The sequence below is a fragment of the Periophthalmus magnuspinnatus genome, chromosome 20 (assembly GCF_009829125.3).
Source record: "Periophthalmus magnuspinnatus isolate fPerMag1 chromosome 20, fPerMag1.2.pri, whole genome shotgun sequence".
Lineage (NCBI taxonomy): Eukaryota > Metazoa > Chordata > Actinopteri > Gobiiformes > Gobiidae > Periophthalmus > Periophthalmus magnuspinnatus.
In genome coordinates this window covers 11,449,315-11,593,493 of record NC_047145.1, presented here as the reverse complement: position 1 = coordinate 11,593,493, position 144,179 = coordinate 11,449,315, and the positions used below count along the sequence as shown (strand labels likewise).

At 38.8% G+C, this 144,179-nt stretch overlaps 1 protein-coding gene across 1 annotated transcript; it reads right to left on the bottom strand.

Annotated features, from left to right (window-relative positions):
- Nucleotides 1-39,472: 39,472 nt before the first annotated feature.
- Nucleotides 39,473-93,625, bottom strand: LOC117388693 (cadherin-7-like). The gene is made up of 13 exons (XM_055230098.1): nt 93,468-93,625; nt 78,306-78,485; nt 73,727-73,924; nt 71,456-71,750; nt 67,707-67,826; nt 64,705-64,872; nt 58,108-58,298; nt 56,971-57,224; nt 49,227-49,363; nt 46,974-47,095; nt 45,679-45,796; nt 42,774-43,025; nt 39,473-40,171 (listed from the first exon to the last, which is right to left on the bottom strand). Exons 2-13 carry the CDS (start codon nt 78,348-78,350, stop codon nt 39,639-39,641), a joined length of 2,433 nt encoding a protein of 810 aa, XP_055086073.1. The 5' UTR covers nt 78,351-78,485; nt 93,468-93,625; the 3' UTR covers nt 39,473-39,638.
- Between the last annotated feature and the right edge of the window lie 50,554 nt (nt 93,626-144,179).

The following is a 144,179-nucleotide window of genomic DNA, read 5'->3' as shown; positions in this document are numbered from 1 at the left end:
GTCTGATCCACTGACCCACAGGATGGCGGTGCGATTCCAGCTCGACAGATGAAAGCTGACATATCCTCAGTTAAGACCTCAACCCACCTCGGCCTCAGTATCTGCATACACTGGTGTATGAATGTGTGAATAGGTGAGTAGTTCTTTGATGTAAAGTGCTTTGAGTGCTTTGGAAGTAGAAAAGTGCTATATAAAATTGTGACCATTGACCAAGGAGCCTGCAATCTAGGAATACATGGAATATTAGATGGATGCAGATATATACATTTTATTGTTCTGAAAAATCCATGCCGTACATTATTGTCAAAAAGGTTGTTAGCCTATTCCACCTTACTTCCAGCATTTTACCAAAGCTGCTTCCCTTTCTCCAACATGAAGAAATGAAGGATCCAGCCTTCTTCATGGACCAAAAATGCATAGAGCCGATATGAGAACATTCTTTATTCCTATATTCTTTTGATGGGGCCTTTGTAGTTGAAAGGCCTGATGATGTTTTTGATGGTTACCGGGGCACAGCGTGGACCACGATAGAGGTAGAACAACGCCTGTTTTCTACAAACGCGGCGGCAGTCAAAGGAACGCTGTTACGAGATAGTTCAAACGACAACACATGTAGCAGTGCAAGGCATATGTAAATAACCTGACCCAACACACGCCGACTGATACGTATGCAGAGGTTCAAAGTGCGCGGTGTACAGGCTGTGGGAACGTAATTATCTCCATGTGGATCGCAGCAGGGTGCAAAGGGAAAAAGACTGTAAACAGCATTTTGAAGCATTTGGGTGAAATGAGGGAAATTATTAAGAGTATAGGGACGGAAGAAAATTTAGTGCTTCAAGATCTCTCAAGATAAAATTGCATCAGGATTGTGGACACGTGTGGATAATGATCTTTTTTCCTTGTGTTTACCTTTCATACAAAAATAATAATGATGCATTGGATGTATAGAGCACTTTTCAAGGCACCCAAGTGTTTTACAATGCATTCAATCAATCTGCAATCAATTTACTCCAAACTCGCAGTGGTAAGCTAACGTAGCCATATTACCCATGTAGCCAACCTCCACAAACAAATGGTATGGTTTGGGGGAAAAAAGGGGAAAACGCTGGAGAGTTACACCTCTGCAGAAGTCCAAAAAGACTGCAAAAAAGTCAATAAAAATAAATAAAATATTCTCTTTTTTTTTGTTATTCAATTTCGTGTCTTGTGTTTTGGGAATTATGTCTCTTTCTACGGCTAACAGTTTGTGTTATAAAATTGCAGTGATTTATTTTTTCTTGCAGTTATTATGATTATGTCAATCTTGGACAAAAGTATTTTAATTAAAATCGAAAAAGGAAAATCAACAAATTACGGTCAAAATTGTGAAATAGTATTCCAACTTCAATGCAAAATCTGCCCCTGTCTCAATTCAAATTATAGATGTCAAATGTCTAGCTATGTTTAATCAGCTTAGTAATAAATCCTATTGCATCCATTCTGTTTATGGCCTTTTTAACCACCAAATATAGAAGCAAATTAAAAAGGCGCGCTAAAGTTTTGTAGCACTCTGGTGTAAGGAATGTTTTCTGGTGGTTTATTTTCTGGATGCAAGGGCTACCGTAGGCCATAACCCACACCAAAACAAGAGCAAAACAACAGCAGCCTCAAGTCACTAGAGCCAGTCTCCAAAACAGACCAGTAACTGATGAAAAGAACCTTCTCATCATCTTGTCGAAATAGCAACCAAATGCCACATACAAAAGCAGTCACATTAACAACAACACATCAGTTACAAGAACAACAAAAGGTGCCAACTCTGAGGTAAATAAATGGTAAATAAATATCAGATCATTACAATATACATAGGTAATACAAACTACAATGCAACATGGAAAATAGGTGTTGGAAAAACTGGTAAAGAAAATCCATCTCTTGCTTGAACATATTTTGTCAATTTCAAATAGCCAAAATGTATTTTTTTTTTTTCAAACCTGGACACAATTGCAGACATGCCTCCCATATAACTGAAACAGGCATTAAGTTGTTGACCTGCAGCGCTCAAGGTTACATTACTAATTCATGATCTGATATATTTTGAGCAAAAGAACTTCAGCCAAAACCTGGATTAGTTTTGTCGACTACGTGTATCCTAATCGCTGACCCACATGTTTTTGATTAGCGCTTCAAGCAATCCAACTAGCTTCTCCTGCCGATGCAAACCTTCACGAATACAATTGATGGTATAATTGATGGTATAAGTTATGATGATGCAAGTGACTGCAATTTGTTTGTTGAATAGATTTTTCTTTACTTGCTCAGTAAATAGGCCGTCTTCTTACAGGTATTGACTCGGCACAGCTTTGAACCAGTAAAAAAAAAAAGAAAAAACTCAATTTTTATAGGGGTAAATCAGGTCGCCATCTGAGTTCATTACGATGCAACAACATGAAAACTGACAAAGTCTTCAACTGATCAATGGGGCTGGACAAACAGAAGTTTCATTGGATTTGCAGATGTCAGGCAATAATTGTAATCAGCTTGAACAAGGGAGAAAATACAAAATGGAACAATGCGATAATGCCAGGTTCTATGATATGTCTGAAAATGGATTAAACAGCAGGACAATGATGTATTTCAGAAAGTGTGAAGAAGCATGTGGACTCCTGTTCGTTTCATTAAAAAGTCATTAAAACATTATTCACCTTATTCAGGAAGTTGCCACGAGTACTTATGAGTGAAAGTTTGGCACCATTGCCAATACGTCACATTTGGTCCTCAAAAATTTAGTTAATAATTGATGATAGCGATGGTTAAGTTTGTTAAGACTAGGATTACAATTACATTACAATTTGAGGATAATTGAATATTAATCCAAACAAGGCCTATCATTTGTGTAATTTTGCCAGTTTTCAATCTACCCAGAAAAAGGATCCGTTTTATTGGCGGTGCACATGAACACTGAATGTTTTGCACAAATCAGTCTACATAATAAAACATTTTAGCAGTGAGACTTTTCTCTGGTTCTTCCAAGTGAATTGAATTCGCTCTTAGCCATGCAATCGCAGCTAAAGTGCAGGTTAGTAACAGTCACAACCAAAATGGCTACGTCAGAATAAGGTGGATATAGTCACATTTATTAAGTGTTTTCAGTCTTGAACCCTTAAAAGTTAGTTTGCACTCTGATATGCAGTTCATACAGTACAACAGACACTGGGGCAAAGGTGGTTGATGTTTCTTGCTCAAGGACACAAAACTATGGCACTTGTAGCAATTGGGGTAATCTATGAAACTGTTCAAATGTTATTTCTGTAGTCTAGGTATTTTCTCTTCGGCTCTTAGCATTTTAAACCCCCGGTATCTAACTTTATTGCTCCTCAAAAATAAAAAATAAATAAATAAAAGCATGTTCTGTCATTATAGATGTGTTTATGGCACTAACGACATAGAAAACCATGTGTTCTTGCTTTGGGCGAGCTTGCATCTCCACAAACCTGACTCTTATTTTGCTTGGAGGAGGGTCTCTTCCTGATTGTTTCCATCGAAGTGTTGTTCCTTTGGCTGAAATCTTCTGCAGTATGACAACTTTCTATTTGTATGGACGCTTACAGTTGATTTTCCACCCCCCAGAAGTTACATTTTATCACTTTAAAGACAAAGATAAGTTCAAGAACTCTCAAATTATTGTATTTTTCTCTTATAAATTTTTTGTGAGTTGTATATTTGGGGGCTGTATTGTTGGGCTCTCTACCAACTATTGCCATTTCACATCACTACCTCAACTGTGGATTGTAGCTGAGAAATGTCTACTACAAAGTTGTCAAACTAACTTTTTATTTACCACTAGCGCCACTTAAATTAATATGTTGACAAAACCGAGTCTGAATTGATGAAGTTTACAAGGATTTAGTGAGATATAAAATTGTATGTTTCAATTAATTTTACTTTTTATGTTTATGTTATTTGATTTTTCCATGATGACAAATTCAAGGTTTTGGAGAAAGTTCAAAATTTAAATTAGGAGAAAAGGACCTCTATGTAATTAACATGAAAGGTACATTTGAGATGTGGCAATTTGTTATTTAATATAATTTTTAGTATTTTTTGTTTTGTTTTTATGGGACAATACAGGAAAGGAGATGTTAGTGAGTCGGTGAATATTGAATTTTTCATTTTTATTTTTTGGTATTTATATGTAAAAACGCAGATTAAACTCATGATTCACAAATGTAATCTGTCTTTATTTAAATACATGGTTTCCTGGTACTTTTTTGGCATAAAATGTTGTATTGATTTTGTTTGTGAGTGCAGTTTGGGTCAGATCCAGATGAATAATATTGTTGAGAGTTTTTGCCACGCCCCCTTTTAGTTGACTAATTGATCGGCAGGACATGTCTTTAATCGAACAAGAATTTCTTTAGTCGACTACAGCTCTAGATAACTGGTGGTCCATCCAAAAGCTGCTCTGATGCTGTGCACGTGCCCAAAGTTACTCAATCCCAGTGATGCTTACAACTCTTTTGTCTGTGTTTGCAGTCAATAAAATACTCAATAATTAGATGCAGACAGTGTACAGTAATCACATTTTGCCGCAAGGTTTTGTTTTTTTGGGGAGAAGCCCAAAATGTACACATTTACAATAATAAAGTCGAGAACTCCACCTTTTTAGAGTCTACTAAATACACCTATGTTTTTAGCCATTCCATAATGCCACAGTGTAATTATTTGTTAAAGATACACTGTGCAATATTTCTGGTTGAGGGTCTGCCACTTGCTTGTCTCCATGCTGATGCTATTTGTTTGACTGGAATGTTCCACAGTATGGCATTAAATGTATAGTATCTATGGCTGAGGTCACAGTAAGAATGTATTTTATTTATTTATTAATTTTGTCCTTTAAAAGCATCTGTAACTGAATAGACACATGGTAGAAAAGTTACATAGTGAAGCTTTAAGTACAATTATTAAATAGAGGTTATAATAAACAAATAATATCAATTAGGTTATTTTTACAGCTGAAATGTCCTTGCTTGTAAAAGTTGAACAATCTCCATGTAAGATCATATTGTCCAACACAGACATCAGATGAAGACAGCAGTAGCCATGATGACTGATTGAGCTTCTGTCCATCACAATCAGACCTTGAGTGTCTAAAACGCCTGGCGCCTGGGGGCCTCTTATGAGCAATCACGGAGCCCTTCTATCAGCGCGTTGATCTGGCCTCCTCCCAATCACGCCTCACTCCGCTCCAATCTTATCATAACCACGCATCATCAACAAATTGGCCGGACAAAGAGGTGGACATTTGGAGAGGTTTTTGGACACAGGAGGGTAGGTCGGGGGGACTTGTCTGAGGAGATGGTCAGATGGAACAAGGCTAATAGAGTTTGACCTCTCTGTAGAAATCCCTCTCCACCACAGCACACGGGCTTCTGATTTGGACTTTGGCCTATCTAAGTAATGACTCATGTTTAAAAAGGTAGAGTAGAGAGTTTAAAGCTGGATTTTTAGACAGACATAAATCACATATGTAGATCATTATTGTACATGTGGACTAAATTTCCATTTCACTGAAATTATAAAGAATTCACTATTATTCATATTATTCTTCACCAGCCTGACAAGGTGCTGCACAGCCGCCCTGTAACGTGCAAAAGCTGTAACTTGTACTAACATTACTAATCCACAAAGGAAATTACTTGGGCTCAAAAATAAAACCAAAAAGAAGAACAGAGCTTTGTAATGCAAGGGAAAAAAAAAAGTCAAAACCATACTTTAGAACATTCTCTATGGAGACAGATATGTTTAAAGCCATACTGTGCAAAATTCCACCCAAAGAAACATTTCCATGGAAATAAGTAGGATGAGGCCATCCTCCAGGCTGCTCTGCCTAAAGCTTTTAAGTGGAATAAACACATCAAAAACATGCTTTTATTTCAGTCTGTGACTTTAAACCTATAATATAAATCTTAAATGTTAAAAAAATAACATACAGACGCTTGAACAAGACAAGACCCCCCTCCCCCCAATTGTGCTGGCACAATTACAGCACCACTAATGCCTCTCAGGCATTTGATATAGGGCATTGAGGTTTAATCTATCATTCTGAGGTCGAACTGCTCAGCGCTGCTATTTGCCAAAGTTGTGCAAATATCACAAGTTTCCCCCTCTCCTCCTCCTCCTCTCCACTGATCCCTCCCTGTTTGTCTGACATAATTAATGAAAATATTCATCGATCACGCCCTTTGCTCTGCTCTCATTTCCATATTTTTACATGAAGCCGGCAGCCCGCGCTTGACTCCCTGCTTAATAATTCACCCCATGTTTTCTCTTCTACCTTTTTGGCATTGTCGTTCCAAGGAGCTAGCATACAGGCTCTTTTTTTTCTATTAATACACAATAGCGCGATGAGGAGACGGAATTATCCCGGTTGTATTTAATTGAATTTGACCAGGTTCGCGCTCTGTCTTTCTAATCTTCTCTCCACGCTGTAGACTTCGTCCCCACAGAGAAAATGTGGTCCGATAAACTTTGAAGCTAGCGCGAAGGAACCTGCTTTGCTATACGCACTTTGAATTATTCATAAGTTAGGGACTAGGGCATCTTCAAATAGCCTGTCATTTTCTTTTACCCTCCGTCACGATACCCATATGGTAGAGCTGTACACGGGAGACAGGAGGGGGAGTAAGGTAATCTGCGTCCAAGGCGAGCCAAACAAGAGTAAAACATACACACAGAAGCTACAAAAAGGATGCAAGGTCTAGAAAATTGTGAGTATAGAATTACAAAATATTCTCTGTTTGTGAAATTGTGATGTTGGATAAAGGGCACGTGAGGTGAAGAGTGCAACTTTTAAGAGAGGATTTAAAATACATGTTAAAATGAGCAAAAATAACTGTGGATTTATACTGTTTCACCCTGTACTGCTTTTACCATAGTCTCTAGTACCAAGATCAAAATCTAAAGGTGGACTATTTAACTTTTCTAGTGGGATACATAAGATGAGCAGTGCAAATTTAAAGAAAGGACACAAATATATATTATGCTGACATGTGAAATATTGGCAATGGATTTCTACTATTTTCATTACTCCTTATTGTATATTTACTGTATTCTCTGGTGCCAAACTCTAAGATCAAAACCTAAAGATGCAATATGTAACTTTTCTGGTAGGGTTTCATCCAGCTACTTGTCCCCCAGGGTTGTTTTAGCTTTGACTGGAATCTTCTACTGTATCACTTTTAACTTCTTGCATTCACTCAGCTGCAAGTGATTTATAGCAAAATGCAAAATGTGAAAAAAAAAAAAAAAAAGCAAATAAAACTGCAAGTGGCGTCATCACCTCTCCACAGACCTGACCTTGGCCTGATGGCATGGCCTGCTTGTCTTTATGGAGATAGATGAGTTTAATCACTGTGGAACATTTCAGGCAAAGCAATGACATCTCCAAGGTGACAAACCCTTCACCAGAAAAGTTACATAGTGTAACTTAACTTTCTACAATGACAAGAAAGCACTTCTCAATCAACAAACATCCTAAAAGTAACAATGATAGAAAATACCAGACATCATACATTTTTTACATACATTTTTTAAATGCCTTTTTAAAAAATACATTTTAACACAAATATAACACACAGTTCAGCCAGTAATCTTTAAAATGAACCACTCCTTTGATGTGGTGGGGTTTTAGACTCCATCACAGCGCTGAGACTGCTCTTATCAAGGTGACAAATGACATCCCCCTGAACACTGATGCAGGCAAAGTCTCAGTCTTGATCCTGTTAGATCTGAGTGCTGCCTTTGAGATTGTCAATCATGGGATTCTCTTACAGAGACTAGGGGACTGGATGGGCATCTCTGGTACTGCACTAAACTGTCCTAAAAAAAAGCCTATCTAGAAGACAAAAACTGCTTTGTTGAGATTGGAAACAGTGTCTCAGATCATGTAGTGGGGTGCAACAAGGGTCAATCCTGGGACCCCTTTAGTTCACTCTCTACATGCTGCCATTAGGCCAGTTAATATACAATAATGTGTTCTACCACAACTACGGAAGACACTCAGATCTATGTCTCACTGGGAGCAAGTGAATATGGGCCAGTGGATTTACTCTGACACTGCATCCAGCAGATCAGTGTGTGGATGCAAAACTTTCCCCAGCTAAACTCAGACAAGACTGAGGTCATCATCTTTGGCCCACAGAAACAAAGAGAAAGTGTTAGCAGTCACCTCCAGTCTCTCTCTCTAAAACCTTCAAATCAGGCTAGAAATCTAGTGGTAATAATGGACTCAGACTTGAACTTTAACAGCCACATCAAATCAGTAACATTTGCAGCTTTTTATCATCTAAAAAAACAGTGTAAAATCAAAGGTATACTGTCTATGCCAGACTTTGAGAGACTTATCCATGCATTTGTCTCCAGTGGATTAATTCTTAGTAGGTTAACAGCCTCCTCACTGGCCTCTCCAAACGAACGGTAAGACGGCTGCATACAGCATACACCTAGAACGCTGGTGCTTGGATCCTCACTAGAACCAAGAAGTACGTGCACATAAGTCCTGTGCTCAGGTCTCTGCACTGGCTCCTGTGCCTCATAGAATAGACTTTAAAGCAGCTCTCTCCATGGCCCAGCGTCAAAGTACATCCCTGACATATTAGAGCCATACGAACCATCTCACACTGTAAAGCATTTTTAATAACTCGTGCTATACAAATAAACTTACCTTTCCTAATCTTACATCGGAGATCTTTATGGGACAAAACTATGGATCACAATATTAGTATTGACACTTAATCAATATCCAAATGTATTGTGTTTCTCTTCTTTAGTAAAATTTTATTGGAATTGAGTTTAGCCACAAAACATTTTTTCTATTATGTCCTCAAAACCTCAAAGATCCATCTAAAGGACCGTAAAACAGGCTCAAATGATTACAGCTGCACTACTAAAGTTTGAAGGATCAGCAAAGTTTAATCATACTACTATTATTCAGTTTGAATTTTGGATTTGGAACAATTTAAAAACATTTGTAATAGTTACCTTCCACAGTTTGTTCCCACTCAAAGAGACAGTTCAGGTTCTTCAGTCTTCCTTTTTTCCAAGGCGACTCATTGTTCAAACTTTTTTTTTTTTCATGCAAAAACCTCTGGTGATAATTTCTTTGGGATTTTAAGCAACATAATTTTTAAAAGTTGATGCTCTCAAATATCTGTTGATGGATACATAGGGCTACACGTTCCCCATATTCTATAGACGGGGAACCTACCTCATATTTTAATGCCCTGTTTAAGATAACACAGCTCAGGTTTAGTACCTACTTTAAGTGGTTTACACCAGCTGTGATGCAGAGGTGAGTATTTGGCTAAAGGTTCACGTGGGTTCATTTGATAACAGAGTTGTCTCGTTTAATTACCTGAAAACCTCTCTACACTACTGTGGTGTTCGGGTCAAATCTTTTCTGCAGACCCACACCTCACCTGAACCTGCACTCCAGGTCAGTGTAACATCAACATCTGGTGTAAAAGATAATGTTCCCAAATCCTGCTGCTCTCAATCTATTTGGAATGGAAAACACCTGCACCAGTCCCCAGGTGCCCCATACAGGTATTTAAGGTAAGATACTGTATTGATCCCTTGTGAGGGAAATTCATTTTCTACATTTGACCCATTCTTCAACCAGTGCCACTAGGGCAACCTGTCAGCAGCAGTGAGATACTGATGAACAGCACTCAGGGACTCATCTGCATGATCTTGAGCTAGGCTTGGTTGATCAGGACCATCTTAGCTGAAGAATTTTACCTAATGTGCATGTTTCCACCCTATTGTTAAACCAGACATTGATCCTAACCGTAACCCAAAGCCATAACCTTAAACATTCTACCTGTTCCTAATCTTAACCCAAATCTTAACCTATTTGAGAAATAAACTACTGTAAAATAAATCAAATCTGCTGATTTCTATTGTGAACTGCAGCTTTCTGTAGAAGCTGTCACCGTGGTCTGGCAAAGTGACTCTTTGTTGTCACGACATTTAGACTGATGTAATTCACTGTTTCTGTTATTAATCATTTTATTTTAATCATCAATATTACTTTTTAAATCGAACATGTTAAACAATGATCCAGGTGACTCACAGATTACAACCAAACACCAGAAAAAAGTATGGCTTGATCTTTAGAAAACAGTTGCAACAGCGTGTTACCTAATAGAATTACGTAAAAATTCACAGACTGAACTTTTTGCCACACCAGGCATATTTATGACTTCCAACCAGTATTATAACATGGTTTGAAAGCTCATTTAAATTGCTTTAGTACAATATGACGCCTTTAGGCTAATTATCGTCATAGCCTGCCACACACACATACAAGTGAGTAGGAGTAATTATTGTTCAAGTTTTGGTACTCGTCAGCTCTCTTCCACCCGTGACACTTTTGGCAGTACTTCTCCGTGTTTACCGTGCTTTGTTTGCGTGACAAACCGCACCGGGCACGTCCCCTCCGAGGTAATTGGGATTGGCCTCCCCGATGCAAGCCATGTCAGCATTAGCATATCATTAGCTCTTTCCGCGAGCGCTCAGTCAGAAAATGAGGGGTCTCCGTGGACCGCGGGCTATGTCGATATGGCAGGAACACTTGACACCTTTGCCTTGGTGGCGCTCCACAGAGACGGGCGTGGGAGGATCGGCTCTATGCATTTGGGCTTTGACGCTCCAGGTAAGATGTCATCATTTTATTTTGTTAAACGTTGTGTTTTCAGCTACAACTGGTGCGGTATAATTGAGTGTTTAGAAAAGTTGTGTTAAGTTGCCTCTGAAAACATAAGTTAGAAAAATGCAAAGAATGTTTTAAATAATCATATCATAGCTTTGCAAAAGTGTCTTTTATGAGCTTATAGCCATGCTGCAACAGTGTTCCCTCATCCTTAAAGCCATCGTATGTAACTTTTTGCCAAAAAATAGACTAAAATGAAAGCTTGTTTTTATGTTTTTATTGCACTGAAAAACCAGCAACCTTACTGTGAGCGATCTTGCCTCCCCACAAGTCTGACTCTTATTTGTCCAGAGGAGGGCCTCCTTCTGGTGTTTCTATGGAAATGTTGTTCCTTTGGCTATAATCTTCTACAATATGGCATAAAACTGATGTTCTGAAGTTTTGTGTCCATGGAATCATGCAGTTGACGATCCCTAACCTTCCAAAAAGTTACACGCAATCACTTTAACTTACTCAAAGTTGTATTTTTAATTGATTTATGTATGTTTGAATTATCCTACATTGATCTGCATTCAAGCCTAGACAAAAAAATATGTTTTTACCTATCCCCTATCTCCACCCACAGCTCTGTATTAAAAGTCAGACTACAGGTCAGACATGGGGGTTAAAAATGCCACATAACCATTTTCAAACAAAACAAAGCAACACACAATCAGAAATCCTCTACAAGAAATGGCATTCAATGGAATTGACATTATTCTATTTTATTCTGTGATTAATGCATGATAAGCAACCACAAAAAATAAGTACTGGAACCTAAAAAACGTATCATTCAAGCACTGGCCTGAGAAAAGAAAGTCACCTATCTCTACATCACACAAACTCTGAAACATTTTTTTTCATGATGCAGAAGTATCCATTAATATACATTAATTTAATTAAATCTCTTTACTGTCCAATATTTCTGCAATTTTCTGGCAAAATGAAAGTTACCTACAGAGCAATGTCAATATGATATTTCACAAGGGTAATGTTTTTCCAATGACAATGGCTTCAGGGTTATTGACGAGTCTTTGCAGCACTCAGCCATAAGATGAATATAGAAAGCAGTATTTCTGATTTCTGTTTATTTATTTATTTTATAATACAATATAAGACAAGCACAATATGCAACTGAACTCAATTTTACTCAAAAAATATCAGTCAAGTCAATTGGATATATAGTGTATACCTTCTGTGAGCTAATGATCCAGGAACCCTGATATAACACGGCTAAAGTTCATGTGAGTATAGTATTGATTATATGAAGTCAGGAGTACAATTGTGTGTCAAAAATACATTTAATTTTAAAATGTCAATTTTTGCACAATATTTATTGAATATGATTTCAAACTTTTACATCAAAACTTTTACATCATATATATATATATATATATATATATATATATATATATATATATATATATATATATATATATATATATATATATATATATATATATATATATATATATATATATATTAAAGTTCATGTTTGTGAAAAGAAACCCAACCTTTGTGAAAGCTGCAGGGCCCTGGCCACTGAACATTAGTATGAATGGCAGTATGTATTCACAGAAAATGTATTATGCTGTGTAGAATGCTTTTTTTAGGATTAACTGCAGTACCTGGAGTAGCCACTAACCGAACTTGCTTCAAGATCAAGGAGGACTTGCATTATCCTGTTCAAAGTATATAAAATCTATCTAAATATATAAAGGCTGTATATAAGAGGTGGGGTAAGGAGTAGGGCTGCAACGACTAAGTGATTAATTGTGATTAGTCGGCTATGAAAAATAATCATAGTCATATTTTAATCATTGTTACCTGGACTATACAGACATTTCACCCCTAAGACAGTGGCATTATGAATACTTTATTAATATATATTATATATTTAGAAGCCTTCAGTCACCATATTTCATACTTTATTTGGTTGATAGTGTATTTAAAAAAGTTTTTTTTTTTAAAGTAATTGTACATCCAATGGCTAACTAGTTGATAACTGAAATAATTGTTAGTTGCAGCCATTGTAAGGAGATACAGAGCAGAGATGAAGTAGTGGCTTTGGCATGACATACAGTTTTCTGAGACATAAGGCTGTTGTACAATTGTATGGATGATGGTATGAATGTAAAAGAAATACTTACACTACTCTCATGCGCAGTTCTATATCAAACCAGGCATAGCTAATTACTGCTAAACTATGTGCAGCTACAGTATTGCTAATTATGTCGATTACACTTTGTTAAATCTGATACAGCAGTGACATATTTTTGCCCGTCTGTTGAACACTGTGCTGTAATATTTTCTAATTACCTTAGTTCATCAGTGTTCCAAGCAGACATGAGCCACGTGTCAAAGTAATGTGAGCAAGTTAAATGAACATGAACTTTTTATATATAAAGTGTTTCTTCATCTATTTCTTGCTGTGAAAATGTTTTCTTATTATTCAGAGCAGGGAAGGTAATATGAACATTGATGAAAAGAATTTAAATGGTGTCAGTGTTTAATAGAGCTAAAAAAAAAAAAAAAAAAAAAAGTACTATTTCATGTGAAAGGTTTCATTTAGACAAAATTGAATCACTTTTTTCTTGTTTTTTTTTGTTTTACTATGAGTGACCAAAAGAAACATAGTAAAGACACTGTACCTGATGTTAAGCAGAACTAGTTAATTTTAAACGGTTTGCAGTGGTCCAAAATGATTCCTCACTTACATTATGCATTCTGAGCATCGTGAGAGTGGAGTTTTGCTGTCACAGTACATACACATACAACTAGCATGCTAACCACACTTCCTGATTATCATACAGTAACATTAATTAGACGCAAACGATATTCAGTTGACTTGTTTTGACATCAGGAGCTGCTTATACAGTGTATCTGGGCAAGACACAGTTTGCTCAGATACAGTTGTCCCTCACTATATCACGGTTCACCTTTCACGGTTTCCCTGACTTTTGTGTTCTGCGTCCTGATTGGCTAAGGGACTGTAGACCATTGTCCATCAGTCTCCTCTGTGCCGTGTTTCCTGTACAGTACAGAATGTGTTCAGCCAAATTTACATAAATGTTGGATTGCAGTGTGACTCTAAAGTGCTGTATGTTTGCAAGTTTTCTCCCAGACAAACCCCACAATGTCAATGAAACGTTCTGCACCGACAAAGACGCCTACGAAGGTTTGAACAAGTGTTTAAACAAGAAAGAAATGTGAGAAAATGTTAATGCCTGTCTGAGAAAAGTGTATAAAGTGTGTGGTGAGGGGGTTTCATATATAATAATTGTAAAAATAAAGCTGATTATTTTGCAGATTTCGCCTGTTGCGGGTTATTTTTAGAACGTAACCCCCGCGATAAACGAGGGACCACTGTACACGGAAATAATTGAGTACATGTCTTTAAATGCCAGGGTTATGCATGTCGCGTTTTATAATTAATTATTGTTTGCTAAATCACGTACCAAAAACAAAGCCAATACTGCAGAATTTATTCCTAGAAAGTCAAGATCATTTTGTTTTCTTGCCATATACCAAATGGAGAATAAACACATTGAAGAACATTGACGACTCACCTACTCATTCTCAAACTATCAGGTTCCAACCGCCCATCAACTTGTAATTGAAGGGTATGAGTGAAATGAAGATAAAAGCATACTTTTCTGTTTCGTGCGTAGCAGTCTTAAGGGAGACATTAGACCAGACAATATGTACCAAGACCTTATAAAACACATAATCCAAAATACCAAAGAAAGGAGACAAACTAGGGCTAAATCGAGCATGCTATAATTGTTTCCCATTGTCATTTACACTTGGAAGTTCATTAACTGTGACTCATACATGTTTCCGTAATCTTTATGCTTTCGAGACGCTAATGCTGTGAAAATTCTTGTTTTCCCCCGACCCCCCAAACACGCCCACTGCTCTGTACTTACAGTTTACCCCTTTTGTTCTTAAATGATAATATATGTAGGATTCAGCAGCGTTGTCTAGTCATTTTTGCATAAAACAAATCCATTGCACGGTACAGCGAACTGGAGCTTTTCATAGACAGGCCAGTTAGCACGGTCTAGCAAGCACGGCACTTTGTTGTGGAGTTTGTGGTGATGCGCCGTAAAGACTGTCACCAAGCTGACACAATGCATATATTTAAGAAAGAAAAAAATTACTAAATTAATTTAAACAACACTTTTATGGTTCTTGCGATCACGTTGAGCGTTAGTGAACATAAATGATCAGCAAAAAGTGTAAGAGTTCATCTGTTGTACTTCCAACTCTTTATGGTCAGACTGTGTTAAAACAAAGCTCATATGAAAGTCTAACTCAAGCAACAGAGCCTCAGACAGAGCAGTGCCCCGAGCTAGCTTCACCCGTCCGAGTTAAGCCGATGACATTCCTTGAAAAGCATCAGTAGACCTTGCCATCTTAGAAGTGACCACGACTCCTATTCAAAAGCTATGAAAAGAATTCTACCCTACCTTTAACATGTAATTTCAATGATAAAATAAAATATAAGCCTGAGTACATGACCGCCACAGTATTTGGAACTTTGAACTCTCCATAATGACTACAAAGCGTCTTACACAGAGATGAGTGTGAGTGAAATCTTCCCTCTCCTCTCTATTATCTCACGCTGACCTTTGAGAGATCACTGTCTGAATGCTAAGCAGAGCGCCGTTTCGTCTGACCAACCCGAGCTGTAAAGAAAAGAGGACGCGACGCAGACAGACATTTTGAAACTTCTATTTCGTTTTTTGAAAAAGGATTGGAAGGATTGTGCAGATGCTGTTCAGCTCCAATTTTAGGGAGCATCAAAAAAAGTGTAGCCTAAACTAAATATTATGCTGCTGGAGCCTAAAGGACAGGGTTCAGATGATACCACAGGATTCTATAGACAATCAAATTTGATAGATGTTGTTAGAATGTGGATGTTTGTTGTAGTACAGTGTGTTATTGGGTCTAATCAGAAATAAACACGATCAGGTCTGACATTGGAGAATTTACCTTTTGGATATTCATGGCAAAGTACAATAGTTTAAATAGGAAAAACTGGCTCTTGTCTCTCATCTGGGAGTTTGACATCCCAGGATCTGAAAACCGCCAACACATTTCAATATCTCAATAGATCAGCCGGCCTCCACTCACCTTCATTAGACACCATCTTAACTTTTCATCACTAAATGTCCTTTGGCTAACTGACTTCAAATGTTCATTTTCATTTTTGGCCTCATTAAAACTTCTTATGAACAAAAATGACACAAGATTAACACAATTTACACACGTAGATGTTCTTTAAGTTGAAGTCCAAAGCTCCAGTGGTTTAAAAAGCACATAATGATATATACAAACCTGTATATCATTAAAGTAATAGTATGAAACTTTTTGGTGGTGGAAAGGCAACTGCATGACACCATGGAAATACAACGTTACAACCATACTTTGTAACATTCTCCATGACGAAAGATACTGGACTTTGTAGAGCAGGGGTGTCAAACTCAAATTCACAGAGGGTCAAAATTGAAAACTGTGAGTAAGTCAAACTAAATATTTATTGAAAAATTTCAACCACATCTGCATGTTTTTCAGAAGGGGTGGATTGAATTTGTGTGAGGCGACAGGTAGCAGATGTTATTGAGTGTCAACAGAAGTGGCGGGGGCCAGTGCCAACACATTTGATTCTTAGGATTAGAGGTGCATGTGCTATATTGGCACGGCAGCCGGCGGGCCAGCTCTAATACATATTTGATATGATCTGGCAGGCCAAATATAATTATATTGAGGACAAAATTTGGCCCGCGGGCCTGAGTCTGACGTGTCTTCTGTAGAGTATTATAGTCAAGCAAGCAATATTTCCATGGAAACAAGCGTATCCAAAAAAAAAAAAAAAAGTTTTGTGGCGATGCAAGCCCGCTCAGTGTAAGGAGGCATGTTTTTCTATGTTTTTAGTGCATTAAAGAACCAAAAAACAGCTTTTATTTTAGTCTATTTTTCTGCCAAAAAGTTACATACTGTGGCGTTAAGTTTTACCTTTGCTCTAGTTCAGGGGTGTTCATTACGTCGATCGCGATCTACCAGTCGATTGTAAAGGCATTTTGGGTAGATCACGTCCCGTCATCCATCCAGTCACATGACTAATCTACAGGACAACAGTCAGATTACACCTGACCCTAGGTCACATCATGGGCGCTGCTCACGCATAAACAAGCGCGAGTTAGCTTATCCCTATAGCGTCGGATCCTATCGTCACCGTTAGACTCGCGGTTGCGGACTTTCCAGCAGCGTAACTCCGCGCCCAGTCGTGCGCTCATGTAAATTCAAACGGCGTCTCAAAGCGGAGACATGGGGCTATCTAAATATTTTACCATCATTACGGTAATCTGCCTCTGTTGTCCCTCGAAGGTGACGAATGAGAGCACGGGGCTGCGGGGATTTTCCCAGTCATTTATTCGATGCGTAAAAGAAAAAATATGGATGGATGTGTAAAATAGAAGTAGTTGTGTGAAAAAATGCAGTAAATTCTGATACTTTGTTTAACATGATTTTTATGGCTATAAAAAAAAGACAAAACCGTAATCAACATGATTAGCTCTGTTATCGCTTTTAAATTAAAAATGCAATTTTACTCCTGGCTGTCAGAAGCTACTGCCCGAACTATGCATCCCCCACTGATTCCATTCAGTGCAAGTCATCAGAGCAGTAATCATCATTCAAGTAATTATGAACATGTAAGAAGTTCAGTTGTGTTGTGCAGTATTATCTCATGACGTTGTGCAAGGTCCATCAAAATGCACTGTACATGTAAGAATTCATAATACATTTACAAATAAATATATGTTTAACATTTTTGTATTAGGTGGTAGATCTTTCAGACACGATCATTTTAAAAGTAGCTCACATACTGAAAAAGTCTGAGCACCCCTGCTGTAGTTTATGAACTCAGTAGTGACGGAGAGCGAGATTGCACATTTTAGAGTGGTCATTATGTCCTGTATCTTCTTACTTTCCCTAATTTTTTAACAAATGTATTTTCTATCTATTTTAACCCAATCTCACTGTTTGTCCTACTTTTCCACCCAGTTCCCCAGGCAGTTAAAGAGCACGATGTTTCAGTCACATCGCCCTCAAGAGAATTATTTATACTGGCCAGGTTGGAGCCCATCTAATTTGGGTGAAGCGGAGAGTACACAAACCTGGAGCTGACATTTTTAACGCTGAAAGCAGAGGAGCAGGCTGAGACAGAATAAAACATGGCATCACATCACTCTTTGATCCAGTGTACTTTTCCCTTTTGACATTCAAAGACCAGGAGGAGGAGTGGGACAACCTGCCACCAAGTCTACTAAGGTACTAAGGAAAGTCATGCCAAAAGTGTTTATATTCACCCAAAAAAGAGAATCAGGATATTTTTAAAATTGGCAACAAAAATGAGTATTAAAATAAAAAATAAAATTGCAAGAGCTGTGTGACAAGGTTATATTGTGACTCAGTGATTAGTACGTTCCTCCGCAAACTCAAATGTTGCTGGTTCAATCCCATTTTGTCTCGCTGTTGTGTTCTTAGGCAAGGTACTTTAACCTCTTCGAATATACTTGTCCAAAACATTTGCCAAACTTTTTTTTTGTTTGTTTTTTATGGGGGGGCTGGTGGGTTCATGGTTTGATCCCAGCTCTGACCAGTGCATACCACAGTTGTGTCCTTGGGCAAAACACTTAACACTTAACGGACTTGGATTATACTGTTTTGTTTTTCAGCATATTGCATTTTTTATCAATACATTTTATCATACATTTTATATTATATTTCTTTTAATATTTTAATTTTTTTATTATAATTTTCTTTGTGTATGTATTCATTTTATTTCAGTTTACTCTCAATAAAAAATAAAATAAATAAACAAATAAATACATAAATAAATAATTCCATTAATAAGAGCAGTTTCAGGTTTATATTTGATGAAAAAAACATATCTTAAAAAAACTAAACTTTTAAAGCACATTTTAAACACATTGCTATTTACAGTTAAAACCCTGTAACTAAAAACACCTATACCACTCTCACCTGACCTTCACCGTCAAAAATCCCGTTGCCAGATTGTGATAAAATTACACGGATTGCTCCCGTGGGCCGTTGTGTATTTTCACCATGAAACAACATCAGGCTCCAAATGATTCGATAAAAGCCATGGTAACAGGCCTGTCCTTGTTGAGCACCATATACGAACGCTGCTGCCTTGATACCTAATGACAAAACATCTGCTCCATTGTCCCCATACGTCATACAATTGCTCTGTTAGTCTCCGTAAACACCTCATTTTGACACCTTGAACAGCGTTGAGTAGACTTATTTTTTACGCGGTTGTTACGCTAACTAGATCGGGAGTCACTGCCAAGTGAAGTGCTTCTCCGAGGGGTAATTAAATGTCAAAATTGGTAACAAATACAGTTTAGCATGGGAAAAACGTCTCACTATGGGTTTAGTGGTTTTAGATGCTAATTCAGAGCGTAAAATGCATTGACTTGAATGTCTAACGGGATCATTTAGTCTCCCATAGCTATACATTATTCCTGTGACTAAACTGCAAATAAAGGCAGCATTATTGGTTGTCTTACAGAATATAGCCTTGTACTTGTTCCCATTACGGTCATCTGTACATGAATAGGGTAAAGTACTATTCCTAAGGTTCCCTGTGTTTACAAGGACGTATAGTTTAGTACACTTTTTGTATTATGTCTTTATTTATCCAGATGGACATACAGTTCTTTTGTAAACGTAAGGACCTTGGTACTGTGAGGTCAGAGCGAACTGAGAGAGAACCACTTTTCTTTTTTTATTATTATTTATTCCTCAATAAAATCTGTACTATTGCCACTTACGGGTTAAAAAACAGCAATATAATCATAGCTGAAGCTGGGATGCCATATGCTGTCATATACTGAGGAGATGTCAATTCATGGGGTTTATTACAAAATGCTTTTAGTTATATAGGATCTGGCAACCCAAAGTGAGGAGATAATCATGCTTTCTTATTGCATAATTGGCTTGAGAATCAAAGTATGGAGTGTTATAACCTATTTTGACTTTAAAATGCTGATCACACGTCCGCAGAGATACAATTTTATGGGTATTGTAAAATTCCGGTGTAGTTTATTTTCTGAACACAACCGCACCAAAACAAGAGCAAAACAACACCAGCCTCAACTTGTCTCTCAAAACAGGCCAGAAACTAATGAACAGAACTATCACGTGTCGGCATAGCAACCAAGTGTCACATACTAAAGCAGTTACATCAACAACAACACATAAACAGTTAGCAGGGGTGTCAAACTCAGTTTCACCGAGGGCCACATCAGTAAAATGCCCTCAAATTTGCATAGATGGAAAAAATATCACTGTGTAGCTGCGTATCTCCTGATAAACTGACATTTAAGACAGTAATACATTATAATTTACATTTTCACGGGCCACATAAAATGATGTGGTGGGCAACATTTGGCCCGGGGCCTTGAGTTTGACACATGTGAGTTACAGGAAAAACAAAAGGGGTCAACTCTGTACTAAATACAAAATATCAGATCATTACAGTATTTAAAAATATCAAGTTTTAAAGGTTGTAAAAACATGATATTCGATGAGAAAACAACATATCATGGCTTAAAAGTTAGCATATTATTTCACCTTTACCACCTGCAAAATCTATTCTTTAACTTTCTACCATGTCATAACGTTGTTCCTTCACCAAGACCATGCCTGAAGAGGTTTTAGATGTCATCCATGATCTCTCCTGGGCCCTGTTCAGAGATTCTGTGCAAAGCTCCGCCCACAAGCCTGCGTCATCCATCTTCCAACATGATTTCTTTATTATTATTATTTTTTAAATATACGCAAACATGATACAAAACTGTACACAGTAACTTCACAAAACTCTTTAAAGGTGCTGTATCTGTTTTTTTTTTGTTTTTTTTATGTGGAAAAACAGAACAAGTTAATTTTAAGTTTTTTACAATTTGCAGTGGTCCAAAGTTATTCCTCACTTACCTTATGCATTCTGAGCATCCTAATTATTCACCAAGATGAGTTTGTAAGTGCTTTTCATAGCTCTCAGTGACCAGAATGGAGTTTTGCAGTGATGGTAAAGCTAACAACAACTAGCAAACTGATTATTGGACAAGAAAATGCTTTTTAATGAGATGCAGATAGTACACAGCTGACTTATTTAGACCTCAAGAGTTGCTTATACAATATATCTGTACTGGCACTAGACTAATTTTCCTCAAATACATAAGAAAAAAATCAGATACAGGGCCTCAAAATAAGAACTGCAGAAGGCGATAAGCAATCACTAAGATGCCATTGTTCAGTTACATCAGTCTGATCTCTGCGGGTTTGTGTTTCAGATGTATCAGACAGAGATGATACTCGTTCCTTTCCTCCTGCAGGACTCACATCTGCATTTCCTCTGCTGTGATGAAACAGGAGCTGCGCTGTCTGCCTTCATTACCATCCCCTCTGATTGTACGCCGAACTCTGACACCTGCACCTGTGTGTACTTGTTTGTGTGTCCCCGCTGTGTGCAGTACTGTAAACATGCATGCGTTCTTCCATCTCCGAAATGCACTGTGATATGAAAACACTAGGCTGGGTTTGTTTAAGCTTCAATAATGCATTAGGCTTATATAGCACTTTTTTTTTTTTTTCCCCAGACGCTCAAAGTCACTTTAAAATTTTGTGTATTATTCGTTCATTCCTTACTTACAAAAAATATGAGAGCGATTAACTGAAAAACTGTTGGCTATTGCTACCTAGCTTGTGACTGTAATTTGACATGTGAGAGAATTGTTTAACAGCACAAATCAGCTTACCTGTTGTAGTTCTAACTGATTCAGTTCCTTCTGGTCAGATGGTGTTAAAACAAAGATCAGATTAAAGTCAGACAGAGCAGAGCCTACACTTAGCATCACACCCCCTGGAAATGTTTACGACGATCAGTTGCAAAGTATCAATTGTAGCCACAGCTGCCCTGGGGTAGACTGGCAGAAGTGAGGCTGCCAATCTGCACAAACCACATTTATACTAGGCAATGTGGGTCAAGTGTCTTGCTTAAGGACACACCAGTTTTTGCCACTGGCTCCCTACTGTGAGTTTTTGGAGATTTGGCCACAAGGTGAGACACGTTGGTCAACTTTTCTTTTGTCAGGTAAAAGCAAAATATGAATGTTAATTGTTGCAAGGTGTCTTACAAGCAGGGCCGGCCCAGCCTATGAGCAGACTAAGCAGCTGCATAAGGCCCTGCGGCCACCGGAGGGCCTGCAAGAGCCCATACATTTATATTGAAAATAATGATTGAAAAGTTTTTTTCTGAAAACTAAATGGTGCTTGGGTGTTTATACTAGTCTAAATATCCTTCTTAAATGATTAGATGTGTTTTATTTCCTGTAGGAAAATTTGTGCTGCCTACATTTGTTTTTGAGTCGGGCAGTGGTGTGGCCAGCTATATGTTTACACCAGGACCCCTCCCCTCCAGGTGTGCTCTGAGTGTGCTCAAGCAGCAGAGGGACATTTGAATGGGTGTTTTACAGACTGAAATACTTTAGTTAGAGAAGTTCAGTTTATATAAAGTACGGGACAATGTATGAAGAGCCCAGAGGAAGATTGTTTTGGAGAAAGAGGTACTTTTCAGAGAGGACTCAAAATATGCCACCATTTTACACCATTGGATCTGCAGGATAAAAGAGTGAAGCTGGACGTGTATAATTGTGCAGACAGGACACACCTCAGAGCAGCAAAGGACAGACAGGACACACCTCAGAGGGACAGAGGACACACCTCAAAGGGACAAAGGACACACCTCAAAGGGACAGAGGACAGCAGGTGAGTCTGTTTATTACTCTGGCTGTTTTTGGTTGTGGCTGATCCTTTTGTCTCTAAACCATCAGATTATGTTAGCATAGCTAAAGCAGGTCACTGCTCCTGTGAACCACTCCTGACTGCTTTGTGAATGCTCATATAGGGATGCCCTACCACTAACGCGCTAACTGCTAACGCGCTAACTGTTGACGCGATAACTGCTAACGCGCTAACTGCTAATGCGCTAACTGCTATCAAGCCACTGTTAGCATAACAGTGAGTGTTGTGTTACTTTTATCAGGGCCACACTTTGACCAATATAGACATGTTGTACCTCTTTTAAAAGCTCTGAACCCGCTCAATTCAGTCGCTAAATGTGTTTGTCAATAAGTTACAATGCAGCACAAGCAAATGATCACCAGTGCCACTTATCAACATTAGCATGCTACTATTGTAAACACAAGCACTGAGCTGACAGCCTCTAGAATTTTCTATCTTTTAACAACTGGTTGTGATGATAATGTTGTCAAATATGAATATGTGGCACTGAAGTGGAGCAGGCTCCCTAAAGGCTAGGGCCGGCCCTTCTTACAAAGTGTCTTACAACCTGAGCTAAGAGTTGCAGATGGCATGTTAGCTGATGCACTAGCACACAGTCTGTACAATGAAGGTCAAAAAGACATTAAAATCTTAAGAACAGCTTCAGTATTTATAAACAATAAAATTCATACTTACCATAATCATTTCATCTGAACAGCAGACGTCAGGTGTCAGACAAGCACACAGTTTGTTGTCTAGAACCAACATTTCCATCTTTAAACATGTTTCTGAACCAATAGTGACTGGTTACAGCATAAATCACCTTTTCAGTGTGTGTAGTTTTAACATCAAACGGTTTAAATCTCATTTCTTTGCAAATGAAATTATCCACACAAGCTTGATTGATAGACATTTCATCACTGTCTAAACAAAGTCAGTGAATTGACAGCTTTGTAATAATAATGTCACTGAGTTTGGCTTTAAGACTGTCCTGAAATATATGCTCCATCGGTAAAGCGTACTATTATTAAATTGTGAGTCATTCTCTGCTGTGATGCAACAGGTATCGTATAGAGCAGCTCTTCTTGTGGATGTCCAAGTACAAATATTCTATTATTGCTACTGCCAACGCCATCAGGTTACACAGTGTGAATTCATTCCTTCTTTATTCATTTCAGACATATTAAAGGCCATGTTTCCAATTTTTTTTCTGAATGAACTGTTAGCTCCGCCCACTTAATCAGTTCTGGTGCTCTCATGTTGAACCATGACAGAGATACAACTGTTGAGATAGTCACAGGCAGTTTTAGCTGGCTCTGGCAGTTGCTTCCTCAAGGTCCTCATCCAACAAAATACTGAGCAAATCATTCACTGGATACACTTTAACGCATTTTGTAATGTAATTAATGAGTTTAATGAGATACTCTTGAACATTCCAGGCAAATCAGTAACAGCAGGTAGATGGCAGACTGGGACAATTTCTCACCGATCTACAACTCTATCCTCAGACCCAAAACAAACAGGAACAAAGAGAACAATTGGTGGCATTTACAGTTTGAATAGGGTCATTAAGGCTGAAACTGGAGGCAATAGCTGTTTACAGTTTCTGTGTAGTTAGCCCCTTCCTTCAGATAGATAGAAGGTGGTGTCCACCAGCAATCTGGCCAGAACTGATGAGCAGCGAAACATCTTCACTCCTACAACGATTTGTCCAGTTGACAGATTTAAATTTCGTCTTTTGCTATTACTGTAACAACAAAACTCTGGCCTCAGAAGTTGTGAAAAAATGGTTATAAAGTCATTGTGATGAAAAATTAAGAGGCTACGAAGGCTTTGGGAAAGTGAGGAATAACTTTGTTCTGCTGCAAATCGTTTCAAATGAACTAGTCCCGTTTTTTTTGTGTTTCTAAGGGGGGGGGGGGAAATCAGGTACAGTGCCCTTAACAAAATACATTTAGTTCTAAATTGGCTGGTGAGTGCCGACATCATCTTAACGTGGCTTAAACGCTGTGCCCTTTGTGATAGAACAGCCCTCCTCTGTGCAGACGCCCTCTCACACATGTTGAGTGCTCAGTTTGCCATGCAGTACAATGTCTCCTGGCCTACTTAGTATTCACCAGCTGAGTTTCCTAAAGGTTACCAAACCTAATTAGACATTTATGCAGGATCTTCAAAGGTCCCTGCGTTATTAATGATGTGCTTCTTCTGTGGACTGCATCGATGGCTGTTTTTTCTTTTTTCTTTTTTTCTTTTTTTATCGGACAACGAGAACATGCCCATCACAAGTGTCCACTGGCAATGCAAAGATAACTTCATTGCAGATAGAGACCAATCAGTGGCTAATTGTAAGTGTATTCTGAATATCAATCTGGTTTTGAATAGGTTTGACTGGTTTAGAAATTGAACGAGCACTATGTGCTTTTCTGGTGGGAGATCCACTGCCTTCTGGTCTCCATGGAGATGTTATTGCTTTGCTTGGAATATTCCACACTACGCCATGAAACTTTTCTTGCATTTTTTCAATTACAGGTACATTTATTGCCAAAAATTACCCTGAAAACGATGCCTACTTATAATGATTAGGGTCACCTCTGCACAGTTATGACCTGTAACTTGGCCTAGTGGCATTATCTGCCACTAGGAAGCCCATGGAAGTTGAAATCCATAGTGTGGAACATTTTAACCAAAGCAGTAACATTTGAAAAGTTACATAGTGCACATTTAGTCATTTCAGAACAATGCAGTCAAACTGAGTAAACATTATTATGCTACTAGATACATAGATAAATTTTCATAATCCATTGGAGGATTATTTGATGGACACTATTTCAATTTTCTGTTTTGAATAACATGAATCTCTTCATACAGATTTTTGCTGCGGACAAAGCTTTGCCGACTCTTCACTTTGTTGAGCCCCAGCCTTAAAATGTAATGTACTTCATTTGCATGTGATAAAGTTATCCTTAAAAGTAATTTTAGGACAGGACAGGTCCCAAGACAGAGCCTTGATCAGAGCAGCCTTAGACTCTGTACTCTGTGTCTTTGAGACCCCGCTGGAAGCCTCTCAACATTTCAGAGGAGAGCAAATCTGCCACATTGATCTTTTTCAGTGGCACACCACAGTTAAACTGGAACATCGTGGAATTATCTGAACACAACTTTTTCAGTTGGAGTAGTCTGAAATATCTCCGGCAAAAAAGGCAGAAATTTTGCCTTGATTTTCATTTCATCTTCATTCATTTTCTACAGTGGAATCCATTAATTAGCTAAGATTGCATATTGACACAAATTGTAGAATTTGTGGTGAAAGAAGTAAGCAGTTGTCAAGGTTTGTTCAAATGCTTTTTTGAGGTGCACCATGCAACTTTATTAGAAAAGTTCCCCATTTGCTTGTTTTGATGTACATGTTAGTAATTTCAGAAAGTTCAACAGATAATAATTAATAATCATAATCAACAAGAAACATAAATGAAAAAAATGTGTCCAGACTTTTGACTAGTAGTGTTTGTTTTTGAACACAGTTTGAAAGAGATTTTTTTTATAGCACACAGTTCATATTTGGCTATTTTCTATTCCGTTTCATTTCTGCATCTCACTGAACCTTCTGGGCTACCGTAGCATGATCATTTACAAAACATATCTGCATTATAAGGACAAGGCCTCACTTACCCCCTCTGTTTTTTACCCTCCGTGACTTTTCTTCCTTTTTTTCCTCCATTTCTCTCGCAGCGCCAAAGGGTTTGTTGTTCACTTTTTGTTGTTGAGGCCATCATTCAAAAACGCAGGGCTTTCTTCTGACAGGCGCCCAAGCACGGAAATGAGAAATGACTTACACAGTTTAGCTCCTCTTCATTTTGCACACGCCTTTATTATTACCATCAAGCACGCACATGCTACGTGGCCACTCACAAAGCCGTCAAAAATCGCCTAGCTGGCTCGAGGGGGGAGGCTAACGTGTACATGACGGATAAACTTTCACACCTTTACCGTCAAACACACGCATGCTACGTGACCATTTACAAAAATGTCAAAAATGGGCTAGCTAGCTCAAGGGGAAACACTAACATGTACATGTCATGTACAGTTTTTACACATTTACCGTCAAACACAAGCATGCTACATCACAAAAATGTCAAAAATGGGCTAGCTATCTGGAAGAAGGGTTAACGTCCACATGCCATATATAGTTTTCACACATTTACCATCAAAAAAGTGAATGCTACGTAGCTACGCACAAAAACATCAACAACTTCACTAGCTAGCTGAAGGGAGGTTAGCGCACAAATGATGTATATCGTTTCACACAAGATTAGTGAAGTCTTGCCTGCCAGAAGATACCCAAATCTGTAATAGGAAAGGGTTTTGTCAATGTCCATGGTTTGACATACTGTACGGCTAGCGGACGTTGACAGAGCGGAGAGCAATGGCCTCTGCCCGCCACTAATTAGCTGTCGTTCATAATTGATCAAAGACTAAAGCTAAATAATGAATGAGTATTGAGTTTTATTTGGGATGTCTTGTCAAGAGCATGTACCTTGGACACTGTTGAGGCTGGATGTAAACATGCATGGGTGATCGTGGAATAATGGAAGCTTGCATATTTAAAGTGGCAAAATTGCAGAACAATGAGAAGTGAACTTCGTAAAGTTTTATTACATCATTATTGATGCACTTGGTTTGCAAACATTTGAATTCTTAAAAAAAAATATTAACTTATTCAGAGCAGTTACTGTCAGATGTTGTTATAGCATATAGGCAATGCACGTTACAATAAGGCCTTTTAAACAATGCTTACAACAGGAAGTTCATCCCATAAATTAGACAACGATCGATATGGTTTTCACGACCGGTGGTGATGCCGATTGTCCAGAATCCAGAGCAAAGGATGGCGATAAGCTCCGACAATATCTTTGGACCGATATTTAGGTCCGACCTTGATCATCCTCCCCAAATTATGCAATCCACATTCACGACAAACTCCCACGTGAGCAAACATTTACAGTTTATACATTTAAAGTTGTTTTACTCTCACGTTTAAGTATTCTTGCATGCTGAGGCCAAAACATTCTTAAGAGCTAAAAACGCAATTGCAACTTTTTAAAGCCCATACCATCACTAGACTTATTTTGCAAATTTTAGAGCTCAATTTGCCTTCCTCCTTCCTAATATAGCCCCCGTGAATGCTATGCTAATAGAGCCATGCGTTTGCTGTGAACACAATTTGACCACAAAGCGATTCTGGTGATGGCTTATGGACTTAAAAAAAAGTCTGGAATTTTACCAGTGCTGCAACAATCAAGGCAAAATGTAAATGGAGGATTTTTGAGTGTTCAGATTAGATGTCTATAGATTAATGAAATGCAAGTGCAAAATACAACTCCAGCTATGTATTTGATGAGGGGACAACAGTATAGCTCAGTGTCAATTTTGCATACTATGTGTCCTTTATGGTGAACCCAACCCCAGTACCCATGTTATGAAAATACCCGCATACATGCCCTGTACGTGAACCGTAATGGAGAGGAACAGCTCATATACAGTTGGCAGCGGCGCGTTTTTGGAAGGACCTTTGAAGGGGCTGATTTAATGTGAGAGCATCAATCCTTTAGCAGCGCACGGCCCTGACAGCAACCCAACCTAATCTCTGCTTTATTAATGGGACTTTTCACTTTGCACCCGGGGCCGTTGGTATTCCGTAATAGTAGCTCCATGGTACAGACACGGGCAAAGAACAATATGAAATCAGATGGAGAGGCAGCGTTGTGAATGAGAATAGGGGGGAAGTGTTTTGGTCGAAGTTCAACGGTGCCCTTCAATGCCACAAGTCAAAATAGAATGCAGATGCAATCCAGGTTCCATCTAGGAGCGTTATATGTGGAGTTGTACGTTTTATTTGGCGCAAAAGTCTGGAAGCGACCCAAGCTATGAAATACAGAGTGAGCCAAGTCTTATCGAGGGAAATATCTGATATAATAAAGTATTGCACAGCGATTTTATTGAGATTTTGTTGAAATATTACAGTTCTTGTCTTGAGAGTGAAAAAATACTAGTGTGAGGTATTTCTATGAAGTACTAAAAATGTATTTATAGCTATATTTATTCATAAATATATTATAATTGATTCATAAATATATATACATGGTGCTGATATCGCTTTGCTTGGAATGTTCCACAGTTTAGCATTAAACATATCTATCCTTAATTAAGTATTTTTAAGCCAAATAACTTGAAAAACATTCATACATGCATTCTTACTGTGAGTGGGGTCACCTCTCTATGGAAATACATTAGGTTTATGCAGTACTGAGGAACAGCAAAAATATCTCCATGGAGACAAGCTTTATGTAATCTGAAAAGTTACATATTGAATCTTTAAATAAGTAAGGTCCATTCTCCTAGAAATATTCCACTATGATTCATAACCAAAAGCATAGTTGTTTTTAACATGATTTTGGTATTAGTGGAACACAGACTTGTAGATGACAACCTAGACAAGCACAGGAAGATGCTGCTATTTGAGAGTATGAACCTATCTGCCATCAATTGAACAGCTGAAGTTATATTTTACCCAAAAGTTAGGTGAGCAGTGCTTTGAATAGTTTAAAAGTCCAGTTCACATTATAGAAGAGAAACCTTGTAAAAAGCAACTTAGCTGATTCCATGTGATATGTTAAGTGGTTAAAAAAAGTTCAAGAACATCTTTTCATACAGTCCAAAATGACCTTAGAGATGTCTGGTTATATCTATGGGATTTAGCCAAATAGTAGGTTACATTGAGACTTCTGCTTTAGCTTTAAAGCCCTTGAAAATTTGGCTCAGAGTGCAGAGAACAGTTGTGCAAGTCCATCAATGACATAACTCTGAATGTTAGACAAAGATTACAAATGTCCTTTTTATGGACCTGCTCCAACGCTGGACAGAGAGAGATGGATGGACATTGGCAGGTCATTGAAATATTATTAATCTTGTGAATGTTGTTTTGAAGATATGCAAAACTGGTACACCTTTATAAAGCATTAACAAAGTCTTAATTCATAATGAACAAATTGTTTATTAAGAATGATTCAGGGTTAGTAATTACTTAAAGTTGCTGTACCTGTTTTAAAACATGAAAAACAGAACTGGTTCATTTTTAACAGTTTAAAGTCCAAAATGCAAGCATCCCTATTTATTGAGTTTAATAAGCACCTTTTCAAAACGTTACCGCCATGATAGTGCTAACACCTACTAGCATTCAGTCAGTGTACTTCCTGATTATCAGACAATAAAACACTTTATAATTACATGAGATAGTACAAAACAGATCTCAAATATATCTGTACTCGGCAAGATAAATTTTGCTCAAACACATGGGAAATAAACAGGTACGGGCTTTTTAAATCTATCTTCATGCTATATTAAGACTGTTGTGTTGCTTTAAGATTGTAAAATTTTAGTATGAATTAAATCATATCATTTGTCAGAAAGAACTGACAAAAGTAAGTAAAATGGAAAAAAAGCATACATTTCCAAATAAGGGTATATATAATATGGTCTTTTTGCATTTTTGTGTGTAAATTTACAATCATTTACATTTGTGTGTCCTCAACTTATACATTTTAAAGACATATTTTTAACACATTTCTACACAATTGACATCATATCGTCATTGTCAAGATACTCAAGATAGAAAAAATATCTATATTTTAATTCTTTTCAATATCATTAGTTAAAACTGCAGCCAAGGATCCCGCTACCTCCCTCGCTCATTAAGTGCATAATAGATGAATTGCTTCTCACTAGTCATTTGCATGGAAATAACAAACCAATTATAAGATGCCGTTTTAATAAGGACACATGAGGACTGGGCTGTGGGTTGCCAAAGCAGAGTTGGCACATCTCCCCCTGTACCACCATAACTGTAGTCAGATGTATAGACTTGTTAGCAGTGGCAGAAGAAGTACTCAAGTAAAAGTATCACATGAAAAAAACATTGAAGTACCTGTTTAAAGAGGTACTTAAAGAGTAGAAAGTAAAGGTAATTTGGACAGTATGAGATCTATTAAAACGCTAATTGTGGTGACTTTAATAATGAATTGTAATGAGGAAAAACAATTGAATCTATTTCATAATTCTTCTATTCTGTTTCTATTTGTATATTTCTGTTAGCTACAGTGAATACTATGAACATGCTAAAAATAAATCCCATAGAGCCATTTTAGCAACTTGAAGTAAAGTACAGATACCTGCTTGCACATGCAGTGAAGTAAGTACAGTACTTTTTTGTCAAATCTTGATGTTCTTTACAGTTACATGGTGGTGTGAGGATTATGTGAGTGTTGTAGACAATTCGGTAGTGTAGTGTAGTGCAAGTATTGCAAGTATTGTATTACAAGTTCTCCTTAAGTACACTGTGTTTCCAGTCACAAAAGTGTTAGGTTAACTATACTCCACAGTTTAAGGTGCTTGAAGGTTTTGCTTGTCTCCACTCAGATGTTATTGCAGAAAGAAAAAAATTCAAATCTGTCAACTGGACATGAAGTTGTTGGAGTGAAGACGTTTCGCTGCTCATACAAGCCGCTTCTTCAGTTCTGGTCAGATTGCTCGTGGACACTGCCTTATATCTAACTACACTGAAACTAACGCACTTATTGTGTACAGTTTCTGTTTGTAGTCCAGCTCAAATGAGATTGATAATGAGATTCATCAGACCTTGCCTACAAATATAAACTATATACAATAAGTGTGCTAGTTTCAGTGTAGTTAGCTCTTCCCTTCAGGTAGATATAGCAGTGTCCACCAGCAATCTGACCAGAACTTGGAGTGAAGACATTTCACTGCTCATTCAACAACTTTTTGTCCAGTTGACAGATTTAAATTTTTTCTTTTATGATGGATCATACCTGGACGAATGAGGTATTGCTCATACTATTATCACATTAAACATCTTATCTTTCCACAGCTCAAAAAATACCTTTTAAACATGTTAACTGCTGCCTCTCACAGATCTGACCTATAACAGACATTGTCTCCATGGATACTAAAATTGAAACATCAAAGTGACAAGAAAAGACCATGACTATTGCTGTTTCACATGCCTCATGTTTTAGTTTTATTTGATAACTTATGTCATCTGATTTTGTTGGTGTCCTGGTTTAGTGGTCTCTTAGTTCTGGTTTAGTCCATGTTTAGTTTTGCATCTACTCCCAATTTCAATCAAATGTGTGTGAAAGTGTGAATCTTTTCTCTCAAAATATCAAATCAATAGAATTTTATTTGTCCCCAAAGGGCAATTTAAGGATATTGAGCGGTAAAATACAATAATAACAGAAAGCTCAAACAAAACTCTCAGTGCAGCTCAACAGGCAGGGTCATCAGAAGTGTCCCTCCTCTGTGTCCTGAAGCCCGGGCATCCCAGCAGCCTTCAGGGGAGCCAGGTGAACTCTGGAGATACAACAGGAAAACCTCTGCTAAGCCTCACTCTGCTTTGTTGTTTCAGTCGGTGATGAAACACACCATTCCCTCGTGTTTCCTCTGGAGCATTTTCGGGTTGGTGTAGAAAGCCTGTTGCATTGTTGAAACAAGTCTGTAGCATTTCAGAGCTTGCTGGCCAGCATAGAAATCTCCAAGCAGGGTCGTTATGGATACAGGAAAAACTAATTGCTCAAATCACACAATCCAATAGTTCTTAACTTCTGTCAAGCTGCATTTCTTAGTTGGTCAAAATCCTCAAATATTAAGTTAAAACATAATATAACAAGAGCAGCCAACCATGACAAACACGAAAAACCTTTATGTTCCTCGATGATCAAATACATGCTGTACAATACATTTGAAAAACAAATTACTTTTTATACTTATAGCCTCTAAAAGTTAAAGCAATTTGTAAATTTGTCATTTTTCAAAATTCACTCTCAACAGTAGCACATTTCTTCTGTATTCTCAGTAGAATTGTGAAAGGAGCTCAAGTCTTATTAGGAGCCGCCAACGTCCCCTGGGCTCCATGTAGTTCACACAGGGACTTAATGGTTGCAAAATCTGTCACGCCAGGTTACCTTTGCCTTACCGAGCCAGCCACTATATTTTCATGTGGGCAGACTGGCTTTGTTCTAAGTCTGTGTGCTGATTGGTGAAACCGTGGAAGGAGCACTGGGCCAATTGTGAGTGATCTTCTCTAGAGAAATAAGTTTCCAAAGTCTCTAATTAATCCGAACCCAGGTCAGAGATGGCCAACGCCAATGTGTTTGATGAACCTTAGCATCCATTAGCATCAATACAAACTTTGTACAGAAGCAAACTAGCAGGGACAGTGCGTTTTATGTAGAGTTCAGTTGGAGTGCAAGGGTATGCTGGTGAAAAGGTGCACACCATGAGCACACAGCAACATGCCCAATTTGACAGAAAGAGAAAATGGGCAGTTTGAATGGAAATTTTCCCTTGGAGTGCTTTCCAGAACTTGCCTGGCAAATCCAAACTGATACCTTTGTGTGTTTTATACACAGAGATATCAGTCTGGTCCCCACGCACCTCCATCAGGTGTCGATGCAAGTGATACAAGTGACATGAAGCTCATTGGATACCATTGTAACATTTACAACACTTACAAATCTCATTAACATATTGCTCCTCTTATTGATTCAACAGAAATTTGCAAAGTTTTTCAGTTCCTTGTGATTTTTTTTTCCTTTTTCATAAGCAGCCATATTAATTTTGATACAGATGGACCACACGTGTCTCTTACTGGCTACTCCACTTGTCAATCATGCCCATCTGGACTCTGGGAGATTCAGCAGTGACCAAACGCACATCTACGTAAAGTATTGAAGTGTGTATTTTGGATCACAGGCAGAACAGCACTATGGAGTATGGAGCTGTTGAAAGGTATACAATTTGTTTACATTAAAAAATTCTAGTCCCTTTAGTCCCTAAACAGATGTGAAAAATAAGTAAAATAACAGTTGCAAAATGTTATAAGTCAAAATTGATGGATTTTGAAAATAATTTTGTCACACGTTTACATTTTTGCAAGGTACTCATTGTATTTTCAGATCCACCAATACAACAGTTATGAAATATTAACTAACAAATCACAATCTAACTTGTCAAATTTATTCTAAACTGTCATTACTCATAGAACATACATTACAGTTTATTCACAGAGTAGAAAAAACAAATCTGGCACTTTTTACCCTCTGCTAAGCACAGCATGTCTTCCAAAGTTGAAGAATCATTACTTATTCATTTGATTTGAAAGTGTGACAATTCCCAAGTCCCTTCGCTTTGAGAAGTAGCTTATTAACAGAGCATAATTAGCAATGTCTGATATGACCTAATCAGGAGGAAATTCAGTCTGTTGATACATACATACATGTTACAGTTAAGATAATGCAGTATACTAAAGGTGAACTATGAAAACTTTTTAGATGTGACACCACCTATTTATCTCCATGGAGACAAGTAGGTAGAGGCACGGTCAAAAATGTATGTTTTTCAATACATTTTTAAAGCAATGAAACACCTGTAATTGAATAAATGCAAGATAGACAGATATGTTTAATGTCAAACTGTGGAATATTCAAGGCAAAGCGATAAGATCTCCATGTAGACAAGCAAGTGGTTTATCCGTTGATATTTTCATTATGCAGTAGTAGGAGGAGTAGTAGTAGTAGTATTCTTCACCTCATTTACACTTTACAATGTACTAATTTTAAGTGCCAGTAACATTAAACCTTGAGGTACACCTGATGAAAAAAAAAATATATAAATGTGTTCTGCTTTTGGTTACACATGACACTATTCCACATTTTACAGCTTTAGAAGACATATTTAGATGTATATATTTCTATCTGTATTATTTATTAATGCAAAATATTTATTGAAAGTTATGTGATTTTTCTGTAATATGAAGTGAAGTGTAAAAATGCATCTAGGATGTGCTTAACTTGACTGAATTCCCACCACCCTCCAAACCACACGCTCCAGTGAAAGTTTCATTTGTTTTTATAGATAATGCATTCCCCTCTCCAGCTTTGTTTTAATGATCTGTTACATGCTTGCACAGTTCTCCCCTCATGTGGCAGTGTGCCACAAACTGTAAATACTTATGTACAAGTGACCAAATGTTCCATAAGGGAGCTTTATGGTGGGTACATGTCCTGCTATGGGATTTGGGCCCCATACAGCAGATGTGTGTCCATGTTGTAGTGTGTTTAAGGTTGCACTGTCAGCAAACTGGAGATATAGCATCTTACATGAAAGTGAAACAGTCCAGTGAGCCAAAGTCTACTTAACCCAGGTATCATAAACCACCCCAAAGTTATAATTCTGGATGTTTTGAAAGATGCTATAGAAAGTAAATTATATCCAATTTGGTAGAATGTATTACTTGGAAAATGTAGTAATTTTTCCTTAGTTGTCTGTAATAATTCATTCGTGTAGATATGATCCATAGTGAAAGAAAAATTCAAATCTGTCAGCTGGACAAAAATAAATCAATTTTTTCCTTATATTGCAGAAAGCAGCCATAAAGTGGCAGTACGGGTAACGCCATTCTAACCTGTGCAATAGCCAAGTACATATTTCAATATTAGGACTGAGTAATGAAAATGAATTATTACATGTTCAACAGCAGCATGATGGTAACATCTGACTAGCCAGATGTTACAGTGAACCATTGTACCATTGCAAACAGGTTACATTGGGTCATAAAGAAACCTCAAAGGACATGTACTTTCATGGAATTGCTTTTTTCAACATGCTTTCGTGTAATTTACAGTGGGAAGGAACCATGCTAACCAGTTATTGCTGTTGTAGTGAATGCAGTTTGAGTGAAGACATGCTATAGAATGAGTTCAGTGATGGATGGACTTTAAAATCATCTTTCTACCATGTTATAACACTGTTCCCTCGCCAAAAAAACATGCCTGAAGAGGTGTACTCTATGTATATTTCAGTAATTTAGCTGTCTCCCAGGCTGTATTCGAACCCTCTTTAAGGTTAGCTGCAAGAGTCTGTCCAATGCTCAGCCCACAAGTCATTTCGGCAAATATAGCATTTTCAAAATAATAAAAGGTAACGTCATGATCTAAAGATGTTATGTGTTATCAGTTAATACCCCATAGAAGTAAAAAAAAACCCTCTTTAAGCAGGATATATATATATATATTTTTTTATTTCCCTTGGCCTGGGAAGGGTTCTAATATAATGACTGCATGCAAGAAAAAGTTGTTGAATTATTAAGCCATATAATTGCATTTTTAAGCCTTGTTTTTTAAGCGCTTGTGCCAAATTTTGAACTGTGAGTGATGAACATGTTCCAAAATGAAGTTATCCCCACCCACTAAGTCTGTCACTCTGTTGGATGAGAACCATGTTCAAACTGCCTTTGACTGTCCTACACAATTGTCTCTCTGTCATAGCTCAACATCAAAGTCTCTGATTGGATTAAATTGTCTGCCGCTTCCATATGCCTTTTAAAATGTATAAGTAGTATCATATTTCCTGACCAAGAAGAAAAAAGTTGGATACAGATCCTTTAACAGGTTGCATTCAAGTGACATCACAACATTGTAGACTGCAAATATTGCGATTTAATAACATTTGAAGGTCATAAATTTGTAGGAGATTGACAGTTTTTGAAAGAAATATCCAAAGTTATATAGGTTCCTGCCTTCTATCTGAAATTATGCCTCAAATTCTAGAACAAAAACACAATCTTTACTTTTCTTTACCACTTAAACAACAAACTTGTTGTAATTATTGTAGAAGTAGTAGTACAGTACATCCATGTGTACCACAACATTACTTCAAAATTCCAGTCTACCTATTTTAAGTAACTTGATGTGTGGATGCTCTTCTTTGGCAGCTGATGTTAGATTCTGATTTGGCTGGAAAGCTCATTTTGAACATAAGACCGGACCAAAAAACATTGAAACAACTACTACTGAATATGTAACAGTCTGCATTCACACCTTAGTTGTACTCTATCCATGCAACCACACAACAATATGTTATGGAGACATTTGGACGGCAGCTATTGACTATTGTCAGGCTCGCGGACATCTAAATCTTCGCAGTCTAATTACGCCTGGATTGCCAACTGGAAATGAAAAGATTTGTATCTGTCTTCAGCCAAACCTAGAGGTGCTTGCTAATGATTTGATTTATGCAAAAAACAAAAAAAACAAAATGGTTGGCAAAATCCTTTCAGGCATCTTTTCAATCAAGGCACTGTCTGCCAAATGAGCGCTCCACTCAAAAGAGCCTCGAGTGCGTATTGTGGGGATCTGTGATGAGGTTGGCACCGGGTCTGAAAAGAAGAACCAATGTATAACCTCTGCAAGACGGAATCCTTCATATCGCCGTAATGGGTGTAATTTTGCACAGAAAGGACCAGTTAGGTTAAATTAGCCGTGACGTTCGCTAGCATGGGCAAAGAAAGAAAGTGTGAAGGTTAAAGGATACCGCAAGCTGACTTTTTGACATTTAAGGTCTATTGAAAAAAATTCTAACTGAGCTTTTGTCCAAATGCAATTGTAGACTTTTTCCGATTTGAAAGGAGTTCTCATGCACACCTGCGGAACAATGATTTTGCCGAAGAAAAAAATGCAACCGGATAGCTACTCGCCAACAGTGGAATCTATTTGAAGTGTACAATGAGTCACTGTGATGTCTGAAAATTCCCTGCTGTGTCCACCACCTTCTCATTCACGACACCCAGGGAGAAGGAGAAAAAGAAATGAGATTTGAGCCATTAGCTATTTCCCCCCCCCGTACTTCTCTCTGATGTTGGACCATGGCAGAGAAACAACTGACTGGGATGGTCACATGCAGTTGTTTCCAAATGGTTCTCATCCAACAAAGTCTGTCCCTAGAAGTTGCTTCCTTATTGATTCTCTTTCCACCAAATTACTTCATTATTATTATGATATTTCATATACATTTTAATGCATTGGACTTATATAGCGCCCCAGGACACTAAAAGCTCTTTACAGTCTATTATTCATTCTTTCTAAACTCAGTGGTGGTAAAATACTACTGTAGCAAACTGACAAAGGCGTAGAAGTAGCGTCAGTTGGACCAGGCTGGGTGTTGGAATGGTCTTCGGCTGCCAATCTGTGCCATTGGCCCCTCCGTCCACCACCCACACTCACACGGACACAAAATACTACGCAATGTGGGTGAATTGTCTTCCCTAAGGACACAACCACTCAACTTTGTCTGAGTGGCAATCAGTCCTCTCACCTTCGGGTTGGGGGACCACTGCTCGAACCACTGAGCCACTACCAACCCAATCATGTTAATTTCCTGAAGGATAAGAAATAAAAGTCAGGTACACAAATTACCAGGCCTATCAACATGAAACAAAAACTGCCACAAAATTCAACATCTTCCCTGTCAACCTAAATAAACAAAAGTGAAACCGGATAGTTAGTCTCCAACAGCGGAATCTATTTGAAGTGTACAGTGAGTCACCGTGATGTCTGAAAATGTCCTGCTGCTTCTACCACCGTCTCATTCAAGACACCCAGCGGGAAGTAAAAAAAGAAACCAGCTAGCTTTGAGCAATTAGCCATTTTTTTCCCTCCATCCCAGTCTATCTACCGATGCTTGGACGCTTCCCCAAATTCATATATGCAATTTTAAGTTTATTTTCGAACTAAAGGTCTGAAATCTCTTGACCTCCACAGACCGCAAACAGCCCAATTAACGGATAAGAAGGTGAGGGAGGGCAGACCTTATAACCATGCAATTACCTAGAGTTGCAACGAAAGCAGACACCCACGCGACTAACTGTAAGGAGGTAGTGTTCTGCCAATAATGGTGACCAAGGGACACAAAATCCTTTTTTTTTTTTTTTTTTCAAATTTGGTTGTAGTAGCCTTGTTTATACATTTCAAATAACTTTCTTTGGCTGCCGTTCTGCAATGTTCTCTCCTCTTTGCTCACAATTGGTTGGGACCCCTGGGGTGAGGGATGGGGTGGTTTTCTGGTGACTGGAGCAAAGCATGGAATCATACAGCATAATATATGTACGGAAGGCATTGATTTTTAATAGATACACAGCAGTACATGAGAGCTTGTTTGATAAGATATCTTGGGTTTATACCAGCCAGCAAGTACAACAAATATAATTATGGTCATTAGGATGGATAAACAAACCATGCTATTTCAGTTCAAATAATTGATGGGATGAATCAGTCATTACCACCTTGTTTATTGTTCCCCAAAGATTGCAATTCTTGTTTACAAATGGATAATGGCGATTACTTTTTATGTTTGCTTGTAAAAGGTGGCTATATAATTATGTGTTTCATTTCACACCTTGGAAAACAATAAGGTAAGTAATACAAAAATAGTAACTGTTTTGCAGAATATTAAAAAGGGTGCTTATACCAATAGAATATTTATTTGAGTTGGTAGCTTATATTAAAGGCGCACCATGTAACTTTTCTGGTATATACAAATAACTAAAGGAAAGCTGAATGGTGTATTGATTTTGCTGATAATAATTACAAAAACATTGGACATGTTCGCCAAGTTGTTTATGTTTGGTGATTTGGTTCTCAAGACTAGTAACCCGTCAGAAAAAAGAAAGCGCCTCATGAGTCTCTGATTTGCGTTGCCAGTTTCAATGCAGTTGGTTTAAACCTAAAAGGACTCAGATCTGAATCGTCACCAGTGCTAATTCAGCCTCTGCAGCTCAGTGATTGAATTCTGGAGGTTCTGAGCTTTCCCATGGCCTGTCCATATACTGAGAATGAGAATAAAAATGCGTATGGCACTGGCAACCCAGGTTCAGTTGTGATTAAAACAAAGCTACATGCTGTTCTTGGTTAGTAACATGTGTCACTTACTCATGAGAGATGGGGACTGACCAACAAAAGAATTGGGTGGGGACAAGTAGACAGCATATATCAGTCTTTGAGCATAAAATTCCATTTAACAGAAAAGCACAAAATCACAACTATTTCCATTGTAGCACATCACAATTTCATATTTATATCACCGATCTCCTAAATACAGCTTCTACAGCCTATAAAAACATTATTCAGAAGACGGTGTCCTCCTCCGCTCCTCCATACCATGGCGTCAGTCGAACCAGGCTTGGTCTTGGGATGGTCTTCGGCTGCTCTGGCTCCATCGGCTCCTCTGGCTCCTCTAGCATCATCTCAAAGGAATCTAGTGAACTCAGAGACCCTGTTGGTGATCCCTCTCCCTCAAATGCATATATCCTGACGCGATCATAAGGAGGTACGTGGGGGTCCTGGTCGGCCTCTTCCAAGCGATCCAAAATGAACTGCCTGAACACTTCGTCTTCTGGTCCGATAAGGTGCGAATGCCTTAATGACATTCGAATACTAGCACGTACCTCCTCTCTTCTCAACCTCCTCTCTCTCCTTTTTGGGTGTTGGCGTAGCGGGACTATCGGCTGACAGAAGTCCACTCGGGTCCCCCTGGTGGTGTCCCCGTAGTACAGCACTTTCTGGGACACGGTTTCAGGCAGGTCCAGTTCTTTCATCTCGGTGGCATCTTGCTGCTTTTGACGGTGCCGTTTCAGGATCAACAGCAGCACTGACAGCACTGGGGGAACAGAACAGCGGGCGATCATTAGCATTAGCGTAAAACACAACCATGAGCCCATGAGCCCAGCGCCAGAGACCACGCGGGGGGCGGATGGAGCCGAGGTAACAGCAATGTTAGAAAATGAAAAGAATACTAACGCGAGAGTTAGATTAATTATCTTCTAACCTTTTCATGCATTACTCATCAGGAATCACCTGATATGATAGCACATGTGGATGGCTAATTGATTTCTTTGAGATTCTGCAATGTCAGTGATGCCAGCTCTATTTCTGTAATTTTATTTAGATGTCAAAAAGTACACATTTTAAATGCACATATATATATATATATATATATATATATATATATATTAGAAATAGTTAATTGTTTTGTTAAGCGTATGCAAAAATCTATATATTGACAAAACAATTTCATGTAGCTGTACCATGTACCACCACCGACTGGACTGAATGAATAATGCACACGTTTGTAAAGCAATTTGAGCAGCAGGAAAAGCGCTATATAAGACTAATGCAGCATTATTATTATTATTATTATTATTATTATTATAGTCTGTCCCCATCTTAAATAGTGCAGATAATCATTGATGTAATTAGAATAAAATGGTTTTAATTGCTGTAAGTTATAATTTCAGTTTATTATTGGTCCTGACGTGTAATAAATGTCACAAATAAGTCTTATTTTGAAAAGACATTAGTTTCACTTTCCTTTTATGGACTTGATTTTTGTTACTTGCTGTGGCATTAGTCACATTTTTTCTTCAGACTCTCAGACCCATGAATAGTATGCTGTGAAATGTATTCTTAGACATTTATAAAAAGGATATATACAATTAATAAACCTAAATTGGCCTTCTAGTACATTATGAAGCTGCAGTATACAAAAATGTGTATAGTTGAACCGTTTTCCCTACTTAGAACTGCATGAAAAGGTTAACCAAAACTTAAAGTGGAACTAAACACTAAATGAGCATTTTGATACTAAACTCTGTACATTGTATTTTAATAATATTTTGCAATGTAGTCCTTTTTGACAATTTCAGTGCAAACTAGGTCAAAAACTGAGCCTGTGCTGCCTCCAGTGGCCACTGCAATTTCACTGCAAGTACTATGTGACATCAGTCAGGGCTGCCTGATTGAAGTCAGGTGTTTCTGATTACAAACACCTGGCTGTAGGGGCGAAGTTTGAAGTGTGGACACCTGTTAGACCAATTACACTGTTTCTTAAACTGTATGTCCAGCCCCCGTCCCTCCTCCTCCCTCACTCTATTCTTTAGTTTACAGTTTACATCATGTGGTTGTGGGCGGAGTTCATGTGTTTACTCCCACTTTAAGAATTATTTTCATTGTCTCTACATTACCTCGAATGCTAAAACAAGATGCTACTACTAAGTGTTTACTTGGTCCTGGCAGAACGTTAGCGAAGCAGGTAGTGTCATTAATCTTTCATGTGATGGGCACACGGGCGACACTACACAGCTAAGGTCATAATTCAGCTCCTCACTATGCAAGCCCAGCCACATCCCCGGACGCCATAGCTACTGATGTATTGCAACCAATAGACTCATTAGCTGCCATCATTACACTGCGAGCGCTCAGCATTTTAAGCTGGTGTTAAAGCCACACTGTGAGTTTAAAACGGGGGGATTGGAATGGAAGATGGAGATGAGTGAAAGTAAAGTCCTTCTTGGTGAATATTTGTACTTGCCCGATACGCTGTGATGTAACTGCTCTAGCCCCACACTGGAAGAGAATAGGCTTTTAACACAGAAATCACAGACACTTTTTATGTGTTGGCTAATTACAGAAATGCTCTGAAGGACTAGCAGAATTTTGGTGTTGGGGCTATGACACTAGCCTTAATTCAAGTTGGAAATCAGAGCTGGAATGGCTCACATTGATATGGGTAACTTTTAGGACTACAGTCTATTTTTTTTACAATTATCTCAAACTATTCTGGCCAACTTTGATGAATGAGTTTGAAATAATACAATCATTCTTCCCGTGAATTTTATTAACAAAAGTGAAATAATTTCTGGTATTCTAATGTGTTCTCAAAGTTAAAGTGAATTTAATATTCCACATTTAAATTTAAAGGTACAATATCCAACACTCTGATAGGGGTGTGGTGTCAGTTACATTTATTGCTCAAACATAAAACTCCACAATCTGACCCTCATGTCGACCTGGTGAGGTCAACCCCCTGTTGCCATGGAGATAGATCATTTACATTCCATACTTTGAAACACTTCAGAAATAACTTCTCTTCACTTAATGTCTTGTCTCCAGATTTTTGCCTGGCATGGAATGTTCCACAGTATGGCATTTCACTTGATCTATCTCCATTAAGACAATCAGGTTACTCCACCAGGCCAAGTTACAGATCAGATCTGTGGAGTAATGACCCTGCTCACAGTAAGAATGCATGTGTTTAAAGATATTTTGCTGACTAGAAATTAGTTTAGTTTAATGGCATACTGCGGAGCATTCCAAGCAAACCAGTACATCTCCATGGAGACAAGAAGGTGGCAGAATTGTTATATAATGCACCTATTTATCTATTTATATTTGTAGTTATGTAGTGTATTGTGGTTCCATACCTGTTAGAGTGACCAGACTAACCAGGAGTCCCAGTAGTGTCTGCAGGCTGACCCCCATGGACAATGCCAGTGCCTCCACCCCACTGCTGGGACAGTGACCCGCGGGTTGGCAGCTGCACACGCTGATGGTCAGGGTGCTGGTGCTGGAGAGCGCGGGGCTGCCGCTGTCCGACACCACCACCGGGAGGAGGTAGTGACTCCGGTCTTTGCGGGTAAACGTGCTGCGCCGGGCCACAATACCTGCTGTGTTATCTGTGTGGAGAAAGTTAAAACAGGTTGGGGGTGCAAACTCTGCTCTGACTATTGCTTTATGGTCTGGTGTCCTTGGGCAAAACACTTCAGCCATGTTGCTTATGTATGATTGTGGATTGATTGGTGATGATTCTAGGTTGGCAGCTTACCACCGTCCAGTATGGAGTACATTTAATTATGTTGGCTGTACTCTGTGAGGCTTGTAAAGTGCAATACTAATTATTAGACATTTGTTAAATATTGAACAAATTTTGTTCAAAGTTGCAAGCACATTATTGTAGCCATAACTGCCATAACTAGGCCCACACATTTTTAGGAATAATAATAGGCTCTGTGCACATAAACACACTAGCTAGCTCACTGTGTCTCAAAGCTAAAATCCCAAAACATAAAATTACCCTCTTAAAATTCATATTAATTAAAATAAAGAAGATCCAATTATTTTTTATATTTTGGTAGTTCAGTTTGTGGCATTGTTTTAATATTTATCACGCCTCAAATTCAGCGTTAGCGTTAGCACTGGGACACAAACATCTCTGTTAACATATTGTCAGTGACATCGACCAGCAGCTCTCTGTCCACTGCCTGATCTTTAAGTATTTATACATTTTAACATGACTCGGAAAAAGCTCATAGAGATACAAATGGACAAAAAGTAGTCTGCACAGAGCCAATTGCAATAGTTCCCACAAAAATTGCAATTTGACTTTTTTCTGAAATAATGCAGCCCTAGTGGTCTACTCATTGAGAGAAGACTGAAATAAGATTTTTTCTTTTTTTTTTTTTTTTCTTTTCTGTGCAGAGGAAATTTTATTAACTAAATAATTGCAGCCTTTGTAATGTGATAATTGCGCCGACTCAAATTGCGATTTATTATGCAGGCCTACCAACCACTACTAATGAACCATCATACTTGTTATTCTTACATAGTGTAATTATGTGACATTTTGTGTTTAGTTCAGAATTTACATCTTTTTTTGTTCTGGCTGTTTATGGGTTGTTAATGTAACTGACAAATAGGACCTTCATCAACTTGTCGGCATAGCAACCAAGTCTCACAAACAAAAGCAGTTAGTTGGAGACTGGCTCTAGTGAGTTGACTGCTGTTGTTTTGCTCTTGTTTTGGCGTGGGCTATGGCCTACAGTAGCCATTGTGTTCAGAAAATTAAACAACCAGAAAAGATTTGGTATATTTCCTTACACCAGAATGCTACAATAGGGAATGTGGGTAAACTCTTACTCAAGCATGGGTTGAAGTTGGAATCAATCCCAGGGACTGCAGATGGAAAGTAGCAATAGGTAAATCTGGTACAAATCATCTTTTTCTGTTGTAAGATTAATTAATTTCTAAATGGGCCCTGACAAATAAAGAATAACGAAAGAAAGAACCCCCAGCCTTCCAATTATAAGACTTAAATTACAAAAAACTTCTTTTACTACAAGAAAAAGGCCAAATAACATCAGTTTACCATTACCACATTTTGAAAACCAGACTGACTGCTAATGATGACAACTTCTTATTCATGAATGCTAGCTAAGCCCTATAAACTGTATGTCTATATAGGACCAGATGGTTTGGGGGAAACAATTGGGTAGAATTATAAACACAATGAATGCACGGCGTAAAAGTTTGCAGCAGTTTTGCGAGACTCATCAATGCACTAAACAATAACTGTACAATATGCCTGGTGGCGTAGGGATCCAATTATTCAGTGTGTGTTTCTTCGTTCATTATGTAGCCGTGCGCTCTGTCCCCGTGCGCATACATTTCATTATCAGCCGCATCGCTCTGCAAATTTAACAACGCATTTGAATCAATATTAACAGGCCGTTCGGGTTGTATATATTGTTTCTTTTATTTAACTAAAAGTAAACTGCAGGGGCGTTATATAGCAGGCAAAGTGAACCTTCGCTACAGGTTGCAAAGCTTGTGGAAAGCATGATAAAATAATAAATGGAATTCATTAATTTGCGATATTTGTCTTGCTTCTGTACAGACATATTGTATAAGCTTTTCATGCGGTCAGAATATGTCCGCTGCGTGCTGTCTGGATCTAATTAGAAAGCATTTTGTTGTCCTAAAAACAGGAAGTGCTGGTCTTTTGCCATTGAAAAAGAAACGTTTCACTCCTTCGATGTTTTGTCTAGTTATCAGATTTTATATTTTTCTTTTGCTATGGATCAGACCTGGACAACTGATGGATTACACAGACATTTCCCACCACAGCAAAACTGCACACGTCCCTGAGAGTTGTGAAAATGGCTTATAAACTCATCACAGTGAATAATTAGCATGTTCAGAATGCAAAAGGTCAGTGAAGAATAACTTTGGACCACTGCAAATATGTTCAAGTTTTAAGACGGCACTTAAAACTGAGAACAGATTTATTAGTTTTAGTTTTGGATGGAGCTCATTCTCCTCTGTTATACTTCATATTTATCCCTTATTACATCTACAGATATCTAGTTATTTCTTCATATAGATACCCACTACATCTCTGAACATCCAAAACTCCTAACATGAACTGTCTTTCAACTTTCATTTCACTTTAATTCAATTTCATTTTTCATTTTTTTCTAATATTCATACAGGGACAGTTCTTTGATTGTATACCTGCCTTGTAATGCTGTATTGCGTTGTATTGTGCATTACCTTGGTTGTCTCGGATGGTGAAGTTGGGGTTGATGTGCTTGTCAGGGACCATAGAGAAGTAGAAATGGTGTCCTTCGGCTGGTTCATCTGGATCCACAGCATTGAGCAGCTGAATGAGCTACAACAAAGGGACAAAACATGGAACAAAGTTGCACTCGGGCGCTGGGTACAAGTAATTAAATGCTATTATTACTATTAATTATTGAAGATCAGGCTTATAAAAATGGCTCTACAATGTTTTCTTTCTTTTATCCATTTCTGATGGTTTTGTTTCTCCTACCTATTTTACACATTATCCAACATGTAAACATTAACTTTACTTGCCATGTCTGTCATGTATAGAGACAGAAACCGACAGACAGAAGCGGAGAGATTGAGAGAGAGACAGAGAGAATGAGAAACAGTGACAATGAGAGAGACAGAGAATGAGAGACAGAGAATGAGAGAGAGAGCAAACGAGAGACAGAGAACGAAACAGAATGAGAGAGAGAGAACAAGAGAGAGACAGAATGAGATACAGAATAAGAGACACAGAGAAAGAGACAGAGAAAACGAGAGACAGAAATTGAGAGACAGAAATTGAGAGACGGAGAGAATGGGAGACGGAGAGAATGGGAGATGGAGAGAATGGGAGATGGAGAGAATGGGAGACGGAGAGAATGGGAGACGGAGAGAATGAGAGACGGAGAGAATGAGAGACGGAGAGAATGAGAGACGGAGAGAATGAGAGACGGAGAGAATGAGAGACGGAGAGAATGAGAGACGGAGAGAATGAGAGACGGCGAGAATGAGAGACGGCGAGAATGAGAGACGGCGAGAATGAGAGACGGAGAGAATGAGAGACGGAGAGAATGAGAGACGGAGAGAATGAGAGAGACATACAGAACAAGAGAGACAGAGAAAAAGATACAGAATGAGAGAGAGAAAGACAGAGAATGAGAGCGAAACAGAGAGAGACGACCTGTAATTTGGCCTGGCGGCATTACCTGCTTAAATAAACTAAATAAACTACCCTAAACCAGAAGTTTTCCACAGTAAAGTATAGTTTGTTTTGGGACACTATTATTGAGCTACAACTGAATTAAAATTATAAGGTTGCAATTTTGGGAGGACAATAATTTCCTCCACAAACAAAAAAAAAAATCCTATTTTACTTTGCATGAAAACTGCTAACACTGTAGTTTAGCATGTTGTGAACTGTGAGCAGAATCCCATTGTTAAAATCTAATCGTAAAGCTTGTATTGCCTCCTCTCTTCTGCCGTCCGGTGAGCGATGGGGGGGAAGGGGGGCTTACTTCTCCGGCCTGGGTGCCCTCGCAGATGAAGGGCTGGTAGTCGTGGGCCAGTTGGGGCACGTTGTCGTTTACATCCAGCACTCTGATGAAGACCACGGAGGAGGAGGACAGATGAAGCTGCACTGAGAAAGTCAACACACACTTTAGCCCAGCGCAGTGCTAGCATGCATCACTAACGCTACGGCTAAAGAATACTCAGCACTGACAAATGTCGCCTTTACTCAATCCATTCTGGAGAGCTGAAGGCCTGAGCTGGCTAAGTGGTTATAGAGTTGTTACAGGCGGTTAGCAAGAGCGAAGAGGCAATTTAAGGTGAGTTAAATGCGTGCGGTAAAATAAACATCACAGAATAAGTATAAAAATCTATATAGAAGGATTACTTGAAAGAGAATCCGTAGAAATAATCTTGATGTGATCTGAATTTAACTCAAACTGTAGACAAAATTGCACGATAAATATGAAATTTACTGGTGAGGTGTGTATTGTTCAGTGTAGGCCAACGTTTCCAGCTATAACTTCATATTGTTACACTGATGATGTTATCTGAGGAAGGTCAGAGGAACCGCAACCTTGTACTAATAAATGTGAACAAGAATGCAGAAATCTTCTTAAGAACTACACTGATGATCAAACCTGATACAGCTGTTCATATAAGATTCACCAAAAATACAAAAAACAACAAAAAAACAAAACAGGAGTGAGTTAGTACAGTTGCAGCTCCGGGTATACGGACACTTCAGGGTAATGCAAAAAACACTTTGCAGGGGTTAAGACCAAGTATTCGTATATTAATATTCACTCATGGTACCTTCAATGTCTGAGTTGATACTATATTTGGAGTTTTGATAAATGCTATGAGTATAGTTTTGTGCAATACAGTGGTCCCTCGCTATATTGCAGTTCACCTTTCACGGTCTTGCTGTTTCGCAGATTTTTTTTGGTACAATTTTGCATGATTTTATTTTAATTTTTTTCACGTATGTCCTTCATCCTGATTGACTAAGGGACTGCACCGACAAATTTCAGAAAGGCTTTGGACTTAAGTGTTTCTCTGCACGGAGAGGCACCTCTGCAGATATTGCTGGAGCAGAGGCACGTGAACAACACATTTAAAGTGATCATCGAGGAATAGGGATATAATATATGAAGGTTTGAACTTTGAGTGTTTAAACAAGAGAGAAATGTGAGAAATGTTAATACCTGCATGAGAAAAGTGTATAAAGTCTGTGGTGAGGGGGTTTACAGCCTTAAATCATATATAATAATTGTTAAAATAAAGCTGACTACTTCGCAGATTTTACCTATTGCGGGTTATTTTTAGAACGTAACCCCCGCGATAAACGAGGGACCACTGTATACAAGTTTTTAGATAGCTGGATAGAAAGATAGATATCAACAAGCTCTAAAACAGTTTGAAATAAAAGTAAATAACACAAAACAATAATACCAACTCCAGCTGACATAATAATGTTTTAAATGTTTTCCCACCAGGACTTACAATGTAATTTTCATATAGAAATAATAGTACTTTCATTACCTTGGCATGAGGAAATAATTCTGATAGAGCTCAAAATTGCTCTAAAACTCACCGTTACGCCATGGTGTTCCATTGAACGCCTTCATGCTGTCACTCCTTTTGTTCTTGGACCACTACTTTGTACTTCTACTTGAGTGATATTATCTTGAAGTAATGTTACTATTACTTAGGCGCAATCTTAGGCTACTCTACCTAGCTCTGATAATGAACCCTAAATTTTGATAAAAATAGCAAATAAACTTAGAGGGTCCACTACCTGGGTGATATGACATTACATATCGTGGGGACATGCCATTTCTCTTTTATCATTTCTAACCTGATTTTATCAATTATTACAGCAAATATATCATTAAATAGCGTTTCATTTGATACATTTATATTGCTGCACTAAAATATGTGTTTCTCATTTGTGACCTTTCAGTTAAATGGCCCTTAGAAATAAAGTTGGAGAAAAGTAAGCAATGGATTTTTTGTCAAACTTTTCAGACAATGGCTGAAAACATACTTTATTGTGGTATATCATGATATATATCGTTATCATGACATAAAATAATCCATATCGTGATCTATGATCTTTCCATATCGCCCAGCACTACTACCTGCGTGTCCAGTGAAGATGTTATTGCTTTGATTGTAATGTTTAGTATCTGATTTTCGATACTTTTGGCAACCCGAGTTCATGAAATACCGTTTAAATAATCTTTGTTTTGCCTTACATGTTTCTGTAGCTGTGATTGTGACGTTGTGCCAGTCCACAGTCTCTCGATCTAAGGCTCTCACCAGAGTCACCGTTCCATTGTGGGGGTCTATTTTGAACGCCTTCGCACTGTCACTCCTTTTGTCGATGGCGTATCTGGAAGAGAAGGTACCGAGATATTATTACGCAGGCCAGGTTTTTTCTCGGCAAACAAAACATTGCGATACCACAGGGAGATTAATTAGGCAAACTGGTTCTATTTTTCTTGTCCTTTTTTTTTCTCCGACGGATATCCAACAAAGAAGTAACAGCACAGGCGGCAACGACATGGCAACGTGGTCAAAACAACGACATGGCAACGTGGTCAAAACAAAGAGAGGTAAATACACATGCTGTGTTCAGATGCAGTCTGTCAAAATAAATTTTACTTGATGTCAGGCCATGGGAAAGCAGGAGGATAAGAAACAAAAGAGAATGTGTGTTGTTTCTCTGAATACTAAGAAAAGTTAACATTTTGGTTTTAAATTAACGTGGTGGTGTGAAATCAGTTATAATGAACTGAAGTGGGTATTTAACATCAGATTTACTAGAGTAACTTTTTTAGCAGCATACTTTTATCCCTACCTGAGTAATATTTGTATTGAAGTAACTCTTCAGTAAAAGTTTTGTTTACTCTTCCCACTGTGAGTAAGTCCACACATGATGATATTAAATTGAGTATTTGTGTTCGTTGCACCGCTCTTTCAGGTATAATGTAGTTTTCCTTATTTTTGTGGTACTGTACATCCTTTGAAAATAATAGATTTTGTCTACTTATTCATATGTAATATTGGTAACACTTTAAAATACGGTCCGGGACTTACGGTGGTAGTTAGTAGATACTTGACTGGTAGTTACGGTGGTACTTACAGTGGTAGTTTGTGGTACTTACAGTGGTACTTATAGTGGTACTTACAGTGGTACTTATAGTGGTACTTACAGTGGTACTTATAGTGGTACTTACAGTGGTAGTTTGTGGTACTTACAGCGGTACTTATAGTGGTACTTATAGTGGTACCAGAAGTGATACTTAGACTAATAACTACTGGTACTAGTACTGGTACTTACTGCAAAATCATATGAAGTGAATGGTATTAAAGAATATGGTGTTATTAGGCATATGAATCTTTGATTTCATTATACGTTCATAGAAAATACACAAGACAAAACACTGTGAAAACACAAACACTTTATTATGACAAATTTCACATTAATACGACAATCAGATTTAAAAGAAATTTCCAATAATGACAATAACAAATAAATGACACGTTTTAAATGAACATGACAGTGATACATACTGTAAAATATCAATACTTTAACTGCTATTTTAAAACGAGACATTATGGTACTTGCACTATTAATTACTGGTACTTACTGTAGTTTATACTGGTAATTACTAGTACTTTCCGTGGTACTTACTGCTGTATGTACTGGTAATTACCATAATAGTTACTATGGTAATTACCAGTACATACAGCAGTAAGTACCACGGAAAGTACTAGTAATACTATTTATACTGGTAATTACTAGTACTTTCCGTGGTACTTACTGCTGTATGTACTGGTAATTACCATAGTAACTATTATGGTAATTACCAGTACATACAGCAGTAAGTACCACGGAAAGTACTAGTAATTACCAGTATAAACTACAGTAAGTACCAGTAATTAATAGTGCAAGTACCATAATGTCTCGCTTTAAAATAGCAGTTAAAGTATTGATATTTTACAGTATGTATCACTGTCATGTTCATTTAAAACGTGTCATTTATTTGTTATTGTCATTATTGGAAATTTCTTTTAAATCTGATTGTCGTATTAATGTGAAATTTGTCATAATAAAGTGTTTGTGTTTTCACAGTGTTTTGTCTTGTGTATTTTCTATGAACGTATAATGAAATCAAAGATTCATATGCCTAATAACACCATATTCTTTAATACCATTCACTTCATATGATTTAGCAGTAAGTACCAGTACTAGTACCAGTAGTTATTAGTCTAAGTATCACTTCTGGTACCACTATAAGTACCACTGTAAGTACCACTGTAAGTACCACTGTAAGTACCACTATAAGTACCGCTGTAAGTACCACAAACTACCACTGTAAGTACCACTGTAAGTACCACTGTAAGTACCACTGTAAGTACCACTATAGGTACCACTGTAAGTACCACAAACTACCACTGTAAGTACCACCGTAACTACCAGTCAAGTATCTACTAACTACCACCGTAAGTACTGGTAAGTCCCGGACCGTATTTTAAAGTGTTACCGTAATATTTTGTCCTTCCAAATCAAATGTGATGTCCTGGCAGTTACTCTTCAACTTTCTCTTTCTTGAGTCATTTCTTGGACCACTACTTTGTATGTCTACTTGCGTAATATAAATTTGAAGTAACATTACTCTTACTTAGGTACAATCTTTGGCGACTCTACCCACCTGTGACAATGAACCATAAATTTGTGATAAGAATAGTGAATGAACTTAACATAACGTTTCTGGTAGAAGGTCCACTACCTGCTTTCTCCTTGAAGATGTTATTGCTTTGACTGTAATGTTCCACAGTATGTGATTAACCTGATCTATCTTGCATTTATCCAACTACAGGTGTTCTTATTGCTAAAACATACCTTGAAAAACATGCATTCTTATCGTGAGCGACCTTGCCTCTTCACAGATCTGACATATAACTTGGTGGTGAGGCGTACCCTGCACCTAAAACATCTTCACCTTAGTTCTGCATTTTCAAGTTTTTCTTTAACCCTTCTCTCTCTGTTGACTAAATCCTTTGCTTGTTTTTGTGTAAACTCCAGCGAGGTGCTCTCAGCTCATGTCTAAAATTGCACTTGATTCCAGATCCTGACAGATTGTCCAACTTTCATGGGAGAAATAAGTCAAATGCAGAGGACACAGTGTGTTTCTATTGACAATATCGCCACATTTGATTGGTATAGAGTTCCTTGGGAGGGTTTGGTCACGGTTACGGCTACTAGCGGCCTGCGTTTCCATGGCTCTAGCTCCATTAATGGTCCGCTACCCAAACATTGGAGGGGAACGCTTCAGACCCCTCAAACGGGCTGGTTTAGTTAAGACAGTGGAAACACTTTTGGACTGTACCAATCCACTCCAAAGCAAACCAAATGAAAACACTTTGTTGGTCTTTGAATTTGTGACTAAATTCCAGCCAGAGATATTCACAGCAAATGAGATCTTTGTACTGCTGTTTCATATGGCCATTCTTTCCTACAGGTGGCCTTATGTAACTATAAGTTTTCCCATGTTACATAATGGAAAACTGCAAATAGAATCTTAACTATTATATTGACAGTTCCATAAGACGATGGCCTGACTCCATTTACGTTCGTCAGTGCTTTAAAACCACTTAGCTTTATTGTTTTCCCTGGCTGCCACGCAAACTCTTTCAATTACATCACAACTTTTCCATAACTGAATTGTTATTTGAAGAGACATCTGTCTTTGCTGACGCCTTCCAACCTGACAATACAGATGTACGAGTTGAGTAATGACTCTTATCTGGCACCGCGTCGTAACAACAGTGGAAATAAGCCAATTTGACCCAAGGAAACTTAATCATATTCTGTGCGATTGTGGAAAGCCTTCCAATTGTGCCCAGTCGGACGCATTACTCAGCTGTCACCAAAGGGAGTGTAATAGGCTGCCGATGATATGCAGCACCTGCCACTCTTCAGGTGCATATGCCAGGCTTTTGTGTTTTTCTAATTAGGACTTGGTTTGGTGAGATAGTATCTGTGGTAAATAATTATCATAGTCTCACATTAGTTAAGTGGAAGTTTGTGGAAAAAGTTGAGAAGGAAACTACAAAAATACAGGAGGTAGTGAATTATAGAACAGAATCCTTTTACCTGTTATCAACTGAAAGGAAGGTATTTTTCCAGCAGATTAAACATTTACTAAACTAAATAAACGTGTTGTCATGTATGTTTAGTAGTCATAACTTTTGTGAAGAAGCGAACTACGTGAGTGTGGCGTCACCAACAGCATTCAACTTCAGTCAAATGAAGCTCAAGGTTAGCAGTTATAGCAGACAAATTTGGAGTCGAGTTCCACATTTGAAATTCCGACCACAGGTATCATAGCAACCAAAGAGCCAATCCGGAGCGAGGTTGTTGAAGGTAACGCCCGTCATATCTGCTGCCCATTTCTAATAGAGATGCAACAATATCCAACTCTCAATATGATATTTTCATGATGAGCATCTCACGGTATGATATTTATTGTGATATTTTGTGGACACTAGTAAAATTGTGAATATGGTACTTTTCTTCTTTTGATTTAAAAGTGCTTAATATTAATTATTTCAGCATGTAGATTGGACTGAAACAGAGCAAAGAATCATGGTACATGTAGTTCTCTGTTTTTTAAAACTTTTGCTGCACCATAACAATGAATTTAAGCAAAGGGACTTGTAATTTGATATGATTGACACGATTCTGAGGCTTTTGATGATACGATATCACGATATTTCGGTTATTGTTACATCCCTAATGTCCAACCAGGAAGTATATAAGTGATAAATTAAAAACTTCTAATCTTAAATGTAAATAGTACATGGTAAATAGTCACATTTTTATATCGCGCTTTACATCAAGGAACCGCTCACTCATTTACATGCACATTCATACACCAGAGTACGCAGGCACTGAACTCGAGGAGGGTTAAGTGTCTTGCCCAAGGACACAACGACAGCATTCATCTGTGGGAGCTGGAATCTGAAACCACCAACCAATATGTAATGATGTCAGCTGTGTTTTAGTGAGATGAGTTGTCTCACCTGACATATGCACTTGAATCATATTCCCTACGTTTGCCGAAAGCCTTCCAAAAGTGCCCGGTCGGACGCATTACTCACCTGTCACCGGAGGGAGTGTAATAGGCTGCCGATGATATGCAGCACCTGCCACTCTAAAACTGAGTCGAGGTGCGTGGATACGGGCTCCGATGGGTCTGCTGTCTCAATGCAACGTGCCGCACTTGCAAATGACCGCAAATCTCTATCCCATATGCCGCCCTTGTATAGTGCTTTTATTACATACCCCCACGTCCCAGCTACGTCGCTTTGTGATAATGCCGCGGCGACAGATAGAAAAGCCTGTGAGGTATAAAAAAAGTCATGATTTATTCAGCCGGGTTCATTTCCTTCTAAAGTAATATGAGATAAATATGGCCGTGTTGCGGGGTATCCAGAGATCAAGGGTAAAAATGGATGCAGCGAGCCGGTAACACTATTGGAAATGGAATGATTTTTCACCGAGAGGAGGAAGGCGCTCGGGGCCGGCTGTCGTGGGATGCCTCTTCCTCTCCCCTCTCTCTCGCTTTTCTCTCTCCCCCATAGCTCTCCTCTCTCTCTCCGTCTCTCGCTCTCCCCCGTCTTTCCCCTTCTCTTCTTTCTCTCTACGCTTTTTCCTGCATCTCTCTCCCGTACCCACCTCTCTCCTCCCTTTCTCTCCCATCACTCTCCCATCTTCCCTCTCTCTCTCTCCCCTCTCCCCGCGGTGCCATTTGTGTCTCACCTCCCCCTCTCTTTCCTCCGTCTCTCGTTCCTCCACTTCTCGCTCTATCCTCTCTTTCACCTTTTTCTACCCTCTCTCCCTCTTTGCTTTTCTATCTACTCTCCCTCTCTCCCTTTTTTCAATACAATTCACCTCTCTCTCCTTCCTTTCTCTCCCATCACTCTCCCGTCTTCCCCCTCTCTCTCCTTTCTCTCTACCCTCTCTCTTGCCTCTCTCTCCCCAACCCCCTTTTACTCCCCTCTCTACTATCTTTCTCTCCTCTCTCACTCTGTGTTCCCTCTCTCTCACCTGCATCTCTCTCCCCTTTCTCTCCCATCTCTCCTACCTGTCTCCCCCACCCCTCTCTCCCATCTCTCTCCTTTCTCTCCTCCGTCTCTCTCCCCTCTTTCGCCCCTTTCCCCCCTCACCCTCCTCTCTCTCTCCCCCCTCTCTTCCCCCACTCTCTCCCCTCTCTCATCTCTCTCCCCTCTCTCTTCCCTCTCCCTTCCCTCTCCCTTCCCCCCTCTCTCCTTTCTCTGATCTCTCTCCACTCTCTCTTCCCCCCTCTGTCTCTCTTCTCTCTCCCCCTCTCTTCTCTCTAATCTCTCTCTCCCCTCTTTCGCCACTTTCCCCCCTCACCCTCCTCTCCCCCCCTCTTCCCCCACTCTCTCCCACCTGTCTCTCCCCTCTCTCATCTCTCTCTGCTCTCTCCCCTCTCTCTTCCCTCTCCCTTCCCCCCTCTCTCCTTTCTCTGATCTCTCTCCACTCCCTTCCCCCCTCTGTCTCTCTTCTCTCTCCCCCTCTCTTCTCTCTCTGATCTCTCTCCCCCCTCTTTCGCTTCTCTCTCTCTCCCCCCTCTTTCCCCCCTTTCTTCCCCCTCTCTCTGCTCTCGCCCCCCCCTTCCCCCTCACTCCTCTCTCTCCCTTCTCTCTCCTCTGTCTCTCTTCTCTCTGTCTCCGCTCCTCCCACCCCTCTTCCCATGCACCCTGGTGGGTATGCTCATCATTCTCATGCTGGCAGACAGGTGGCACATGCCAGTCTTCCTGCCGTCTGTTGGGGAGGAGCGTCACCTGATGGGCCCGTCGACGGTGTCAGAGTCAGTGGAGCTATTTCTGTCAAACACAGCCCCCTCCCAGAATGTGAATTAGCAACGACATCATGAGTTCAGGCCTCTATGTATCTGACCCAAACTGCACTCAAAAGACTACACCTGCACGGGAGTTCATGCTAAAAGAACTGTTTATGCAGAAAAAAGTAGGAAACATTGTGTTTATGTAAAAACTTGTGGATCATGAGTTTATTCTGCCTTCTTGTGAAGACAGAGACAAACTTTATGCTAGAAATGATTGAAACGTACATCACTGAATCAAAAACTAATTCTTCTATGATGGAACTTACAAAATGCTTAAAGGTCCTATATTACACAAAACTGACTCATGAGAGCTTAAAGTCATACTATAATGGTGATACCTCCTCAAAAACATACCTGTAATTGTGTTTTGTTCACACGTTTCAGCAATCCTTTATTATTAGGCTGTTTTAAGGCTGATTTTAACATAGATCAGAAAATATCAGTGTGCCTCAAGTGGAGCAGTTCAAGTATCTCAGGGTCTTCTTCACGAGTGAGGGAAGGATGGACTGTTGTGGTAAAGAAGGAGCTGAGTCGAAAGGCAAAGCTCTCGATTTACCGGTCATTTATGGTCATGTGCTCTAGGTAATGACCAAAAGGACAAGATCATGGATACAAGCGGACGAAATGGGTTTAGTTACAAAACTAAAATATTCAGTATATAGGAAACTGTACAACATTTGCCCCCATCTGGCAATAGCATAGAACCCTCTTGTTGGAGAATAACAGAACTTATTTCGTCATGTTATTGGATCAAACTATGCACAGGTCAAATTGTGTGGTCAAGCTAGAACACAACATATCAATATATCTCGATGTCTCATGCATAGCCTTCAACCAATATGTCCTTCCATATGACGCACGGCCAAGTTTACATAAACCCCTTCATGTGGACGCATCACCAGACCTTGGATTGGCAATACCACATGTGACAATGCAATGTGTGGGAGAGTGTTCAAGTCCCCCTACCCATTGTGAATTGTAATAAGCTTCCTCTGCATCACCCATTGACATTGTCTCCTACTTTTTCATCAATATTCTATGGACTTCTAGAACTCACCTGATGGGGCTGTCAACGATGTCCGTGTCTCTGGCGCTAACATTCCCGACCACAGTTCCCAGCGCGGCGTTCTCGGGAATCTTCCACTCGTACGGCTGCTGTAGGAAAAGCGGGGGCTCGTCCACGTCCTCCACCACCACCTTCAGAGTGGTCCTGTCCGTAAACTCGTGAAGGGGCAGGAAGCGCTCGTCGGGGTGCTCGTTCAGCGCTTCGGCCGCCATCACGAAACGCCGCTTGGTTTCATAGTCCAATGGCTGTGGTGGGAAGAAAATAAGACATGTACAACTTCATTTGTGCCAACCTGTATCACTGTTTCAAAAAAATACATCGAAAAGTAAGTAAGTAGAGCAGTGGATGTAAGGAGGAAAAACAATTTGAATTTGTATATTTTTGAAGCATTGACATATAAAGATTGCATTAACCAGTCTAAATATAACATTGTGAGGGTAAATACTAAGGGTGAAAGACATTATTTCGTTTTAAAATAATGTTTCCTTTTATATATCCATTCGGTGAAGATGGTGAACAAGTTCTCCTGTTTTTTCTTTATAAAGTTGAAACTCGAGTTCAACCTGGGAGACTTTTTTGTACACTGTTCCTGTCTGTTGCTTTTAGCCAATCACAACCAGTTTTTGTTTTTTTTTCCTCGCATAAAGGCATCTCCATGGTGACGCCACTAGACCAAGTTACAGGTCAGAACTGTGGAGAGGTGACCCTGTTCACAGTAAGAATCCATGTTATTTCTATCATTCAGAACTTCTAATTGAATACCTGCAAGATAGATACTCTGGAACATTTTAGACAAAGCAGTGATCTCCATGGGGACTAGTGGGTGATGGATGCCTCACCAGAAATATTCTATAATGCAGTAGCTTGTGTTAAAAAATTGATTTTTTTTTTTTTTTTTTACTTTTTGGCAGTGTTTCACAAGGTTGGCAATTCAACCTTTCACTGCTATCCCAATATTTCTGTGCTCAAGGCTTCAACACCTCTAGTAATTTTCAATCCTAACACTAACCACAGTTGCTTTAGGCACCAAACTTTCTGACAAAACCCTCTATCTATCGTAGTTCACAATGGTTTACAGTTCTGAACCCAAAAGCCGTTGTGTGCGAGGGGTCAGATGTGTGAGCCCACCTTGGCCAGCACCAGCACCCCCTCCTGTGTGCCCGGGTCTGTGTGGATGATGAAAGTGGCACTCTCCTCCAGGTCGTCCTCCAGGCTGTAAGTCATTTTGGCGTTGATGCCTGCGTCTCCGTCCACTGCCAAAATTCTGCCCACGGTAGTACCAACCTCCGCGTTCTCCGGTACAGCAAAAGTGTACAGGTCTGAGGAACAGGAGGATTTACACAGGCAAGATTAAGATGAGCTGATGCAGTTACAAGGCAGAATGAAAGGTCCTGTGCCAGATTTTGTGCTGTGGTTAAAAAATATATATATTGTATTTTTCATTTTAAACTTCAGATAAAAGTAATTCTCCACTTTGCTAACTAGTGTTGTCAAAAGTATCGAAAATCTGATACTAATCAGTATTGAAACTTATTCGGGCAGGTATTGATACTAATGATCTTAAGATGCATCGGAACAAGACCGCGTAGTGCAGGGGTGTCAAACACATTTTCACTGAGGGCCACATCAGCAAAACGGCTTCCCTCAAAGAGCTAGATGTAAAATAAAAGTAACTACTTTTTAAACTTTTTATTTAACTGATTCTGTATTTATTACATATTCAAGTTACAAAAAGTGCAGATTAATTTGCATAGAGGTAAAAATATGGCTGTGTATCAGCGTATCTCTTGATAAAATTACATGTTAAGACCATCACACCTTGTAATTTATCCTGTCGAGGGCCACATAAAATGCTGTGGAGGGCCACATTTGGCCCACGGGCCTTGAGTTTGACACGTGACGTAGAGGAATATACGCCCACGGACCCTTATTGAACATACCTGGATGACTGAAGGATTACAGAGATATAAGACCTCATTGAAATATAATATACAAAAAATACTATGATTTAATGTTGAAAATCACATTCTATTGTCTAAAGAGTTTGCACCATGGTGGCTGAGTGGCTAGCACTTACGCTTCACAGCAAGAAGGATTTGGGTTGAATCCCTTTCTGTGTGGAGTTTGCATGCTTCTCCCTTTGTCTGAGTGGTTTTCCTCCAGGCACTCAGGTTTACCCCATCAACACAAAAACTTGCACAATAGGTGAAATCCTCAGCTAAGGTAGAACTGACCAAGACTAGCAAGATGGGTCCCTGAGCACTGCACTGAGGTTCTCACTGCTCCTGAGGCATTAAAAGATGGTTCAAATTCAGAGGACAAATTTCACTATGGAAACAATAAGGTGTACCTTAACTTTATCATTGTGGTATTGAAATTGGTATTGAGTATTTAGTCTATTCCTTGGTATCAAAATCTAGTTTGAAATTTTAGTATTGTGACATTATTCCTAACACCTTCTGAGCATCTTAATTATTCACTGAACTTTCACTTCATAACTTTTTATGAAGAGTTTTACTATCATGGTAAAGCTAAAAACAACTAACAGCACTTCCTGGTTCTCTGAGGATAAAAACATTGTATAATTAGTTATTGCTGGTTCTGCTTAAATAACATGGACTCTGCCACTTTGGCATTGATCTTGAGGATCTGATCACTGAAGTTACGCACAGTTAGACCTCAGTAGTACTGGGAATGGAGAACGATGGGAATACCAGGAGCCACAGAGGGGCAGGAGTGGCTTTCGTGCATTCTGTCATTATGTCCTTCAGCAAGACACTTCATCCTGTTTGCCTGTTATGAATCTGCTGTGTGAGTGAACAGTGGTGGTAAAAGGGGCCTCACTTACATCAGTCTATCAAATGCCTTTTTATTATTAAAGCTGAGGTAATAACCTCATTATCAAACCTTAAATGTAGGAAGTAAGTGTTTAGATCTATCTAACTTTAATACATAGTATACATTTTTCAGCCACTATCCCAGCTTCAGAACAGCTTGTTTAGACTAAAAAGTGAAGCAGAAAGAACCATAAATGCACAAACAATCAGCTCTTATCCCAAACCATCATCACAATCATATTGTAACTTACATGGCTCTTTCTTACAAGACTGCAAAAGATACAATGTTTGATAATTACATGAATGCAGTTTGTAGAGATCTGAATTTTTCCACAATGCTGCTGCTTTTATAATACCCATGCTGGGAGGAAAAACAGAATTGATTCATTTATTAAAAAAAGTTGGGTACTTCAGCTTTAAATACTCAGAACACAATACCTGTTGTGTTGTTGTTGCTAAAGGCTGTGCTGCTAATTGGCTATGTCTGCATGATATATTTCCCCATGTTGCCAACAACTTAAATATTCTATATTGCACAAAACCATACGTAGCTGGAGCTGTGTTTTTTCATTTACACATGTTTGAGTAACCCTGGATTATTTTTTTGTCTGGATCCCCAAATCACCTTGTGATGTAATTTAGTGGTAGTTTTAAGGTTAAATCCTATTTTAGCTTCAACTGAACTGTTTTACTTTTCAACAGAATGACCTCACACTGTTGCTTTTATTTTTGATTAGCTTTGGTTTACCTTTTGTAAAGTTGTCATTAGAAAGTCTAATATCTGATGATGCACTGAGGAGTTAAACAGTTTCAATTAGGCTTAAACAATAGCTGTAAGTTGAAAGTTAGACAAATCCAGGGCTGAAATGATCAAAATGATTCTAATGAAAGTGTATGGAGTTTAAAAACACAGTGGAGCATTTGTGTTACCAGATGACATCACAGGGTGAAATGGAGCGTTTTCAGTTTGAGAGAAGAACACCGCCTAAATATGTAGGATTTGTGTGTTAAACATATGTGAATGAAACAAATCACAACTCAAGGTATGTTTGTGATGAGGAAACATTATAACATGAAAAATAGTCCAATATATGCCCTTTAAAATAAGTTTTCCACACATTCCAAACATGTATTGTCAATATTAAAGGTATCTAAGAGTAGTAATAGTATTAAAAGCAAGATATTTGATTTTTTTTTTTCCAAACACTTCACCAGGAGCTGCTGGTGACATGCACAGTTGTAGTTTGAGCTGATGAAACCTCCCCTCACCATAACACAGCAGTGCCACCTGCCATGAATGGGGAAACATCTGGTAACTTTGGGCATGTGCAACTCTGTGGTGCCAACTGCAATACATGTGATTCTTGTGTCACCTGACAGACAGCAATGATTCTGAGTTTACCGATGCCGTAAAGTTTTGTAGTATTTTTGGCCCGTGTTGCTGGGCTGTGTGCTGTGCAGTAGGAAGCCTGCTTTACAAAACTGTATGACATATTAAAGGTGCAGTATCTGAATTTTACTGTCTTGAAAAACAAAACTGCATAAAAAATGCAGTGGTCCAAAGTTATTCCTCACATTCCTGACACATTGATAGTATCTTTATTATTGACTGCTGAGTTTATAAGGGCTTTTCTTAACTTTCCAGAGTTTTGTCATTACATTAGTATTCCAACAGAACAGCCAGACTCTCAGAAAATGCACACATCGGCCTTAATTCTTCCTTATGAGCTGTTTATACAATATATCTGTGTTGGGGAACAAAACAAAACAAAACAAACACATGTTTTTCTCAACTACACAATAAAAATCAGGCAAAGCCATACACACTTTTTGTAAATAAAAGGGGAAACCTCTCAGATCTCAAGCTAGATCATAGACTGTATATAGATGAACACAGCTAACCTGCCAACCGCTGCGTTCCAAATAGAAAGTGAGCATGGGCGCTCTTCCAGCTTTATCGACTCTGGCTTCAAATTCACTTTCTATTGAAAAACTGTCAACCCTCTCTCCGTAACTGCTGCTGTCAGGCTCATCATTTTGATCTTAAAATGTTTGTATTGACCTGCTCTACATGATCCTGGTGTTTTTATCTCGCTACTATTTCCGTAAATCAAGATTTGAACATTAATAACAGACAAATCAGGCGCCTTCTTTATCTGAGGTCGCGGCCGCTATCGTTAGCAACAGGTTTTATTGACAGCGTTGCAAAGCGCCTGTACCGCTGGTTTGCAGGGAACAGGAGTGCCTAGAAGAAACCAAGCTGCAGGCACCACTCTCCATTTGGAAAACTGTTTTTAGAGCCTTCCTACAAAATGTGTGGTGATGTAAGCTTTCATTAGGTCATTATAATGTGCTCTTTTTCAAATCTCAAAACGCAAAAAGCTATTGTTTTACACCTTATTTATACATCTTCACTCCAGTCCATGTTTCATTTGCTGGCAACATTGACACAAAATGACTTAATTTAGTTAGTAACATGACTTTGTGGAAAATAAAACATACAAATCATACTTAGATGCATTCTCCACAGAAATAAGTATGTTTTATGCCATATGGTGGAACATTTGGTCCAGAGCAATACAATTTCCGTTTTAACCAGATGATGAACGCCCTCCTACAGGTCACGTTTGAGTCAGGTTTGTGGAGGTGCAAGCCCACTCACAGCATGTTTTGCAATAAAAAACATCCAATATATACTTTTATTTCAGTCTTTTTTGGATACAAAGTTGCGCTGTGGGGCTTTAAAACAATCCTGGATTATTCATCATAGAGACTTTTTAACAACCTTATTACAGATTTTGGACGATAACAGCTACTTATGTCTAAACTAATTCAAATCAAACTTGAAAATAGCAAGCGAGAATGGTGGATTGCTATTAGCCGGTCAGATGAGAGTGCTTTAGATTAGTGATGAGAGGAGGCAGAGATGGAGATGGAGGGTTAATTTGAGAAGTCATGGCAACTCTTCTTCATAATCTTGCCCCAACTCCGATGAGTACAGGAGAAAATGAGACACATCTGGATGCCACTGTTAGGAGGGACTAGTCACTAAGCTAACAGATGCTACAGCTAAAAATGTAATGCATGTTTTATAATCTTTTTTCCAGTAAGTGACAATACAAAAGTGCAGAGGTTGAAAAGCGCCAAACTTTGGTTAGTTGAGAGCAAAGAACCAATAACCTTCCATAACACTTATAAAAAATGAAAATTGCCGTTTTAAGCCATATTGTGCAACGTTTTGGACACTCCACAGGTAAATTATTGCCTGGTAAAGTCTAGTCCCTATGTCCTCTGTTGCGTCTCAAGCTCAGTCAAACATGATCGTGCAATTGGATTTTTTATTTATTTATTTTTTTCAGTGACACGTTGGTCACCTATGATTTACAAATAAAATCAAATTGATCTCACCTCACCCCTTAACAGAGTTTAAAGCTTCACCGATCGAATCAGCAGAAATCCGCAGAAATCTGTTTTTCAGTCCCCTTTGACATTTTTTTTTCCTTTACTTTTTCAAAAACTGGGAGATTCACCGGTGACCAGACTCTCATCTTCGTTAAGTATTGAAGGAGTGTATTCAGGATCGTAGGCGAGGTAAATTACACAGTGCCCCTTTAGTTTTTACCGTTACAACTTACCCTTAGACTTCTGTGGACGTCTCATGCACATACAACAACGGCGGTTAAGTGATTAGACGCTCAGAACGAAGCACCCTCGCTGTCTAACTCGTGCTCCATTGATTTTCCTGTTGTGGCTTTATCAGTGTACGTGGCCTGGTTTCTTCCCAAAGGTCATGACAAATGTCCTTTCATGTTTGAATGATTAAACTCATCCAACGGGCGACGCATTGGACACGTGTGCACTCCCCTTCTCCTGTTCCGTCTCCTCTCTGTCTGCTTTTTAATTCTCACTACACAGGCCATAATGAGACACAGCAACCGCCCACCGCAGCTACAGCTCCTCTGATCGCACACTTTATATTGTTGTCCTTTTGTAAGTTGTTTGTTGACCTTGATCACATGCAAAGTTACTATTGTTGCAGTGAACGAAATATACTATACTTGAATCGAAGGCAGTCCTAAAAGCGTCCCTAAAACTACAAGGAAGTTGTGGAAAAAAAATGTTTTGTATGCTTTATGAACTAAAACTCAATTGTCTTTGTCAAGTCTTTATTCCTCGCTACATCTTTGGAGTGATTTGTTCCGGAATAATAGATTTTAGAAGTATAAATTATGTGGTTGTTAGTTTTTATGCTAATTGTGGCGCTCATTGCTATGTCAATAAAGCACGGTAAACAGTTTAAGATGTGATAATGCTTTCTAACGAGGCCCTGGTTTTTCATAATATGCGATGTCTCGAGGCTAATGCTAACTCTTCCACTGAAAAAGCATTGGGGTGAACGTAAAGAACGATATCAGCCTTTAGAATACAAGCGTATTGTTTACAAACATTGGAAAGGTCTTTATCGCCAACTAGAGGTGGGACATGTACGAAAAAATTTTGTGATTGCCGTTTTGGCTCTTCAGAATTAGAATATCAAGTATGTCGTCTATAATTAAATGATTAAAAATGAGACACACCGATCTAGTGTAATCTGATAAAGTAATGTTTCCGCCTTTATGGTTTATTCACGCTTTTGTGCAATACTTTGACCTCAACGAAGACATTCACAGGCACATTTTAGCTCATTCCTGACACATAGTTACATTTATTTCAAGATAATGCAGAAAAAAATACCCAAACAACTGAGATTCATTCATTTTGTCAGTATCACTCCTATTTATTTATCTATTGATGCTTAGGTAAGAACGCCATTGTGCTGCGACATGTTTCTTCTGAATATCCCTCCTCCTCAGTGATGCAAAAGGTATGGCACAGATAATGTACTCACGATGCTGGAAGATGGGCCCGTTGTCGTTGACGTCGCTCAGGGTGACGGTGACGGTGGTGCTGGCTGAGAATCCTCCGCTCAACCCCAGCATGTCCTTCACCTGCACCACCACTAGGTACTGCTCTCGAGCCTCGCGGTCCATGTTGGGCCACGACGTCACGATTATGCCTTAGGAGAAGAAGAAGGAGAAGAAAAGACAAGAAGATCTGATTTAAGATTTTATGTTTTCTATATTAACCCTATACCGTTGGATGCTATTGCTACTGATCGACTCGCGGTTGCGGACTTTCCATTACCATAACTCCGCAACCAATTGTGCTTCATGTAAATTCAAACTGCATCTCAAAGCAGAGGCATGGGGCTCTTTAAATATGTTACTGTCATTACGGTAATGTGCTTACGTTGTCCCTCGAAGATGACCAATCAGAGCGCAGGTGCCTCCCAGTCAGTTATTTGGTGCGTCAAAGGAAAATAAGGATGGATATGTGAAATAGAGGTAGTTTTGTGAGAAAAGGCAGTACTTCCTTTGCTGATACTTCCTGTAACATGTTTTTATGGCTAAAAAAAGAAAAAAAAAAAGTCTAGGCGAGCTATACTGGTCTATAATGTGCTCAGTCCTTAAAGGTTTAACAACAAGAAAAACACACTAGTTCATTTTAAACGTTTTACAGTTGCCCAAAGTTATTCCCCACTTTCCAAACGGATTCCTAGCATCTCAAATATTCACCACTGTGACTTTTAAGGTTTTCACAGCTTTCCATTAGTTTTGTTGTCACGATAATGCAAGTAATAGCGCACTTCCTTATTCCCAGACGATAAAAATGCTTTATAATTAGATGCAGCGGGCTCATTTTGATAAGATAAGCTTTTACAATATTTGCACTGTGACAAAACAAATTTTGCATAAATACATGTTTGGAAAGGTGCACTATATAACTTTTCTAATAGGGTCGGTAGTGGATAGTAGGGTAGGTAGTGGGAGATGGGAATGGGAAGGAGGTCATCCACTTGTTTAAAATGTTATTGCTTTCATCCCATGTGGTTTATTTCTACCTTGAAAAACACAATTCATACCGTGAGCTGAGACACCAACTGCTTGCACCTCTATGGAGCGAGGTGCGTTCAGTGCGATACTGTGGCACATTCTGGGCATCCTGGGGGACAAGCAGGTGCTAAATTGAAGTTGCCTCTAGTCTCAGTACAAGAATGTCTCCTGGCCCTCACTGTATATGTTACCAACTATTGTTTAACTGCCAAGATAAACAAACTTAGCCTCCCAACCCACCGCCGCCATCATCACCTTTCAGCAGCAGCACTCGACTATAAGTGCAGGGAAAAGTGAGTCGGAATGAAGTGAAACCTAAAGTAAATTTGAACAACAGAAAGATCTTCAATGCAGTTTAGCTGTGGGTAAACTGTACAACTGCAGCCATCAGCGAAGTGAAATAACAGCTCATATCTCTGTTGATTCTACCCATCTCTCATTCTCTGTCTTGACTTTGTAGAATCGTGTGTTGTCTATGTCTAAGAAATACTCCTAAACTGTACGGATGAAATTGACTTAAATAATGCAGTTTGTTGGCTTCTTGTCTCGTCTCTGTTTGCAAACAACGATCGGCTGTAACAAATAGATATTACGCTCCAAGTTGGCAGAGTTCTCGCTAAAGGTGAAAATGCGAAACGTGGTCCAAAGTTATTTATCATTTGCTTTATGCATTCTGGGCATCCTAATTATTGACTGTGATGAGTTTATAAGCTATCATACAACAGTTGCACAGAAAATTCAACCATAGCATTCAACCATGTGCCTTTCAGCTCAGTTTTAACGTATGGGCAGTTTAGAATGTTGCAACATCATGTGAACCCAGGCTAACGTCATTAAGGGAACTGGAAAATAATGCACTGGATTTATATAGTGCTTCTTTGGACACTCAAGGAAGCTTTACAGCACATTATTTATTCACTCAGGACTCGGTGGTAAGCGACTGTTGTAGCTGCTGCTGTTCTGGGGCAAACTGATGGAAGCGTGGCTGCCAATCTTATTTTATTTTTTTAATTTAATGCAAGACAGACAAACATAGTGACCAATCATATACAGTAGTGACAAGTGGTGATAAGACATACCAAGACATAACATGGTTTTTTGATTTTGGAGAGGGTTAGGTGGAGACGGCAGAGGGTGCTAGTAATAGTAATTCGTAAGTGAGAAAAGAAGATATAGAAAATGTAAATGGGGGGGAAAAAATAAGTACAAATAAAATATAATGATAATAATATTGATAATGATAATAATAATAATAATGATGATAATAAAGATGATGAAAATAATAAAAATATAATAGTAATAATAATAATAATGATGATAATAATAGTGATAATAAAAATAATAATGATACAAAATATAAATGAATTAGGTGTTGTGATCGGTGAAGTCCAGTTGTTTATTTTTTCTTAATAGTTCTTTTTTCTTAATGCCAGTTCGCATCATCATCGGCCCCTTCAACCGCCACCAACATTCACGCACGCACCATTTCCATACCAGGCAATGTGTGTGCCTTGTCTAAGGACACAATGGCAGTTTTTGCCACTGTTGTCCCACTGTGGCACCTGATAGTCCCAGAGTTCTCCTATTCAAGCACCAACCAGGCCCGGCCTTGCTTTACTTTTGAGATCTGAGCTGAGGCTTTGACAAAGAGGTATGGCCACGAGATAATCAATAGGCCATAATTACAAAAACTCCACATGCTATTTCAGCAGCTGTTGATTCCACCTTACATACATTACTTTTAAGTATAAACACGAGTGCAATGTTTTGATTTTTCCCCGCATGCCTTTGTCATTATTCCCCTTGTTATTCCGAGGCACTTGTTGTCAACACAAACATCACTTAGGCCCAATCAGTGCTGCAGTGTGCTGTGCCAAACACCGGTGTAGTGCTTTCCCTGATTACCCCTGAGTGACTTCTTCATCAGACTCTCTCTCACTCACTCAGTAACACTTACCCGTCTTGGGCTCCACGGAGAAGTACGGCTCCCCCTGCAGGATGGAGTAAATGAGCTTGGCGTTGTTTCCGAACATGGGGTCGTCTGCGTCCGTGGCGGTCACCTGCGCAACTGTGGTCCCTGCAGGAAAGCACAAAGAAGGTATGAGTACAGTTAAAGAGGACAACAAGACTTAGATCAGCTTTTACGAGCTTATAACGATGTCATCATTAGCTTACTCAGAGTTGTACTTTGATTGATTCATGCAAGCTAGAGCATTCCAGTACTGCCCTACTTTTTGAGGCTTGGGGGTTTTGCCTATTCCCTGTATTATTTAAAAAATTCAAACTCGTAGGCAATACTTCAATAATAAAAACACATAAATGAAAATCCGATGCTTGCTATGGTGAAGCGGGTGAGGTCTATTAGTTCTCCAGTTTTGAACACAAATTAATCAAACTATTTCTTTTATTCAGACGTCTTGTATTGTTTGTTTACAATGAACAAATCGTAGACCAATGATATACGTATGTGTATTGTACATGGGGATTTGCTCTCAATGCCTATCCAAAATAAGCCAATTTTTAGATGATAGTGGATCGATGTTTTTCTACGACCAACCTGAAGGCTTGATTTGACCAGTGCATATTGTCGTTGTGTCCTTGTGCAAGACATAACACGACCTTGCCTATGTATGAATATTATGCTTGAGTGATTGTTGGTGGTAGTAGGGGCAGATGGCGTATATCAGCAGCCTCATTTCTGGCAGTCTACCCCAGGGCAGCTGCCAAAAACGTAGCTTGCCATCACCTGGGAGAGAATGGTTAGCGCAATGTGAAGTGTCTTTTAGTGTCAAAATATAAATTTAAATTGAATAAAGTGAATGCAAATTATTAAAATCAGCTACAAAAATACTCTCGGTAGCCAACAGTGGCGCTATGGATAAGCAGTTGCCCACAAACTCAAGGATCACTGGTTCAAACCTCGTGTTTCAACTCTGACTTAGCAATGGTTTGGAATTGGGTTAGAGAAATATATCTAAAAAGTGTATAAAACCAAAACCCTTTTTATTCTTACAAGTACCAGCTCTGGACTATGTGTTTGACTGTTGCTCTATCGTGGTAATAAATATAGCAAAAAGTGCATTTATTTTAGGTTAGTAGAAAACATGGACACAATTTTCTGAAACTTATTTTAGCTTTGGCTTTCTGAGGAGAAATGGGGGCACTTGAATTCTCCTCACCCCATGTAAACTTGCACAGAGACGTCTGAATCAATAGACTCTAAGCATAGTTTAAACAACACAATCCTACCCTCTCTCCTGTATCTATATCCTGTTGTAAATATGAGGATTGTTCACTGCAGCGGGAGCCAAAGTGATTATTTCGTTGTCCCGCGGGCTGTGTCTGTCTGGCCCAGCGGGGAGGTTTTTATGTGAGAGTTTATTTATTTATTTGGTGGAGTCCAGGTGAGCGTGACGGACCCTCCAGCCCCACAGTGCACCACCTACCCCTCCACCCCTCCCGTCTTACCGCAGCCTCTACGCTTCGTGGTCCCCTGTCACCATCTCTCTCATCGCCACACCGACCCCATCCTCGGAGGACTCACCTGGGCTTTGTCCTTTTGCCATTCGCTCCACTCAACTGTGTCAATGTTTTAAAAGAAGCCAGAAAAGCTTTTTTTTTAGTTTTTATGTCGTCTTTAATGCTCTTTGAAATATATAAAAATCTGGGCTACGTGAAAACATAAATGAAAGCTACAGTAACAAGCAAGCTTAAAATAAAAGTCATAATGAAAAATCTATTGTAAAAACCTAAAATAACGACTTAATCTTAGCCGCAACGATGCCGGAGATGTTCCACAGTGAAACATTTAGCTTATCTTACCATGGAGACAAGTAATTGACAATATTGGGCTATGTTACGGGTCAGATCTGTGGAGAGGCACTCACAGTAACAATGCGAATTTAAGGTATTTCTAAGCGATAAAACAGCTACAAATGAATAAAAGCGAGATTGACAACTTTAATGCCATACTTTGGAACGCTGAAGTAAAGCAATGACATCTCCATGGCAACAAACAGGTGGCACCACCCCCATTTTATACATATATATTATTTTCTTCTCTCTTGCAGCACACCTCCCGTTTCCATTGCTAGTCCCTTCCCTTTAAGAGTCAAATGCACTTTGATTTATCACTGGGGCAATATTATATCACATAAGCAGATTACATATAAATTGAAATGGCAAAGTGTATGTGCCATTTAAGTCTAACCAGAAATGTATCCATAGCAACCCGCCGTTTTAAACTTCCTGGAAAGAACCAGTGATAGATCTTTTTTTCATTGTTTTCAGTCAAGATCATTAAAAGTCATGAATGTCTATATTTTACAAATGCTGTGGTCTATATTGAATGGCTTAAATCAAAAGCATAATTTCCTGTAAGGCATTAAAGTCAAAGAAAATATACAGCTTGACATTTTATTACTGAATATATATTACAAATTAAGTTGCCAAAGAATCAATAATTTATGATTGCAGAGGAAAGTTCTTTAGAAAAATGAAAAGTTACACTAAAAATATAAATTCTCGGGTTTTCGTGACATTGTGTGGAGTTTGGAGCTGGAGAAAGTCACTTCTAAAGGTCAGACGCAGAGATCCAATTGGCCTAAATGGGGATAGACAGCGAAATCTGGTGTTTTTTTGTTTTTTTTTAATGTTGTTACTCATTTGGATTATTGTAAACTTCAGTATCATGCCATGTCTACAGATGGCATATGATTCAGTGTGCTAATTCCATATTCCTCCAGCTAGGTACTCCTTTCCATGCTTCTTTATATGGAAGAAGTTTGGAGAAGGAAATTTAAAAATATGCTATATACAAAATATGAATAAATGTATGCTACAGGCAAATGAATAAAGTGGGTTTTTATCTCAGAGTATCTCAAACACAAAAACGAACCTGTTTAATATGCTAATCCAGTGAATAGTGTGACTAAATGGGAGGTAAAGCACCTGTATCTAATGTTTTAACACCGTGAATGAGGTACATAGTTCAGTTTGAGCTGTTGGCCCTGTGCACTTAACCTTTTCTTACTCTGATATTGAACCATGGGAGTTGTTACCATCTCATCCAAATCTAAGTTTCCTTGATTCTCTGAAAGACCTGCGATAAATTCAAGTGTTCATGATCCCATTTAGGTGTTTGATTTTCAACAAAAACAGTGAGTGCGACCAACAGAAAAGAACATTAGACTAATCGTAGCTGGCCTGTGACTAATGTGATTTGAAACATTTGTTTAACAGCACAAATGAGCTCACCTGTTGTAGTTCAAGCTAAGTCAGTTGTTTGTGATTAGACTGTGTTAAAACGAGATGGGAAACATGGCTTTTAGCTGTTTTGTGTCACAAAAATGGAACAGACTTCAAAGAAAAAACGTTGGTGACACAATCGCAATTTAATAATCTGGTAACAAACTTTTATACACACACCTGCACCTGTCTGTAAGGTTTTATAAGGACTTGTATACTTCTGTTCTGTTTTGTGTGTTTTTCTGTTTGTATTGCATTTTAAACCAGGCACCCACTTAAAAGAAAGCCCAAGTGCTCTTTGCGTTCCCCTGTATAAATAAAGATAAAGAAAGGAAAAAAAACAAGCTGATTTAAGTCCAACTTGACTAACAGAGCTTTAGACAGAACAGTGCTTCCAGTTAGCTTCACCTCCCATGGAACATTGAAGGCAGCAGCGAAAAGGTATCCATTGTCACTCACCCACAGGGCTCATCTCGGGGATACTGGTCACATAAGGCTCGTTCTGAAACTGGGGCACGTTGTCGTTGATGTCCTGCACCTTGATGATGAACTCAGACTGAGGTTCCACCGGTTCTTCTGACAGACGGTTGAGGGCCTCAGCCTGGAGAATGTAGAACGCCTTCTCCTCTCGGTCCAGTTTCTGTACAGTCCTGATCTCTCCCGTGTACTCGTCTATGGCAAACACCTCACCAGCGCCCTCTCCTGACAGGATATACTTGATGGTGAAGTCGCCCTTGTCGTAGTCTGATTTAAGCTGCAAAGGAAATAAAAGAAGGGATGACTTTTTCTCATAATAAACCCATTTATATTGTGCTACAATTACCCAGCCTTGATATGAACTATTTGTCTGGCAAATCCAGAAAGATGGATATCAGTCTGGTCACCATGCCCCCCGTTGCGTCTTGAGTCAGTACCAAACATGATTGGTTTTTTTTGTTTTTTTTGCAGTAACGCATGTGAAAAGGAGCTCACTTGTTCATCTTATCATTTATAAACAACATTACATTTCTCACATCTCAGATTAGCAGTTTAGTGCCTCGGTCATTGATCCAGATGAAATGTTTTTCAAAGCCTTGTGATATTTTTGCCTTTATTTTTTCCTCGTAAGCAGCTATATTTTTCAGATTTGGTCAAATTTGAGCCAAAACAACAGGTCAATCGTGTCCATCTGAGCTCGCGGGGTTTAACCATTCATTCTTTGTAAAGTTTTGGAGAAGTGTGTGTTCTGGACCCCAGGCAAATACATTATTGATTTGGAATAACATTTCCCAGTGTTAGGCAAAAATAAAGAATATTGTTTTATAGGGTTGTAGATTCAAATGACATGCACATGTGTACATATCACATGTGCATGTGAACATAAATGAACTTATCTTAAATTTAAACTATGCCTGTTCACATATAAATGCATAAAATGAAGTTTCCAAAAACATGACCATTTAACCAAACGGTTATTGAAAAGACTTTGTAGTTAGACTTGAGTCTTGTTGTGTAAGTATGGCATGAGAAAAAAAATCTACAAATTTGATGTTGAAATTGTTAACACAATTCAGCAATGGAGCTCAGTTTTCCCATAGACTTTCTGAAAATAAATAAATAACAGTTTGAAAGCTTGCTCAAGGCTGCAAAGTGGTTACTAATGACCACAAAACCTAGACTTTAATCTAAAATCAATTTCTGAAACTTTATAAACCATGAAGTTATTAAAACATTTAATTTAATGTTGTATTTTAAGCTTGCTTTTTGGACTTTAAATGGATATTAGTTACCACATAGCTGGTTCCATGATACCTTTGAGCTTTTAATATTTGGAGTTTTCAAGTCTACGGTATAAAACAAATGAAAAATGCACTTATTTAACCTGAGCGGACTTCGAAGTGGGCGACACTGTTGAGCTCCATACTATAAAAATAATCATTTGATCTGAATATGTAAGTCTACTTTAGTGGAACAGCTCAGACGAACAAAAACCCTGTTGATGTCCTTATATTTTCTCACCTGCTGTACTGCATTTCTCGTACTGTTACATTGGTACATGAGTTTTGGGACTTGGGCTATTTCCAGAGGTGGGTAATATTCAGTTACATTGACTTGAGTAACCTTTTAAAGAAATTGTAGTTTTCAGAGTACTTTTGCTCCTACTTGAGTAATATGTTTACTGAAGCACTCGACAAGTGACAAGATATGATTTAGTTTGTCTCATTTTCATATCTAACCTTTGAAAGTACCAGATTTGTGCATGATTTAATATTTTCTTTCAAAGTACATTACATTCAGTTTACAAATCAGATGTTACGTCCCAACAGTTACTCTTTAAGTTATTCTTACTTGAGTAACATCTCCACCAGCACTACTTTGAAATTCTACTTGAGTAATATTATTAGGAAGTAGCATTGCTGTTAATTGCGTACATTTTTTGTCTACTTACGTAAAAGTAATAATAATAATAACTCAGTGTTGTTTAGAATCTATTAAAAAATGCCCTCTGAATTTGTAAGTCTATACTTGGACAGGTCAGACGGAACAGAAACTCTTTTGTTGATATCCTTGTATTTTCCCAGTGGCGCTTTTGCATTCCCACCCGCTGTACTGTATTTCTCGTCCTGTTACATTGATACATCACTTTTGGGACTTGCTATTCTTCACAGTGAGGCAGAACCCATGCATTTTTAAACCCCAGTCTACCATGAAGGACATTGAAGGACGCCCGGTGCTGAGTGGGTGTCGTACCTGGCCAATGACTCTCGGTGTGGGGTCTTCCTCCGGGACAAACAGCTGTTTCCAGATCCAGCCCCTCTTTAGGCGTCTGTGTACATGAGTGTCCCCCCGGGTCAAACGCGTCCCGTCCAAAACCCCCCTACTGCATCCGGCATCGCCCAGAAACCCTCCGGGAACCAGCGACAACAGCAGAACCACCGCCAGATAGGCCTGCACGAGGGAAATAAGTGATAAGCCTTTATACTCTGTCATAGTGGAATTTAATGCAGTACTTTCTGTTCATGTAAAATACAAAAGGTTTTTCTGTGTTATAAGAATTTTCCGTAATATTTAGAGTTACTTAATTACTTGATATTGTTAAATTAATATTAAAGGACCTATATTATGCTAACCCTCACCCTTTTGTTTTGTCACACGTTTAATACGCAAATCCCGCAGTTGGAGTATCTATCCACTGATCCGAAGGTTGGCGGATCGAACCCCACTCTCGACATAAACATCATCGGTTGAGCGATCAGATCCACTGACTCACAGGTTGGCGGTGTGATTTTAGCTCCCCACAGATGAATGTTGTCATGATGTCCTTGAGCAAGACGCTTAACCCACCTCACTCCACTGTGTTTTTATACATACACCATCACTAGAATCATTTGAATCCTTTGCAGCTCTGAAGTAGCCTAACTTTGAAGCCACAGCTGTTGTCTGAGTTTGTTGATATTTCTTTGGTGTACCAGAAGATATTGTAGACTCACTGAACAAAAGGCAGCATCTTAAGGTTATTGTAATATATTGTAGAGTAAAGCACTTCAGTTAAGGCTAAAAGTAGTGGTTAACTTTAAAGCTACCACTTAATGACATCGCAAGGTGGAACAGAGCATTTTGAGGTTTAGAGATGTCGACAGCCTAAGAATACAGGATCACTCAAATGTGTGATTTAAACAAAACATAACTCGGGGTACATTTTTGCAGAGGTAACAACATTTTAACTACGCTCACAAGAGTCAAATTTGTGTAATACAGAGCTAAGATTTTGGGAATTTTGAGTTAAGCAATGTATTTTGATTTCTTGCAAGAACACAGATTAACACACACTTGGATGTTAAGTGCGGAGAAGTGTGAAACAAGAACGAGAAATTTCTTGTTTTAAATTTGCTACATAAAAAGATGGATTTCAAATTGACTAGTCACTTAGGGTTTTCAGTGGCAAGAATTACACTGTTGTTATTTTTTATTAATAGGCAAAGTTCATCATTATTTGGCCAGTTAGCTGTGGTCTTTATGCCAAGCCTTGTGGCAACGAAAGCAGTTTAAATCATAGACTGTATAAAGAAGTGGACGAAGGGAGTGTGATGTCGCCTATAGTGTTTGGCTCAGTCAAATGAAGCTCATCGAGACCAGAAGTTACCGGGGCAAATTTGGAGCCAAGTTCCATATTTGGAATTCTGACTGAGAGTATCATCAGAATATCAACAAAACAACCAAATGGGATGAGGCTTTTGAAGGTAACGCTTTCCGCCCAAACTGCTGGTTTAGCACAGAGCGGGCCTTAACAAAGCTGTCAATCAAGCCTGTTGCTAATGCTAGCAGGAGCAATCCAAGCCCCGGGGTCTAAACATGGCCGCCTAATGGGCCGTGCTCAATGGTGCATGTCACAAGTTTAGCCTTTAGCAGGTTGGTACATCATGCTCTGCCCATGGACCATGCGCAGTTGAGGTACCCTCCATGAGACTTTGCATGACGAAAGTGGGGGAATAATAAATAAATTATAAATGATAATGTTTATGTTTCCAGGGTTCTTCTGACGTTATGTTCTAAACCCAACTGAATGCATGCAGGTTGTGATTATGTTGCGTTCTATGAGAAATCCTTTTTGGGCAGGAGGGACTTTTTGGTGTAGTACCAATGAGTGGCCACTAATCCAACTCAAGACCGCTCTAAACTAGCAACTTACTCTATCCAGCTATTTTAATAGATCCATGGAGCAACCTCAGGGAAAGATGGCACCTGATTTATTAATGTTCATATCTTGATTTACAGACACAATATTGAAATAAAAACATCAGGATCATGTAGAGCAAGTCAGTGTGAACATTTTGAAACCAAAATGATGAGCCTGACAGCACCTGCTACGGAGAGAGAGGTGACAGTTTTTCAATGTAAAGTGAATTGAAGCCTAGGCCTATGATCACTTCCTATTTGGCGCAGTGGCTAGCAGGTTAGCTATGTCCATTTTTATATACAGTCTGGTTTGAATTCACTTCACAGCATAGCATTGTCCTTAGATGCCCAATTAGAACAAGCAGAGAGCAGGTGTGTTCCAGTCTGTTGTGACTTTTAAATCAAAGAATATAAGTTACATTAGGCACATTATTACATCACACGCTAAAAACACCTTTATATTGAAGCAAACTGTTCATAGCCACGGCACCAGAACTGCTACTAATGGCCACATAATAACACCTTATCCCAGATTAGACTTCATGAAGAAAATAGTTCTGTATAGAGCGATATCTAACTGTGCTCTTATTAAAATTCAATCAGTCAGTCGAAAAAACAGCAATATTCAAAAGCAATCTAAGGCGCCATGTGTTAAAATCTAAAATGTACCATGGCCTTTGTACAGGAGATTAAGAACTGAAATTCCACATGGTATTCTTACTTTTAGCTTGAAATTTTTGCGAAGGTACTGAACATGTGAATCACTGGTGAGAGGTGGGTCTAAATGAGGACTTATCTTGTTTTTATGTGTGTGGATTTCCTCTGTTTTTATTATTATTATTGTAGCTTTCTGGTGTAAGGAAACACATCACATTTCTTCTAGGTGCTCATTTCCTGAACAAAGGCTACTGTAGGACTTAACCCGCTCCAAAACAAGAGCAAGACAACAGCTACAAGACCAACAAAATCAACAATATCAAATCATTACAATTAACATCTATCCTTGCCATTGGTGGGTGATTTCTAAAGCCCACACCCATGACACAGTTTTTATGATTTTTTAAGCCCGTGTATGGTTGAAACATGTTAGCTTCAGCCATATGAATAAACGCCTTTTCACTATACCCGTGCGACTTTTACTTTTCTGGAATACTGTGTGATGATGTGGGGTTGTTTATGTTGATGAGCTATGCGTGCCCTTCTATCAGCCCTTCACCTGATGTCACACGTGATCGAGCCAGGCCATGGACGCAAAGCAGGGCAGGAGGAATTCAGCCAAAACTATAGACCACATTTGTCAAACTCAAATATGGCCCTCCACATAATTTTATGTGGCCCTCGACAGGGTAAATTAAAAGGTATGATGGTCTTAAAATGTTGTTTTATCAGGAGATACGCAGTTACACAGCTATATTTTTACATCTTTGCAAACGCATATGCAATATTTGTAACTTGAATAAGTAATAAATACAGAAACACTGGAGTTACATTTATTTTACTTCTGGCCCTTTGACGGCAGCCATTTTGCTGATGTGGCCCTCGTTGAAAATGTGTTTGACACCCCTGCTATAGACTGTATATATAAATGGACATAGCTAACCTGCTAGCCGCCACTTTCCAAATAGGCAGTGTGCATGTGCGTGCTTTCCGGCTCCATTGATCCAATTTTGGCCTTAAAATGTTCATATTGACCCACTCTCCGTGATCCTGCTGTTTTATTTTTTTACCCTGGTTGCTATGATACTCCTCTTCAAATTCGCTCATGTAATTACTGACCTCGATGAGCTTCATTTGACTGGAGCCGAACGCTGTGGGTGACGTCACACTCACTTAGTCCACTTCTTTGTACAGTCTATGTCCAATACTCACACATTGAGACGCACTATAGCTGTTGTTGTAGGGCGTTTGCGAGCAGCGGTGAGTGGACCAGATTAGTCTTATTGTTTACCTATTTGGCACAGGGTTAGATTAGGCACATTGATTCTCTCAAAAAAGGCTGTTGTTTTTAGTGTGTTGCTTGATTTTCCCCATTGTGTAAACTAACATCCATAGCTTGGTAATCCCCGCTGTAATTATGACCCAGTGTGTAAAAGTTGTACCCGGTTAGAATGTGTTTTGTTTTTTTTATCTTTGCAGGCTCTTTCCTGTAATAAATCATACATCTTTTTCTAATCATGGTTTCTGTCAACTACATTTGAGCGAAGCTGTGTGTTAATCTATTCAATAATTATTTTTTTCCCTGTGGGTGGCATTGCTCCAAATAATAATTTATGTTACTAATTGCACATTAAAAAACCTTCACTTTTGAAATGATGATTTAAAATGAAAAATATAGATAGTAGGGTTGTCAAAAGATACTAATCAGCGCTAAAACTATTATCAAAATTAGATACTCATTTCAACATTAAGTATTGATGCTGTAAGAAAAAAAAAAGAAAGAAAAAAAGTCACATAACTGGATAAAATTTTACCTTTCCTGAACAGTTTGATTTGTGTGAAAAATTACAATATTGTCTAAAAATAATTGCTTTTAAAATTATCATTTGGGTATCAAAATTGGTATTGAGTCTATCCTATAAAAAGTTTAGTTTGGCCACAACATTGATAGCTGTTTTCACTTGCTTGAAGTTCTATGAAAATAAATTTGTGTTACCGTAAAAGCTCTTTTCACTGTCCCCTGCCTTTCGTCACAGCTCATGTTTAGTCAATTGGATGTGGAAGTGTCACTAGTCCACTATGGGCTGATTTCTCCTTCACTGCTGCAGTAGCTCATGATCCAGGCTGGGCTGGGCTGTCTCTCCTGGTGCGTTGTGGTTGGTATGCGCGATCATGTCTGTTGAAAAAAAAAAAAGTAATTAATGGAACAAGTGTAAAATGTGAAAAATACATGAGCAGGGAAGTATAGGGTTTAAAAAATAAGCCATAAATTACACAGAGCTATTATTAATACATGTCGGAGGAAAGAAAGACAGATTTTACTTTTATGGAGGGTAAATTAGATGAAAAGAAGACGGATACGCGTGTTGGGATAGACGGTAATCACAGGATCTGTAATGATTTGAAGATGGCAAAACTGCACACAGTATAAGACAGACAGCACAGTGGCAGAGTGGTTAGCTCTTGTTTTGTCAAGGTCATCCAGGTTCTCCATCAACTTTAAACTTCTAGTTCCAGTTACTTTTTGCTTGACTTGAATTTTTTGTTAAGATCATTGTGTAGAAAAATACATCACACATCTTCACATAAACGTGGGGTTTCATGGTCTTAAGGTGCAGTTGCCATTTTCCAAATGGCCTAACATAACATATACTGGACTAAACCATGACTTGGCTGAGACCTACTGGTTAAAAATCAGATACTAATTGACAATTAAACTCTTATCAGAACTAGATACTCATTTGAGTATCTAGTATTGATACTAAAAAAAGTCACTTTCACGTGACAGAAATGAATGTTTCCTAAATAGCTTTTAAACAATTTTGAGCTGTGTAAGAGTTTAAGACCACAGTATATGCCCATGGACAACTTTGGGGGGAAAGCTACCCATTACTTTTCCCCAAAAGTCATTGTGTTAGTAACTCCATTACTGTGTGAAGAAAGTAACTAATTGCCAGTAAAGTAACTATTAAATCCTAAAAACGACACCCCCACCTTTTTTACACAAAAAATTAGCTCTATTCAGCCTTGTTTATCCTGCAAATCACTAAATGCACCCAGAGCCAGTTATAAGCTATTCTCCTCCAGAGAACACAATGACTACAGTTACAGCAACATATGGAAAACAACTGGGCCTTTTACTCAGCAGAGTCTGGTCAGACAACACATTTACCAAATGCACTGATATCAGAACAGAACTAACATAATCACGTTACATGACAGCACTGATGCACATAAAACCAGAGGTGAACCGCCAACAGATATTAAATTAGCTGCACGTATGAACAGTACAGTAAGCAGAGGGCTGTGCCCATGATTAAAACACTGACGTCTTTTTAATGATTTGTAAACTCCAAACGCACATGTCACTCCCCCTATGGGTCTGTTTGTACTCCCATCATAAAATAGTTGCCAAATAATGACATGCATCCAAAAAAATCCACAACTATTGGCATATTTCCTCATATGTGTTGAAAACAGCGAGTATTCACCTGCTTGTCAGCTCTAAACCAATGACACGGAAATGACTTTATGTCCGGAAAGTCTGTATGACCATCTAACGCTGCTTCTGATTGGTCATCTTTACAGTCGATCTCTGTTTTAGCCGATCACTGTGGCACAAAAGCAGGTTGAACTAGTCCTGACTTTAATTCCTGACTCAGAGTTATCCCACTCAGAGACAACCCAGCATTTCCTGTTTCAGAAAACAGGTTTGGAGCAGAGTTAGACCACTCAGAGTTTGTTCACTTTGAGTTTATCTGAGGAGAGAAGCCACGATCAATGGCTCCCAGAAAAGAGGGTTCACCACAGCAGCCGTAAAGTGGGAGGGACAGGAAGTCATGTGACAGGTTAAACTCGACTTAATTAATATTTAATATTTAAGTAATATTTAAACACAAATATATTTGTATACTTCCACTTTTATCTTTTTATTATTCATTATATTATCTATCTCTTGATATCAAGCTGATAAACCAAACCAATTTAAGAAGTCAACATAAACAGGAAATAGTGTTGTATAAAAATTTGAAATTGTAATAAAATGTATGAAAGTGGAAAAAAGTTGAATATGCATCATCAAACTTATTTTTAAATGTCCCTATAGTTCTGTGAAAGTGTCCAATCTCCTCTCCTCCAGGGGCAGACTCTGGTTAAACTCAGTGAGAGGAATAAAACCTGCTCTGGACCAGGTTAGGCTCAAAGAGTGTGTTACCATGGTGACTGACTCAGGGTTTAGGTTCACTCTCTGTGAAACTGAAAACTCTAGGTTGACCATTTTTCAGGATTAGCAAAGTCTGAGTTTGGACTAAACCTGCTTCTTGAAACAGGGTCTGTCTCTGATCTCTCGTCTTGGTCTTGTTTACTTCCCAAAACAAAGGAAAAACTTTGCAGCTCGTGTGAATGAGACGAGAGAGCTGAGTCTGATCTGTCACCTGCTGAGACTCACAATAAAATAAAAAGCCCTGTTACACTGACAGTAATTCTAATGGTGTTACAGCAGAGGAAAGAGTCTTTAGTTAGATTACTCGTTACTCGTAAAAATAACACCATTACTAATACCATTATAGTTCACCTGTGTTATTTCCAAGTTGTGGACCACTGGAACCAACCTGGACAACTGAGGGATTACACAGATACAAGGTCATATGGTAATAAAAAAGAAAGTACAGTGACTTAATGTTGAAAAAGACTATTGTCTAAACTCTGAGTATCAAGTTTATTCTTTCAAAATCAAGTTTGAAAGTTTATTATTGTTACAACAGTACTACTTTATCATCCACTCTGAACCAGAATCCACCTAAATCAGAACTTTTAACTATAATATTTGCACCATATGTCTGTGCACCATCACAACACTAAAGTGCAATACAGCCTTCTATGAAAATGTTGTAAATACAAGAAAGAAATGACAAGCAACAATGATGCAACTTTCAAGCTGAATTGGCAACAAGCATCACAAATTCAACAGAAACGGACAGAGAGATTACGTAGGCTATAACATACACTACATGCTAACACAACATTATCATAATCCATCCATTAAAAATGACATCTTCGCTGTCCTTAGTGTAAAAACAGCCTGTCCCATTTCATGCATGAATTCTGATAATGACAAAGGTTCAACGCTAGCTCTATTTCTAACTTTTATTAAAATCACGTCGAGTAAAAATAGCCTTAAAGTAAGAAATTTTGAATGTTAAACAGGCCTAATTTGACTCTTAAATCAGTACTTTGTGCTAAAATAAGCTCTACAGCCCTGCCTTTGTGGGTCATGGGGGAAAACCGTAGAGATTCCCAAATAGCCAATTATGTCATGTCTTGGCAGGACGTAGCATTATGTAATTATAGTGACTGTTTACTGTCACTAGCTCACAACTTACTCAATAAATCAAAAAATACAATACAATAAAAAATTTAAAAATACAAAATAATAATAATAATTAACAACAACAAGCAACAGTAATAGCAGTAACAGCAACAACAGCAACAACAACAGTAACAACAACAACGGTAACAACAACAGTAACAACAACAACAACTACAGTAACAACAACAGTAACAGTAACAACAGTAACAACAACAGTAACAACAGTAACAACAACAACAGTAACAACACCAACAGTAACAGTAACAACAATAACAGTAACAACAGTAACACCAATAGTAACAACAGTAACACCAATAGTAACAACAGTAACAGTAACAACAACAGTAACAGTAACAACAAAACCCTTATTTTGAAGTTTAAACACAGAGCTGGTAAACTTCACGCTCTACTCACTACAACTAACATCCAAGTGTCCGATTCACAAACTCTGGAAAGGTCTATATTGTTTTATTGGGTTTAAGATGTTGGTAACTGAAAGATTCAATGTGTTTTGAGATACATCCTTCGTGCTAGTTTTTTCCACTGACATTTTATTCACCACCAGATAATTTAACTTGGAAACTTTTTGACAAATTGGTTACCCTTATATAGCCAATCTATTTTGCTCTGAAGATTTATACACTCTAACTAACAACAATTCCAAGAAAGCCACCACACATCGCCGGAGAAACATCTCTTTGTCTGCACTGCCGTCTCTCCCAGGGCCCCTGAAGGCAGCATCCTGTTTGGGATTCAGACAGGGCCGCGCTTTGTGTTGTGCTGTGGAGACATCATTCCTTAAGCATGACACTGCACTCTGGCGCTGACTAATGAAGACTTCTAATTAGATCAATGTCTCCTGCGGTCGCACAAAAACACACACAGAGACAACACACACACGGCTACGGCACAGCTACGCTACAATCAATGCCGCGATTATAACAAGCGCTTGGATCGGGGTCAAGAGTGTAAGGACGGGCAAAGTCAGCCATTAGAAATACTGGAAACGCATGCACAAACACTACAGAGGGGATGATGCCACAAAAGCTATATGATGTTAGCTTTTGTAGGAGTACTAAGAGATTGAACAGATGACATTCTAATACAACTTGAGAGCATTACTTGAGCATTAGAGACCTGGACCTGATTTTGAACCATGAGTGAAGAATGTGTTGCAGAATGAAGAATGTGTTGCAGAATGATCTGTTAACCCACCCACTTAGTCCTGTCTAGTCCTGTCTCTCACATTGTTGTTGAACTACGACAGAGAAGCTGTTGTTTTTACATGGTTCTCATCCAACACTGTATGTGATTGGGTAATATTGTGATTGCTCCCTCATAGATTTTATTCTCCAAAGAAGCCTTTTACAGTATAGTGGTATCAACAATATAAATATTTGATTCACAAATAGCTGTCTTTACAATAAAATGTGTGGAATAAAAGATGTACTGCTGTTACCTACCTGGAGTTGTGTTTTGTTTCATTCACATGTTTGAGTAATCTTTTATCAGTCTCTCGACATCTCCCAAGCTCAAAATCCTCTGCTCCACCTTGTGATGTCATGAAGCGGTAGTTTTCAAGTTAACAGCTACCTTTTACCTTTTGTTCAGTAGAGATTGGGAATTCCAAGACTGAAATCATCCAAATGATTCTAATGAAGGTGTATGGAGTTTAAAAACACAATGGAGCATTTCCTGTATTACCACATGACATCACAAGGTGGAACAGAGTGTTTTCAGTTTGAGAGAAGAACTCTGCCTAAATATGCAGGGTTTGTGTGTTAAACATGTGTGAATGAAACAAAGTGCAACTCCAGGTCTGTTTCTCATGAGGAAACAACATTATAACATGGTCTGGTTTAGGGATTTTATTATATAATTGGATTAAAACTTTGCATTTTAGATGTGAACTAATTGAAATAACTGCAGCAGAAATACAACATCGTTTATACCATACAGTTGTTCTGTTTTCAAGTAACTGTATCCAAGGTCCTGGTAATGTCATTTGTGAATCAATAATGTTTGTCTAACAAGGACAAATACAAGTAACTTCCCAAACAAAAGTACTGTATATGAAAAGAACTTGGATTTTTAACACCAACGTATTCCTCCAAATAGTGTTGTCATGATACTAAAAATTCAAACTTGATTTTGATATCAAGGAAAAGGCTTGGTACCAATTTTGATACAGACCATAGAATAATAGTGCTTTCTTCAAGTTACCATGTGGTTGTGGTGTTGCTAAAGTTCAAGATTAGTTACTGTTCACGAGAAGTGCATTTTTGTCATGTTTATGGGATTTTTTCAGTATCAATATTTGTTGAATTGACTATCTATTTGCAGTACTGATTTTAGTATCGATTGGCATCTGATTTTCAACACTTTTTTTTTTTCTCAATACTAACCCTACCTCCAAACTGTGCCTGAACAAAACTGACAAACGCCATAGTACTTCAAAGATTAATGACGACAATCTATTAATCTCACATACTCATCCCATATGTACTTCCAGTGAAGACTCTGGAGCAGCAGTAGCAGTATGAGCACTTTTACCGCCCCATAATGCTCTTGTTTAATCTTGTAAAAGTAAATTAGCTGTCGCGAAGCATTTGTAACGAGGTGGTAAAATCAATTACTGACACGGGCCTTCATTTTTGAGATTCAATTTGGACACAGGCAGAATGAGCACACGTGTTTGTGCTTATGTTGTGTTCATATCTCCTAGCGCTGACTGCGGAGTGACATTCCAATTAGTGACCAGTGAATCGTGAGAGGTTTTCGGTCCGGTATTTTGTCCCAAAAAAAAAATCTTTGAGCCAAGACAACAGCTTTCTTATATGAACCTGGTGAACGCAATCTGCCAACATGCCAGAGATTCAATGGGGGAAAAAAAAAAACCATGCTGTCGCAATGTTGCATGAGTCAACAGATGTTTACATGTTAACAAGCCTTTCTGAAAATAGGCCCAGCTAATCAAAATCTTGAGGAAAAAATGATTTCCTGAAACACGGCAGCAAATCTAGACGGTCTTAAAGAGAAAGCGCAGACTGTTTTGTGAAGTATTCTTATACACGTCAGTGGATTCATAAATTGGCTTGAACAGCATGAAAGTTGAAGGTGAGAATTGTTTTTATTTTTTTTTTTACACTTAAAGTTTGTCAAACGTATAAATTTGGAGACATAAGCATGCTTGAAGCCGTCTCTGAATGAACACGCGATAATCTCAAACTGTTTCACAACTTGAATGCATTGTTAACAGGTCTAATAACTGAGTACATTTTCACAAGCAGAAACTTTTTAATTAAAATTTACTTCTTAGAGTAGTTTTCAGACACTATATTTTTACCACTACGTCACATGTGACAAAAGCTTTATATTGACAATATAAAGATATTTGTTGTGTTTTCTTTATGGGCTTGGTCTATCCTTCAGCAAATATTGTGCTGTCCTCAAATTCCCTTAAGACCCAGTTCTCATAGTAGCGAAATTGTCACTTGGCTCCTCTACAAACCTCTGTGCACAGATGAATACTTTTTTTTTTTCGAACAAATCTCAGGCTCAACCTATCTCAAGGTATATAGCCCAAAGTCTGGACTAAATCATGCTTAAACAAGGTGGACCCAACTTAAAAGCAAGGCTTAATGATCTAATGTAATGGACCTACATTTTGAGAAGGAACCAGACTAACTTATAACCTTTTTTCCACTGACACAGTTCGTTTGGGGCCTCCTTGGAGCGGGTCTGTTTGCCGCAGCTCCCTCCAGCCGAGTTGTGTTCCATGCCCTGAGCACGGCTCCAACTCCAGGGGCAAGATTCTGCTCAGTGAGACACTGACATCACCCAAACATAAGTCATGTTTGCTTAATAAATATAATCTAAATTATACCTGAATTATACTATTAATTGTATGGCCGATCTCAGTGATTCACTAAAAGATGTTTAGTAATTCCAAGTTTGTGAGACGAGGCTAAAGTTAGCGTAAACACAAACCTTCCAATTTATCGTCAGCTTTTTCTACATTCATTTCACTTCTCTGCACCTCTACGTCATGTTTTAGAGTCTGATTATGTAATGAACTTTGTTTGGCTCATGTTAGATACATTATGCACTGGAAATATAACATCTTTATATGTTAGAGCCGTACATCCATAAACAGGAAACAGCTGTTGAATTTGTGCTAGATTTGTTTTGAAGAGCATGTCCGCTCAACATTTAAGTTGCCATAACTAGAAATACAGTGGTTTATCGCAAGATCAAGTCAGTGTTTGATGAAAAATGCTTATTTTATGTTTATATGTGTTTTTGCTGTCTTCTTTTCGCCTGACTGTGTTCTCTCTTATCCACTCATCTGTTTCATACCTGGAGCCTTTCTGTATCAGCCCCAGACCACCGTGGGAGCTAGTTTCTACTAGGGTCTGCGTTGGACCCCTCAAACGGGCCTCTGCAGTTCACTTTAGACAGTGGAAACACTTGTGGCCTGTACTCATCCGCTCCAAACCAAACCACTGAAAATGAGGCTTAAGAGCAAATCAGTGGCATCATTGACCCATTATATAGAATCATCTTGTGGGCCTCTCCATCGACTCAAATTTGTGTGTGAGTTAACTACGCTAATGATTAGCAGAGGTCAGTAATAGAGCTTTTTGCATGTTATTGTTTCTGGAATAATACCCACATATACCTGTGACCAAAATAAACTACTACTACTAGAAAAAACATTAGATGAACGAGGTTTAAGATTCAAACGATTGTGAAGTGTGCCTTGGCGCTTTACCTGCATCATAAACATATTCTTTTCTTGAGAATTTTTCTCATCTGGAATAAAATTTGAGAATTTAAAATTGGACAAAAATACTATTATAAACAACATTCCAAAAATGAAAATATGTCACACATTTATCATTATTCTCATGGTTCTAAAAACAACTATATTGTGTGCGCCAACAGATGTTTGGTTGCCAGTTGCCAGAGTGTTTTTTGGAGAAAATATGTGACAAAACTCAAGGGAAAGATGACGAGTACGACAAAAATCTCTCGGCACCAGGCCTGTAAATAGCAAAGGTGATGGCAACCAAGTAAAACCCGTATCCATGAGTGACAGCTGACTTCATAGCACTTAATAAGTACTTCCTATAAAAATGTTCTATGATTGGTCCTTAGGCCTTTTTATAACATTGACATCACAACATTCTACAGGCTAATAACATTTAGTTCTGATGGGTGTAGTCATTAATACAAATAAGCAGGTTCAACACTAAAAGAAATGATCAGTTCCAACATTTATAAATCTACGTTTTGGATATTTCATGGCAAAATATACTAATACATTCGAGAATCTGAAAACCAGCAATAGGTCACATTCACATTCTTCAATATCTATATTTTAACCCTGAGCTGGAGGGCAGGCCAACATTCTATGATGGAATTTGCTGTTTAACTGTCAGATTGCAGATTTGTTGACCTGTTTTATGGTTAATATCTTATTGTGCCATTATTCAGCTCCAAAGACGTGACTGTTGTCTGTTTAAAGGACTTTAAATCATAAGAATAACATGACAAGTTTGTGGAGCCAATCCCAAACAAATAATGATAAGGTTCAACATTTGTGGATCATAAGTTTGGATATTTTGTTTTATTTTATTCTTTCAAAAACAGTAGATTTCTCTCAAAGTTATATAGGCACCTGCCCTTTATCTGAATTATGTGGAAAATGAAAAGTGACATTGTAGTTTCTTGGTCAATGTTCTAAAAGCAGGTCTTGTTTCTGACGTGAGGTTTGCTACTTGCAGAGTGGTCGGTGCTCGACAGCCAGTCATTAGCTCTAATTGGGCTCTGTTCCATGGTTCCCTCCATACGACAGGAGGACAAAGGGCTGTGATTGCATTATGGTTTATATATATATATATATATATATATATATATATATATATATATATATATATATATATATATATATATATATAGATAGATAGATAGATAGATAGATAGATAGATAGATAGATAGATAGATAGATAGATAGATAGATAGATAGATAGATAGATAGATAGATAGATAGATAGATAGATAGATAGATATAGATAGATAAAAACCATATAGATATACATATAAAAACATATTTTTTTTCCTTGCTCAAATTATCAACTCAAGTGTTTTATGCTTTTGTCAAAATGATGCAACCATTCAAAACACACAAAAATGTAAGAACAAAAATGGCATTAAATCTGTTCATCTGGCATTCATTTGTTTTTAGTGCCAAAAATAACCCTGGAAAACATGCATTATTCCATCTCTACAGTTCTGACCTGCAATTTGGCATCATCTGCTGGTGTTCATAGAGATACATAGGTTTAATGCTGTACTGTGGAACATTCTAAGCAAAGCAATATCATCTCCATGGTGGCACATCTGACTAGAAAATTTGCCTAGTCCACCTTTAAGAAAAACAAACAAACTCTTAGATCATAGTATACATTTAATATTATATATACTTTTTAATTAAATTGTACCTTCGAAAGAAGGTTCATTAGCAAACTTAAACTGATAGTATGCAACCTTCTGGAAATAGAAAGTCAATTTCATGGAAATAAAAAGTTAAAATGGAACATTCTTTGGAACATTCTCCATGGAGATAGATTAGTTTTATGCTATATTGTGGGACATTATAGCCATAGCAACAACATTTCCCTGGAAACAAGCAGAAGGAAGCTCTCCATGCCAAATAAAAGTCAGGTTTGTGCAGATGTAAACCCACTCACAGTAAAGATGTATGTTTTTCTATGTTTTTCAGTACAATAAAAGCATCGATTATGAAAAAACATGATTTTACTTTAACATATTGTTTCTTTAAAAAGTTACATAATCGTAGCTTCATGTCTTATGGGGGCAAGAGTCACTCCCTTTTAGAAGTCTGGCTACACATCGCCTGCCAAGATGAAAATAAGCAAGCTTGAATCTGTTTTCTATTAATTACCGTATTTAATATTCCTCTTGTAGAATTAATCACGAAATTAGCAAACACATCCCCGCAAATGAACCCGACATGTAAAACTGTATACGTTTGGGACGATATTGGCACCATTTACAATAACGGCAATTTGTAATGTTGGAGGGAAGCCATCTGTTTCAACGCAACTTGCTTAAGATCACCCTTCCAAGACAAACCAGCTGTAATTGGTCCCAGGGGAGGCCATCACGAGGGCTTGTTTACCGCTCAGTGTCATAAAACCATGAGAGCTGACGCGCAGTGGGGACCGTAGATGGGATCAGGGGCCCGAGTGGTACGCGAGTGCGGGAGCGAGCGCAGGGGGAATGTAGAGGCGTCATGTGCTCGTTGTAAAGTGGCTTGTTTGATTTGATTATTCACACACAAGTGGAGGTTATTATTAGAAAAGTGATGCAGATCTCTGGTGACGTGCATCAGGGGAAGTGTAATGTTCAGATGTGCTGTCGCAAACAGTAGTTGAGGAAATATAGAATAGCGCTGCTCGTCTCCATGGAGAAGTTATTCTTTTCCCTGGACTGAACTACCATATGGCTATAAATGTATCTACCTCCATACTAGTCAGATCTGTGCAGAGGTGAGCCCGATCACAGTGAATGCATGTTTTTGCAATGGGAATAGAATAAATGAGGTAAAGCTACAGGTAAAGCTGCAATATCTTCATAAGACAAGCAGGTAGCGGATCATCCACCTGAAAAAGTTTTATAATGCAACTTTAAACGTTATAAATGAATAAAAACTATTAAGTGAACAGCGTGAGAAAAGGAATACATAAGCTGGATTACTGGGGGTGGTAGGTAAAGAACTATAGTTGCAATTTGGCTCTCACATTCCTGGTTAGTTATCAGTTTGGGTCGTGAAATGCACTTGTTTTTTTTGCTGTTCTAGTTCGGGTTTAGCTTAGGTCTAGCCTGGATTTAGTACTGATTTTGTGCCAACTTAATTCTAGTTTTGGTGTTATGTGTAAACAACTGTGAACAGAGTCTTAGTGTCATTACAGATACCATAAATATAAAATCAAATTGTGATCTGGTTATGACAACAGGCCATTTTGGAGCTACTGGTATACTGTGCTCACCTTCTGTTGGTCATTCTCTTGCTCTGAGTGAGTGGAAGGCTGAGTTAACCAGTGATGTGTGACGCAGAGCAGATGCAGAGAACGTGAAATGGATTTTTGTTTTGCCATTTTGACCAATAAAACACCACTGTTTTGCTGTAACTTTTGCCCAGTGGTGGCTGGTCAATAGGGGGCGCAAGTCAACGCACTTCCAAATTTGACCAAAATAAAAAATGAATAAAGTTATTGTTTTGTTTTAGGCTGTACGTTTCATATTCTGCGTAAAATGTAAAGTATATCTGCATATTTTAATCATGTCAAATCCGGTGCTTTTGTCCAACTGTGACGTACGTTTTTGGGGCACAGGCAGGAGCGCACTCAAATCAAGTGATTGGGCTTCAGAAAATTCTGTCAAAGATCTGACCTATTGCGATTCAGCCAGCTGCTAGCTATGTCCCACCAACCACCAACTCTCCACTACCAACATTTTACTACAAAATGAGTGGAACTGTGTCAGTGGAAGGTATGTCTACTTCATCTTCAAATCAAAGTGCATCAGAGGAACAGTTTTTTGGGGAGATTTCTGTGTCTTCTCCTCAGCTGAACCCTTTTTGCGAAGCATTTACCAGAAGAAAGAAAGAGGATTTGTATTAAGCTGGAAGCAGCACATCTAACTGGCTGTGGTGTATATTCATCGTGTTCTTATTTTGATTCACACTGGTTAGCGGCTAGTGTCTAGTCATTTCTTTTGCCTAAACCTCTGCACCTTGTGGACCCAATTGGACCGTGACTTGGACCAGTTTCATCTGTTTGTATTGGACTAAATTATAAACTTGACACAGCCAACAGGACAGTGAATAGATGATGCACTCTGCTTCAGCCTGTTGGAGAAGCAAGGTAAGATGTTTGTTTTCATTAGCTTTGGGCATATTTGAGGACGGAGTCTCACAGTTAAATAGTGTGTAAAATGAGCTTGTGGTTGTGATGTAGGCTGCTCTGATGTTTGGTGTGTTTGGGTGGAACTGTGCACATGCTCTGTGTTCATGTTGTGAGTGTCACCTTTTGCTTTAGTTACAGCAGCCTCATGAGTTAAAGTTTGTGGTGCTTGTGCTGGTTGTGAGTGATGGATCAGGTTGTGTCGCTGTGTAAACATTGCATTTGGCTGTGTGTTGTGTTCTTATTGTGATAACCAAATATTGTGCAAGTGCAGGGCAGGTGCCTGAGTGACTCGTTATTTGGATTTATTCAATATATAGTTCAGCCATTAGTGACAGTCTGGCATCTGGTCTTATGCAGGTATTACAGCCTGTGGGCTCTTATACTTTATATATAGTTATATATACAGTTCCAACTGCTCCCATCACAATGGAGGTTTAAAAAGCCTCTCTGTAAAACCAAGCACTACAAAAGCACCTTTGTTCCAGCAGCCGTAAGTGCCCTGAACAAGTGCTGTTATTATACTTGTCTTATTTATGCCCCTACGCACATGTGTCGTATTTGTTCTCTTGTTTTTAATGCATTGTTTCTAAGGAGTTTTAGTCTGATTAGTCTGCACTGACTCAACTATGCACTGTAGTCACTTTTCCAAATGATGTGCATATGTGAGAATAAATGAGCTGACTCACAACCAAACAACATGTACTTGTTGGTACCAATAAAGTAAACTTGATCCTTCATATATAGCCTATAATATAATATATATGTATATAAGCCTGCCTATGTAGAAGTGCCTATATATAATATACATATAGTATAATATAGTATAAAGGTACACCAGCACACCTCCCAAAAATATACCACTAGCTGCCACTGCTTTTGCCTTAAAGTGTCTTAGTCTTAATCACAGTAACTGTAGTTTGACAACCTTTGTACAATCAAATCCTTTTAAATTACACTCAACTGTGTAGATTTCAATGTTCCTTCCTTCTAATTAGCTTAAAACTTGCTCCAAACTGATATGACTTTTGTTACATTTTTCTGATATTTTAATTGACTTTCATATTTCAGTCTTCAGTGTATCAAAAGCAACTGCAAAAATCTAAAATTGTAAGCTGTAAGTTTGTACATGTATTCACATTAAATTTTGGTATGAGGGTAATTTTACTCATGCATTATTTGTATTCTATTTGTATTATTTGTATTCTTATGGGCCTTGAGTACCTTTGCTTTGAGTACTTTTGCTCTGCCATATGTTTTAGAACTTAAATAATGACCACGTATAGCTCACTGTCTACTGACATCTACATGATAATCAACATGCTCAGATATAACCATGCAGCTGTAATGAATGTTGATGAAAAGTTCATAAATGTCAGTTTTGCATAATATGTGTCCTTGAAACCTTTATGCTTGCTGTCCATTATTTGCATATACAGATACTATATATTGCTGCTGTTGACTCTAGGACCCAGTCAGTATTCATTTTGCCATTTTACTTATGAAATAGTACTCTTATTCATCCCTTTAAATAAACATAGCATCGTCGTTCGCGGTAAACCCACACCATATTTTGTTACTAACGCCTCGAGTCAGAACGCTACGCAAAGCAGAATTTAAAAAGCCGTTTTCATCGACACCACACGCCAACGATCTGAAATATCGATGTTTCTCTGTGACATTTTATTAATATTCTCTAAATGGCCATTCTTTTACATTTTTCAAAATCATATTTATTTCAGCAGCGCAACACGAGCGGAGAGCCAGGAGCCATCTTAAATGATGCAGGAAATTTACAGATTTGTGCTCTGTGACAAATACCTGCGGGCTTCGTTTCAAATTGATTGTATTCTACTAAAATGACTTTCAGCTCCTTTGCCTCCCTCCGAATCCCTTGAAAGGATTCTTAAAGGTACACAGCTCTATTTTTTATTTACGTGTCGATAACTTATTTCAGATATGCTTGCTTTGATTTTAACTTAGTTTTTCCTTAAACAGATGTAGTATAAGGAGTATTGAGCAATTGCTACTTAATGAAGCTAACGTGGTTGACCTGGGGGAGATCAGTGGTTGAAATGTCACTTTTATCTTAGTTTCAACAATTGGAATTTAGGATTAGGATCATTTTGCCACTTAAATCTCCTATTAGTGCGTTTCAGATGACAACACAGGCCAATGCTATTTAACACAGATGAGGACAGCTAAAAAATAATATTAAATTAGGTGTAGGTTTAATAGGTCTCCTCACTAATAAAATGATCCAGTCAATTTTTTTTTTGTTTATTATATAGATACTTCTTATGAAAATACCATGTAATCAATAGGGGGAATATGGGTCATGTCCCCCTTCTGTCAGTATCTTATTCTAGGATTTAAAAACCCTATTAATTTTACCTGCGCCATCTCTCTGCATGAAATATTAGGTGTTTTAGAATGTCAGTGTATGATAGAAAAAGCTATTGTTGCTCCTACAAGTACAAGAACACCGGAACACTATCTAGCAAACACGTAGACCTGCTGGGATAACATACAGTTGCCTAAGCTACAGCTCGTTTCATTACTAAATTGTGCCAGGGTAAAAACTAGTTTTCACATTGTTACTTGGATAAAAGTTGTTTCTTGTCACAAATTCCACTTTTACTTCTACTACAAAATTTTGCCGCATTTCGTACTTAGTTATCAACAATCAAACGCTGTGTAATCCTATTATTAATTCTCCCCTTGTACATTTCCAATTGTCTAGCCTCTCACCACAGAAGCACTCTTGAGTTAAACACCGTCTGGCACCACACCCACCTGTTTGTCCAGTTGATCCATCTCCGCGGCCTCAAGTCCCCGAACTCTGTCCAAACCGATCATCTCCGCCAGGCAAGAAAACACAATCTGCTTAGCTAAATACCCCTGCTATACTGGAGTGTCATTCTCCCCAGCACAATGGCCCAGACTGGAGATACGTGTGCGTTTTACAATGCATAATCCCCCTGCGCGCTGACGACCTCCCCTTTCTCCGGCTCCAAGGCCCTCAAACTTGCAGGGACGAGCAAACAAGGGGCTGTATTGTCTCCGTAGAAACACTCCGAGCCTTCATCGCCATGCAAATACTAAGAGTCCAGACTTACAAATGGATTTCTATCTTCTTTCCAATTTCGAACAATCTGTTGTTTATCAGGGGAGTTGGTTACGTAGTAAAGTCATGGTTAGGTTATCCGTCCATTGCTGAGCCACTTTGTGTAAAATGGATACAAGGGTAGCAAGCTGTTTTTTGAGTTGACGTATTTGTTAAGGCCTCAAGTTGCTGTGTTGGTTGTTTTCAGTTGTAAAATGTGGCAATAGTCGAAGGGTTTTAGGAGTCAGTACAGTATTTCTTTATGAAGTTGCAATTTTCCAAAGAGGTTGTCACTTCTATGGGGTATTAACTGCTGACACATAACATATTTAGATCACCATGTTTCCTGTATTGTTTTGAAAATGCTATATTTGCCTAAAACAACATATTTTATAAGTTTCACTTTTCTTTTGTTGCTTTTGAGTCTCCCTTCTCTTTGCTCTCTGCATTAAGTCAGTGCAACTACTGCATATTGCATCAGATTTATCAAGTTGCTGTGTATAGGTTTGTGTTCATGTTTTTGTATATTTTTGGAGAATTGTTGTGTGGGAGCATGGATGACGTGGGCTTGTGGGCTGAGCCTTGCACACAATCTTACAGCTAACCGCAAGGAGGGTTTGAGTAGGGCATACTCAAACACACATGGATGACATCTAAAACCTCTTCAGGCATGTTTCTGATGAGCAAACAGTGTTATAATATTGTAGAAAGCTTAAAAAAAAAAAAAAAAAAATCTATTTTGCATAATCTTGCATCCTGTTGTTTAATTTTTTTATCCAGTTTTTTATCCAGTTGGAATTTTCCATAGCTCAATCTCAAGTAAAGACACCTGACTGTGATGTCCAGTTTAGTTTGGAATCCAGCAATTTCAAATGTATAACTTTAAAATATATTTACATATTTTTAATTAATGTGTAAAATACATAAATGTGACTCAAATCACGTTCTAACCCTTTCTCTCTACATTGGGTAATTGTCTTTCAAGACTACTTAGTCTAAAAAAGTTTTGAACTGATGGGTAATGAGAGCCACGAGAGCAAACTCAATCAGAGATAAAAAGCTTGTGTAAATTCCACACAGATTGGCTTGACTCTACCCCAGATCTAACCCGGGACCTTCTTGCTGTGAGACAATGAGCGCTAATCTTTAGTTTAAAACCTTATTAGTTGCTTCTCACAAACATCATTATGACACGGCCACCTCCAAAAGCTAATTACACGGCTAATGTTAATAGATTCAACCATTCCAAGAATAGCTGGGGCGAGTTTGCACTGTGTCCGTAAATGTCTCCCAGCCACTCCTCCTTTTGTCCGCCTTAGATTGGGTTATTTCCACAGTAGAGATTAGCAGCGCACCCAAACTCCACGGCTCCCATTCTGATTCCATATCAAACGGAGAAATGTCAGGACCTGCTCTGTGACATTTAAAGCCCCATTGTGGACCTTGTCTAATTGAGACTCCCTCATTATAATGATGGAGTGTGGACCGTGGAGCGACCACTGTGAAAGAACATGGCGGATGAAAGCGGCTCCAGTACACATTATTTACACCGGTGAATGCAAAAGTGAAGTTGGACATCTCTCCATCTCTGTGGCATTTGGGTCTTGGCACATAATGGCCTGACAGTAATGGTTGGCATATTTGCAATGAGATAAAGGTGTGTCTGGGTACAAGAGCTTTCCAAGTAAAGTTAGATCACGGTATATGACTGTTCTTTGGGCTCGAATGTCCCATTATACAGAAACAGACATAAAGCATCTACCTTCATTGTGCTCCTCACTGACTCTATTGTAAATGCTTTTGTAAGTGTAACTGCCATTTTAGTTCAGGTCCACATCTGACACTGTGAAAGAGCAAAGGGCTACAATATGAGTAAAGATGTCACGATTATTCAGTTAAAAGATATTCAAAGATAATCCACAATAGGACTATGTAACCCGTGTCATATAATGTCCCACTTCCGGTGAGGAGTTGGTTGTGGCGGGACAATTTCCTTTATTAGCGGTGACGTCAGACGCCAAGACCTGTCTCATGCTGCTCCTGCTGTGGCTGATTCTGGCTGATTCTGGCTGTTTCTCTTGGCAATTTCATGGAAGAAAATACATAAAACTACATTTGGACTCGACAGATACTTACCGCTATCACTATCCGCTCAACGGTAAGCAATTTAATTGATGTTTCACAAAGTTACGCATGTTTTCCGGCGCTGCGGATCTCCCTTTTAACACGCGTCGGGACTAACGCTAACAATAGCATTTAGGTTAATGCGGTCGGCGCGACCAAGAACGGTCTTTTTGGTTTAATTTTTACTTTATTCACATCTTTGCGTAAGCCGAACCTTTTGCCATGAAGGCTAGTGTTAATTTATTACTTTATTTTGATTGAATTTGATCCGGTTCGCTGCTTTTGGTTACTTTTTGAAATCTGAGTTGATATAGCAATGATGTTTTGAATAGGGCATTCTTTTGTGATGCGCAGCATTAGAAGCTCCATGTTTTTTTTTTATGAATTAGGCTAAGATGCCATGACATTTGATTTATTGATGAACTTAAAGTGCACTTTACTTGATTTGACCTGAATTGACTTTATTTGATCTGACTTGACCTGACTTTACTTGACTTGACTTGACTTGACTTTACTTGATTTGACCTGAATTGACTTTACCTGACTTGACTTTACTTTACTTTGCTTTGAAAATCAAAGCTAGTTATTGGAATTATTATTTAATTGTTATTGATAAATTAATTTCTATGTAACAAGAATGATTTGGTTATATATACTGCATGTATGGCATGTATTTATTCGTTATTTATTGAAGTTATAGTAATGATGCATTACTTTAAGCTAATTTATTAATTGTATGCTAATTTTATTTTTGGTTTACTGACCCTGTTTTTAGGTCAGGTTTTTTTTTCCCCTGCACTGAATCCCACGACAACCCCACAATAACCTGGATGGCGAGCTACCCTTTTTCCTTCATAGACTGGTAGGAACAAACGAACCTTTTCATTTTCCTGCTTTCTTGGATTATAACCAGTTTTGGATCATAAAGACACTACACACTGAACACAACCTTTGGAACAAATACTCGAACCTGGAACTGGAACGGGACATTTTTTTTGGGTTCTGTTGCATTACATTTTTTTTTTTTTTTTTTGTATTAATCATATATAAAGTAATTTCATATTTATAATTCATTGTATATGTAATATTGTATATTATTATTACATACCTGCCTAAATAACTAATATTGAACTTAATATATATATATATTTTGACTAAGATTCCGTGTTGATGTATTTATTCACACACACTGGCTCCCTACCGTACCTACATCTGGTCACATTGCAGTCAGGTCCTAATTAGCCCCTAGTTGCGTTACAAGTGGCGAGCTAGCCAGGAGCCTTTGTGTGTGAATATTAATTTTGGTTTTGGGGAAAAAAAAGGTAAACTATGGATTTCATTTTGCAATCAGGTGTTAATATATCACAGTGCGTGATGATTTCTGGTGTAACTAATTCTAGTTCTGACAATGAAATACTGGATTGCTTGCGCAAGTACGGGGCGCTTAACCGCGTGTTGCCTATTAGTGAACCGAGCAGTAGTTTACATAAAAACCTGATCGTTGAGTTTAATGAATTGGCCGCTTTTATTGGGCTAAAGCCGCTTTTGCCATATAAATACACGTCTACGCTTACTAACCGTGAGTACTGCGTCACTTCGCTTGCGGACGAACTTTCAGCCACAGCAGGAGACAGTAGCGTCACCCCAGACTACCTGCAGGAACTTAAACAAATGGCCGACCAGAGTGGTACACGTTTTGAAGATATGCTCAGAACTGTGATGAAACAAATCAGCCAACATTTGAGCACAAGTGGAGCAAATGAGAATGAAAATGATGATGAATATAATAATGATAATGACGACGACGATGATGATGAAGGTGAGGAGCCCACAGTGGACATGACCAATACACAACCAGTGTCCGGATCGCACGTACCACTGTCCATACCTCAAGCCTCTCAGCCTGCCCCTAGCCAGTTCACTGCTGACCAGCAGGGGGCACAATCAAGACAGAGCCAACAACAAAGACCAAGTGATGCTGGATCAAGGCCAAGAGTTTCACTCACTAATGAAGAACTAAACCCACTAGGAATACAGAAAGTTGTTGTCGAGCATGTGGTACGCAACACAGAACTAACTGCTCCAACTTCGGTAAGACTCCGCTCATTTTCTGGACGAGTTCCCAAGCCAAACAATGAAGCGGACTTTGAATCATGGCGTTCACAAATTGAGTTACTGCTTGCTGATCCCAGTTTATCGCTACTGCATGTGACCAGATGCATCATAGAGAGCCTGCTGTCGCCTGCTGCTGACCTGGTCAGAGGTTTGGGCCCAGAAACACCACCCACTGTCTTGCTACGCATATTGGATTCAGCATTTGACACTGTACAGGACGGAGAGGAGTTGTTTGCCCAGTACCTGAACATTCTGCAGAACCCAGGGGAGCGGCCGTCATCTTATCTCCAGCGGCTGCAGCTAACGCTCAACACTGTTGTCAAAAGGGGAGGAATACAGGCTGTCGACATGGAGAAACATCTCATTAAGCAATTTGTGCGTGGATGCTGGGACAACACTGTAATAACAAAGCTGCGACTGGAGCAGAAGAAAGATGATCCACCTTCATTCTCAGATCTCCTGCTATCATTACGAACAGAAGAAGACAGACAACAAGCCAAAGAATCATTAATGAAAAAACACATTGGTTTCAGTTCTTCAAAGCAGAAAGCCAACATCCAGTCCCAGAGCACCTGTTCCTGTGGCCACTCCTCAACATCTAAGGAGGAACTCGAAGAACTGAAAAAACAAATGCAAGAACTTCAACGCCAAATGTCTGCTCTTCTGTCCAAGACAAATCCAGCCGAGCCCAAACCAGCTTCACGCCAGTCTAACCAGCCTCAGTCCACTACCAAACCCAAACCATGGTACTGTTTTAAGTGTGGTGAAGATGGGCACATTTCCTCTTCCTGCACCAACACAGCCAATCCTCGTCTGGTAGAGCAAAAGAAAAAGCAGTTGCGGCAAAAGCAGCAAACCTGGACAAATAAGAACCTTCAGTTAAACTAGAAGCAGCTTCTGTGAAGGGACACTCAGAAGCTGCCATCACCAACAGTCCCAAGAACCAGCCATACAGTATACGTGTACTGCCAAGAGGCCTTGTGGTAGAATCAAAGATATCCTTGTCATGACTGACCATTTCACGAAATATGCAGTCGCTGTACCGACCACCAACCAAAAAGCCACCACCGTCGCCAAGTGCCTATGGGACAACTTTCTTGTGCATTACGGCATTCCAGAAAAGCTGCACAGTGATCAGGGCCCTGATTTTGAATCCCGCATCATTCGAGAACTTTGTGAAATGACGGGCATCCACAAGATCAGAACGACACCTTACCATCCAAGAGGTAACCCTGTGGAGCGATTCAACAGAACTTTACTGGACATGTTGGGAACTCTGAGTGAACAAGAAAAACAACATTGGAAAGATCATGTAAAACCTCTTGTCCATGCATATAATTGCACAAAGAACGACGCTACGGGATTCTCACCATACGAACTTATGTTTGGCCGCCAACCAAGACTTCCTGTTGATCTGGCCTTCGGACTGCCGCTGAATGATAACAAGCCAGACTCTCATTTACAGTATGTCCAGAAGTTGAGGTCACACCTGAAGGACAGTTACCAGCTGGCCAGTGAGAATTCCCAGAAACTTATGGACCGAAATAAAACCAGATTTGATCGTCATGTTACAGCTTCAGAGTTAAACATCGGAGACAGAGTTTTGGTGAGGAACGTGCGCTTGAGAGGCAAGCACAAACTGGCTGATAAGTGGGAGCCCGATGTATACATAGTGGTGACAAAAGCCGGCAATCTCCCTGTGTACACCGTGAGACCAGAGGGCAAAGATAAACCACTGCGAACTCTGCACAGAGACCTTCTCCTGCCCTGTGGGTACCTACCTGCTCATGTTGAAAATCTACCTGTGAAGAAGGAAGACTCACCTGTGCCGCCTTCGCCAGTATCACTGCCTCCACACCCTAGCGATGAAGAGTCAGAGGATGAAATCTTACCTGTATACGTTCCGTCTGTGCCTGAACCTGTAATATTTTCAACTGTTATTGATTTACCTGTTGCCATGCCGCCAGTTCCTTCTGCTGAGCTGCCTGAGTCTCTTGTTTCACCACCAGCTTCTACCACTAATGAGCATCATGAATCTATGATTGAGTCTGCAGGTGGTGGGTCTCAAGTTGCTGAAGAAGTTCTGGCTGAAGGCGCAGAAGAACTTGACACTGAATCTGAACCTACACCAATTGACCTTGAACCAATCAATCTGGCAGAAGATTCCAAAACTCCTTCCACGTCACCGGAACCTTCTGTCATTGATCCAGAATCCAATTCACCCATGTCAGAACCGTCGAGTCCTGAACCTGAACAAACCCTACGCCGTACAGGCCGCACAAGATGCCCACCTGAGAGACTGCAATATGTACAACTTGGCCATCCGTTGTTAAAAAGCATCCAAACCATCCTTCACGGCTTGAGCACAGCCTTCACCTTTGCTGTTCAAGAGGACGAAAATGAGGAGGTGTTTCCCTGCTCCAGTCAGTCCGTTATTGAGTGCCAGCCTGGTCCATGTCCGAGGACGAACATGAGATCAGGGGGGGAAAGTGTAACCCGTGTCATATAATGTCCCACTTCCGGTGAGGAGTTGGTTGTGGCGGGACAATTTCCTTTATTAGCGGTGACGTCAGACGCCAAGACCTGTCTCATGCTGCTCCTGCTGTGGCTGATTGTGGCTGATTCTGGCTGTTTCTCTTGGCAATTTCATGGAAGAAAATACATAAAACTACATTTGGACTCGACAGATACTTACCGCTATCACTATCCGCTCAACGGTAAGCAATTTAATTGATGTTTCACAAAGTTACGCATGTTTTCCGGCGCTGCGGATCTCCCTTTTAACACGCGTCGGGACTAACGCTAACAATAGCATTTAGGTTAATGCGGTCGGCGCGACCAAGAACGGTCTTTTTGGTTTAATTTTTACTTTATTCACATCTTTGCGTAAGCCGAACCTTTTGCCATGAAGGCTAGTGTTAATTTATTACTTTATTTTGATTGAATTTGATCCGGTTCGCTGCTTTTGGTTACTTTTTGAAATCTGAGTTGATATAGCAATGATGTTTTGAATAGGGCATTCTTTTGTGATGCGCAGCATTAGAAGCTCCATGTTTTTTTTTATGAATTAGGCTAAGATGCCATGACATTTGATTTATTGATGAACTTAAAGTGCACTTTACTTGATTTGACCTGAATTGACTTTATTTGATCTGACTTGACCTGACTTTACTTGACTTGACTTGACTTGACTTTACTTGATTTGACCTGAATTGACTTTACCTGACTTGACTTTACTTTACTTTGCTTTGAAAATCAAAGCTAGTTATTGGAATTATTATTTAATTGTTATTGATAAATTAATTTCTATGTAACAAGAATGATTTGGTTATATATACTGCATGTATGGCATGTATTTATTCGTTATTTATTGAAGTTATAGTAATGATGCATTACTTTAAGCTAATTTATTAATTGTATGCTAATTTTATTTTTGGTTTACTGACCCTGTTTTTAGGTCAGGTTTTTTTTCCCCTGCACTGAATCCCACGACAACCCCACAATAACCTGGATGGCGAGCTACCCTTTTTCCTTCATAGACTGGTAGGAACAAACGAACCTTTTCATTTTCCTGCTTTCTTGGATTATAACCAGTTTTGGATCATAAAGACACTACACACTGAACACAACCTTTGGAACAAATACTCGAACCTGGAACTGGAACGGGACATTTTTTTTGGGTTCTGTTGCATTACATTTTGTTTTTTTGTTTTTGTATTAATCATATATAAAGTAATTTCATATTTATAATTCATTGTATATGTAATATTGTATATTATTATTACATACCTGCCTAAATAACTAATATTGAACTTAATATATATATATATTTTGACTAAGATTCCGTGTTGATGTATTTATTCACACACACTGGCTCCCTACCGTACCTACATCTGGTCACATTGCAGTCAGGTCCTAATTAGCCCCTAGTTGCGTTACAACTACAAAAATGTGACAATTTTAATTTTATTCAAATCTATACCCTGAAAAAGTAAACACAACTGGAGTTTAGTGCCTACAAACTTCATTTCAGAAGTAAATTTTTCAATTATTTTTGCCATAGACTCGAGTGCCTTGCCCTTTAGCAATGATTTGCACATGGACGATTGCCGAAAAAGATAAGTTCTTGTCGGAGGGCAATCACTTGACCCATGTAATATCCAAAAGAGATATCTACAAATGATCGTCTGTATATTAAAGTAGAAACTACTCATTTGAGCAAGTATCAACACTGAAAATAATCACATTCACAGGACAGAAATGAATCTTTCCTGAATAGCTTTAGGATGACCACATAGACTAATATACACCCATGGATCACTATGGAACACACATAGACGATGGACGAATTAAGCAGATGGCCACATGGTAATATAAAAGAAAGTACTATGATGTAATGTTGAAAATTACATTCTATTGTGTAAAGAAAGAGTGCTTTTTATTATCACCTTGGTATCACAATCACTATGCTTAGTATTGAAATTGAGTTGAATTTTAGTATTGTGACAACATACTATAATGACTCCATCTGAAACCCACAGAAATATTTAAAAAAAAATGTAAAATGCTATATGCATCTACACAAACAAACATAGATTCAAATATAAAATACGTGCTTAAGAGTAAATTAATGTGCGTGGTTGTGTTCAAGCAAACATTAAATGAGAACAGACCTACATTGCTTTCTGGGTGTCCTTATTTAAGTTGTCCTAATTAAAAGTAGCTGCTTTTTCCTCTGCGTTCCGATCATTATGCTAGTTGCTAATTAGGCCTAACAACAGCACATCTCGCTCCGGAGAGATGGACCTGTGAAGTGTCCAAGCCTCGTCATGTTCCAGTCAGATGTGCCCTCGCTGGCTTACCCTCGTTGATCGTGCCTTGGCTGTGGTAATTGGAGCTAGAAGAAAAGCATCATTGGCATTCCTCTCGCTGCGTTGATGAGGATGTCGTATTAAAAATGCATGGCTCTGATATGTTCTTTTGGCCTCTGTCGCTGGCCGAGGGAACACTTGTGACAAACAAGGACAGGGCTGGAGGTGAAGATCAGATGGACAAGAGGACATCCCTGTCTCGTCCCCCCCATCGGAGAACTGGACAACACATCTGTCATCTGGCCAGACGCATGCTAAGTGGGTCATGGGAGAAAAAAGAAAGTCAAAGAGTTAGGGGAAAAGATGCAGCTGTCAGATGTTTAAAATAATATATATGTAGTCCTATATTTTTCTACTAACAGGTGTCTAGATGTAGTCATCTGAAAGGGAATTAAGAGTAAAATAAATGTAATAGTCTTTTTAACACATTTGCAGGCACTAAACGTTGTAGAAGTGTCGTAATAACTGACGCAGGGACCAAAGATACAGACTCGGGACAAACAGCTAGAACAAAGTTTATTTGCAGATACAGAAATGCGAATGAAGCTAGACAGATCAGACCGTTGAGAGCGGTGTCGTGGGCAGTGATCTTGGAGCAGATCGTGGGTCGAAGGGTTCGTACCGGTCGTGGAGAGCTGGGTCAGAGACAGAGGTGCAGAGTGGTTCCAAGGAGCGGGATAACGGTGGAAACACAAATGAATAAACTGGAATATGACATGAAAGACGACTTGTGGAAACACCTGAAGCTGACAAGACGATCTGGCCGTGAGTGTCAGATCCTCAGTCCTTTTTTCCTCACAGGTGCAGCTTGATTGATAATAGGTTGCAGATGTGTGTGGGAGGAGCCAGAATCTCCGCCCAGCTCCAGGCTCAGACACAGAAGGCAGGTGGGCACACGGCACAGAACACACACACAAAAAAACAAAACAAATCCTGACAAAAAAGGTATCACTCATTGACTCCATATATCCAGTGATGCTAAGCTACTACTACTCTGCCAGTTTGTGCCGTCGTTCTTCGGACCACTGCGCCTCACTCACACACACCACCTTCATACATAAGTTGTGGGTGAAAGGACACAACAACAGTATGCATGTCCGTCCTGCAGTATAACCTACTTGCAGCTGGGCTCTACACTAGTTACTGTAATGATCTGATATTTTGTGTTTAGCTCAGAGTTTACACCTTTTGTTGTTTTTTAAACAGTTTAATCGATGTTAACTCCTTTTGTATGTGACGCTTGGTTGCTATGCCGACGAGCAGATATGCCGGTTCAATTCGTCAGTTACTGGTCTGTTTTGAGAGACTATCTCTAGTGAGTTGACTGCTGTTGTTTTGCTCTTGTTCTTGCATGGGTTACGGCCTACGGTAGCCCTTGTGTTCAGAAAATAAACAATCAGAAGAAATTTGGCGTGTTTCCTTACACCAGGATGCTACATTATTATAAATTATTCTGCAACCACTTCTCTTATTAAAACAGTTTTTCTCCTAAAGCAGTAAAATAGACAATACATAAAATCTACGAGTTTAAAGTTGCAAAAAATATAACGAACTTCCAAAGAGTTCTTCTCAGTTTTGGACAAATCTTATTAACTTACTCTCATTAGTAGCTTATGGGCCCTATGTATTTGCACCATCTGCCTTTTCCACTGCAAAAACCACCTCGAGGTCTCATGTTGTACGTATTAATGAAGACATGCTGGTGTGAACGAGTCGTGTTTGTGTAGTCTTTGCGCGGCAGAACAAACAGGCGGTCTGTGGCAGGCAGCCAGGAGCCCGGCAGCTGCTGATGATCACTGCTGAGACAGGGCAAGTCCCTGGCAGGCTCCATGAATCTGCCACTACAGCCGCTCCGAGCCACCGGGCCAAACCACCGGCACACTTGTTGATTTACGCAAACAGGTTGGGCATGAAAAACATAGAAATATTTCATTCGGTGACGGTGGAGCAATTTCATAAATACTTTATCAGGAGATGTGGTGGAAGTGGTGAAGCGACGGTGGATGGGTAGAAACAGATGCAAGTTTTGTGTAAATTGTGGTAAACTGTAGATTTTCTGGTGTAGGATTGTAATGTGCTTGTCTTGGTTTACCTGGAATTTTCCACAGTAAAAACGTATCTTATGTGGTGCCACTAAGTCAGATCTGCGGAGAGGTAGAATTGGTAATTGGTAAGTTATTTTGAGCAATTAAAACACTCATAATTAAAGATATGCATGTTGAGAATTTTAAGGCCATACTGAGGATCATTCCAGATGAAGCAATGGCATCTCCGTGGATACAGAAAACATCCCCCCCACCAGATAAGTTACACAGTGCATTGTACCAAATTAGTATCCTTAAAATGTACCTGGAGCTGTCTTTTTTATACAGTTTCACTCGAATTGTTTGATCATCCCATGCCTCAAATATCCACCACTAGCAACACTGATGCTAGTTATGTATCCTTTGTTGGCATTTTGCAAGCACGCATTTTATAAAAACTATGAATTGTCAAGGAAAAGTGGAAATTCTTAAGTATATGTCTTTTAAACAATGCACTTTATTAAAGAAGCAATATGTTTACTACTGGTGGAAGGTGCAAATCTCTATAGAGCCAAGCAACTATACCAAACCAAGTATTTATTTATTTTTCTTTCTTTTTTGGCAATGAAAATGCCTGGATTTGAATAAATTAAAGATAGATTACTTTATACCGTATCTTCGAACATTATAGGCAAAACAATAACTTCTTCAAAAACAAATAGGTGACGGGCCATGCACCATAAAACTTATATAGTGCAACTTTAAATAGTCACAAAACCACTATCAATATTTTCAGGTTTTTGTTGTTTTTTGTTTTGTTTTTTTGTTCCTGCATCTATCTGGTAACGTAATACTTTTTTTTTTTTTTTTGCCTTTATGACCTGTATAGAGTAGTAGGTTATGTACAATGCCATGTTGCTCATACACAGTTACAGTTGTTCATTACAGGTGAGGGAACAACACTCTCAAGACTCGATCTGACAAGTGCAGATTGGAGAAAGTGCCGCTTTTGACCTGCCCACCCCTCCGACAGATAACAAAGTCTCGCTTCGTCCATGGTTTATCCTTCAACCCATCTTCCAGTTAAAACCCAGAGTCAAAGTGTTATATCCACCTCTGTTAGCTGTACAAACTTTTTCTATTTGGAGTTTTTATCTTGGAAGAACGAGAACGAGAAGTGACAGAATTTCTCGACAGCCCTCACTCCCGGAACAAGCTGATTCTCCTCACAGCTCTCCGGGGAAATATAGTTTTGCGTCGAACGTGTGGTATCCATCATGCTGATGAAATGCATAATTAATTCTCATCATCCCCCTAATCCTTCTCCAGACATGACCGCAGAACTCGGAATTACGCGCGCTCTTGTGTTAGCAGTCGGCTTATATCTATTGTAGTTTTCTCACTGCGACGCTAGTGATAAATCCGCAAGGTTACACAGTATTTACACAAATAAGTTGAAAACAAATCGATGCCCGGGAGCCATGCTGTCATACCCTTCGGGAGGTGGTTCCCTTGGAAGAATGCACAATCCCTCCGGCCCGGGTTCATTTGAGAAGCAGATTGTGTCTGATTGATCAATGAGGAGCACTGCTGAGCCATCAATCTAAGAGGAGTAGAATAGGAAAAGGGGGCATTAGCATGTATAAGCTGCACGTCCCTGCATTGTCCTCTACCCAGAGTCAGGAGAAGCAGCCACCTCTGGGACTGGAACAAAAGAGGTGAGTGTGCTGCAGGGGCCATTAAAACATCAGGCTGTCTACATGAGTTTCTATGGACAGGTGTGGATCAAGTAGTTAAATAGCAACCTTGTTAGCGTGGAACCATTCTGGTCTTTAAAGATAGGTTTATGACTTTTAAGATTTTATTATTATATTGTCCGATTTCCCCATGTATTTGAGCCATGTTTGGCTGGCCCCAGTACAGATATATTGTATAAATAACTCTAGCAGTATAGTGTTTAATATTGGTGTTTAGATAATACATAAATGTTGACTATAAATACCATAAATCACAAGAAAATATAGCCTACTCTGTTCGTTCCTTTATTTTCTGCCTTTCCAAGTATGTGACAAGTGTGTATTCTGGGATCCAGAATACACACTTGGTCAATACTTTACAAACATGTGAGTCTGGTCACCGGTGAATCTCTCTGTTTTCAAATGGGTTTGACTGACAGGTGGATTAGCTAATCAGGGACAATGCAGGGTCTGCCTGTATTGGAAAAAATAAAGGAGAAAAAATTACAGGGGGTTGAAACACATCATGGATTTCTGCAGAATCAATGAGCAACGCACTAAATTCTGTTCTGTCTGGGCTTGAGATGCAATGAAGGACGTGGGGACCAGACTGATATCAATCTATGTAAAAAATACAGAGAGATGTCATTTTGGATTTACCAGGCAAATGCGACTGGACTGCTTGGGGCAATCTGAAAACAGCTCATCAGCTCCATTAAACATCTATTAGACTAATCTGACTAATCAAATAATCGCATCTGTGCGTCCAATGCATTTCAGCAGCATTTAGTTGGGGTGATCAAGTCCACAGACCAGCCCACGCCACCAATCAGTAGCAAGCCCAGCTCGAACTGTAAACACCTGTGGAGCATCCCCAAAACCCCCACGCTCAACTCCAGAGTCACATGACAAAGAAAATCTCCACAGGACAAAAGGACAAGCTCACATTTACACCTGACAGCAGGTGACAGAACTATGTGCACAAGAAGAGGTTTGATTGAGCACAAGAAGAGGACTTGATGAACTTTTACTGTAAGAGGCAGACGTTAATGGAGTTTAGCACTGCTGTTGTAGCGTCGCTTACAAGCTTATCTGACTCCCTGCGTTAAACACACCAGGACAGTCTGCGCTGGCTTTTAGATGAACTGAGACATGAAACTTATGACAGAGGAAATAATGATTACATGAACACGCTTGGACAAGAGCATGAAGCTGCAGGGACACACATTCATTCATTAACACCTCTAAAACTCCAGACAAACCATCCTATATGTTGTTTGAAAGTATTATTTTCTACAAAACAAATGCTGAGTTCATATTGTTCAAATGCCGTGCTCTGTTTAACGATTGTTAGTCCAGGTCTGTTGGTTCAAAACGAGCTCATTCAGTCTTTGAGTCCAAACAAAAGTACATCCAAAGGTATGTCCCAAATGTATTGATAATAATCTATTCCCTGTTAAAAACCTAGTTATAAACCTAGTCAGTATATTTTGCAGAATTTGTGGCAAACACAGTAGGCCTTCACAGGTTCTTTTCACTCTTGCCTCAGTGAGCGTTTCTTGTTACAATGACATCCTACTTATATTTTTTGATATAATGAAAAGAACAAAACAAAACAATGCTTGCAAAACGTCTTTTCGGATAATTATTATTATAATTTAATTATTTTATTTTTATTTTCTTAATAATAGAAAACATGTGAAATAGCCCCCTCCCCCAAGTGTTTACATCATCAGCTGTCAAAATATGTCCACTGTGTGCTCTTTGCATCTAACTGTAAACCACTTTATTCTACCATAATCAGGAAATGTGTGTTAGCATGCTAGTTGTTAGCTTTATCAAGATGGAAAAAGTCATCTGATCTCTGAAAGTTGTGGAAAGCCCTTTTAAACTCATAGTGGGGAATAATTAGGATGGTTGGAATACATTGAGTAAGTAAAGAATAACAACTGTGAAAGTAACTATATCAGGTACATTGCCTTTAAAGGTGCACTGTGTAACTTCTGGTGGAGGATCTTCCACTTATTTCCACTGTCATTATACTGCTTAAATACTGCAGTGGAAAACTTGCATTTTACAGTTATCTGTTGCGTCACATTTCTGATGTCAGATCCATTATCTGCTTGTCTCCATGACGATGTTATTGCTTTGCCAGTACGATTAAACTTATCTATGATTCATTTAATTACAGGTGTTTTTACTGCTCAAAAACATACTGCAAAACATGCACGCCTCTCCACAGATCCTACCTGTAATTTGGCCTTTGTTGCATTATATGGTTGAGAAAGATGAGTTTTTTGCCATACTGTGGAACATTTCAGACAAAGCCAAAAACATCTGCATGGAGACAAGAAAAAGTTACTTAGTGTGCCTTTAACATTTTCACATTGCAGACATTTGTAAGAAATATACACTTATATTGATATACTGAGTAGAAGTTTTGGAAACTGACCAATGTGTTTCCAGACCCACTTCCCCACAGCCAGGTCAGACCAGACACACCACCACATTATTATTGATCAAAGCTGGTTCTTTGCTCGCCTCAGACCAAAGAAAAATAAAGAAATAAAGAAAAGGAACAGAACTCTGCCAGTACCACTCAAATATTACAGGTTTCAAGATCTGTATAAATCAAGCTACATGTCTTTATATTAAATATTATGAAAATTATGTTTGTAGAATTTTTATCTTTTTTTTAGGACAGGACCTATGGATAAATGGTGAGAGAGAGCTGGGAGAGACATTCAGTAAACACATGCCAGTGACGCCTGCAAGTTTGAGTATCTTTACTTTAGTATTTTATTCTGACAGGTTATTTTTGATTAACAACATTTTAAAAAATATATTATCAAAAGACCAAATTAACCTCATCAGACTATTTAATACGTCATGGTATTTCATGTTTTAGAAATTATAAGTCAATTCTCTGACTATAGATACTATGTAACAGGTGTGCTTCCTATGAGATGAGGTTGCCATCCACTATCAGCAGAGAGAATTAATATTGAAAAATTAAAATTGAAAAATTATGCTTAGAATGAATCTGGCAATGATTTTTGGACTTTAAAACAGTGCAGGAGACGTGCAGACTTTTAACTGTGACGTAACAATTCTGGGAAATTCAAAACTGTATCTTTATTGGTGCAGAGAGGGAGTGGACTTACTAAACATGATTCTTCAAACAAGTGCGAATGAAGCAATATACGACTCCAGGTATGGTTTTTTTTTTTGATGATGGAACAATATTAAAGGGCCTATATTACGCTATTTCCTGATCTATGTTATAATGTTGTTTCTTCATCAAAAACATCCCTGGAGTTGTGTTTTATTTCATTCAAACATGTTTAACACACAAACACTGTATTCTCCTCTCAGACAAAAACACTCTGTTCCACCTTGTGATGTCATGTGGTAATACAGGAAGTGCTCCACTGTGGTTTTTAAACTCCATACACCTTCACTAGAATAATTTGGATAATTTCAGCCATGGACTTTCTAAGGAACAAAAGGTGATAAGAAACTACTACTGCATGACATCACAAGGTGGAACAGAGCATTTGGAGATTTGAAGTTAATAAAGGTTTACTCTAACATGTGAATGAAACAAAACAGAATTCAGGTATGCTCACAAGAGAAAATTCTGCAAAATATAAGACTTTTAAAAGCAAAATACAAAACCTTTAAAGAAGTTCTGGATTCAATTGGTTTTCCTTATTTTGTAATTTCATTAATTTGATCTGCTTTCCTACTGTGTATTTTACGCATCAAATTTCACTTCACTTTCATTCACTAAACCGCACCATCTGGTACATGGCTTTTCACATCCTTTGAGATATATCCCTGTCATATCAACATCTCAGTTCCAATGTGATCCCACCTTTCTGTCCCTCACACCTTCCATTTTTAACTCCAAATCTGCTACCGACACATCTGCTGCTAATCCCCCTATAGTGTGAAACTTAAAAAGCACCTTCAGATGCCCTCTAGCTAATCAAAACCGTTAACCGTTGATGAAAGCACAAAATAGCTGGCACCTTTCCGGCCACCTTTCCGTGCCACTATTTAAGACAAAACAGGTGATTAATGAGCGATTTGAGCAGATTTCACTGGCAGACAGATGTGCCATATTGCAGGAGTCATTGGGTGAAGTTGCGAAAATGCGAACGCCAAGGTCCCCCGTTCCCTCAGATCCATTATGACAAATATGGCCAATGTGTTAATTCAGTGGATTTCGCAGTTTATTGTTTTGGGCAAAGTAATTGTCATGCGTAAAGAGTGGCGGCATTAATAATGTACGACTAGGCTTAATTTTTGAAAATTTAATGCGCTGGGATGTGGGAACCAAAAGCAAGCAGTAGAATTTGATTAGGATGGTTAGAGTGCAGAGTGATATCTGGCATTTGTGATTAGTTCAGACTGGCATTGTGTATGAATAGTATATTGATAAAAATAAGTTTACAGGTTGTGCATCTGTATCCAGGTAACTGTTATTAATGAACTTGTGGGCATCAAATGATTTAACTTCATGACAACAAACTACTTTATGCCACTAATAATAATCAGCGATGTGACGTTCGTGAACAAGTCAGCTCTTTTGAATGGTTCCTCCACGTCACATGTGTCAAACTCAAGGCCCACGAGCCACATTTGATGGTCTTAAAATGTCGTTTTACCAGGAGATACGCAGTTACACAGCCATATTTTTACATTTAGGCAAATTCATATGCGATATTTGTAACTTGAATAAATAATAAATACAGAAACAGAGAATAAATTTTTTTAAAAGTAGTCATTTTGCTGATGTGGCCCTTGGTGAAAATGTGTTTGACACCCCTGCTTTACATGAACAGTTCGGACAAAATCTTTTTTTCTTTCTATTTTGCATCCATTTTTATACTGACGCTGAAGCAACGCAATAATTAGTAAATAACTTATTAATAAGATGTTTTTTAATTATTATTATTGTTGTGCTACATTTTATTTACTCCCCATGTCTCTTGGCTGGTCTGGGAACGCCTTGGGGTCCCATCGAAGGAGTTGGAGGAGGTGTCTGGGGTGAGGGAAGTCTGGGAGTCCCTGCTTTGGACAGCTGCCCTCGCGACCCAGCCCTAGATAAGTGGAAGAAAATGTATGGATGGACCTTTATGTAGCTAATGCATTATTTTAGGGTCAACGGTCTCCCACTCTCAGTTTGAAACACTTCAAACACATCTGAGCCTTGGTCGTTTCTGTCTGCGTTTAGTTTGTTGTTAAAATGAGCTCTCACATTAGCTTCTGTCATATAAATAAATACAAAAAGAGCCAGTCTTTTGAACATCTCAGATCTCATAAAAGAGCCAGAAGTCTCATAACTAACGATAATGCAAGATAAGTAAACTTATTTCAAATAGGGAGTGTCATTACGTGGCATGTACTGCAACAAATGAACAAACTGCAGATTAAATCACTTATTCCACCCTCCACAGCTTGAATCTTATCTTTTAGCAACAAAAATACCCCAAATCTCCCCAGTTTTACTAAGAAATTGTACACACGATCAATTTTGAGCCGGAAAATATATTGTTCCAGCTTTCATATATTGAACGATAAGTTGATATAGTATTTAACGTGACAAGCCTAACAATACCAGTAATTTTTGTTCGGATCCAATACCGAGTTATAGTATGGCAGGTATTGTAGGTTTTGTATTTAAATGTATTGAGACTTATGTAGTACTTAAAAAAAGAAGAAAAAAAATCTTGGCGTCATGATCACTCCAACTTGAACTCACAAAAAAATGTATAATGTCCTGCTCTAGTCCTGGTTTGATCTTGGTCTAGTTCCGTGTTAAATCCCAAATGTGATGAAGATAACTTTGAAGCTTCCACCCTTCCCCCCTTTTTAAAACTATATCCTTGGACTTTTCTTTGCACACAAATCCACAGTTGATCCCTTCTACTTGCTTTCCATACATACAGTTTATCCTGGAAAATGTGTAAATACCAATTCTCGACGTCTAAAAGCTTGTTCAAAATGGCTGAATAATGCATCAGATGTTACTTTAAAAAGAAAACTGCTTTCTGCTCGTGCTGGCCATTTTCCAACACATATTTTAGGTACCATTAGTTTTCGAATTCTGTCTATAACGCTCACTCTCTTTCTATTTAAATACCCGTCTCTGTGTAATTCAAATATAGACGAGCCCACGTCGGAAGGCGGTGAGGATCCTCATTACAGACCCGTGCATCGCATCTGAAGACGAGGGAGCTAAACGGCGTGCCAAAGGGCATCTTGACACGCCAGTCTTGACAAGTGTTGAAGCAGCGAGTCTAGTTAACTTTTGCCACCACTCATTTCTCTTTCTTTCCTTCTTCCTTTCTTCTGCTTTGCACCTAATATTGAGACTTTGCAGCTGATGTCATCAACATTCCCTGGGGGTGTGATGCAAACGCGAGGCACTGCTTTATCTGAAGCTCTGTTACTCGAGTTAGACTTTAATATGAGCTTTGTTTTAACACAGAAAGAACTGACTGACTTAGAACTACAACAGGTGAGCTGGTTTGTGCAGTTAAACAAGTCTTTATCGTAAAACGTTTTGGCTGTGTTTGCTAACGTGGGCATTGTGTCACCACGGTAACTGATGAACATTCTGCTATAGTAAAGGACGAAGTTTAAATCTGTGAACTGGACAAATCGTTGTAAAAGTGAAGACGTTTTGCTACTCATCCAAGCCGCTTCTTCAGGTCTGGTCAGATTACTGATGGACACTGTCTTATATCTATCTGAGCTAACTAAAACTGTAAACATCTATTGTCTCCAGTTTCAGCTGAAAATACCCTATTCAGCCCTTACGACCCTGCTGTTGTTCTGATTGTTCTGGGTCTGAGGATGGAGTAAGTAAACATGTGAGTTATCCATAGTTTGCTAAGGATCAGACCTGGACGACTGAGGATTTACACAGACATTCCGCTATAGTCGTACATGTAGAATCTCCCCAGTGTGATGTCAGAATACTTAGCAGCTCATTTATTTATTTATTTGTTTATTTGATTGGGACAGTGCATGTTAATGAACATACATGACAAAAGCATGAATGTAAACACGCCGGATTGCAGCCATACGGCTAATTTCCATCCGTCGTCCCAGGGTCACAGGAATCAAAAATATAACAACAATAAAATTTACATTAAACAATGATCAAGCCTTAAATACAATTTTCCAACCATACAATCTTACAATCTTAGTCATTTTTGCACAAAACTCCATTAACATTCACTCAGCTCATTATCCCACATTAGACCCACATGCAGCATACAATGCTGCATTCCCTGGTGCTGAGATGCCAACTGTAGACACTGCTCTGTCTGAGGCTTTATCAGACTTTAATTTGTGCTTTATTTTAACACAATCTGACTATAACAAACTGACTTAGCTGGAACTACAACAGGCGAGCTGATTTGTGTAGTCATTTTCACCTAAACAGAACCATGAACTTTTACACTGACCACAAGCCCCTGAAAATGTATTTAAATTCAGAAACCTGCATTTTAGCTTTGATATTTTTGCATGAGAATGGGTACTTTGTGATACCTCAGTCAGTATTGATATTATGCACCAGTCACATCAAACTTTGGCCTCCTGATGTTGGCCTAGTATAGTCCTGTTCTAGTCCTGGTTTGGTCTTGGTCTAGTTCTGTGTTAAATCCCAAATGTGATGTGATTCCGTTGTCACTTTCACCTTTTTGAAAATCAAACACCTAAACAGAACCATGAACTCTCACACTGATCGCAAGTCCCTGAAAATGTGTTGTTTATATCCATTTTGTTTTAGACAATCTTAAAACTTTTTGGACTTTTTGTGTGCACTGTGTCACCACGGTAACTCCTAAACATTCCGTCATTAGACATACACGTGGGACACCCCAGTACAATGTCACTGCCAAGTATCAATCAGATGCTGCGTAGCTGACACTCCCTCTCATACACTGCACACAGCGAGGAAATACGTAGCGTTTTATCACCCTTTATAGCCTACATTTAATATCAACATTAGTATAAATCGCGCAGCCTGAATTTGATGTATTCAGTACCAGCGTGAGGTAACCTATATCATCCAGCGCTTGTGATAAATAATAGATGAGTTTACAAATGACTACAAATTCGGAAATTTTTTAAGCTGCAAAATAACTGCGGGGTGTTGGGATGTCAGTACGTGAAAATATACACAGTGTGGAGGCTTAATATTGACATTTGGATTGGGACTAGACACAGGAGGAGAGGGTAAGGGAGGCGTACTTAGCTTGTGGCGCTATTCATTCCTTCCTGGGGTAAAGCGCTGGCTAATCTCCGGCCTCAGGGTACTTCCGCGGTAATGCACCTGTTCAAATCTCCCTCCGTGTTGTTCTGAATGCTGGGAAGATTAGCTAATATGTTACAACAATTTTGGAGGGATTTGCAGGCGCGTGCCAGGCTTGGGAACTGCACCATCAGGAGGTTCAGGAGAGTTGCCAGGAAAGGAAAACAATGCTATTTGGGTTCGAGGTTAAGGTTAAGGTACACTTTATTGCTCATCCTTCTATGCTGCTGGAGCATAGCAACAGTTAAGCTAATGTGCCTCCATGGTAGATACATTTATTCGAAGCTGTGTTTCTATGTCTAAAGAGCCTTCACCAAGAGTCTGAAGCACGTTTGTGTTTGAACTGTTTACCCACTACTTTACCCACCTTAATATTGCACCACGAAACGGAAGCAGCTGTCAGGGATAGTGCCGTGCTGTTGTTTCCACATGGTTCTCATAAGCCCACTCTTAAATCCCACCAATTTAATTCCCTCTCTTCACTCTTGATAATGTACCATGGCAGAGAATCATCTGTCTACTCAGTCTAGTTGTTTTTCCCAAGATTCTTACCCAGCAATGTCACCGATGGAATGAAAAATGGTGTCCTTGGCAGCCAACAATCAATCTAATTTTTCCCCAATTAGCTGCTTTTACAATATAATGCATAATGTAAAGGGGAATTTATCTTAATAGATTAAATTATAGTCAGGTATGGGCCTTTTAATCAGGCTGAAACTGGTTGCTGCTTATGTTGAAGGATTCTCATTGTGGGAAAAATTTGTGAAATGAATCAAACAACTCCAGAAATATTTTTTACATTTATACCATTTTTCAGTTTTGTATGTTAAGGAACCTTTTAGCTTCCATGTGGTATTAACCTCTAACACGTAACACATTTAAATCACCATGTTACCTTTTACTGTTTTGAAAATGTGATATTCGTCAAAAACAATGCATTAACCTGTTTAATAAGTTTCATTTTCATTTTTGATGCTCTGACTCCCCTCCCTTTGCTCTCCACGCTAAGTCTCTCCTCCTTCAGCGCACACGTTACATGCTCTCACATTACAATAGGCGTGCATTCTACTAATGAAACTACTGAACATCACACCAGGTTTGTGAAGTTGTAGTGTATTGTTTTGTAGCCTGCTTTGGTATATCTATGAAAAATGGTCGTGTACGTATAGGCGGGTGTGGGCAGAGTCTTGTACAAAAATCATGGGCACATATTGCTAACTGTAATAGATCGACTAGTACCCGGGAGAGATTGCAAAATTACTCAAACATGCATGGAGAATGAGGAAGAAACGTTAAAACATGGTAGAAAGCTCCAAAAAGTCAAGTCGCAAGTTGCAGTCCTGCTCTAGTCAAATTTCCAAACTCCATATTTATTTCATCACAATCACAACTACTTAAATTCACCTTCAATATGATGAAGACATTATTATGTGTGTTGTGTTGCACATTGTCTAGACCTCTGCGCTGTGAGAAATATGTGAGTTGTGACATTTGGTCCACATTCACACCTTCTCAGTGTCGTCATTAGCAGCCCATTGTGCCGGATTCAGGGTTTGAAGAGCTACTAATCAATTTCCATCAGCAACCTCTGTTCCCCCGGGCACCGGTTGCTTTTACATTTTAGACGCAGCCTATACTTTAGAAGACCTGGAATAAATCACATCAAATGGAGGTGAATCAAACTGAATCATGAGCAGAATGTCAGATTTTATAACACGCTGCATATGTGAGGAGCCAGAGAAATTCAATCCATAGTTGTTTAATCTATACACCTTTTTACAATATAAAACTGTAGTGGATAAATGCTGCTACTGTACATTTAGGGTATGTATAATTATAAAGCTATTTTAACTACATTAATTAGTACTAATGCTATATATGAAAGCTGTTATGTTTACTACAACTATTAATATAATCATGAAATTCTCAAAAGTACTTTCACAACATTATTTTTTTCTCTATGGAGCTAGATATGTTTTATGCCATACTGTGGAATATTATAACTAAAGGAACAACATTATCATGGACACAAGCAAGAGGAGGCTGTGCACTAGGCCTAATAATAGTCAGGTTTGTGGAGATGCAAGCCAACTTGGGTAAGAACACATGCTTTTATACATTTTTCAGTGCAATAAAAAGGGCCAAAGTGAAGCAAAGGTTTAAACTTACAGCTAATTTACAGTTAGTTATAAGATTCTGTCCATGTCAACAATGCTCCCACATGACAGTTCTCCATAAATATACAAAAGTATGATATAAAACTCTACACAACAACTTGAAAGCCTGATGTGATGTGCAGTAGTTTCATTAGGATGCACGCTGATTGTGTTGTAATAGTGCTCTGAAGGGGGAGTGACTTAGTGCTTAGAGACTCAAGAGCATCAAAAACGAAAGTGAAGCTTATAAAACATGTTAATAAGTTGTTTTTGGTGAATATAGCATCTTCAAAACTAGAAAAGGTAACATGGTGATCTAAATATGTTATGTGTTAGCAGTTAACACCTAATAGAAGTAAAACACCCCCTTTTTAAGAATAACAAAAAATCCCTGTTTCATTTCTTCATATTTCGTCGTATTTGAGCTGTTGCCTCTCCAGTTGACCGGAGTAACAGACCAGTTAACCCGATCCAATCGCAGACTGCCTGGGGACCTATTGGAGCGGTGTGCCTGTAAAAAGGACACCTTGACATCAGCTAACAAGTCAGGGGAGAAGGCAGCTCTTGTTAGCGATTTTATTTTTTTCCCACCCGTGCACATTTAGAGCAGCAGAAATGAGAAGCAAGACATGACTAACAGGGACAATTGGTTTACAACTGTGAGCATATTGGAAACTAACAATACTTACGGGTAACAGCCATCTGAAAACAAGCTCTAGGCCTACTTTTTGTCATATGATAGAATAGAAGAAAACTGTAAGAAAAATATTCTCCAAATATTACCTAACAATTTCTGATTTATAAGTGAGGCTTGTTAAGATTGGCACGTTAAGCCTCCTGGATTAGATTGGTTTAAAGATAACAAAAACTCATTTAGGTTTATTAGCACGAACAAATGTTGAGAGCCTCCAGCAACTTTGGGATAATTGCTAAATACGCAGCTTAGGGCATACTCTTTGCATTTAAAGCCCAAGACTTCAAATCATCTAATTACAAAATGTTCCGACTTGATTTCTGTCAAAATAAGACCAAAAGACTAGTTTTAATTGAATGCTTTACCAGATTTAATAAGCCAAGCTAATAAAGACCCATGCCAGATATAAACCATTTTGTCGTTTTAGTGCACGCTGGGTTTATTTACAGGTTTGTTGTCTAAACCAGTCATAGTGCTATTAACTCGTCGTTAAACTTACCTTCCCCCTCACTCTCCCTTTTAGTCCTCCAGGTATTACTCACTTTAACAGCTCATTTGGACAGTGGCTCTGTCGGTGGAGTTTACGAATTTACTCCCACTTAAAAAGCAGGCACTTGGGAAAAAATGTAAACTCATCACAAGAGTTTATTTGTGCCAAAATGTGTAAAATATTTCTAAAGTATATTTGGGACATGTTTACTAGGGATAGTTTACAGTTTATCCTCCTAGGTTCTGTAATACTTGGAGTAATCACATTCATCATCCAGATATTCCATAGCAAAGAATGGCTCTGTAAGGTTCCCAATGCTACGTCAGGAGGAGTGGTCCAATGCCCCAAATCTCTCAAGTTACCTGGATCTTGAAATTAGAAAAAAATATGTCAAATCTATTTCAGAAGCCCAAGTATTGATGTTACAATTTACCATACATTCCACTTTCCATACATTCCAACCAAGTTTTATCATCTGCACTCACTGTCCATCCATCACTCTAGCATCGTATCTCCAAAACAGCTGCGCTACTTTGTCTCCAGCTATTTTTCTCCAACCATGACAATGCTGCCAGGCCTAACAGTGAATGTCAGTGCGGACAATTGATACGATAAACCCAATTGAAACTTTCAATCTCTCTCCCGCTGATAAGAAACAGAGGCATTCGAGGGAGGGAGGGGGGTTAGGAGGATGCAGTGTCGGTAGCAGCAGAATCTCCATTAGGGCGCGCGAGGAAAACAACATTTGCTAGCACCATCTCCTGCGGTTCGGCTCGATACGTTTTCCACAGCAATGCGGCCCTGGCTTTTAGAGGAAGGTGCACACACAGAAAAAAAGTTTTGGGTGATTTATTGTGTCTTGGTAAAAGAAAGAAGAGTAAAGAGAGGACAGAGGTAAGGTAAGGTGTGAGAAGGGTTGTGCAGTTAATCAAATTTTTTGTGAGATTTCAAATTAGGATTGATCAGCTTGGGTCTTTTGAAGGGTGCAGTCTAGAGCTAATACTATGACAATTAAAGTATGAGGTTTGGAGCAGAGTTTGAAATTCGGAGGAAGAAATTTTGATGTTTTTTTTCTGTTAAGATGCAACGACTTCTCTGTCTTATTTGTATTTATAAATTCTAACATTAAAAGCTATTTATATCTGTTTGTAATAAAGTAATATAAAAAGAAAAACTCGAAAAAAAAAAAACGTTGATATTTTTTGGTATATTATCCAGTTTAGGTGTAAGGAACAAAGTTAGTTATGCAAAACATTTGAGTAATAGCTTGTGCTAAACACTCGACATTTCATTTTACCATAATGTCAATAAAGTTGATTTCATCTGGCTGCTACTTCTTAAAAAAGTACCTCTAAATACTATTAAACTGCACTTTCATTTTGATGGAATCCCATGCATTTAAATGGGAATTGTTTCGCCACTAAAATATTATATAAACAAGTCAAGGCAAGTTTATTTGTATAGCACAATTCATACACAAGGCCATTCAATTCAAACTAGGTTGATTTTGTAAAATGTTCAATGCGCATCTGAACAAACATGTCCAAAATGCACTGAGGCTTTAAAACAGCTTTGTAAGCCATATAGAACCTGTTTGCTGTCAAAATCTGCAGCCTTATGCAAAGTAATACAACAGAATACAGTGACAATGGTGGCACCTATAGTATCTTAAGGAAGAAGGTGAATAGGCAAGGCAGGTTTATTTAGAGCACAATTTGAACACAGAATAATTCAAAGTGCTTTACAGAATAGGAAAGACATTAAAATCACAATACAAACCAAACAAAACATAAATAATCATCTTAAAATTAACATTAAAACAAGAGTATAGAATAAAAACATTAATAGACAGTAGACCTTCAGTAGATTGCTTCTGATTCTTGCAAAATACTCATTAAACAAAGGGGTCAACTATGCTAAGGTTAGTCAAGCTATTTATAATAAGCTGTTTTACAAAAAATAAAAATTTGTTTCCTCTGGCCACAACCAGATTGCACATTCTTCCAAATTCACCCATAGGTAGATTGCCTCTGTAAGGTTTGATTTTCAAGCACTTGTAAGATGCCTCAGTGGTTTCAAAACTGATCACTACAATCACTGCTACGAGGGATAGTACAGTTTTCACCGACTGAACACTTATTCCATGTTTGGTGGAAAAGAACAGTAGATTTGAGCTCAGATGATGGTTGTTGAGAGATGCGGTTCCACACCATGCTCTGCGAGAACAGCACTTACGAAGATGGGTCCCCTACTTTTGTAAGTGTACACCCAACAAGTACAGGTGCATTACTTATGAGCAGAACAGAAACAAACAGAGTGATTCTACTAGCATGACCAACAAAAAGTTTTTACTGCCTTATAAATAACAGAACTATTTGTTTAAATTTTTCACTGCGATGAGTTTATAAGTGATTTTCATAACTTTCAGAGGCATGTTTTGCAGTCACAGAAATGCTAACAGGACACCGACATTACTTCCAGGTTTGTATAGAATCCAAATGATTTTTAATTAGATGCAGACTGCACACAGGGGTCTCATTTTGACCTCAGTATTTGTATGTGGCCAAGATTCATTTCTCTCTAAGTACATGGAAGAAATAGTGTCCAGCCACTTTAAGTAAATATTCAAAATGATCAAATTCAAGACTTTAGTGAACCATATGTGTTTATTTTAGTCTCTTTTTGGCTAAATTGGTTTAATTAGCAAAAGCAAAGGAAAAAAAAATAAAAAAAATTTCTCTAAAAATCGAAATTATGCCGTGATTGTCTTGAAGAATTAGTCCAACAATGTTTTTAAAGCTTTCAAAGAATGAAGACGCTTGGGTGGTTATTAAGGCTACTCGTTACAGCGTTCATGATTGGCTGAGTGCATGCAGGCTAATTACCATATAAAAGATGTGTTCCGTATACACTGCCTGGGGTAGTTAGGCCTTCTTCTCATCTATTTTCTCGGATTACGGAAGTTGGACACGACGCTTGCTTCTGTCTGCTGTCATCTCCAAACAACCGGAGACAATGCAACTATGGCAATTATTCTATGTATTCTGATGATACTGATGTGAGCTCCCTTCTATTCTTTGTAATGTATGATGCAATAGTTACACCAGGCACGATCAATAAAACATTACAATGAACCCACCCTACCCAAACGTCTGTGTGACATATGAATATGCAAAGCAGTCTGCTTAAAATTTTAACATTGTTTAAAACTTTACTAAGGACGCCCTCCAGATTTTCTTCTTACTGTATGTGACAGAACTAGAAAATGGGGATTTAGGATGGTGAGGTTTGACTAGTTTGTGGAGACAGAGATACAGTTTATAAAAACAAAACACACAAGGAGTTTGTGAGTAGATTCCCAGAGCATGTGAGGGCTTTCCATGATACATGATCTGCCCTCATGTCTTGATGGGTTTCCTCCAGGTTTTCTGGTTTCCACCATCAACCAAAGACATGTGCAACTGCTAATCCTCAAACGAGGAGCTCCAGGTCAGTTAAAACACGCTTTTACACAAGGCCAGCTCACGGAGGCAGCAGTCTGAGCAGAGATGACTTCCTTCTCCAGTTACACTTCCTCCAGCTCTTTTGGGGGGATCTAGAGGCATTTCTAGGCCAGGAGGGACATTCAGTCCTTAGGGAGGCGTCCAGGAGGAATCTGGAACAGATGACTGAGCCACCTCAGCTGGCTCCTCCTGATGTGGAGGAGCAGCAGCTCTACTCCAAGCTCCTCCCATGTGACTGAGCTCCTCATTCTATGTCTAAGGGAGCACCCAGTCACCCTGCGGAGGAAACTCATTTTGCCTTTCATCTCATCTCCTTTACCACAGCAGTCCGATAAACACACACACCAAAAATTGAAAAACTGATTAGCTGGACACCAAATTTGTGGGAGAAATAATTGCCTAAAAAAGACTATTTAATATGTAGATTAATGCAGTTCCACGCCATGCTCTGCGAGAACAGCACTTACGAAGATGGGTCCCCTTTAAAATTCTGAAATCGATAAGGTGATGGACAAAGTGACACAGAATGAAGTTATGTAGCCTATTGTAGTGATATTAAAAGGGGTAATTGATATAACAAATAGGATTAAGTTTAGTTTAGTTTAGTTAAAGCAGGACTCATGTGGCCATTGTCAGTGTTTGGCTTTGGATAGAAGAAGAATTTTGAGCTACCACTCACCAAAAGTTGAGAAACATCACCAATCCAGTCTAAATTAATGAATTATTTAATAATGAATTCAACAATGCTCTGAAAGTTCATAAATTCTTGTGCCATATCACTGACCCATATCTGGAGATAACATCACTATTCACCAAAGCAAATTGTGGTTAATGAATGTTTACTGACCAAGGTAAAAAAACAGCATATGAATATGAAATTTGCAAATGACTGTGACTCTAGACTGGGGTCTAAAGATTGAGATTAGATCAACTACCCAGGAGTTATCCAAGGTTATGTGTTGAATCTAAATTGATCAGCCAATCTGTGATGTGTGCGCACGCAAAGAGTAGGATATTTCTAGTCGTCTGATGTTCCAGTCCATGGTGTTGTGTTGATGCCTTCAGGTTCTGGAGGTCAAGCTGCATGCGGCTGACACAGGCCAGCGCCCTACGCCTGGAGACTCTTTCAGTGTTGAGAGCAGGAAGGACGATTTTCTGGGTGATATCCATAAGGTCTCAGCAGCATGAGTCACAGAATAAGGCCACATCGAACTGAATCAAAAAGGATGTTAACTACAAAAATGCATATATTTTTATTTGGAAAAATGCGCTTTGCTGTCGGTCAGATAAGCTATGGTGATTTGGATTAAAAGCACGTTTAAAGATAGGCACAGATTGTGAGGAAAGAACTGGAAGTCTTTTTGAAATGTTCTTTGTCCTGAGTCTAAGCTGAAAAGAGGAGACCCTCTGTCCTCTCAGGTCAAAGGTTGGGATGGAGCTCTTCGGGTCTGGTCAGAAGATGGCCAGTATTTCCTGTTAAAAGACCACCCTTTTTTCAGGATGACAGAAGAGTTAACTCATGTTACAATCAGCTCATTGGTTAACTAGTTAGGCAGTGAGTGGTGATTGATGGGGAAGTTCTGAAACTTCTGCTGATCACATGTAATGTATGAACCAGTTTATACCACAAATAAAAAGATGTCCACAAGACATTTATAGATCAGTATGCCAACAATAGTGAGTATGCAAACAATAGTGACAATATTCACAGTATGAACAACTTACACCGTTCCTCTTCTTTCTGTGGAGAAAGTCACATTGAATGAGACTGAATGTTTAATCGTGTTGCATTTGTCCTTTAACTGTGAAGTCTTTCAGTTATGGTAAATTCCTCTGAATTATTTCAGTTTGTCAAATGTTTCATAGTAGCAGAAACTTTGTAGATCTTTAAGAAGATTTCATTCCCAAGTTTTAGCCAACTTTCAACTGTGGCTTTGCCTGTTCGAATATGCAAATCATAAAATTAAAAGTTATAATTACTTATGCCTATTAACAGCAACGATGAAAAGGTGCTTCGCACAGTTTCATAGGTCAATCTATAATACTGCGCTATACTCCCCGACACCCCCCTCCCTGACTGGCTTTCATGTTGTTTAACTTAGTGTGATCTCACGGAGCAGCGTGTAAAAGCACCTAACAACATCGTCATCCCTGTGCCTTGTTTACTTTGCTCAGAAGAAGTGTTCCAACTGTGGAAGCTCAAAAACAATCACAACCCTTTTAGAACCAAGTCGTGTATAGCAAGAAAGATGTTGCATGAGCAAATGTGCATTATTTCACCTCACTGGGAATAGACTGACAGAAAAACAAACAGCACACCTTTGGAAAATCTTGCAGAGTCTCTAATTGTCATTGGCTTGTGAACTCCTGACAAGAACACAGTTTACAACAGTTAATTTTGAAAACAGAATATTTACGAATTGTTCACTTATTCACTTAGTTTCATTTTATTTTTTCATTAATCTGCATTATTTTCTTTGATCTACTCTAGTAAACCCAAAGCAAAGTCCAAAGCAAACACTACCACAATTTTCTAATCTTATATAGGAAGTGTTAACAGTGTGCTCACAAAACTGAAAATGTATTTGACTCCACCCTGCTGATATCCATAAGTGTGTCCAAAAAGCCTGTCTTTCTGTTCTCAATGAATAGTTCTTTCAGTGGTGCAGCACTAGAAATGCAAAGACGTCAGAGCCCACAGCTGAGGAATGCCTTAGGCTCCTTAATCAGCAAGACTCCTACATGTGTGAAATTTAAAAACTTGCAGGATTCCTCAATGTAGCTACTCTTTGCAAACACTTGGCCTTCTCTCAATGGGCCTTATAATGAAGTCACCTGAAATGGTTTTCACTTACCGGCTGTGCCTTGTCAGGGGTCATTAGTGGAATGCCAAGATTGCGCAAAGCAGAGATCAAAGGGTGAATATTTTTTAAGAATCTAAAACAAGATCTGAGTGATGGAATATAGTAAATAAAAACAAACTCAAAATAAGTGCTCATTCGTGGTATTGATGCCATCAGTAAGAATTTCCGATGTAAATAGTCAGAAAACAACTGAATAAGTGTATCCAAACTTTTTGCAGGCAGTGTATTTTTATTGCAGAATGAGTTTAAGAAGGATTAGACAGGTCACACTACACCAACATCATCCAAATCTTTGTAGTGGCAGAGTATTACTGAGAGCATGGCACCACCTGGAGATTTGGTGACAGTTTAACAGCAGAAGACGTTTTAACCAACATGTTCGTCACCACCGTTTGACCAATGAGGACTCTTTTAGTGCATTTGTCGTGTTTGAGGAGATTGCTCCACGTATAGAGGCTGGAAAATTGTACTCATTAAGGAACTATTCAGTGTATAAGAAGGGTCTGAATATCACCCAACATACTGAGATCTGTGGGGCGTCCAAATTTCTACTGTCATGGAAACTGACTGATGAAGCCACTGCAGCTCTGTTCCCCAAGCAGAATCTGTTGGGTTATGGCAAAAAGACAGCGGGAAGTCGCCAAACAGTGGTGGCGCAGATAACTCAGGTGAGGACACAACAACACACACCCATGTTGAATTGTCAGGGACTGTTGGGACATTACAATGACCTACATTTGTTTCCAGAGGAGTAGTCCAAACTTTACCTATAGTCACTCCTAACCCAACCGTAACCCTAAGTATAACGATGTGCATTGGGGAGGTTGCATTAACAGAAGACTACAAATAAGTGGAACATCGACTCGGATGAATGAGCTACGAAGTTTTAACATGTTACGACAAAGTTTTTGTGGTTAGCCAGAACATGTTGAATCAGATGGACAAGAATAAGAAGGTTATGCGGAATCAGAAAGTTTGGATAATCGCCTTACCAAGTACAGAGCGGAAGGAGACGATGACATGATAGTTTAGGTTTACGTTCTTGATGTGCCCATTTTTCATAATGAGCTGTGCCAACCCCACACTGTTGGCTCAGTCTGTGTTATCTTGGCCCAATCATCCGAGGATAATGCTGTCTATAAAGGAAGGAAAGCCAGACTGGACTGGAGTAAACTTGTCTTGTCTTGAGGGTTCATGTCTGGGTCCCGTACTGATGGTAAATCGTCTTTCTTTCAACTCTCAGGCTACTTCAATTTATTTTACACTCTCCAGATACAGCAGTTTAATGAAGACTGTCCCATACTTCATTCTTGCCATCTCTGTCTCTTATATGAAGTACCTACCTGACTTACCCACTGCAGTCCTATTTTCTCATTACCTCCAGTATGAACTTTGACCCATTCCCAATCAAGTCCAATAAGTTGTCCCCACGCCCAAACCTCCACCAGCCTCCAGCTACATATTTCATCAAACCACCTCCTCAGTCTGAGGACGGAGGGACACAGCTCCAGAACTCAATCAGCCTCTTCATATTAGGCTCCCTGTGGACATTCTGAGTCCTGCTGCAATGTTCGGGATGTTTTAGCTGTAACCAGAAGTGGGTAGGGTGGGTAGCCAAAAATGGTAGTACGTAGAAGTACTGTTACTTTAAAATAATATCACTCAAGTACAAAGTAGTGGTCAAGGAAAAGTACATGGGGAAACTACCACTCAAGCAAGAACAATCGTATGAGTAAGTGTCTGGACGTAGCTGATTTATAATTCAAAGTTAATGTAATATAATGGAGAGAAAAATAAATTATACACAAAACTGTTATTTTCAAAAGATACACAACAAACATGAGAAAAATGTATGGTGTACTAAGTAACTTTTCTGACGGAGGGTCCATCATGTGGTTGTCTCAATAGATGTTACCGCTTTACCCATAATGTTCCACAATACAGCAACTTTACATAAAAATAAGCAGTCTTAGTCAACAGAGATGAGCCAGAAAGAGATCTCAGAGAAGTGAGCAAGTCTGAAGAAGTTTGTGTTTTGTTCTTACGTAGACCTACACTTTTAATAAGAAATCCACATTTTCGAAATGAGACCCCAGGAGCCTCATTTAAAAAAGAGTGCGTCAAATTCTACAGGAAAGAATATGTATGGACAAAACCTAAATTTCATCGACAAAATATTGAGCTGTATAAAACCCTCATATGCACTCCCTCATGCACTTTTGTCTTCATAGCTCACACCTAGAGCATGGCATTAAAAAGCTATGTTACCAAGAGAAAACATGGATTTAAATGAGTTTATAGTAGTGACTGCAGTTCATTTGTCATTGTGTGTTTTGCAAAGAATGGCATATCCCCAATAAAGAAACAGGTCTAGTGATTTTTAATGCAGTTGTAATTCTATGAGAGATCTACTGTTTTTGCACCTTATTAAAGATTGGCTCCATTACGGTTGGAATACATTTTTATACCTATCCTTACCTCCAAGAAAGTACCCCTGACCTAGAAAGATTAAAGATCAAGTTAAACATCTTCACTGAATTCAGCTTGTGCTTCTACGTGGCTGCACCAGTGGCTTTAAAGGAAGGGCACAGACCAAATTACCTCACAGGGACATGTTGAAGCATACACTTTTTAATTCTTTTCCAACCATACAAATCTATTGTTAAAAACTACTACTTGACACTTTGGACTCTATAACCTTCAGATATTCACCTTCACATTAGCCTTGCTCTTTTAATAATGGGCTAAACGCTACTTTCTCTACTCGTAATCTTCCATTCCATCCCGCTCTCCTGCTCTCCAAACGGTGCCATCTCATAACAAGGTCAACATCCCTCAGGCAGGCACATTCTGATCGGTGATTGGTGCTATTGAGAACGGCTTTCAAATGGTCGCCATTTCAAGCCATCCTCTTAATTAAATTATAAAAACTATGATTATGTTTGAGCAAATTTGATATTGCATTAACAGCGCGCCTTTAGCAGAGGGCATTGACAGGTCAGCAATTATGATCAGGAAAAATGACGATACAGAATGAGAAACTGATTGTGCTTTTAAAAGGAAATTGGCAACAGCAAGCAAAGTCTCAGCAAGATAAAGATGGAGCAAAGAGGATGTCAGTTTTGCTATAAGCTAAAAATTACATTCTTACATTCTGTTGGAATTCAGAAGGGTCTGGAATATATTTTGTTCTGAATGTTTCTTGAGAGATGTCTCAGAGACACATGCTCCAGTTTAGACTGTGGTTGGACCGTCCCAAATAAGGACAGTGGTTTATGGTCTGGTTAGGTTTTCCTGCACAGCAATTTAAGCCCCCGCCCCTCGTCGCACTTATCAGTTTGGTGTTAGCAGGTAGCTAAGTAAATGTGTAGCGGTGTGAATTCAGTTGTACAGATAAAAATGGGATGGCTCTTGCTAGTGTGGAAAAGACGGAACATCATGACGAATATTTGAATCTAATTGGTGGAAGCGTCACATCAGTGTAACAAGCCAAGAAATCTAACTTTTGTTAAACCCAGTTGAGAGAAAAGCAGGGATCTTCCCTCCTCACAAATGCACGAAACACTACCCTGGATGTTTTTCAAAAACAGAATAGTTCATAGTTCTGCTAAAACAGGCAGAAGCACGTCCACCAAGTACGTTTTGGTTTGTTTGGGCACTTCACCTTTGACTTCTGTCCTATGCTGCTCTGTGATTTGTTTGGACCATTTGCCGGGTTTGATTGTGAGAGTTGGAGCTATCCCACATGGATTCTCATAAATTTTTAAATTTACAAATATCTCAAATATTTATCAGGTAATAAGTTAGAAAATAAATCATTTTTCATTGATGCCACATGTTCCTACTGCTTCCATGATACCACACTGCTGTGTAAAGAGATAAAAACATTACAAGTCATTTGCATAAAAACATGTGCACGTACCAGCAGATATGGCACTTTTCCTCCCTTGGGGACTGCTGCAGAGCCAAGACAGATCCTGGGCTTGTTCTTTGACCCTGTGGGGTCAATTAGGTTTGGTGAGCGAGGACACGCGGAGCCCCAGGTCTAGCGAGTGGCCCGTCTCTGATCGATGTTGCACTGCTTATCAGCCCCCCTCTGTAACAGACACCTAATTGCAATTGATCCCCTTGTTGTACCATTAATTGTGAATCCTCTCTCCATCACAAGCTCCCCACTAGCACACGCTGTACTCGAAAACTAAAACTTCATTCATCAGTGGATCCACATTGGATTCCTATAGTAAAGTGCAGAGCAGGTAGTGCGCTCTAACTGACTCTCAGTAGAGTGCAGCTCTCTGGGCACTTTAAAGGTCAATACTGAGAGTCCTCCAATCAAGGTGTTAACAAAGTCATTACTACAATTACATGAGTTATAGGTATAGATTTTAAAGAAAGGAAATCAGCATTGAGTACTTAAACTCCGTGTCAAAGATTGTGTGAACATCCGGTGTTATACTGAATAAAACTGGAGTACAATTTGCAGCTAACGGAAACATGTTGATTGAAGGGCTAGTACTCAAACTCAGCAAGAGGGTCCTGAGTTCAATTGGATTGGGTTGTGTATGGATGGCTTTCTTTCACGCACTTCCGATTTCTCCCATTAGAATAAAACATGTACAATAGCTAGGTAGTCCTGACCAAGCGTGGCTCAAGATCTGGAGGTGGGTCCCTGATGTGCACAGCAATCACCAATTTGAAAATAATCCTAAATTAAGAGTAATGTAACCTTAACCTATTACTGTTGACTCTGTGGATTCTTAGAGTAAGCCTAAATACTTAACTCCGCCCACAACAACATTGCAAATAGAGCTGCTAAACTGGGCAGTACCTGGAAGACTAAAAGGTCTCCTAGTTCTCAAAAAAGAACTAGGAGCAGTGGACAATGCTACTAAAACACTATGCACAATACCAAAAAAGTTGATTTAGTGTTTAGCTCCATTATTGATAACAGTATAAAAATGCATAAACAGGACAATATATGACCATCTATCATCTTGATCAGACCACGTGGTAACAAAAACAAGTACTATTCTGTGCTGAAAATGACACTAAAATTGACATTAAAATGCTCTTTTTTAAAAGATATACAATGTGGTATCAAAATCAGTAGTATTGTGCCTATTTAGGATTGAAATCAAGTCAAAAATTTTAGTATCGTGACAACACAAATCCAGTACCTGTTTTTAGTCCTCTCCCTTACCCCCTATCCCCCAAACCCCTTCACCCGTGCTCTAACACTCCTCCCCGGGGCCTTATTCAAACAAACATGATGGAAGCCGTGGCGTTGGCGTAGACGGTGCACGACTGTTAAGCTAACGGCTACAAAGCGTGTCTCTTCCCTTTGGCAACAGAGTGTACATAACTAAGCAGCTAGCCCAGAGGAAAAGCCCCTCCAGGAGAGCCCGCGAGGGGGAAGTTATTAAATAAGGATGAGCAGATAAAGATGTCAGGCTTATAATGCGTTTCATTTGGACTCTGATGGTATTTGTTCGGAGGGGAGGGAGACGGAGGCAGCGGAGAAGAGTTGACACAAGGGTTTTTGCTGTGTACCTGACAATGGAGTGATCCGTGGGGGCTGATACATGACAATGCAAGCTCGTATGAAGAAGCTACGGTGTAAATTGAAGACTTAAAAGTGTAATCTTGATTTTAAAGAAGCGGTATTACACTTACACTTATTGTTTTTGAAAATGCTATTCACCGAAAACAACGTATTAACACATGTCATTACACAGCGAGTCCCCCATCCCTTTGCTCCCTGTGCTAAGTTACTCCCTCTTCAGAGTGCTATCACATTACAATTGCCATGTATTTCACTAATGAAGCTACTGTACATTGTGTCAGGTTTGTAAAGTTGTAGTGTGAGTGTAAGTGTTTTGCATATTTAAGGAAAATTGTGGTGCGGGAGTGTGAATGATGTAGGTTTGGGGGCTGAGCATTGGACAATTGTTATAATCATAAGGAGGGTTCGAATAGGTTTCCGATCAGGGAGCAATGTTTCTGATCAGGGAGCAATGTCATAACATGGTAAAACTCTCCAAAAAGTTGATATAATACCCGATCCTTCAGTAGTTATAACCAGTAAATTACTGCTGTATAAACTTGATTTGAGAAGTTTTGACTAGTTAATTTTTATTTTTTTTGTCTTATGGCCCATCTGTCCATTTTCTTCCAGTTTATGCAGGAGCCAGGTCATGGAGAGAGCAGGGATGCAGACTTCCCCCATCTCTTCCTCTCAAGGCGTTGTTTTATGCTTATTTGCATTATTTAAAACAATTAGTTGAAGCTGACTCCGTGAACATGCTTTTCTTTTGCCGTATTAGAATAAAGTGTAATTGCACGTCCACTACTGTAGGTGGCAGTGGCGCTCCCATTGTCAGAGTGTGCACAGGCCCTACACCATAGAGCTAATACTATGCGGTGTACGCATGCAAACCCTACACTGTAGGTAGCGCGTACGCAGCGCGCACACAGCAAAGAGCAGGAGAGAGCGAACAGATCGTGACACAGGACAGTGAACAAGAGACACTTTTGCTAAAAAGACACTATAGAAAAAATTTTAACGGGGATGAAAAGAAAAGCGGAGATAGACGGAGGTAATGAGATGCACGAAAGTCACCCAAAAAGTCCAGCTAAATATTGAGCAGGAGCTGACAGTTGCACTATCAGGCTTCAAACCCCAGTTTGAAAAGCTGTGCCCTGCAAAATGTGGTCATTGCACCATTAATCCTGACTTCTTCATTTTGATAAAGAAAAAAACAAAAACAAAAAAAAAAACAGGACAAATTGTTTTATTTATTTTTGTCTTGTTAATGTTGCTGATCCATTAATTTATTATTATTTATCGATTTTATTCAATTTTAATGTATTATGTTGATATTTATTTAATTAGAATTTATTCATTTGATGTTTATTTAATTATTTATATTTTTATTTGATATTTATTAAAATTTTATTTTTTTCAGTATCAAATGGTTCAGTCAGTTGTGTATAGTTCAAATAAGGATTATATATATATATATATATATATATATATATATATATATATATATATATATATATATATATATATATATATATATGAATTTCAGGTTCAGACATTTGGTGCATGTGCTTGGCTGAGGAGCCAATGGGGCGACGCTACCATCTGTGGGATTATGACTGAACGCCTCTAAGTCAGAATCCCCCCTAAACGTGATGATACCGTAGCGCTGTGGATCTTTGAGTGGTCAAGGATAGCCGGCCCGCGGGGGTCGGTGAGCAGAGCCGTTCGTGACAAGGCTGGGGCGTGGCCAACACGGGTCGACCCTCTCCTATCCCGCACGTCATGTTTCTGGAGAACCTGGTGCTAAATCACTCGCAGACGACCTGATATAACAGTCGTAGTTCAAAAGTCGGTATAGGGCCTTTAAGACAATTATCAGTGAAATAAGAGAAGAAAGAGACAAGTCAGGAATATGTGATTTTAGTTCTTAAGTAAATATATTTGGTAAAACTCCAATTAAAATTTCAGAATTGAGAGTGTCTTGGATGATTGACTTTGAAACCTTTGTTGCCATTGACAACACCTGGATTATAGCATTATTAAATCGACAAAATTGTAATTCCGCAGTGTTATTTTTACTTTTCAAATTAGAATTTCCAAACAGCACCAACACAATGAAACACAAAAATGGAAAATTTACACCGATGTGAGTCAAAATTTGGAGTGCATCTGATTACAACATATTTTCTCTTAAAGGGTGCACTGTGTAACTTTTCTGCTGGATGATCTGCCACCTTCTTGTTTCCGTGGAGATGTTATTGCTTTGCCTGGAATGTTCCACAGTAAAGTATTAAAGGTATTTACTCTTCAGAAACAAGTGTCACCACCATGCAGATTTACAGGTCAGATCCATGGAGAGGCAACCTTGTTCAAGATGGTATTTTTCATCAATAAAAACAAATGTAATGTAGCTAGTCCATTACATAGGCCTAAACTTAAAGCAAAGATAAAAATGACAATATTCATAAGTTTAAAATGTTAATTAACTGGAGTAGGCTTGCAGTTTGTGGTCTGTAACCAAAGAAATGAGTAAAAGCTTTGGCAAAGTGACTGTAATTGAGTTATTTGAATTTATACTTACCTGTGTTGTCTGCCATCTTGAGTGTTCCGGCCAAAAGAGTCCCCGGGGAGCTAGAGCACTTAAAGAAGGTTCTGGAGCAGACAACCGTGCACTGAGGAGGATTTGTATCGAGTTCTTGTATCAGTTTTCTACTGTTAACACTGCTAAATTAACATAAAGCTCTATTTTTGTAACGAAATTGATTGAATAAATGTTAACACTGTTTTGCCAAGGCTAACTTTTAAAAATATAATTAGACTTACTGGTTTTTACCTGTACTGGAGTGTGGGGGTAAGCAATTAAGGGAGGTTCTCTATAAAAGGAGCCGACCGCAGTCTGCTCAGTGGAGGTGCTGTGTGTACAGGCTGTTACTGCCATGCTGGTTTTAATTTTGTCTCTGTTATTTTGGTAAATATTCTTCTTTGGTTGGTAATAAACGCACTTGAGTTTGCACTGGACAAGTTGTCTCCGCTCTGCTCCTCATTGAAACCTCTGAAGTTGCTATCCAGGCTTTTACAAGAAGTTTAACGCAGTATTCTGGAAAATTGTCAGCAAAGCAATGGAGACAACCACTAGAAAAGTTACATGGTGCACCTTTACATTTTGATACATACTCTAGAAGTACTGACTATTCCCTATTGCTCAGAGATAGCAAATAATCATGCAATCTCCAGCTGACTGCCCTTCTACCTGAGGCGTGTCTTTTACTTTTAAATTAGATGTTCTACTTGAGATTTCCTGGTTTGAATTTGCTGCAGTAAACCACAGCTCGACGCGGCCCATGAGTGAGTGCACAGACCAGGAGAGCTCCAGAAGGGTAAACACGTTCAGTCATTTCTATTAAATATTGATACAGTGCACTTTGCTTGGATTTCTCACGGCGACAAACCAACAGCGGCTTGTTTTTCCATCAAACACCAGCTCCCATTAGCAAACAGAATAACAAAGGAGTAATGTACTAAGACCGGTTTGGTCAACAGAGGCAAGCTGAGGCTCAGAAATATATGTCTAACCCGGCAACCCACTTTGTTATTTTAAAAAAGAGTTAATTTAGTGCTTTCTCCCTTAGAGTGTATTGTAAAAAGCAGCACTGTGACAAAATCAGGCCCCAGTATGCCATCTGCAGCCAATAATAAAGTATTTTATCTCTCATAAATCTGGAAGGAAAAGCTGAAAGCAGTGTAAAGATTAGTGCTGGGAGGAATACTGTGAAATTTAAAAAATGTTATGGAATATTGAATAGTTCCATAAAAATGCAGTTCGTAACATCCACTGTTACACTGTCCAGGCCATAGACTGTATAAAGAAGTGTCGCTTGTAGAAATTCCACAACAGACGTCAACATAACGTTCAGCTCCATCTTAATGAAGCTAATTGCGGCTAACGGGCTAGCTATGTCCATTTATATAGTCTATTGTCCAATCAGAGTACTGTACTCAGCATACAATACATGATAAAAACAGCTTTGTTTGTTGCATCATTAGTAAATTATTATTTTTTCACAAATTAAGGAATGATTACTCAAGTATATTGGTTAAAAGGTGCGCAATGTAACTTTCCTGTTAGATGGTCCTTTACCTACTTCTCGTCTCCACTGTGATGTTATTTCTTTGCCTGAAATGTTCCACATAAAGCAGGGGCGTCAAACTCATTTTCACCGAAGGCCACATCAGCAAAATGGCCACCATCAAGGGCCAAATGTAACTGTGCGGCAGTGTAAATGTCACTAAATGTCACTAAATGTAACTGAATATCATGTAAAATAAATGTAATTACTTTTTAACTTGTTAAATAACGGTTTCAGTGATAAACTGACATTTTTAAAAGTGTGTATCTGGTCGGGACACACCTGCTCACAGACCTTCAGCACTGCTTCAAATACAGCCTTTTAATTATTGGACAATGTGTTATTTTTCTTGCAGTCTAGCTTTTGCATACAGCTCCGTATTTGGTGTCAAAATGTCGACGTAGATTGTACCAACCCTGCCTCATAACACAAAAAACATACAGGTTTTTCTCCTCAAAGCACAAACTTGTATTCACCTTCACCTTTCTTCCTTCCAACTTCCTTCCATGCCGACAATTTTCCCTTCATGAACATTTTGCGATGATTATTTGCAAATATTTCTCAGTTCCACTTGCTGGGAAAATCTCACTAGTTTATTGTCAGCGCACATATTAAAGCAGTATTGACTCATTTTAAAATGACAGTCTTTAATTGCCTTTTAATTTCTCTTCTTGGAGGCCACATAAAATTATGTGATGGGCCACATTTGGCCCCCGGGCCTTGAGTTTGACACGTGACTTAAAGTAATTAAAACTTATGAATTTCCATGGAGACAAGCAGATGTCCCCGCCAGGTCGAGTTAAACCTTGACTCTGTGAATAGACCAGCACACTCACAGTAAGAAAGCACATTTTCAGTGTATTTTAGCGATGAAAAACATTGTAACTGCAAGATATATATGTGCACATACATCCCAGGCAAAGCAATTTGTTGTTTTCCACACGTGATCCTCATTCACACAGTGCTGTTCGACTGAACTTTCTTCCATTCTTTCTCCGCATGGTGACTATGACTGGACATTTAGCCGTGCCAGACTGCGCTGAGCTAATAAGATTATTCCTGTCTTCTGCTGCTTTGCCTTTGAGAAATATTTAGACAAGCTCAAGTCCAATTCACCTAATGCAAATAAAGACCGCTCTCTGCCTCCGCACTCCTCCCTCCAGTCCTGTCCTTTTACCAGCTTCACTTCATTTCCTTGCTTTCCTCTATCTTTTGATCTTATAAATTTTACAAGTTTAAGTCAGGATATTAGGCAGAATTTACTATCTTGTTGCTACTGAATAAGTCGTAAGGTTTTGGGGTGTTTTTTGAGTAGCTCTAGCATATTTAGTCTTGGTTATACCCATAGACTGTATATATAAATGGACATAGCCAATCTGCTGGCCGCCGTTTGAAATAAGAAGTGATCATGGGCGCACTTCTGGCTCCATTGTCTCCGATTCCAATTCACTTTACATTGAAAAACGGCCGCCCCTCTCTCTGTAACTGCTGCTGTCAGACTCATCAATTTAGTCTTAAAGTTTTCATATTAACTTGCTCTACATGATCCTGGTATTTTTATTTTGCCATTGTGTCCGTAAATAAAGATTTGGACATTAATAATAGAGCAGTCAGACGCCTTCTTTCCCTGAGGTCGCTCCCTCTACCGTTGGCTACAGGTTTGATTGACAGCATTGCTAAGCGCCCGCTCCTTGCCAAACCAGGAGAGAAGGGCCGTTACTTTCAACAGCCTCGCTCCAGTTTGGCTCTTTGGTTGCTATGATGCTCGCGGTCGGAATTTCAAATATGGAACTCAGCTCGAAATTCGCTCCTATAACTGCCAGACTCCATGAGCTTCATTTGACTGGAGCCAAACACTATGGGTCACACTCCCTTAGTCCACTTCTTTATACAGTCTACGGTTAAACTTTAATCTAAACAAGCTCCTCCATGATTTTGAAGTCCATACAACTTCAAACTTATTCTGATTCAGCTGGTGAATTTTCATGCTTTTTAGCTTGGATTAAAGGGACACGTGTGAAAAGAACTTTTATGACCTTTCAATCATCTTATAAAAGCTTTCCCTCACAGTCATACTTAGAGTTTTACTTTGATTCATGGGTGTTTGAGTAAGTCTGTATATTGTCCTGAATTTGAAGCTTGAGTGGTCAGAAAAATATGTTTTCACCTACCCACTATCTCCATTCACTACTCGATTATTCAAAAACATTGAGACTCTTAAACTTCAATTAAAATCTGCAGCTTATTACAAAGAGATCGCTCTATGAACACAAGTTTTGCAATTTTGAACAGTAAGACAATGGATCTGTTTCTATTATTAAGCTGTTCTAGATAAAATTTGCAGTTTACAATGAACAAAATGTTAAATTATGTTGTATGCAAGTTATAGTTTAATGCTAAATACACCTAAAAGCATGTCTTCTTTAAAACTGCTTCACCCACCAGTGCTTAAGCTGTCTTAAGTCTTTGCTGGCATTTTAATACGTAAACATAATCCAAAAACTTTGCAAGAACTCGCTGATTTTAAGACAGCTGGGGCAACATGGTGAATCAAAAGTCATGTTGATGTAGAGCGCCTAAGGAATGATTTGGGGAATTATTGAGGAATGCAGATTATACAATTGTACTTTTATTATAAACAAGAGGTTTTGGTCTGGGTTTATAGTATTTTTTAATTTTTATATATTTTTTATTTTAAAAATAATACATGTGGTTTTATTTTGACTGAGAAACTTTGAATTACCGGTACATCTGACACTCTCTGCTGGCGACAGTAAAGAAATGAAGCTTGTTGAAAAGATTGTTTAGCAACCTGTCTATTACGAACATGATGCTAATACATAGATGCTTTGTTAAAGAAGGGAATATTTTAGCATCCCAATGATTATGCAGCCACTGTATTGGCACATGGGAGCACTTCCTGCATACATAGTTTAAAGCATTTCTGTCTTGCAATGAGAAAATGTGGATTTAAACACCTTAAAATGTGTGACTGTTGCAAACAACTTTATACATGCCATGCTTAAAAGTTTATTCAATTTGATTATGCACAATATGTCACCTTTAAGACGCTATGGTGAAGAGAACTGGAAGTGCAAAGGCAATTAGGCACTAAAAACGAACAAATGTCTGTTGTTAACAGGTTTGCAGTCTGTCGAGCACACACTGGAACGTATGCCCCCACAGCAGACGGCACAAAAAAGGTGTAAATTAACACCAGGAGGTTTAATAACCAAAGTGTTTAAAGGTGCTGTTCCTGATCTTTACTGTGTAAGCATAAAAAAAACAACTAGTTCGTTAAACAGTCCAAAGACCTTCCTCCAGTATAGTAATTGTGCACCTGTTCTAGTAAATGAGAGTCATTCCACATACCTCATATGCTCTCCGCAGGGCTGCTCCGGTCCTTCGCCACTCCACTATCCTCTGACAAAATTACAGACCAAGTCTATTTTCTTCTCCTCCAGTGTCCAGCCAGATCAATCTACAGTTCAGAATGCTCCAAACAGGATAGAGAACGTGGACTACAAACTGATTTACAGAGTAAATATGCTATGTGTGAATTGTATTTTCAGCACATTACTTCTACACTACAATAGATGTTTTTAGCAGTTGTTTTAAACTTTCACTATATGTCACTGAAACACAAATTTATGAAATAAAAGTCCCCAAACAACAATGAACAATGACTTGGGCTTGTTCATGAAACAGTTAATTACCCCTCTGTCTAATTACCCTCATGGTGGAGTAAAAACCTGTGTAACTGATGTGACATGAGCTAAAGAGCGATTTCATGTAACACAGCAGTGACCTGCACTCCTGCTTTTGTATACAAAGTTATTTAAGTGGGGACTTTTATTTCATAAATTTGGGGTCTCTCTTGAGCTCCTCAGGGCTCGCAGCCCTGTGCAGCACAGCCAGGACAAGATGAAACGGCTCCAGTGAGCGAGGGTCTGCGGCCTCTGTCAGGGAGACGATTCTATGGTGTGGCGGAGCAACATTATGAGGAATCAGCCCGTAACACTCCTTCCCGCCTGCACCGCTGGTTTGACAGGGGACTTAGCAGCATTGTCAATCAAACCTGTTGTTAACACTAGCAGGGGCGACCTCACTGAAAAAAGGCACCTGATTTGTCTGTTATGAATGTTCATATGTTGATTTATGAACAAAATAGGATCATGTAGAGCGGATTAGCGCCCATGCTCACTTCCTGTTTGGAACGCAGTGGTTAGCAGGTTTGCTATGTCCATTTATTTTAAACAGACTATGACTTGCATAGATCAACTAAGCTGGTATAGAATATAACATTCACATCACTGTGATCACTGTAAGCTGCTTACCTAGCTTGTTTCTACTTCCTTTTTATCCTGCTCTGTCTTATTAAAAAACAAATGTAAACTTTTCCCACAGGGACTTAATTTCACTGTAGATAAACTGCTATTTTGCTGCACTGTAAATAATAAAAATAAAAACATATTTATCTAGGCTGGAATTAACCATCTGTATATTACAAAGTCTGATTCCTTTTGAATATTACCCCTTTTATATGCGTCACTTCTCCTCACAGAATTATCAAACTATGACACGCTTGCTGCTCCTCTCGTGGTGGTGTGAACATTTCTAAACAAAGGTTTTTAAAGACTTGACAAGCAATTTACAAAGCACCTCCCCTGCTACAACTCAATTTACAGGTTGTCAGAGAAAAATAGGGTTTAATTAAAAAAGAACAAACTCTCTCAACCTCATTAAGAGCTTGAGAGAGCCTGGGCACACCTACCCAGCCTCATTCTATGAAAAAGCACACAATTTATAGATTAGCCCTCAATGGCAAAAAATCAGGATTTTTTTGATGGATTTTTTTAGTTGCTATATCATATTGTATGCTGTAGATTATGCATCCAACCCTACAGTGTGGAGGTGGGGTTGTGCTACTACTGCTGCTACTACTACTACTACTACTTAGAAAAATACTAAGTATGTGAAAAAACAAGTAAATTTATCAGACATGTTATGTTTATGTACCAAAAAAAAAAACAAAAAACATACTGAAGAGTGAAGCAGTTTTAATATGTCAAACTGTATAAATGTATGTGTTGGTAGGTGAAGGTGAATGGACTTGAAAAACACAGAGAAGCACTTCTGAATTACCACTAGATGATGTAATGATTTTATTTTATTTTTTAAGCCCAGTACCAATTCTGATAAAGATACTTCAAAAGTGTGTAATGTTATGTTTCTGTTGGATGATCTGCCAAGTGCTTGTCTCTGGAGATATTTTAGCCAGAATGGTCCATAGTATGGCATTAAGAAGCTGACATCACCGAACCAAGTCACAGGTCAGATCTGTGGAGAGGCATTCTGGCCATAGACTGTATAACAGAAGTGGACTAAGGGAGTGTGACGTCACCATAGAGTTCAGCTCCAGTCAAATGAAGCTCATCGAGACTAGCAGTTATAGGGGCAGAGTTCAATATTTGGAATTCTGACCGCAAGTATCACAGCAACCGAAGAGCCAATCCGGGGCAAGGTTGTTGCAGGTGAAGCCTCATCCAGCCCGCACCACTGGTTTAGCATGGAGCAGGCGCTTAGTAACGCTGCTAATCAGGAAAGAAGGGAAAGAAGGTGCCTCAATGGTTTGTTATTAATGTTTATATCTTGATTTACGGACATAATACTGTAATAAAATGTCAGGATCATGTAGAGCGGGTCAATACGAACATACAACATTTACGACCAAAATGACGAGGCTCACTGCAGCAGTTGGAAAAAGGAGTAACAATCTTTCAATGCAAAGTGAATTGGGGCGGCTAGCAGGTTAGCTACATCCATTTATATATACAGTCTGTGGTCCCCGCTCACAGTGATGATTCTTGTTTTTTGGGACTTTTTAGCAATATAAACACCGTAATTTAATCAATGCAAGATATAAGTTTAATGCCATACTCCAGACAAAACAATGAAGTTACATAGTGCACCTTTATTTATTTTTTATTTTATAGTATTTTTCATTTGACAATAATAATATTAAATAAGTATAACATTTGAAATAAAATGCATTGGTTCACTTGAGGTTCCAGTTTTTAATCTATTCACCGTTTAAATAACACAAGAATAATATCGACCAACCTTGAACTCTTTCTACAAAAAACTTGAGCTGAACTTTTAGCGTGTTGCGTGCTACCAGAGTGACCTGCCAATATTCCTCTTCCTCAGACACCTCCCCCACGGTGCACTTCCCCCGCGGCACTTCATTTAGCATGTGCTCAGCCTGTTAGCATAGCGCGGCGGGAACATCACACGCCTAATAATTCCCTTTTCGTGCACAGTGGCTGGAGCGCTCGTATCGATTATTGGGTGTTTTGAAAGCTCCCCCATGTACAAGTCAATGCTCTCACCTCAGCGGGGGTGTGGGCCAGTCAATGGACCGCCCAAATCTCTCGCAAATTAGGTTCAGACTACAAAACTACAAAACCAGTACAATATGCAGCAGATACAAACATCTTATAATCTCTAAAAGAAAATATTTAAACAATTATAGAGGGTATTACACTTCTAGATGGTATTAGCTGCAACACATAACATATTTAGATCACCATGTTACCTTTTATTGTTTTCAAAATGGTATGGTACACAAATAATAACGCTATCACATGACAATCGGCGCACATTTTGTCAGTGAAGCTGCACATAACATCAGGTTTGTGAAGTTGTAGTGTATCGTTTTGTATCCTACGTTTTATAAATATGGAAAATTGGTGTGCGGGAGCATGTGTGACGTAGGCTTGTGGGCTAAGTTTTGGATAAGATATTACAGATAACCGTAATGAAGGTTTGAACGGGGCCCGGAAGAGATCGCAAGATTACTCAAACATGCATGGATGACAGAAAACCACTTCAACTTTAACATGAAAGAATATGTAGAAAGCTCAAAAAGGTCGATTTGGCACAACACACCCTCTTTAGTGAAAACAGTTCAAATATAATTCTGAAAATAATAATCTATTTTGTTCTGTTGGGGTGAGAATTATATTAAATTACAAGGTTTTCATCCCTATTACTACAAAGGAAAACAAACAAAGAAGCTTTTGCCAGAATCAGCTTTGTCAAATTGTTACCCAGCTCAGACTTATCATGCATTATTTTGGACTTTAATGGCTTTTAATCATGCTTTTGGTCATTTTAGCATTTGTGTTTTAGAATTTACATACTTTAAAAGGAAAGATATTTTGCCAAATCTACTATAGGAGCTTTTAACTGCATTCCTTCACCATTGTCTTACTTAGAGTTGATTTTAAACAATTTGTGCACGTTTGAGAAACCCAGCATTGCCCTGCGTTTGGGGCTTCAGTTCATTCACAATTATTCAGTTGACTTCCTTTATTGCCCTGATTACAGCCAATCACATTGTCCCTCATACCCCCAGACCCAGCCCCTACTCTCTCCTCACGCTCTTCTTTAGTCCTCCAGGTACTGCCCCGTTGAACACCTCAGTTTGAAATGTGGTTGTGGGCTGAGTTTAAAGAAAGACAACTTCTTAAAGCCCATTTAGCATATTTCCCCTTTAATGTGGACCATTTGTAATGTTAGCTAACCTTAATGGGGCTTATCTTTAATCACACATCTGGTGAAGTGCCCCTAGGCCCAGTCTCAGCCAGTACTAGCCAGTCCCAGCCTCTACATCACACTGTGGGGTGCCTGTCCGCTGTACCATGCGACCACTCCTCTGATTTATACCACAATGCCAGCACGTCTGACAGTCGTTTTCTGCAGGTAATTGAAAAGAAAATGAAATTAGGTCAACAGTGCTATTCTGGACCAAGCCGGGAGCATTAAAAAGCATAATTTAGCCATAGAAAAATGTGTTTACGTGCCCATTTTAACGCTATACGCAGAGGTAACCTACAAACAGAAACATCACAATTAATTACGTGTCTGTATAATTACAATATTTTTGCATTTTAAGGCGCTGTACCAGAAAACGTGAAAAACAATGGTCCAAAGTTATTCCTCACTTACCTTATGCATTCTGAGCATCTTAATTACTCACTCACTTATTGGGCAACAATGTTTTCTAAAAGATGCAGACCGTACACGGTGGACTTATTTTGACCTCAAGAGTTGCTTATATAATACTTTTGGGAGAAAAAAATCGGTTACGCCATCTTTCTGTACAGATAATTGAAAAGAAAATCAAATTAGGTCAACAGCACTATTCTGGACAAGGCCGGTACATTTACAAAAAAAACATGATTTAGCCAAAGAAGAAAGCTTTTATGTGGCAATTTTAACACTATACGAAGAGGTAATTGTCGTAATATTTCTTTCGGGCAGATTTGATATTGTAGGATGCGTACAATAACAGCGATAACCTCTTGTGCAAGTTGTCGAGGCGTATAAAAGGAGATAAGGGCTTATCTGTGGAGCTGAAGCTGCAGTGGAGGGTGTAGGGTACGTGTGTGTAGGGAAAAGAAGGCAGCAGAAATTCTATGTATTTGATTATGATCTGATTTCTGGACCTTTAAGATTACATAAATGACATGTAAACTGCAAAATCAGATTTGAGTAATCAGAGGGACTGTTGTGGAAAAATACTCCTTTTGTAGACACTGACGATTGTTGAAGCAAAGCTCAAATGGGTCCAACAGAACAACCAGCGACATCTCCCCAAACGACACAAAATGATGAGTTTATATACTCTGAGATGATCAGAGGAGATGCATTTCAAAGTGAGAAGGTTACAACTTCTACTGAGGTGTGGCCAAACGAGCCAAATGCCAACTGTTAGGTCTGATTGTGTCAATATGTAAATACATTTGGAATATTTAAACACATTTAGCAAGAATTTGATTGACCTAAAATTGTCTTTAACTACCAAACCAAATGAGTTTTAGTTACCAGACTGTCACGCAGGTAGTAACTAGACTCACGTGCAACACAAAGAACACAGCCAAACTCCTTGTCCCGGTGAATACATAAGGTTTATTGGAAATACAGACCCTACGTGTCTTCTAGATAAATGTAAAGAACAAAAGAAATGAACAAACAACAATCCAGCAACCTAAACTGAACACAGGGAGAACATAAAGGCTACACCCCTGATTAGCAATGAACTTCAGGTGCGGGGAAAACAGGGAGGCAACAAAACAAAGGACTGGAACAGGCTGGGAAACGGAGCTGGACTGGGAATAAACAAAACAGGCAGAACTGTGACACAGAACAAGTGACGCAATATTTGGATTTCCTTTACAGAGACCAGGATCAGGAAGAAATGAGATGATTCGGCTTTTTACATGTAATTTAAATAATCCCTTAACTCCAAATTTGATCATGATCAGATTTTAAGTGCACACGTAACCACAGACGCTGATGCCCTTTACATTATGTGTGGTAAAAACTGCTAAATAAGAAAGAAATGGAGACTGTAAAAGACAAAAAAATCCACAAATTTAAACTGCATTTTCTCAGGTAGTAACTCAAACAGAAGCTACAGACAGGGTCACTTTTTCATCCAATCAGGCACATTGTTATGAATCATGGGAAACCAACTGTCAGTCACTATCCCAGGCACTTGATTCTCTGTCATGATGTATTTTCAAAAGTGTCAAAATAGTAGGTACAGATGAGAGAACTATAGTAATGTGACGTTCGTGAAAAAGTTTGCTCTTTTGAACGGTTCCTTAATGTGAATGGTTGAAACCGGATCTCATTTTTTAAAAGAGACTAATCTTTTTTTTTCCCAATTTGTATGGATTTTTAAATTGGTTAACACTGAACTGACACAAGAATGAGTGAGTGCTTTGTGCACAAAAACAGATTTGGCA

Coding starts and splice junctions, on each gene's coding strand:
- LOC117388693 (XM_055230098.1), bottom strand. CDS start 78,350: ATGAGCTGTGACGAAAGGCAGGGGACAGTGAAAAGAGCTTTTACG. Junction 58,299..64,704: donor CGGGCCCATCTTCCAGCATC/GTGAGTACATTA, acceptor CCTGTTCCTCAG/ACCTGTACACTTTTGCTGTA. Junction 57,225..58,107: donor GGGTGCTGGTGCTGGCCAAG/GTGGGCTCACAC, acceptor TTCCCACCACAG/CCATTGGACTATGAAACCAA.